The sequence below is a fragment of the Hyperolius riggenbachi genome, chromosome 6 (genome assembly GCF_040937935.1).
Source record: "Hyperolius riggenbachi isolate aHypRig1 chromosome 6, aHypRig1.pri, whole genome shotgun sequence".
In the NCBI taxonomy this organism is placed as follows: domain Eukaryota; kingdom Metazoa; phylum Chordata; class Amphibia; order Anura; family Hyperoliidae; genus Hyperolius; species Hyperolius riggenbachi.
This window is the reverse complement of record NC_090651.1, coordinates 295,396,165-295,518,060: the sequence shown is the minus strand read 5'-3', so window position 1 is coordinate 295,518,060 and position 121,896 is coordinate 295,396,165. Positions and strand designations below refer to the sequence as shown.

The following is a 121,896-nucleotide window of genomic DNA, read 5'->3' as shown; positions in this document are numbered from 1 at the left end:
GCGGGGCCGGAGCATCGGTGAGTGGCTGCGTGGGCACAGGATGTCTGTGGGGGACCATTAGAAGCCCCAGGTAAGTTCAACCCAATTTCCTCCGACCCCCTACAGTATTTCTTTAAGGTTAGTTGAACAAAAAAAACCAGCTTTTGTAAAGCGCTTTTCTCCCATAAAACTCAAAGCGCATGAGCATGGCTCAGACCAGTAATTGGTTGAATGTTAAATTGTGGTACAGTGGAAGAATTCCGCAAATGCCAGGCTACACAGGTGGTTTTCCAGTCTGGATTTGAATAAGTCTAGGGAAGGGGCTATTTTTTCTGGGTATGGTAAAGCGTTCCAAAGTTTATAGGCAGCATGACAAAAAGCTCTGCCTCCAAAGGTTTTGAGGTGCACTCTGGGAGTGACCAAGTTTATGAATCTTGCTGATTTGAGGTTGTGAGAGGTATAGTGCAGTTTCGAAAACTCCTTCATGTATCCAGGGTGCAAATTGTGTAGGGATTTGAACAGTCCAATCCTGAAGCGTATTCTCCATTTTACAGGTAGCCAGTGCAGTGAGCGAAGAATCAGTAGCAAGGCTGGTTTGTTATTAATAGTGTACTGGTTAAGGGCTCTCCCTCTGACAGACGACCTGGGTTCAAATCTCAGTTCTTCCTGTTCAGTAAGCCACCACCTATTCAGTAGGAGACTTTGGGCAAGACTCCCTAACACTGCTACTGTCTATAGAGTGCTTCCTAGTAGTTGCAGTTCTGGTGCCTTCCACCAGGAGAAAATCACAATATACCGGTAAATATTATTTGTCTTGTCTGGCAGCAGCATTCTGTTAGTGATGGGCCGAATATCAAATTTTGGGTTCACAAATTTTGAAGGCGAATCTCATCAAAAATTCACAAATCTGCAAATCTCCATAGACTTCAATGGGAAGGAGAATGTTAAAACCTACAAAGACTTTCTGGCCACAAAAGTCATCGAAAAGTTGTTTCAAAGGGTCTAACACCTGGACAGGGGCATGCCGGAGAGGGATCCATTGCAAAAGTCCAATCAAAAATTACGTAGTTGACGCAGTCCTGTTTTAATCGCTAAAGGGCAGAAATAACATTACATTCCTACATTGGTGGAATAAAGCGCTTTAAACATCCGACATATGTACATATCAATCAGGTAGTGTAAGGGTTACACACGCTTCACACTGACAGATGAAACGTCCCATTTAAAGGGGTTCTGTGTGGGGGGGGTCTGAGGATAAAAAACACCACTTACCTGGGGCTTCTATCTGCCCCAAGTAGCAGTAATGTCCCACGCCGTCCTCCGCTGGCGGCCCCAGTCTAGCGCGGCACGCCGTCCAACTTCGGCTGCGTGGCCTGCTCACTCCCGCCCGCGTCATCGGAAGCTTACTGCGCAGGCGCAGTACAAGAAAGCTTCGTACGGCGGATTGGAGGAGGACGGCGTGGGACATTACTGCTACATGGGGCAGATAGAAGCCCCAGGTAAGTGGTGTTTTTTATCCTCAGACCCCCCACAGAACCCCTTTAAGGGACCGCAGTCCACAAACAACAGCAAAGGCCTTTAGTGATTATGTCAGGTGAGCATATCTTTGTTTTTACTAGTTGACACCTCCAGGACATAAATGTTAGTCCTCTCGGCGGCAGTCTGTGTAGTGGTGTGTAGTGGCCGCCGTGCTTGTGGGCACAATCGTAGGCGTTCAGTTTTCCAGCCCCTATGGACAGGCTAAGGTAGTTCATTTACAGGTAAATGACCAGAAAAAACACAGATTCTGCACGGAGGCCTTATACAGGGGGCAGTAGAGGATACCAGATGTCAATATTGGTGTGAAGGTGGGTTATGGTTGGGGCACTACTAGGACAAGCAGACCTGTATCCTACAGCACTGAGGTTTTACACAGGGGCCAGTGGATACTAGATGCCAGTAGCGGTGTGAAAGTGAGTCCTGTTTCCCCACAAAAAAGTGCACCCGGTACAATAACGATAAACCCTGGTTTACATCACATCTTAGGAAGCTGCACCTCGACAAAGGGCATATCATACAGGCGATAAAGTCCTCTACAAAGCTGCGAAATACAAACTGCAGAGAGCCGTTACCAACGCAAAAAAAGATTACTCTAAAAAACTTGAGGAAAAATTTTCCACGGCCGACTCTTCCTCAATATGGAAATCTCTACATGAAATTACGAACTACAGAAAGAAATCTCCACAATCACCACACAACCTGCAGCTTGCAAATGAACTGAATACATTTTATTGCAGGTTTGATACTAGCAACAATAGCCAAACACACCAAGTCAGTTTGCATAATTTGCATCTGTGCATCTGTGCAAAAGGCAAACTGAGCACTCTTCCAGCCAGCCATCGTCTCCACCCCCTGCAGTGCCTCAGTATCTACAAAAACAAGGATGCCAGACCAAATCTGCTAACCTGTCCCCAGATGTGCATGCTCTACCGATATGCAAATCAGATGTAAATAGACAAAACACTAGGAAAGCAATGGGGCCAGACACTGTCTCTGCAAAATGCTTGAAACTCTGTGCCGATCAATTAGCGCCTGTATTCACAGACATATTCAATGCATCTCTAGAACTCTCAATTGTTCCGGCCTGTTTTAAAAGCTCAACTATTGTACCAATTCCAAAAAAATCAAAACCTACATGCCTAAATGATTACAGGCCTGTTGCCCTGACATCATTGGTCATGAAAGCATTTGAAAAACTGATAATGGCTTATCTGTAATCTATCACAGATTCCCTGCTGGACTCTTTGCAATTTGCCTACAGGCCTAATAGATTCGCAGATGATGCCGTGAACATGTGTATGCATTATGTACTACAGCATCTAGGCACCCCAGGAACCTACATCACGATTTTATTTATAGATTTCTGCTCTGCATTTAATACCATAATTTCATCACTGCTGCACAGCAAGCTCTCCCAGCTACACATACCTGAATCCATCAGCAAATGGATAACCGATTTCTTAACGACAGGAGACAGCATGTTAGACTTGGTAAACACACATCAAGCTCTCTGACAGTCAGTACTGGTGCACCCCAGGGCTGTGTGCTTTCCCCACTGTTCTTCTCACTTTACACCAATGACTGCATCTCCACAGATCCATTTGTTTGGCTGGTTTCACAGTGGGACGTTAAAGTCCCACGTTACAGCAACCAGTAACGCAGCCTAACTCACAGCACTGTAAAATCAATGTGCTGTTCACAGTGTACACGTTGCGTTAGGGTATAACGCTGCACGTTAAATTAAAGTGCAGCATGCTGTATGTTATACCCCTATAGAGCTGCGTTAGATTGTTTGCACATGCTCAGTGACTAGCCACATGGCTAGTTAATATCCACTGCACTGTGGTGACTTGTGGTGGGACTCGTAGTGTTGTCCGGATCATGAACAAATTGTTCATTTGATCCGGATCTTTTTTGTGAGTCGAATCATCCGGATCATGAAAATGAAAGATTCGGTTCACAGTGGATTTCTGTCTGGAAGAAACAGGAACATACAGAATGTACAGTGCAGGGAAAGTCCTGTCCTGCTAGTCATTTCACCCAGTCTGCTTCCCTAGTAAAATGATTCAAATGATTTGGTTCAAAGATCCGGATCTTTTCAATGATTCGATTGGAATGATCCGAATCCTTAAAAAGATCCGGACTTCCCATCACTATCCTGGCGCGGCTGCTTTGAGAGCCGCATAACTGCTTTGAGAGCCGCATAACGCGGCTCAATCTGACGTCCAACTTCAACACCACCACGCGTTGCGTTAGGGGCATGTTATGCGACCTTAACGTCCCCTAAAACGCAACGTCTTGGTGTAAAAGTAGCCTTAAGGTTCTGAAGTTTGCAGACGACACAACAGTAGTTGGTCTCATACATAACGGGGACAAGTCTGCATACAGGCATGTGGTGGGACAGCTTTCCTCCTGGTGGAGGAAAGCTGCAGCAACAACTTGGAACTAAATGCTCTCAAATCCATGGAGATGATAATAGACTTTAGATCTCCCCCCCAGCACCTCCCCTTAACCCTAAATGGATCCATAATAACCCAAGTAGAGTCATTCAAGTTTCTTGGGTCCACAATCTCAAACAGCAGCAATGCCACTATTGTCAAGAAAGCGCAACAGAGGATGTACCATCTACGGCAGCTGAAAAAGTTTGGCCTACCTCAAAATCTAATGGTGCAGTTCTACACTGCAATCATCGAATCCACCATAACATCATCTATGACTGTATGGTTCGGCTCCTGCTTAGCATTAGAAAAGGGGAGGCTGCAGTGCATCATCCGAACAGCGGAAAGGATAATTGGCTGTAGCTTACCTTCCCTGCAGGATCTTTACGCTAGCAGGTGCAGAAAGAGCAACCAAAATTGCCTTACACCCCTCGCACCCAGCTCACTCCTTCGTCCAGTGCATGCCTTCAGGAGTAAAATTCCGGTCAATCGCTTCCAAAACCTCCAGACACAGGAAAAGCTTTTTTCCTCAAGCGGTAGCCATAATTAATGCTGAACCACGTTAGAGCTGCTAGGACTTTAAAGTAATCAGCACAGAACTGAAAATGAACAATTCTCACATTGCTTACTGCCACTATACTTGCATAATGTCCTTGACTTGTAATATACACACTGTCTGTCCTTGTATTGGTTTTGTTTGTGTTTGTTAAGCAACTGCCAATACAAATTCCTTGTAGGTGCAAACTTACTTGGCGAAATAAAATTGATTCTGATTACTAGAACCAGCAGACCTGTCTCCTACAGCAAAGAGGTGTTACACAGGGGCCAGTGGATACTAGATGCCAGTAGTGGTGTGAAGGTGGGTTATGGTCGGTGCATTACTAGGATCAGCAGACCTGTCTCTAGCAGCACTGAGGTTTTACACAGGGGCCAGTGGATACTAGATGCCAGTAGTGGTGTGAAAGTGGGTTATGGTTGGGGCACTACTAGGACCAGCAGACCTGTCTCCTACAGCTAACTTGTGCACTGGCCAGAGAAGAGCATTACAATAGCAAGAAAAACAATGTGTCAGCCTTAAGAAGGGCTTAGCTGTTCTGGACAATGTGGTAGCAGCAAGAATCTGCACTGAGAGGACACAGAACACAGGCCTACCTAACTCTCTCCCTGTTACAACACACTGTCCCTGCTCTCACTAAGACAGCAGTCACAGAATGAGTCTAAGATGGCTGCCATCCTGGCTTTTTTTTTTCTTTTTTTACAGGGGGATGAAGGGTCCAGGAGGGGGTGCTAGCTGATTGGCTGCCATGTGTCTGCTGACTGTGAGATAAGGGGTGAAAGTTTAGCTCAATGATGATGTATAGGGGGCAAATCGAATCAACCAAGTATTCGCCTGAGGCGGTGAATACGCAAACTTAGCAGCAAATGATTTGCCTGGCGGATACTTTAGCCCATTTCTACATTCTGTACTAATTGCAGGCAGTACAGGTACAGGTGGTAGTTGAAGGTTAACCTTCTGGGGACCGCACAGCGTAAATCCTACGCCACACTATGGAGGAGCTCAACTGCTAGCGATGAGCCAGCACGATCGCGCAGATGCTGCTGCGGAGGGGACCCCAGGAGACTGGCTAACAGCGGAGCAGTAGTGAGGAACACACGGGCTTCTGATTTGGAACAGTGCATATCAAGTTTATTTTTTTTTAAAAACATACCGTTATTAGATTAGTTCAATAATATTTGAATTATACTTTAATGGTTGATGACTCAAAAATGATACTGACTGCCACTTGCATCAACTAGGAAAAACAGAGAAAAATATAATGTGCATAATAATTTGGAACGTGGTGTATATTTACTTACCTTAAGTTTATTTATACAGTATATGATTCATATTTGTTTTGATCCTAAAACTTATGCTACATACACACTTGAAAGATAAATGAAAGATATCAGACCAATTCTACCCCCTTCCATGTAGTATGAGAGCCACACCTACAGAGTCTATTCTATTGAGCTGAACTCCCCATCAAATAAAAATCTTTGCAGGATGCTCTACACAAAGATGCCCGTACACATTCAAAAGATCATTATCTGCAAAAGATGTGTTCCTGCAAAAGATCCATTCCTGCAAAATGCATTCATAGTCTATATCTGCAGATCCTCATACACACCTTGTTTAACCTCCTTGCCGGTTCAATTCCTCCGGCAAGGAGGCAGCGCAGGAGGTTTTTTTTTTTTTTACTTTTTTTTTTAATCATGTAGCGAGCCTAGGGCTCGCTACATGATAGCCGCTGAGCGGCGGCATCCCCCTACCTACTCCGATCGCCTTCGGCGATCAGAGTAAGCAGGAAATCCCGTTCAGAACGGGATTTCCTGCAGGGCTTCTCCGGTCACCATGGCAACGGGGCGGGATGACGTCACCAACGTCATGGACGTCGGGACGTCATAGGGAATCCCGATCCGCCCCTCAACGCTGCCTGGCACTGATTGGCCAGGCAGCGCAGGGGTCTGGGGCGGGGGGGAGCGACTCGGCGCGGCGGATCGGCGGCGATCGGAAGTTACAAGCAACTAGCAAAGTGCTAGCTGCTTGTAACAAAAAAAAAAAATATGCAAATCGGCCCAGCGGGGCCTGAGAAATCCTCCTGCGCAGGTTACCCCGAACTGAGTTCGGGATAACCGGCAAGGAGGTTAACAGACATTCATCTGCAGATCAGATCCACCAGGATGGATTTTCAGTTCTGCAGATGATTGTCAGATATGCAGATGAAGTCTGTTAAACAAGGTGTGTATGAGGATCTGCAGATCTCATAGGCTATGAATGCATATTGCAGGAATGGATCTTTTGCAGGAACAGATCTTTTGCAGATAATGATCTTTTGAATGTGTACAGCATCTTTGTGTGCAGCATCTTGCAGAGATTTTTATCTGATGGGGAGTTCAGCACAATAGAATAGACTATGTAGGTATGGCTCTCATACTACATGGAAGGGGGTAAAATTGATGTGATATCTTTCATTTATCTTTCAAGTGTGTACACACCATTACTCTAATAGATGGACTACCCCTGGGGTACACCTACCACACATTGAGAACCTAGGATCTATAGAATACATTCACACGTCCATTTTGAATATGTCCATTGTGTCTATTGCATTAAAGTCTTGCCTTGCATAAAGTTTTCCGGATGCCACAAGCCAGGGCATGTCGTAGATAGCACAGTATCTATGACACGTCCATTACAATGGACCCCAGATTAAACGATGGAGACAGCAGACTGTACATCAAATCAGCGGTGACTGTCTATGTCAGGAACCCAGCCAAGTAAGAACCTAACCTAAGGCAGAATTTCATCCTGGAATAAAATACAATAAAATCCAACTCCTTATTGTTCATAGTTAGCCTACTTTTATTCCTAAGTAATGTCATCTGTGTAAAAATCACAAATCCTGCACAGGTCACAGTCCAACTAGTGTGGGAGCCGCGTTTACATGTATCCAAAAAAGCATATACAGTACTTACCAGAGTAGAAGCAAGCCTCTGGATCCTGCGGTAGCACAGAGCCGATCATGGACGAGTTGCTCCTGTGCAGGCGTGGCCATATTTGTGCAGTCTCAATACGGCCGCACTGATGGATGAAGAGGAGCACAGAACTTGTCAGAAATCTGACAAGCTCTTGTCTGGTTTCTTTTTTGGGGTCCGCTAAAATCAAATGTGTAATCTCAGAAATTAATATATATTAGATTGGATAGGAGAAGTTTAAGTACCCTTAAAGGGAACCTGAAGCGAGTAAAATTATTTAAAATAAACACATGACGTAGCTGCAAATTAATATTACATACGTACCTCACCGCCAGTTCCTCTCAGAAGATCACCATTTTCTTCTTACAGCGATCCCTTCCAGTTCTGACAAGATTTTGTCAGAACTGAAATGTACCAGTTGCTGTCAGTTACATATCAGCTGCTGTCAGTTACAACTGAATGTGCAGTCCATGTTTCCCTATGGCTCAAGTGGGTGATATTACAGTGTAACAGTGTGCTGACCAGGAAGCTGTTATGGGGTAGTGGCCATTTTTAAAATGGAGGATGTAGAATTCCATTGATCACAGCGGACAAACAGGACACGGGAGATGAGAAAGAGATTGAGGAGTAGACTACAGGGGAGGTAAGTATGACCTGTGTATGGTTATTTTGTCTTTTTATTTTCAGTTCAGGTTCTCTTTAAAGGATACCTTAGTGCAAAAATAAATTAAAAACGGGGAGAGCAGGCATGTGTATTGTACTTTCCTCATGAACACCACCCCGTCCCCCTCCAGTACCACCTACCAACCCCCCAAACTTACTTCCTGGTCAGGTTGGTCACGGCTGACTGCGCAGGTGTTGCCTGGTGACGCTTGTCCTTGTTTGTGCGCCCGCGGCCAGGAACTATCTGCGCAGGCGCACTACATAGCTGCAACATCACCACTACATAGTCCGTCTGCGCAGAGTGCTCACAGTTGCAGAAACAAGGGCGCATGTCGCCGGGCAGCGCCTGTGCAGTCAGCCGTGACCACCCGACCAGGAAGGAAGTTCGGGGGATCGGTAGGCAGTACCGGAAGGGAACGGGGGGAGCGGTGGGCATGAGGAAAGCCCACAACACATGCCTGCTCTCCCCGTTTTTAATTTATTTTGGCGCTAAGGAATCCTTTAAGCTAAGCTTAAGCACCCCTTGTAAAAAACATACTAAAAGAAGCTCAGGAGATGCAGTCCACCTGGCAGTGTCATGTGAGCCATTTCCAATACACTGGTTTCATGGTCTCCATGTAACCCTCTGACAGAAACGTGACCAATGCCCTACTGGGAAATTCATCTTCTGCCGTAATCCAATTACAGATACTCCCCTACTTACAAACACTAGTTACAAATGTGTCAATATACAGGTCCTTCTCAAAAAAATTAGCATATTGTGATAAAGTTCATTATTTTCTGTAATGTACTGATAAACATTAGACTTTCATATATTTTAGATTCATTACACACAACTGAAGAAGTTCAAGCCTTTTATTGTTTTAATGTTGATGATTTTGGCATACAGCTCATGAAAACCCCAAATTCCTATCTCAAAAAATTAGCGTATTTCATCCGACCAATAAAAGAAAAGTATTTTTAAAACAAAAAAGTCAACCTTCAAATAATTATGTCCAGTTATGCACTCAATACTTGGTCGGGAATCCTTTTGCAGAAATGACTGCTTCAATGCGGCGTGGCATGGAGGCAATCAGCCTGTGGCGCTGCTCAGGTGTTATAGAGGCCCAGGATGCTTCGATAGCGGCCTTAAAGTGAATGTTTACCGGTAAAAAAAAAAAGAAAAAGTCAGATACTCACCTAAGGAGAGGGAAGGCTCGGTCCTAATGAGCCTTCCCTCTCCTCTCCCGGTGCCCGGTCCCGCGCAGGATCCCCCGTGGCAGTATTCGACCAGTTCGGTCAAATACTGCCACTTCCGCATGCCGGAGGGAGCTTTCGGAAGCCTTCGGGAGCACTCGGGCTCCCGATGACGCGGCCGCTCCATACTACGCATGCGCGAGCGCCCTCTATGACGCGCTTCAACGTACGTAGTATGGAGCGGCCCGTCTTCGGAAGCCCGAGTGCTCCCGAAGACCTCCGAAGTCCCTGCGGCGGCGGACGCGAACGGGGGAGCCAGCCAAGCACCGAGGGCACCGGGAGAGGAGAGGGAAGGCTCATTAGGACCGAGCCTTCCCTCTCCTTAGGTGAGTATCTGACTTTTTCTTTTTTTTACCGGTACCCATTGGCTTTAAGCTCATTCAGAGTGTTGGGTCTTGTGTCTCAACTTTCTCTTCACATTACACAGATTCTCTATGGGGTTCAGGTCAGGAGAGTTGGCAGGCCAATTGAGCACAGTAATACCATGGTCAGTAAACCATTTACCAGTGGTTTTGGCACTGTGAGCAGGTGCCAGTTCGTGCTGAAAAATGAAATCTTCATCTCCATAAAGCTTTTCAGCAGATGGAAGCATGAAGTGCTCCAAAATCTCCTGATAGCTAGCTGCATTGACCCTGCCCTTGATAAAACACAGTGGACCAACACCAGCAGCTGACATGGCACCCCAGACCATCACTGACTGTGGGTACTTGACACTGGACTTCATGCATTTTGGCATTTCCCTCACCCCAGTCTTCCTTCAGACTCTGGCACCTTGATTTCCGAATGACATGCAAAAGTTGATTTCATCCAAAAAAAAGTACTTTGGACCACTGAGCAACAGTCCAGTGCTGCTTCTCTATAGCCCAGGTCAGGCGCTTCTGCTGCTGTTTCTGGTTCAAAAGTGGCTTGACCCGGGAAATGCGGCACCAGTAGCCCATTTCCTGCACACGCCTGTACACGGTGGCTGTGGATGTTTCTACTCCAGACTCAGTCCACTGCTTGCGCAGGTCCCCCAAAGTCTGGAATCAGTCCTTCTCCACAATCTCCCTCAGGGTCCGGTCACCTCTTCTCGTTGTGCAGCGTTTTCTGCCACACTTTTTCCTTCCCACAGACTTCCCACTGTGGTGCCTTGATACAGCACTCTGGGAACAGCCTATTCGTTCAGAAATTTCTTTGTGTCTTACCCTCTTTCTTGAGGGTGTCAATGATGGCCTTCTGGACAGCAGTCAGGTCGGCAGTCTTACCCAGGATTGCGGTTTTGAGTAATGAACCAGGCTGGGAGTTTTTAAAAGCCTCAGGAATCTTTTGCAGGTGTTTAGAGTTAATTAGTTAATTCAGATGATTAGGTTAATAGCTCGTTTAGAGAACCTTTTCATGATAATTTTTTGAGATTGGAATTTTGGGTTTTCATGAGCTGTATGCCAAAATCATCAATATTAAAACAATAAAAGGCTTGAACTACTTCAGTTGTGTGTAATGAATCTAAAATATATGAAAGTCTAATGTTTATCAGTACATTACAGAAAATAATGAACTTTATCACAATATGCACATTTTTTGAGAAGGACCTGTATAACAACAAAAAGTTGTTTTCGTGTACAAAATGTGCTGTACTAGGCATCACAGTGGTGTAGTGGGCAGCACTTTCGCATTGCAGCGCTAAGGTCTCTGGTTCATATCTGAGCCAGGATGCCATCTGCATGATGTTTGCACGCACAAAATAGTTACATAAAATAATGACTGACCACAGTAGGGATTAGATTAAGAGCTCCTCTAATGTTTATTTACAAGCAATGCAATTTTCGATCAGACTGATGGAATCGATTATTTCCGACAGGTCTGATCTGAATCCTTTTGATTATGATGTGGTATGAGCGCTCCTCTCAAGCCAATATTCAGCGTTTGTACCCCTTACAATATTCTTTGGGTTCGATCGCTCAACAATATAGGGGATATCACCACCCTGAAACAATGATTTAAAAGTCTTGTATAGCGCTCACACTCCTTATGCATAAACAATGTCCAGCAATATGTGTGATAAATATATAGTCCAAAAACAGCTCTTCCTGCTTTAAATCTAATCACAGATAGTACAAAACACGCTCACCAACGTTAGTGGCTGACTCAATCACAAATCAGCATATGCGCTTTGTTTGGACAGGACAGGTCCCCTTCTGCCGATCAACTTCCTCCTATATGAGACTCAGAAACAAAATTGGACAGACCATAGCATAATCCAGTTTCAGATACCCGATGTTTAGCTTTCACCAACACCTCCACGTGCAAAAGTCAGTGCACCCCTCTGCACCGCGTGCCTGCACCAGTGTCAGAGAAAATGCAGGCTTACCAGATACAAATGCTGACCATGCAGGACCAGCACACAGCGCTTTAGATCAATATTGGTTTCCAAACTTGCTCGGATCCATGAGATATTCCTTTAAAAACTAAACCAACGTTCCCATAGCGTAACTATGTATTTATTAGCTATTATGGGACATAAAAGTGCACTAACATTTGCTAAAATCATATGCGTATTACATCAAAATCACAGGACATCTGATCTGATTCCTGATGATAGTTTTTCTGATCGGGAAAAATTTTTGGGAATGAGATCAGACGTGCCTAAAGTAATCGATTCAGCTGTCAATCTGACAGAAAATTGCATGTTGTGTACTAAGCATAAAGCCCTATCTACACGGAGCGATCCGGCGGCTCGATTAGCCGCCGGATCGACTCTTCCGCATCCCCGCGCGTACCCGCTGCGTCCGTCGGATTCGATACCCGCTCGTCCCCGCCAGCGCAGCTTATCAGCGGCTCGATTGATAAGATACATCAGCTCGTCATCGGCACGTGTAGACTGGGCTTAAGGGACAGTTGGCGAGATGACTATATAACCTATGTATGCGGGAGAGGTCAGTGCCATATAAATATACAATAATACTGCTTTGTTATGACATGTTACAGTATTGTATATAGAAGTTGTTGAAGGCAAGTAAAAGTACATTAAAAACAACCAGAAAACATGATTTATACTCCATGTACAAATCTAGAGTTGTCTAAAAGTAAAACATTTGTCCATATGTATTAACTTTCAAATAACCTCCTAGAAAGGAACATCTTGGTAAGTATGGAGCCACCTGTATGTTATTTGCTCATTTACCGATGTTTGAACTGCTTGCTGACACATATACTTTTTGCTTTTATCATCTGACTCATATATAAGCCTCTGCTAGATAATATGACATGTATCACCGTCTATCTCAGAATAAATCCTACAACCTCCAAAATGTCACCACTTCACCATGCAAATGGAGGTGTAATTTGCAGCAATTTTGCCAAGCTAAACCCTATGTTAGTTACCTGGTAACTTCATTTTTAGTAACCTCCAGGACAGGTCCACCATGAGACGACATAGGCTCCTCCCAGGAACAGGAAACGTCCAATTGAGTACTCTATAAATTTTATCAGACACCCTCACTCGCCAGTATAACACAAGAACTGTTCTTTAGGTAACACCAAGGGTGTCATTCATATTATTATCATTAATATAAACATATATATACATATATACACATACCCATACATACATATATATATATACATACATATATACATACATATCCCTTAAGTAGGGTGGGTTACGGACCTGTCCTGGAGGTTACTAAAAATGAAGTTACCAGGTAACTAACATAGGGTTTTTCCAGTAACCTCCAGGACAGGTCCACCATGAGAAGATGGGCAAGAATCTTACCATTTAGGGTGGGTTAGCTGCCTGCAGAACTTTTCTTCCAAAGGATTGCTGTCTTGCAGACATCAGATTCACCCTGTAATGTCTTGAGAAGGTGCCAAGGCTTGACCACGTAGCTGCTCTACAGATTTCCTCCGGCGTAGCGCCCGCTCTGTAGGCCCATGACGTAGCTGTTGCCCTAGTAGAATGGGCTCTTACAACCCCTGATAAGTTTGACCCTGTCAACTTATAAGCCTCCTCTATACATAATCTTATCCACTTTGCTATTGTTCTTTTAGACATCTTCATGCCCTTAGAAGCCCCTATAGTATTTATAAATAAAGCTCTAGACCTTCTAATATCTGCTACTGCTTCTAAATAATTTATCAAACATCTTCTGACATCCAATGATGGTTCTGTATTATAAGAAGGTAACGTAATCTCCTGAGATCTGTGAAACCTCGTAGATACTTTCGGTAGAAATTCTTCACATGTCTTCAGAATCACCTTATCATTGTAGATAGTGCAGAATGGTTCATCGCAACATAAAGCCTCCATCTCACTTACTCTTCTGGCTGACGTAATTGCTATTAAGAATATCGTTTTCATTGTTAATAACTTCAATGATATATCTGACAATGGTTCAAAGGGCTCTTTCTTCAACACCCCCAAGACTAAGGATAAATCCCAGGTAGGGATCTTCCTAACAACCAATGGTCTCTTCCTCTCTATAGATCTAAAAAATTGAATGATAAGAGGATCCTCTGCTAACTTAACATCTAAAAATGTTGACAATGCCGCCACTTGGACCTTCATAGTACTAAGGGCTAAGTTCTTCTCCATTCCATCCTGCAGAAATTCCAAAACCATAGGAATAGTATCACCTGAAAACCCTGACTGTTTCTGCCACATATTGAACGTCTTCCAATATTTTAGATATATCTTACGAGTTATATTCTTTCTACAGTCTAATATTGTCGTAATTACTCTCTCTGAAAGACCCCTTTTTCTCAGAGGAGACCTCTCAGAAGCCAAGCGGACAGGTTTAGATTTGGAATGCAACCTGGGCCTCTTCTTGACTTCAAGATCACTGATTCCTTTTGTGGAATCCTCCATGGACCGTCCAATCTCATCTTTAGAAGTATTGGATACCAACTTCTTCTTGGCCAGTCTGGTGTTATCATGATCACCGTAGTCCTTGACTGTATCAACTTCTGTAACACCCGAGGTATTAACTGAATCGGAGGAAATGCATACGCCTTGTTGAATACCCATTTCTGGCTCAGTGCATCCACTGCCTCTGCCCCCTCTCTGGGATTCAGTGAATAAAATCTTTTGCATTTTGTGTTTTGTCTGTTCGCGAATAGGTCTATTTGAGGACGACCCCACTTCCTGACTAATACTCTGAATATCCTGTTTGATATCTCCAACTCTGTATTCGATAGTCTGTGTCTGCTTAGAAAATCCGCCATGTTGTTCAAAGATCCCTTTAGATGAATTGCTGATAACGATAGGAGATTCTCTTCTGCTAACATCAATATTTCCATCGAGAGCTCTAGAAGCTTTTTTGATCTCGTTCCTCCCTGACGATTTATGTATGCCACAGCTGTGGTATTGTCTGTCCTGATCTGAACATGCTGTCCCCTTAATAGATGTAATGACTGCATCAGAGATTCTTTTATTGCTCTTAGTTCCCTGTAATTTGAGGACTGGTTTCTTACTGTTCTTGTCCAAAGACCCTGAAGAATTCTTCCCTCTAAATGTGCACCCCATCCTAGTAGGCTTGCATCTGTAGTCACCACCTTCTGTGTGGGATAACTCCATAATCTTCCCTCTGTGAGGACCTTCTCTGTCAACCACCATTCTAGTGACTTTAGAACTAGTTCCGGTAACGTTAATGTCTTCTCTAGATCCTCCTGTTTCTTGCTCCAGTTCTCCATCATCCAGAACTGTAGGTTTCTCGTGTGCATTAGAGCCCACTGAACAGCTGGAGAAGTTGATGTTAGAAATCCTAATACCTTCATGATTTCTCTTATTGACATGGTTGGATCTGCCTTGCAATCTACTATAATTCTTTTTGTCTTTAATACTTTTTCTTCCGTCAGATAAAGTCTCTGTGTCTGTGAGTCTATCAAGACTCCTAGAAATTGTATTCTTGATGTTGGTTGAAGAACCGACTTGTCCCAGTTTATGATCCATCCCAGATTCTGTAACTGCTCTAGAACCGTCTCTGTGTGATCCTCTGCCTGTTTGTTCGACTCTGCCACAATCAGAAGGTCGTCCAGATAAGGGATAACTAGAATCCCCTTTGTGTGAAAGTCTTTTATTACCTCTCCCATTACTTTTGAAAATATTCGGGGAGCTGACGATATTCCAAACGGTAGGACCTTGAATTGAAAGTGCTGAACTAGTTTCTTTTTCTTTACCGCAAATCTTAGGAATTTCTGGGACGAGTCTCTTACTGGGATGTGCCAGTATGCATCCCTTAGGTCGATATTTGTCATTACACATCCTGGGGTCAGTAAGTTTCTTACAGAAAAAAATCGATTCCATCCTGAATCTTAGATAAGATACAAAGGGATTTAAAGGCTTTAGATTGAGTATTAACCTGAACTTCCCCGTCGGTTTTCGTACCAGGAAAATCGTCGAGTAAAATCCTTTGTGTTCCTGACTCTTTGGAACAGGGACCACTACCTCTTCCTTCACCATATTCTCTATGCTGTTTACCAACGCGAATCTCCTTTCCTTGTCTCTTGGAAGAGGAGTCGCCACAAATCTTTTTCTTGGAAATGATTGAAACTGAATTTTGTATCCCTGTCTTACCAGATTGAGAATGAAATCGTTTTTTGTTATTTTTGACCATTGGGAATAATACTGCATTAGCCGACCCCCAACTCTTCCTTTGGCGTCACTTTTTTTCTTTATTGTCTGTGTTACGAAAAAGAAAATTCCTTTTCGCTCCTTCCTTATTAATGGCCCAGGGTTTCTTTCTCTGTTGAAACTTATCCCTATTATCCTGCCTGTTTCTCCTGAAAAATCTTTTGTTCTGAATAAACTTCTTTTTCTTTGCAAACCCTTTCTTCCTATCGGAAGTTCTCTCCAATATTTCATCTAGCTGGGCTCCGAACAGCAGTTCTCCATCAAAAGGTATATTACACACCCTAGCTTTGGAGGCCTGACTTCCATCCCAGTTTTTTATCCAGAGATTACGTCTGGCCGTATTAATTAATGCACTTGTCCTAGCATTTACTCTAATATTTTCTGCTGCAGCATCCGTAATATAATCTGTAGCCTTGGCTACAACCTCTAATGATTCTAAAATTTCTTTTTTAGATGCCCCCCTCTCAACATTTTCCTGAACCTTCTTTACCCAAAGGGCTAATACTCTTGAAACACAAGTCGTAGCTGCCGCAGGTCTAAAGTTAGCTCCAGCTGAAGACCAGGCCTTCTTTAAAGCAAATTCGACTCTCTTATCTTGTGGGTCCTTGAGGTATCCCAGATCCTCAAATGCTAACTCGTTGTCCTTATTCACTTGTGAGAAAGCTGCATCTAATCTGGGGCATCGATCCCATGTCTTTATATCCCCCTCTGAAAATGGAAATCTTTTAACAAACCCTTTGGACATGAATAATTTCCTATCCGGAAATTTCCATTGACTCATTATAGTATTCTTAGTGGATTTGTGAACAGGGAATGTCAGTGGTTCTGATGGCTCCATTCCCTGATATAATTTATCATGAATTGATATTTCTTCCGTCTTTTTGGGTTCTATTTTAAGAGTGTTATTAATAGCTAAAATGAGTTCATCCGTCTCATCCGCTGGAAATCTGAATCTAGAAACCTTCTTAAGATCCGACTGACTTTCCACACTCCTTACTGAGGATGCATCAGACTCATCATCATCTCCTTCATTATCCTCATCCTCTTCCATAGCTTCCTCTTCTGATGAAGAGATCACTCTTCTTTTATTTGATTTACTTTTATGTTTACCCGGTTGTTCTGGCTGTATCGGATCAGAACTATGCTCAGGTGCTGTACCAGCCGCTGTGCCAGCTGATGCTGTAACTACTTCCACTGCCGGATTCACAGCCTCTGATAGAGCTTCTTTCAAGGATTTAATTGTATCTGTCATCTCTTGTTTCATCACTGATCTAATTTCTTCCTGTAATGTGCCTGACTGTTCCTGAACTAACTTCACTAGGCAAGGTTGACAAAACTGTCTGGCATAATTATGGGCAAGCTTTGTGTCACAGAGCGGGCACCGCCTTCTTGGCCTTGAAGGGTCAGTAGCTTCTGTGCCCTACAATAAAACATATAAAAAAACACAGTGTCACCTAAAGTCCTCTACAGAAGAAGGACACCCAGGTGCATATACCTCTAATAGTGATAATACAGCCATCACCCAGACAAGGCATCCATGATTGTGTAGTTAGAATATGTACTAACTATACATAATAGATAGACTAAAAGATCTTCATCAATCTATTTAGTATTTCAAGACAGAATATACAATATTAATCTGTATATAACAACATCTGTAAAAATACCCCACAGCAGATTATAATATGCGAAATAGCAGAATCCATGTTTATAAAATAATTGCAATCCACTATAATCACGGATTTCAGACATCTGCCAGATACATAATAACTAATAATATGTCAATGAACAGACCTCAGAAAAGACGCTAAGCAGACAACCCGCGTATACTGCTATACTGATAGTGCTATGTATACATTCTGTGTATAAACAGACCTCAGCATAGATGCGGCGTACTAGCGTATGGCTCATACCATAAAGGTCACCAAGCCTCCGCCAATCTCACCTTTCCCGGTTCCTGCTTAGCGTCCATCCCGCTCCGCTCTCCAAACGAAATGCCGAGCCATGCGGGTTTCCGGCGTCTCTTCACCCTCGCGACCGGAAGTGACGTCAAGTAAGGGCGGAAGTCCAACGTCCGGGCGCCGCCATTGTGGGCAACATCCAGCCAACCCTCCGGAGGCTCAGGACCACTCACTCCGTCACTTCCGGCGCGACCAACGGCCTCCGCCACGCGGGGAGTCACAGACGCCGCATGCTGTGCCCGGATCCACCTCATCCAGGGTAGCCGAGACAGTCTCTGGAGGAGGTAAGAAGAAATCAGCTCCTCCAACCGGATCCAAACTCCTCTCCAGGCAGGTCCACCATACGCCGCCAACCCAGTCCCTGGCACACCTGGCCTGACAGACCGGCGAGCGACATAGAGCACTCTTGTTCCCTGGAACAGGAAACGTCAACTGGCGAGTGAGGGTGTCTGATAAAATTTATAGAGTACTCAATTGGACGTTTCCTGTTCCTGGGAGGAGCCTATGTCGTCTCATGGTGGACCTGTCCTGGAGGTTACTGCAAAAAAAAAGTGTTCTGGAAATCAATTCAAATAATCCCCAACACAATTTGATACAGAGCTCCAGTAGGGCGTACAAGAGAACTCGCCGCTGGGAGACATGGGCGCAGGATACAGCCGATATACGGCTTATCCTGCTGCTGCACAAGTTCCGGCGGCGTTAATTACTATTCCCCCTTCAGGTCCACGCGATTCAATTCAAAACGGTTGTTCTGAACTCGCAACAATGAACAAAAGTAACACATTTTACCTGTCTATACACATATCTGCCTGCATGGATATTGCATACAGCAAAATAGGCAGGAGATGACGTGTACAGCCTGGTACACACTTTCAGTGATGACTGACCAATTTTACCAACTCTAGTGTAAAATGAGGGCTTAGCTACATAATCTGTTCACAGTATTTAATACAGTGGAATCTTGTTATAGTAAACTCTGATATAGTAAACCTCTGGATATAGTAGACTCAGTCCTCAGGTCCCAGCAAATGCATCTGTATAAATATACAATGTATGACCAATTCTGATATAGTACACTTCTGATATAGTAAACTATTTTTCCTAGTCCCTTGCAGTTTACTGTAAAAGGGATTTTACTGTATCAGTTGCTCCTAAAGTACATGGAGGTGGTAAGATTGGTCAGTGATTGGCCAATCATGATAGAAAGTGTGTACCAGGCCTTAGATGCACACATGAAAACATAAACCTGCTTCACACTTTAAATTATGATTGGCCAATCACTGACCAATTTTACCATCTCCATGAAGTATGAGGGGCAACAGATATTGAATACTATGAGCAGATTGTGTAGGTAAACCCGCATACTACATGGAGGTGGTAACATTGGACAGTGATTGGCCAATCATAATAGAAAGTGTGTACCGGGATTTAGAGTGCATACACACATGCAATTTTGATTGGCTAATCCCGGACCATTTTTACCACTTCCATGTGGCATGAGTGCTGACAGATTTTGAATACTATGAACAAATTGTGTAAGTTAGATCTCATACTACATGGAAGTGGTAAAATTGTCCAATGAAAATTGTATGTGTATACCAGGCTTAACTTAAAGAGAGTCTGAAGCGAAAAAGAATTGCTAAATTTACCTTAGCATTCGCTTCAGAACTCAGATGCAAACCGCCGCATTCCCAGCGAAAAACGAGGGCTGCAGACCCCCCAAATCCTCAGGGGGGTCTAAGGACAGAGCTTCCTGGAAGGGGCAGAGCTCTCTGCTGTAGCTCTGCCTTTCCTGCCATCAATCGCCGCCTCTCCCTCCCCCTCTCACTCTTCCTTCAAGGAGAGGGGCGGGGGAGAGGCGGCGATCCGCGCAGCAATGACAGCAGGAGAGGTGGAGCTACAGCGAATAACTCAGCCTCTCAGGGCAGCACAATCCACAAACAAGTTGGTTGTGGATGTTTGCCCGGGGATTTGGGGGTCTGCAGCCCTCGTTTTTTGGCAGGGATGCGGCGGTTTAGCGCTGGTGAGACTTCTGAAATTTGCTTCAGAGTCTCTTTAAGCTGAATTCCAAGTGAAATAAAAAAACCGGCAAACTTGCTTCTCTTCCCTCATCAGTATACAGTATGCCCTCCAGTTAAGCTACATCCAGACACTATAGATTTTACTTGTTAGACCGTCATTAGAGATGACCAACTGTGATTGCCTTGGGTGATAGTCTAGAGAAAGTACAGCTGTCCCGTGACACCATTTTGTATTATGATAAATTGCTAACTGCCAAACAGCCGCTACCAGTAATTTTTATTGTTGTCACCAGTTTATTTTCATTTCAGCGCATGGCATAGTACCAGACCTGTTTATGTATATGCGCCATCTTATTGCCCGAGGAAGCGGGTCACACCCGCAAAACGGGTATTTTACTGGGAGTATGTAAATAAATGTTTTGCTGAAAATTGATCAGCATTTTCTTGTGTCTGCCCGGAGGAGGCAAGTCCACCACTACGTTTTAGATCTTTTCATCCTTCCAGTGTTCTCCCCAGGATCAATCAAGTGGGCGCGCCGCCCGGGTAAAATCAATTACCGCCCGGCTGCCTGCGGTCCCATCAGCACGTGGCCGGGTATCGCACTGGGTTAAGTAGCAAAAACCAGCGCTGCTCCCGAATGTGCACAGAGCAGCGCTGCAGAGTAGCATAGTCGTCATCCGTAGCGTGTCCGTCCCCCTCCTGCACATACAGGCTCTAGCAGAGAAGTTTTCACTCACTGCTCCTCGCCGTTCGGGTTATCCTGCTTGGCTGTCACCGGCTCATATGTATGATGCCCTCTGGTGGCGAGGCGCCACAGCATAGCGACATAGATGTGAGCCGATGACAGGCAAAGCAGGGGAATGACAGGCAAAGCAGGGGAACCCGAACGGCGAGGAGCGGTGAGTGAAAACTTCTCTGCTAATAGAGCCCGTATGTGCAGGAGGGGGACGGACACGCTGCTGATAAGGACTACACTCTGTCTGCTACTCTGCTCTGCCGGAGGATGTTTGAAAACTCGGGGGGAGGGGACATTAACACATCAACTCACTGAGCTGAGATTGTGTTAGCACGATTCTGCCCGGCATTTGGCTGAGGGGGCAATCGGGGGTCAGGGTTGCACTACAAATATGTCTGGGTCACTCAGGGGGGGGGGGGGGGGGAGGGGTCCAGGCTGCTATGGATCTCATGGCTGGAGCAGCAGATGAGTCAGTGGAGCTGTGAGAAGCTACATGCACAGCTTGATGATACTCCTGACACTGACATGCTGTTGTAGCAATGTGTTCAAAATAAGAAAGATGTCATCAATGCTGTGTGCATACCTGAACCACAGATATACCAATGCAGTGTTCTCCCCAGGATCAAACAGGTGGGCGGCCCTGGTAAAATCAATTACTGCCCGGCGGGCGGGCTGCGTTCCCAGCTGCCATCACCGGCCAGCTATCGCGCACGATGCTCCTGAATCTGCACAGCTCTGTGCACGAGATCTCGCGCTTCCCGGCGAACTCGAGCACTCAGTCTCAGCGGTAGTAAGAGGCGGGACCAGCGCCCGAGGCTAAGCCGACAGTCTGTCATCGTGCACGGACACTACTGTCAAGCCTGTAAGTATCCGCATCCGCCACCTACCCCCCTAATGTGCAATGTGCCGCCGCCCCTATACTTTACCTGTCCGTGTGCACCGCTAGCTCCAGGCTGCGTCCATCATCCATACACATGCCCCACGTGGCTGCCAGCCTGCATATGGGCGCATGTGTGGGACATAATTAGAGCATATTTTATTTTCCACACCACCAAATTTCCCCGTGCCGCCCCACCCGGCTACTTTTTCATGCCACCCGGCTGGAAAAAAATCCTGGGGAGAACACTGCTTCTGTCGCCTCTGTATCCATACTACGTTGTTTTGAGTCAGAGCTCTGTAAACAGGCACACAAACAATGGAGATGGGTTTATGGAGGCCTGGAGCATGTTAAAAGGGCTACTATCGCCAAACATTTTAAAATTTGAAATTCATGAAAACACATAAATAAAAAATACTTTTCTCTCAGAGTAAAATGTGCTTTAAATTACTTTTCTCCTGTGATGCTGTCACTTAAAGTAAGTAGTATAAATCTGACAGAATGGGTAGATTTTGACCTAGCCCATCTCCTCATGGGGGATTTTCATGGTTTCCTTTATTTTTAAAAGCGCTTAGCTGCTCAGTCCAACTGCCAGAGTAGTGTGCAAACAGGTGGGGGAAACATCTTTATATATAGATTCTTTCCAATGAGTGCGTTTGTGAAGAATAAATTAAATACTGAGAATCCTCCATGAAGAGATGGGCGAGTCAAAAACCTCTCAGTTCCATCAGATTTCTACTACCTACTGTAAGTGACAGCAACATGGGAGAGAAGTAATTTTTATCTCATTTACTCTGGAAGAAACATCCGTATTATTTGTGTTTACATGTATTTTACATTTTTTTGTGATGGGGGTCCTTTAAAGGGATCTGAGCAGTATTTTTACAAAAATGGTCAAATGGACCTCCCCCTAAGGGAGACTCTTAACCTGTGTGTGCTGTGGGGGATAAAGCAGGCAGTTACTGACCTAGGTGGGCTACGTGTCTATTTGGGAGTAACCAAGCAGCTCAGGGTGACCCAAACCACTAGGAATGTATAGAGGGCTAAAAGACACCAAAAAGCCTTCCTACTAAAAGCAATACTTGGGGTGATTAGCCTTCTTAAAACAAAAGGAAACTTGCAATAATTCAGCTATAAGTGAACATTTGTGGTTACCCACAATGCACCACTACTGAATATGCAAATGATCTCTTTTTGCCCCTGTAAGCCAGGCTAGTATCCAGAACCGCTGGTGTATAGCTGAATTATTGCAAGTTTCCCTCTATTTTCAGAAGGCAAATTACACCAATCATTTATTTTTAGTAGAAGGGCTTTTCGGTCTCTTTTAGCCCCCTATACATTCCTATTGGTTTGGGTCACCCTGAGCCGCTTGGTTACTCTGTTGTACTGGTCCAAGCCCCATCTCACACAGTCATGGGTTTGATATGGCTGTGTAAAATGTAAAGCTATAGGCTTACTGTACACCAGCAGTTCTGGATGCGAGCCTGGCTTACAGGGACAAAGAGATAATTTGTATATTCAGTAGTGGTGCATTGTGGGTAACCATAAATGTTCACTTATAGCTGAATTATTGCAAGTTTCCTTCTGTTTTAAGAAGGCAAATTACACCAAGCAGTGTCTATTTGGATATGTTGATCTCTCTCTCTCATGCTATACAAGCACAGGTTTGCGCTGGTTATTTGTAAGACCCTGGCCGCGCAATACATGCTGGGAGATGTAGTTTCCATTGATGTGGTTAGCCCTAAGTAATTGCCTGCTTTATCTCTCACAGCACACAGTTTATGTTTTCAGTTTTCACAGTTTATAAAAATACTGCTCAGGTCCCTTTGAAGCGAACCTGAACTCAGAACTTCCTCTCTGCTCTAAAAGATAAGCAACAGCATAATAACCTTAAAAGAAAAAACATTTGTTACAATACAAGTCCTCCAATAAATCTGCAGTGTCTTTACTTCCTGCTTTAATGGAAGCAGACATAGGGTTAACATCCTGTGTTTACCAATTACCCCTCTGCCGCTGCAGCCAGCTGACATAGCTGAGTGATCAAACTACAATTGTGATTAGTCACTGATGAGGAGGAATTAGACAGGCTAAACTCTCTAAATACATACAGAGTGCATTTCTCCAGGTTTTCCTTCTGTCCAGGGCAAGAGTTCAGGTCCACCCTAAAGAAAATAGCCGAGCTGAAGAAGAAGAAAAAAAAAAAAAAAAAGACGACATCTACTTGCCGGAGCATCCTTCAGCGGCTAATGGCCACTATGTACCTCGACGCAGCTCCGCCCTCAGCTGCTGGTTCCCGACAGTGCAGAGGCTGACCTCGCCAGGAAGTCCTCTACTGCGTGAGCGCCGCTGTTAATCACTGGCACGTAATGTGGAGTGTACTGTGCAGAGTGACGGTGCAGAGGTTGGCAAGGTTGGCCTCTGCACTGTCGGGGACCAGGAGCCAGCGGCTGAGAGCGGAGCTGTGTCGAGGGACAGAGCGGCTGCTAGGAGCTGAAGGAAGCCCCGGGTAAGTAGATGTCCTTTTTTTTCAGCTCGGATATTACCTTTAAGGTGACAAATAATAAAAGGCTGCTGAGCAGCTGGAGGAGAAGGCAAGACTTGTGGGTGTGGACAGGGAAGCTGTTCAAAACTCTATTGAAGTCCACAGCACACTTTCAAAGTGGCTAATGATATTCTACGTGTGATCTCCTCTTTATAGTTACTGGCTATAAAATGCAATTTCCATATTTCCACTGCAGTGTGGAGCATAAAGAAACAGCCCCGGCTGCCTGCCACTAACAGCTCCCTGCTGTGTGTGCACCTCTCTGGGTTTATTGAAGCCTTTGTCACCTGTAGTTGCTGCTGTGCTAGAGTGTTAACCATACAGCAGCGAATACAGGAGACACAGGCTTCAACAATGTCGGAGAGTAAGAGGTGCGTAACTAGCGCTAATGGCAGGCAGCCATTGCCGGTTTTATATGCCCCACCCTATAACACTGGCAAACTGGAAACTAAGAAACACTAATAAAAATAATAATCATATAAAGAGGAACTTTAACCTAGGGTTGAACTTCATTCCATTCAGTAGCCGATATCCCCTTTCCTTTCAGAAATTGTTTACTTTTCTCAAATATAGCATTCTGTACAGATCACCTGGCAGAACTAAAGATGTCACCACCAGTGATACATTTTTAGAATGTAAATCAGGGTGAGGAAAGATTTTACAATGGGCAAACACTGACTCATTTATCTATAAATTAATATTGTAAACATTAAGCAATTTTATACTTTGTCATTTTACTGCAGTTCCTATTTAAGCTGCCTGTCACAATCATAACTATGGCGATCAGCTGAAACAAATATACTAAATTATACCCATCCATGCCGTCACATGGTTGTGTAGTACATCATACCAAATCGGACGACAACTGGTTCTCTTTGAAATACCTTTATTTACTAAAAATTTGATCAAAGAAGTGAAAGCCAATGAAGTGACAGCACAATTCACTGGCTTGTGCAATAGAAGTCTCATCACATCATAGAGTATGAGAATCAGCAGATTTTCTAGCTGAGTGCTACCCCACGGTGGATGATAAAGGCAGTAAACATAGGTAAATCTTTCTCCCGGCAAGCCCAGGGCATGGTGTAGATAAAAAAAAATTCTCTAGAGTAGTTTCAAGCAGACTGTAGGTGGGTGTATCTGTACAGATGTTGGATTCATCTAGCAGCATTAAACATTATCCAGGAAAGAGTTTGGCTGAAAATCACCAGAGAACAGTTATGGACTCACAAACCACTGCCAGAAGTTATCATATATCCATGGCAACTGGTCTAACCTCAATCACATAGCCACATAGGGGCTCACAAGGTTCCATAGGAAAGCCAAAGGGCTAAATGAAGATGTGAGTAGCTGAACAAGCTCCAACTTAGACGTCAGTTTTCAAGTGCTCAACTCTTTTCTGATCATCGCTAAAACTTGAGAAATGGAAACCGTAGTTCATAAACAGACTACTTCATCTTCATATAAGGTCCATTAAGATGTCATCCTCCATGACACTCTGGGCTTGCATCTGCTGCAATCCTGGCTGGGAGATCGGTCCTCGGGGCCCAGTGTTCATCATCACTGAAACGGCAACAATCACCATCAATACATACAGAATAGAACACAGCCAAAGGGTAACGAGTGGGGACTTGAGGGGAAGAGAGGATGCCTGAACACTAGACTGGAACTTAGATTCTAATATGCTAATACAGAGTTCTCCCCAGAATTTTTTTCCAGCCGGGTGACATGAAAAAGTAGCTAAGTGGAGCATGATGGGGGAATGCAGGGCTGGCACTTCTCGGGGCATTTCTGCTTACAGCATAAGAGGAGGAATAGGAGGCAAGCCGATGACAGATGGTTGCCCACCAAAATTAGCCAGGTGCAGCACCTGGCTAAAAAAGCATGGGGAGAAGACGATTACTGTTCAAACAGAAGGGGGAAGATAGAGCCATCAAACCCCTGAACAATAGGATTGGATGACTAGAACATTGAGATTAGCAAATCTGTTTGCAGCACTATTTGGTAGGACCCGGTACACACAGTCTTGTGGGTAATAATGTTATGCAACTATAATTTTTCTGTAGACAATACATTAGGGGGAGCACACTGACATAACAAAAGGGATACCCACTGGGGACAAACTTTCCTTGCAGAGCTTCATTAAGTAAACTCCAAAAAGTCAAACCAAACACAAACTCAATCAGTTCATTTATCAATACAAAACTTTATTTGCTAAAAAAAATGTTTCATGTGAGAAAAGTTATAAAAGCAGGGTGCATTAAAATACAATTGTAACCATTAAAAGAACCATCATCATGATAGATGCATCACTGTCCATATAGCCGTCTGTGTCACACCACTTGCTGCCGCCATTCAGACTTCAATCACTCCAGCCCCTAAAATTGAACTATTCCTAAACTTAATGATCCTTTGATACGTCTACAAAATGTTCTAACAATTTCCCCAAACAAAACTTTAGTATGGAGAGTACATCAGGTTCGGTAAGTAGATATGTTCCCCCACATGCAACCACAGATAACCAGCAAGGAGTCAAACTGTGTTGTGTTGCCTCAAGGCTTCTCACAAATCTTCACCATACAAAATGGTATCCCTACTGCCAGCTCACTTGATGTTCCAGCAACAATTCATCCACGGATCCCTCAATCATATAATGCTTTGCTCCCATGCAGGCTTATGTGTCAACTGCTCCTTACATGCGTTTCTGTCAGCTGAGCCCATAAGCACAACGGCTTGTATCCGCTTGGGATCTTATCAACTACACAAGTCAGGGTGCTGTCTAAATGTCACACCAACAGGACCAGTCACTCTCCTATCAGAGCTTCATCAGGTGGACTGACGACGTCCACCTGATGAAGCTCTGACAGGAGAGCAATACGTGTTGTGGGTGACTGCTGAACCATAACATCTCTTCACGATAACCCCTTAGTGGGAGAATTTCCATAACTGACTAGAAAGAATTAGATGGTGTGCACACATCTTGTTTCGGTCTAACACTGAGCTGCTATGCTTATTTGCCAAACTAATGCATTCAATGTTTGGCTAATTCTAGGCACTGCACTTACCCGGCAGAGGTGCCCGCTGTGCCATCTGATTGCTCCACTGCGTCGTTGCCTGGTGCAGGAGAGATTGTCCTGGCATCTGCAGCTGTCCAGGGGCTTGGTGCTGCATCTGCTGTCCTAGTGCCTGGTGTGGGACCAAGCTCTGGGCGGCCTGTTGCAGGTGAAGCAAGGGCTGCTGGGTCTGGGTAACACTTGGCTGTGGCTGAAAGACAGAGCACAGGAGATTAGAGTACTAAAACAAACCTTCTCATTTACCTGTACATAATTATATATGGTTCTGCTTATTATGAAGGTTAAAAGTCCAAGGACTTGGTTCACTAAGACTTATCAAAGTTAACACGTCTTATCAGAGTAGCATAGCGAGTGCTACGAACCTGCAGGGGCTCAGGGCAGGACGAGTGGAGCTCTCGTCATTGACAATTAGCATGCATAAGTTCGCTATGCTACTCTGATACAGCGTGCTAATTTTGATAAGGGGTGCCATTTGTCTTAGTGAATAAAGCCCCAAGTGAGTTATGAAAAATCAGTGGACTGATTATATGTCTGTATGCAGTGTTTTGGATTAACTATATAACCCTTTCGTTAGTTACTATACACATTATATGCCAACTACTCCTTGTCTTTCCATTATTCGGACCTCAGAGGTCTATCCCAGATCCTGTTAAGGAGAAGTGGTCTTGACAGACTGCTCAAAGGACTACAATATTACGTGCTGTTAGTCTATTGTGATATTCATCCTCTTCTTCTCAGCAACATCCACTACGAGGGTAAATAAATATTGTATCTGATTTCTTCTAGTTGCTCTCCTCTCAATGAGCTCTCCACTATTGATTTGGCTGGCTAGTCTGTGATTGGCTGGAAGGGGAATGTATGTGTTCTTTTGTGGCTTTTTTGAAGAAGCTCTAAGGTAGAAGGCACACAGGTTGATCATAAGCTGTACGGAGGGATTAGACAGCAGGCGTTTAGTGGGACAATACAGTAGCCCAAGCCTGATGACCACACATAGTTCGTACAATGATGATAATTGACCCTCACTTGTGAGTGCAATTCCAAGTTTTATTGTTGATAAAACCTTTTTGGTACGCTAGGACTTCTTTTGAGGTGATGTGGCAGCAAGATACAAAGAATAGACCCAGATTTACCTCCATGTGGTTGTGACGCAAATTAAGCTTGATTTGCTGTTTATCTCATGGGGGGTGCATGGAGTGATCACCCTCACGAAACACAGGTGCCGTGTTGTTACTCCCAGTGGTGGTACCGTATTACCCGGCTAATGCACCATCTTTAATCTGTTTTATAGCAAGTCTGAGACAGGATTAAAATTACAGCCAAGTGTGCACAGGATAAAGACAACCTCCCACCACGATCTACAGTGACCTTTTGGAACTGAACTGTGTATGTGTCTTCATGGCGGTTACAGGAGACTTCTATGAGGCAATTCTCAGGTGAAATCTTGTCCATGGAAAGAACAGCAAAAACAACCGATAACCAATGCCAGCCTTCTGTGCTGGAGAGCTACCCTTTATACTTTATGTCACTAGTCCAGAATGAGCATGCAGAACAGATGCTGTGACTCTGGTCTGACTCCACTAGTTGCATGCTTGTTGCAGGTGTATGGCTCAAAAACAACAAAAGCCTAAAGCTTGGCATGGCAGCCAGGCAAATGGCATGGTTTATAAGGGAATGAAGAGAATATGGACTCCATATATTCCTCTCACTTCTGATTCCCGTTAACCCAGTAGAAGCTTCAAAATAGTTATCTTGTGTGAGATCAGTACACTGCTTTTGACCTCACCCTGTAGAACTTGTTGTGCTGTAAATTCTTGGAATGCTTTGATGTCTCTCTGCTAGAACAGGATATAGAAACTGAAAGCAGAAGTCCTCTGTTATTGTTTCACACTGCCCCCTAGTGACAAGTGGCCATAAATACAAGTTACAGCAGTAATAATTAGTAGCAAGGAAATGTAACAAAGAAGAAATTAAAAAATGTGCCAAAATAAATTGGCCTGGAGCACTTGCAAGCCTCTAAATTGGCTGCTAAAGGGTTAAAGTACTCCTGACCTGGTACCTGGTCCTCGATACTTTTAATATGTTTTGGTACTGGTGCTGTGTGACTAGCACACAGCACCATCCTCCCCCCTCCAGTGCCCCTTTCGGCCCCATTCTGACATAAAATATGTGCGGGGAGGAAGTGGCAGCTCTTCCTCCCCTCAGCCCATCCTTAGTCCTGCCCCCTCCACTCGCCGCTATAGTTCCCCTTATGATTTACTGCACACAGTGCCCAGGGGAGCTGCGCAGTGTGCAGTCTTGTGTTAACTGAGGTCAGAAGGATATCAGACCTTAAATACCACAAGATCGCACACAGCGCAGCTCCCCTGCGCGCAGTAAATCATAAGGGGAACTATAGCAGCGAGTGGAGGGGGCAGGGAGGTATGGGGGCAGGAGGGAACCAGGTCAGGGGTACTTTAAGGAAGCCAGTAGGACAGCCTCAACCGTTTCTTTCATAAGACTACTCTGAATAGCTCCCTAGGGGGCAGGGCTGGAAATACTCACCGGCTGCTGGTTGAGCAGGAGGTTTCGGAGCTGAGGGTTGGTGCCAGGATTCTGAGGCCTCAGCATGGCTCCCACCTGTGGATTCTGAGGCTGGCCTGGTGCTTGAACTGTGACTTGTGTGGCCTGCTGAGGCTGCTGGGAAGCACCTTGAGGGGGTTGCTGCACCCGGATATGTAACTGGAAAGAGTCATCACAGCATTGCAGTCAGTAAGACACAAAATTAGTGACAACATTTCTTACCTGCTCCATAAGATTAGTTACATCATAATTTTTAAGAGCAAACACGTTTTCTTTTTGTGCCTTAAAGGGTTATACGGTTAATTATATTTTTCCTGGGAACCTCATCAGTCACTGAGCTGTATGGTTCTTTGATGTGAGACTGAAGAAAAAAGGCTTGGAGTTTTTGCGTGTAAGCTACACTGCTCAAAAGCTGCATGGCCTGAAAGTAGAAGTGTGGTGCTTGGCAACTGAACTGCATATTACATTATTATATAACTCTGTGTGAACAGTCATGCAATGTGTTCCACATGCTTGGTGAGAGGAAGATCAGAATTTGTGGGAAGGGCTGTCGATGCCAAGAAGGATACCAGATGTTCCAGGCAAACCTGTCAACGACTTAAAATCATTAACTCCACCGCTCATCATGATAGTTTCTCCCACTTTCTCAACAACAAGTTGAGAGGTGGCAGGTAAATAAGTTTCAAACAATGCTGTAAAAAATTATTCAGTAACTAGTCCCGAAAGCCCGTATTATAATGGGTGCTAGTCAATGCGCCATCCACAGCGCCCATCATGACCACTGCCCAAAGCCTGCCCACGGCCTTGTCCCGTGTATATGCGGCAGGTACCCATGACACAGACAGTACCCAGCAGACGCAGTGACACAAGGAAATTATTAGTCCTGTTTCCAGTGGACAGCTTAACAGATGTACTGTTTCACATGAAATACGTATAGAAACTCACCAGGTTCTGCGATCGCTGCTGCTCATCTATCAGAGAGACTTGGCTGACAGACGGCATGCCTGGTGCCACCTGCTGACCTGGCATCTGCAAGAACAGGACAATAATAGAAGATAAGCTGGACTCACAGACGGCAATAAAAACACAGCACAAGCATTCATCAACCCCATGGCATGACTCACCTGCTGGGGTACGGTCTGTGGCACTGGCAGGGCACCGGGTTGCTTGGATAAGAAGGCTTGGGGGTTGTTTTGTATAGATCCAGCGCCCATAGACTGAGCCGCTCCCATTTGCTACAACACAGGCAAAAGAGAGTTACAAAGTCATATCAACATAAACAGATAAAGGTATGGCCAAAGGGCTCCAAATATTATCCAAGTGTTTAAGAGAACCTGATGTCAAGTGCTATGCTGTTGCCTAGAATGCATCTGTACAGCACTGGAGACCCCAAACTGTGTGCCGTAGCAATCGCATGCAATCGCACACAGACACACAGGCTAGCAATAATAAAAATAATAAACACAGGCTGGCAGATAAAAATAAAGAATTGATTTTTGATTTTATGCCCGACAGTTACTCTTTAAAGGGTAAAAACCATGGATGCAAAGTGGTTAATCTGAACGAGAGTTTCTGCTTACATTCCGCTGCTGGTCGATCTTCTGCATCTGCACTTGTTTATGATTGGTGATTACTTGTCGGATGCCATTGACGAAACCGCTTTGATCATACGGGATCAGGCCCACAAAGATCCTTTTTTTGGAGGAATAGAGTAACATGAGGACCCGCACTTCACATGGAGTGGTGTGAGGAAAGTGGACACAGCCTGCCTAATATGGAAAACGGAAGAAAAACAAAAACCCATTAAACTATAAATAGATCTAAAGCTACAAACTGCTAATGAACAACAGCAACTACACAGAAATGTTATCACACAGACTAACTTCTGAGCAATGCTAGTACATTCCTGAGTGGGCTATCTTATGTCTGGTACACACCATGCAATTTCCTGACTGAGGGCTTGTCTCCTCATCCGTTTTTCTGTGTGGGAAAACTGCAACCAATGTTAATCAATGCGCTAGTTCACACTTGAATGCTTTCTTCACATGCAGAAAAACAATTGACTGCAATGTAAAGCTGTCAGACAACTTATGCAGAAAAACGGACAACATGATTATTTCTGACAGGTCCGATCTGATTCCCAATTGATTTTTTTATAGAAGTGATCAGAAAAATTATCAGAAATAAGATCGGACCTGTCAGAAATTATCGATTCCAATGTTGGGAGGTATGTACATTATCCTGCCTGAACTCCAAAATTATTTGATTTCTATTCATCATTCCTACTGACTACATTTCTACATAGTGGAGATGGAACTGTGTAGTTCACAGAAAGTAGGTGTAATAGACCTAATCTCTGCTAATGGGAACAAACACACTTTAGAGATCTTAAAGAGACTCTGTAACAATTTTTTCAGCCTTAGTTCTTCTATCCTATAAGTTCCTATGCCTGTTCTAATCTGCTCTGGCTTACTGCAGTCTTTCCTAACTGCACTGTCTCTGTAATAAATCAATGTATCTTTCCTCTGTCCTGTTTGTCGGGCTAAAGCTTGATTGTGTGGAATGTGCAGGGCTGCTTGTGATTGGTAGAAGCGATACACACCCTCTGCAGGCCCTCTGCATACTCTGAATGACTCATACACTATGCTTAGCTGAGCCTATTAGAAGCTGGTTAGTTTGTTTGTAAACACTGCCTAAAACTGTTAATTACAAGCCAGGATTGCAGCAGAGAGTGGCAGAAACAGCACAGAGGGTCACAGGAGAAAATAATGAATAGAATGGTATGCTTTTTATTGTAAGAATATTAGAGTACAGATTCTCTTTAAGCCTGCATGGCTAAAGGTACCCATACACTCGTCAGATTAGCAGCAGATAGATCATCAGATGGAATGCTTATCTATCTGATGTGTAAAAGGAACATTTTTTTTACTAGAATAGAATTCCAATAGATTTCAGTTTGAAATCTATTGAAAAACGATCCGATGGCATTTTTTTGCCATCAGATTTCCATTAGGGCCAATGCAAAATGATAAGCAATCTCAACAGATTGACCTAGATTTTCCACTCTGCCAGTTCGATGGAAATCCATCAAAATCGGCCATCGATCGGTCGATTGGGCAACCGATTTGCAATCGATCGATTTTGATCGATCGGCCTGAAAATCGGCTGAGTGTATGGGCCCCTTAAGAGCGCAGCTGGAGCAAGCACAGCTAAAGAAAGCTAGAAAAAGTTCACTTCCAAAAGGTAATACAAGGTAATACTTATAATTTACACCAACGTGATAGCTTTCAGAATTTACCTTGGCCAATATTCGATTTATAGTATTTACTGTTCCAGCACTTCCGGTTCAGCAAGAACTCAGGTGTCTCCAGACTGCAAAAGATGTGCCCCTCACCAAAATACAACAGTAGAGACTTACCAGCCTTTAAAGGGAACCAGAGACGAAGCATCCTCATGTATTTTACCATATAGATCAGTGGGAACATTAGAGAAAACAGCTACCATGCTTTCTGTTTCATTCTGCACTGCACAGCTTGTTTCTTATCAGGCCTGACAAAATCCCTGACTGAGCTTTCAGTCTGGCTTTGCTATAATGATTCCTGAGCAGAGCCAGCAGGGGGCAGGCTTGGACTTGAAAAGACATGAGAGAACACAGACTGAGCTATAAATATTGGGTATCAGTTGGGAATTTTATCAGGGCTGATATATACATAGATATACATACATCTCTCTCTCTCTCTAATATCTATCTATATCTATCTCTCTCTCTCTCTAATATCTATCTATATCTATCTCGCTCTCTCTCTCTCTAATATCCATCTATATCTATCTCTCTCTCTCTAATATCTATCTATATCTATCTCTCTCTAGTATCTATATCTATCTCTCTCTCTCTCTCTCTAATATCTATCTCTCTCTCTCTCTCTCTCTCCAAATCCAAATCCAAAAAAGCTTTATTGGCAGGACCAAATACATTTAGCATTGCCAAAGCAAAATAGAACATTAATGTGGGGGGGGGGGGGGGATTGTGGGAATAAGGGAAGGACATGGGTATACAGTCCATAGGAGGATGTACGGGATGGTATGGGGGGATGGGGTATATAGTCCATAGGGGAGGGGGGTATAGGCATACAGTCCATAGGGGAGGGGAGTATGGGGTTATACAGTCCATGTGTTATCATGTTCCTCTCAGTTGGTGGCAGGCCGTGACATATCGGGCAGCTATTTGCACAGTTTCTTCCTCTTCCCCCAGTATGATGTAGAGTTTCCTCTCCTCATCTGTGGAGGTGAAATCTGCAATGTGGGCGGAGAGTCTTTGGAAATGGGCGGTCCTCAACGGTGTATATTTGCTGCAGTGTAGCAGGAAGTGGGCCTCATCCTCCAGGACCCCCTGGTCACATTGCCTGCACAGTCTCTCCTCCCGGGGCTTCCATGTCTGTCTGTGTCGTCCTGTCTCTATCTCCAGGTTGTGGGCACTCAGACGGTACAGGCTCAAGGCCTGTCTATCTTTGTGGTGGTGTAGCCTCTCCAGATATGGGGCCATTGTGTACTCCCTCTGTAGTGATTGGTAGATAGTGAGTTTCTGGGAGTTCTTTATGTCACTTCTCCATTCCTCTATGTATCGGTCCTTGCAGCTTTCTATCATTCCTTTTATTTGGGCTTTTGTCAGCCTGTGTTGGTGGTCTTGGCTGGGCTGGCTCTTGACGTTTTGTTTCAGAGAGCGTGGTATGGCCTCCCCACCCTGGCTCAGTGAGGCTTTATGGTGGTAAGTGCTGGGGTTGCTGCTCTGTATATGCGCCCAATATGAGAGCGCCCTCTGCTGGATAGTCAGCCATAGTGGGAATCTGCCTAGCTCTGCCCGGCAAGCTGAGTTCGAAGTGCTGCGATGGACTTGGAGAAGATACTTGCAGAACTCTAGATGGAAGATTTCTGTTGGGCTGGAGTCCCATTTTGATTGGTCAGGGTAGGTGACCGGGCCCCATACCTCACTGCTATAGAGCAGGATTGGGGTGATGATGCTGTTGAATATCTTTACCCAGACTCTCACCGGTGGTTTTAGGTGGTAAAGTTGCCTTCTGATGGCATAAAACGTTCTGCAGGCTTTTTCCTTCAGGGCCTCTACTGCTGGTTTAAAGCTCCCAGTTTGGTTAATTTCCAGCCCCAGGTAGGTGTAACTGTTTGTGGTCTCCAGTGGGCAGCCATTTAATATAAATGAGGAGGTGGGCATTTTTAGATTTTTTCTCTGGAACACCATCACTTTTGTCTTCTTTGGGTTGATGGGCAGTGCCCATGTGGTGCAGAAACTCTCCAGTACTGCCAGGCTGTCCTGTAGGCCCCTTTCTGTTGGGGAGAGCAGCAGGAGATCATCTGCATACAGCAGGAACTTCACCTCGTGGTCATGCAAGAGGAGGCCTGGTGCTGGGGAGGATTCCAGGGCTACAGCCAGTTGGTTAATAAATATGTTAAAGAGCGTTGGGCTCAAACTGCAGCCCTGCCTGACTCCTCGACCCTGCTTGAAGAACGCGCTTCTCTTCCCGTCCACTTTCACACTGCATTGGTTCCCAGTATATGAACTCTTGATGACATCATAGATTCTACCTCCTATTCCGCTCTCTAGGAGTTTTAGGAAAAGGCCTGGGTGCCACACCGAGTCAAACGCCTTCTTAAAATCCACAAAGCAAGCGTGTATTTTGCCACGTGAGCTGTGGACATGAGTCTTGATAAGGCTGTGCAGTGTGTAGATGTGGTCGGTTGTGCGGTGGTTTGGCATGAACCCAGCTTGGCTTTTGCTGAGTACGTCCTGCTGTGTGAGGAAGGAGAGGATCCTTTTATTGATGATGCTGTTAAACAGTTTCCCCAGTGTACTGCTGACACAGATTCCTCTGTAGTTTGCTGGATCATATCTGTCCCCATTCTTGTAGATGGGTGTTATGAGGCCTTCACTCCAGGCCTGAGGAAAGGAGCCCGCACTCAGGATAAGGTTGAAAAGTCTTGCGAGTGCCTCATGTATGTCCGGGGGGCTGTATTTGATCATCTCTGGCAGGATGCCATCGGTACCGCTAGCCTTCTTACATTTTATCAGCTTTGTTCTTTCTCTTATTTTCTCCATCGTGATTGGTGTATCCAGGGGGTTTTGAAAGTCCTTGATTGTCTCCTCCATGTCCTTCAGCTTTGCGGCTATTTGTTTCTGTTCCGGGGTTTGGGCATTTTCTGGGATGTCTTTGTAGAGGTCCCTGAAGTAGTGGAGCCAGATGTGGCCATTTTGGATGTGGAGAGGGCTTTTCTTGGGCTTTGTCCCAATGTGGTTCCAGGTCTCCCAGAATGAGTTGTCTTGGAGGGAGTCCTCCAGCTGTTGGAGTTTGTGGGAGATGTGGCTCTGTTTTTTCCGCCTGAGGGTGTCTTTGTATTGTCTCTGTAGGTGGTCATGGGCTTCCCTTAGGTCCTGGTTGTTGGGGTCTCTGTGCTTTTGGTTAGAGGCTGCCCTTAGAGAATTACGTAGAGCCTTGCACTCACTGTCAAACCATTTTTGGGACTGTTTATTTGTGGATCTCTTAAAGTTGGTCTGCTTGAGGCCGGCGAGTACTGCCATGTTATATAAGATGTTGCTGAAGTCCTTCACTGCATGGTTGACACCTTGTTTGTTCAGTTCATATAGGTTGGTATGAAAGTTTGTCAGCAGTTCTTGGATTTTGGCAGTGTTGGTCATGTTGGTGAATTTGATGGCAGACTCTTTGGGCCATTTGAAGGATGGTGGCAGCTTGTAGAGACCGTTCTGGTGAGGTTGCTGTGTGGTTGGTTTATCGGTGGATTTCAGGTACAGCAGGATTTGGTTGTGGTCTGACAGGTGTGTTTCAGGGGTGACTATGAGGGCATTGATGTTTATGGGGTCTGTGTCTGTGACAGCATAATCTACCACACTGCTGCCTACATGTGAGTTCATAGTAAATCTCCCAAGAGAGTCACCCCTGGTTCGCCCATTCATTATGTATAGGCCGAGGCTCCGGCACAGGTTCAACAGGGATTTCCCACTTTTGTTTACTGTCTTGTCATAGCTGTTTCTTGCTGTCTGCATTGGTTCCTGGTAGTAGCTCTCTCCTCCAAGTATGTATGTGTTTCCCTCAGAGGTCAGATAGTCCTTCTCTGTGCCTGTTCTAGCGTTGAGGTCTCCATAGATGAGCACTCTGCCCTGAGACTGGAAGTGGCTGGCTTCTCTTTGTAGGACCTCATAGATGTCGGGTTTGTAGTAAGGGGACTCTGTTGGGGGGATGTATGCTGCACACAGGTACATGTCAGACTGAGAGGTGAGGATGGAGCTGTTTATTTTGATCCAGATGTGGCTGTCTCCTCGTTTGATTGCTTTGATGTGCTCTGTGAGCTCCTCCTTATACCAGATTAGTATGCCTCCTGAACGGCGGCCCTGTTTAATGTTCCTGTTTTTCTGGGCAGATATGGAGAATTCCCGGTACCCCATGGGTACGAAAGATTCATCCTCTGCCCGGGTCCATGTCTCCAGGAGGATTTGGATATCAATGTTTTCAAGTCTCTTTTTAAAGTCTGGATCATTTGTTTTGGATCCAAAAGCTGAGGCGTTCAGCCCTTGGATGTTCCAGCTACTGATGATAAGGGATGTCATTTTGAGTCGGTTTACCTTGTAATGAGCAGAAATTTTCATAGGACTCAGTATTTTCAGGGGGAGGGTGGACACTGTTGTGGGTGTCACCTCAATCTGCTTTGTATATTGATAAGCAAAGTTCTGATTTCCGCCATGATGCTACCCTCTGTCGCTTTGTGTTGCCATTGTGGGGCAGGCGGTTTCCTACATGTTTTCCATGCTTGTGGGCTCTCTCTCTGGTGTTGGGACATTGTGGTTTGCTGTCTGGTTGTTGAGTTGGGGCTTTCTTGGAGTCTCTGGGGTCTACTTAGCACCATGTCCTTTAGTTCCTTTGCTAGGCGGCTGACTCCTTGTTTGTCAAGGTGCTTGTTGTTGTACAGATGGTCGGTTGTGATTGTGGTGTGCTGTGCCAGTTGTATGTCTGGTGAGGATCTGAGACTGGAGGCCAGCTCTGCATTGATTTGTGTAATTGTCTGGTGAGGAATGTCTCTTCTTGGGAGCAGGGAAGAGAGGATAATCTTTGTGCTGGGGAATTTCTGCTGTGCCCTTTTAACCAGTTGTGACAGTTTGTATGTGATGGTTTCTTGGTCTGTGATGTTTTCTTGTATAATGTCATTGGTGCCGGTGTGCAGGATGAGATGTTTTGGGTCGGTGAAATAAGGCTCATTAATGACCTGTGTTACTTGTTCAATAGTTGAAGTGATGATTTTGATGGCATGCATCCCTGGAAAGAGTCTTCTTATGTCCAGGTATTTTCCATTAGAGTCTATAACCAGCACAATGTCAGGACTGCGATGTTTATAGGAGCGATTTGCTTGGTGTTTAGGCTTGGGCTGTGGGTTGTTGGATGAGGCTGTGTTGGCAGTATTTGGAGAGGGGGCTGGATGGCTGTGATTGTCACTAGTCTCTTGGGTGATTATTGTATCCTGTGTGATGTGCGGAGCACTGTCTTTGGTCGGCATAGGTTTTGTGGGGGCCTTTGTGCTTTTTGTTGTCTCCTCTAACTTTTGTGGCTGTTTTAATATTTTTAATTTCCTGATCTCCTCTTTAAGTTGTGAGTTTTCCTCCTGTAGTTTTTGTAGGGAAATGTTGATATCATGCAAGGCTGCAGTGTGCTCAGCTTTCATCCTGGCTATTTCTTCTCTCAGTTGATCATTTGCATTTTTCACACCTTGGCTGCTTTTCCTTTCTTCCCTGAAAAGGGTGAAGTCCCTTTCTAATTGGGACAGACTTTCTCTGAGAGTCTCCAGGGAGGGGTGTGAGAAGCCTGGTGTCTGGTCTCTGGAGGGGGGCTGTTGTTTTGGAGATTGGTCTTCAGCCTTCTCTCTAGGAGCAGTCCTTGCAGATGATTTACGACCATTGTTTGTGTTGACAGAGTTTGTCTGGTTTTCTTTAAAGTTAATTGCAAGTCTTTCAATATCAGGATAACTCTTTTCGAAAATATTTAAGTAACGTTCTGCCCCCTGGATCAAGACACTGCCATTGTGGTATACAGTTACTGTAAGTGTAGTAACCTCTGGGTCCTCCTTGTCTTTTATTCTGATTTGTCTCCCATTCGTGATGCCATTTTTTTTAATGCTTTTTTCAAATTTTTCACAGATGGCAGTATGCCAAGCTTGGGTGTCATGTGTAAAAAATATCAGGTTTGTTCTTACTCTAGGGTTAGAGGAATAGTCAGCAAACAGGGTCTCTGGCATGCTTTTAGTTAGCTTCAGTCTCTCTCTCTCTCTCATATCTATATCTATCTCTCTCTCTCTCATATCTATATATCTCTCTCTCTCTCTCTCTCTAATATCTATATCTCTCTCTAATATCTATATATATATCTCCCTCTCTAATATCTATATCTATCTCTCTTTCTAATATCTATATCTATCTCTCTCTCTCCCTCTAATATCTATTTCTATCTCTCTCTCTCTCTAATATCTCTCTCTCTCTCTCTCTCTCTCTCTAATATCTATATCTCTCTCTCTCTCTCTCTCTCTAATATCTATATCTATCTATCTCTCTCTCTCTAATATCTATCTCTATCTCTCTCTCTCTCATATCTATCTATATCTCTATCTCTCTCTCTCATATCTATCTATATCTCTCTCTCTCTCTCTCTCTAATATCTATCTCTCTCTCTAATATCTATCTATCTCTAATATCTATAACTCTCTCTCTCTCTCTCTCTCTCTCTAATATCTATATCTCTCTCTCTCTAATATCTATATCTATCTCTCTCTAATATCTATCTCTCTCTCTCATATCTATATCTATCTCTCTCTCTCTCTCTCTCTCTCTAATATCTATCTATCTCTCTCTCTCTAATATCTATCTATCTCTCTCTCTAATATCTATCTATATCTATATCTATCTCTCTCTAATATCTATATCTATCTCTCTCTAATATCTATATCTATCTCTAACTCTCTCTCTAATATCTATATCTATCTCTCTCTCTAATATCTATATCTATCTCTCTCTAATATCTATCTCTCTCTCTCTCTCTCTCTCGAATATCTATCTATATCTATATCTCTCTCTCTCTCTCTAATATCTATATCTCTCTCTCTCTCTCATATCTATCTCTCTCTCTAATATCTATATCTATCTCTCTCTCTCTCTAATATCTATATCTATCTCTCTCTCTCTCTCTAATATCTATATCTATCTCTCTCTCATATCTATATCTATCTCTCTCTCTAATATCTCTCTCTCTCTCTAATATCTATCTATATCTATCTCTCTCTAATATCTATCTCTCTCTCTCTCTCTCTCTCTAATATCTATATCTATCTCTCTCTCTCTCTCTAATATCTATATCTAACTCTCTCTCTAATATCTATATCTATATCTCTCTCTCTCTAATATCTATCTATCTCTCTCTCTCTCTCGAATATCTATCTATATCTCTCTCTCTCTAATATCTATATCTCTCTCTCTAATATCTATATCTCTCTCTCTCTAATATCTATATCTATATATATCTCTCTCTCTCTAATATCTATATCTATCTCTCTCTCTCATATCTATCTATCTCTCTCTCTCTAATATCTATCTATATCTATCTCTCTAATATCTATATCTATATCTATCTATCTCTAATATCTATATCTATCTCTAACTCTCTCTCTAATATCTATATCTATCTCTAACTCTCTCTCTAATATCTATATCTATCTCTCTCTCTAATATCTATATCTATCTCTCTCTCTCTCTCTCGAATATCTATCTATATCTATATCTTGCTCTCTCTCTCTCTAATATCTATATCTCTCTCTCTCTCTAATATCTATATCTATATCTCTCTCTCTCTAATATCTATATCTATCTCTCTCTCATATCTATATCTATATCTATCTCTCTAAAATCTATCTCTCTCTCTCTCTCTCTAATCTCTCTCTCTCTCTCTAATATCTATCTCTATCTCTCTCTCTCTAATATCTATATCTATATCTCTCTCTCTCTCTCTAATATCTATATCTATCTCTAACTCTCTCTCTAATATCTATATCTATCTCTCTCTCTAATATCTATATCTATATCTCTCTCTCTCTAATATCTATCTCTCTCTCTCTAATATCTATATCTCTCTCTCTCTCTCTAATATCTATCTATCTCTCTCTCTCTCTCTCTCTCTCTCTCTCTCTAATATCTATATCTATCTCTCTAATATCTATATCTATCTCTCTCTCTCTCTAATATCTATCTATCTCTCTCTCTAATATCTATACCTATCTCTATATATCTCTCTCTCTCTCTAATATCTATCTCTCTCTCTCTCTAATATCTCTCTCTCTAATATATCTCTCTCTCTCTCTCTAATATCTATCTCTCTCTCTCTAATATCTATCTCTCTCTCTCTCTCTAATATCTATCTCTCTCTCTCTAATATCTATCTCTCTCTCTCTAATCTCTCTCTCTCACTCTCTCTCTCTCTCGAATATCTATATCTATCTATCTCTAATATCTATCTCTATCTCTCTCTAATATCTCTCTCTAATATCTCTCTCTAATATCTCTATCTCTCTCTCTAATATCTATCTCTATCTCTCTCTAATATCTATCTCTATCTCTCTCTAATATCTATCTCTATCTCTCTCTAATATCTATCTCTATCTCTCTCTAATATCTATCTCTATCTCTCTCTAATATCTATCTCTCTCTGTCTCTAATATCTATCTCTCTCTGTCTCTCTCTCTATAATATCTCTCTCTCTCTCTAATATCTATATCTATCTATCTATCTCTCTAATCTCTCTCGCTCTCTCTCTAATCTCGCTCTCTCTCTCATATCTATCTCTATCTCTCTCTAATATCTATCTCTATCTCTCTCTAATATCTATCTCTATCTCTCTCTAATATCTATATCTATCTCTCTCTAATATCTATCTCTAATCTCTCTCTCTAATATCTATATCTCTCTAATATCTATATCTCTCTCTCTCTAATATCTATATCTCTCTCTCTCTCTCATAGCTATATCTCTCTCTCTCTCTAATATCTCTCTCTCTCTCTCTCTAATATCTCTCTCTCTCTCTCTCTAATATCTCTCTCTCTCTCTCTCTCTAATATCTATATCTCTCTCTCTCTCTAATATCTATAGCTCTCTCTCTCTCTAATATCTATAGCTCTCTCTCTCTCTCATATCTATATCTCTCTCTCTCTCTCTCTCTAATATCTCTCTCTCTCTCTCTCTCTCTCTAATATCTCTCTCTCTCTCTCTAATATCCAATCCAAATCCAAATCCAAAAAAGCTTTATTGGCAGGACCAAATACATTTAGCATTGCCAAAGCAAAATAGAACATTAATGTGGGGGGGGGGGGGGGATTGTGGGAATAAGGGAAGGACATGGGTATACAGTCCATAGGAGGATGTACGGGATGGTATGGGGGGGATGGGGTATATAGTCCATAGGGGAGGGGGGTATAGGCATACAGTCCATAGGGGAGGGGAGTATGGGGTTATACAGTCCATGTGTTATCATGTTCCTCTCAGTTGGTGGCAGGCCGTGACATATCGGGCAGCTATTTGCACAGTTTCTTCCTCTTCCCCCAGTATGATGTAGAGTTTCCTCTCCTCATCTGTGGAGGTGAAATCTGCAATGTGGGCGGAGAGTCTTTGGAAATGGGCGGTCCTCAACGGTGTATATTTGCTGCAGTGTAGCAGGAAGTGGGCCTCATCCTCCAGGACCCCCTGGTCACATTGCCTGCACAGTCTCTCCTCCCGGGGCTTCCATGTCTGTCTGTGTCGTCCTGTCTCTATCTCCAGGTTGTGGGCACTCAGACGGTACAGGCTCAAGGCCTGTCTATCTTTGTGGTGGTGTAGCCTCTCCAGATATGGGGCCATTGTGTACTCCCTCTGTAGTGATTGGTAGATAGTGAGTTTCTGGGAGTTCTTTATGTCACTTCTCCATTCCTCTATGTATCGGTCCTTGCAGCTTTCTATCATTCCTTTTATTTGGGCTTTTGTCAGCCTGTGTTGGTGGTCTTGGCTGGGCTGGCTCTTGACGTTTTGTTTCAGAGAGCGTGGTATGGCCTCCCCACCCTGGCTCAGTGAGGCTTTATGGTGATAAGTGCTGGGGTTGCTGCTCTGTATATGCGCCCAATATGAGAGCGCCCTCTGCTGGATAGTCAGCCATAGTGGGAATCTGCCTAGCTCTGCCCGGCAAGCTGAGTTCGAAGTGCTGCGATGGACTTGGAGAAGATACTTGCAGAACTCTAGATGGAAGATTTCTGTTGGGCTGGAGTCCCATTTTGATTGGTCAGGGTAGGTGACCGGGCCCCATACCTCACTGCTATAGAGCAGGATTGGGGTGATGATGCTGTTGAATATCTTTACCCAGACTCTCACCGGTGGTTTTAGGTGGTAAAGTTGCCTTCTGATGGCATAAAACGTTCTGCAGGCTTTTTCCTTCAGGGCCTCTACTGCTGGTTTAAAGCTCCCAGTTTGGTTAATTTCCAGCCCCAGGTAGGTGTAACTGTTTGTGGTCTCCAGTGGGCAGCCATTTAATATAAATGAGGAGGTGGGCATTTTTAGATTTTTTCTCTGGAACACCATCACTTTTGTCTTCTTTGGGTTGATGGGCAGTGCCCATGTGGTGCAGAAACTCTCCAGTACTGCCAGGCTGTCCTGTAGGCCCCTTTCTGTTGGGGAGAGCAGCAGGAGATCATCTGCATACAGCAGGAACTTCACCTCGTGGTCATGCAAGAGGAGGCCTGGTGCTGGGGAGGATTCCAGGGCTACAGCCAGTTGGTTAATAAATATGTTAAAGAGCGTTGGGCTCAAACTGCAGCCCTGCCTGACTCCTCGACCCTGCTTGAAGAACGCGCTTCTCTTCCCGTCCACTTTCACACTGCATTGGTTCCCAGTATATGAACTCTTGATGACATCATAGATTCTACCTCCTATTCCGCTCTCTAGGAGTTTTAGGAAAAGGCCTGGGTGCCACACCGAGTCAAACGCCTTCTTAAAATCCACAAAGCAAGCGTGTATTTTGCCACGTGAGCTGTGGACATGAGTCTTGATAAGGCTGTGCAGTGTGTAGATGTGGTCGGTTGTGCGGTGGTTTGGCATGAACCCAGCTTGGCTTTTGCTGAGTACGTCCTGCTGTGTGAGGAAGGAGAGGATCCTTTTATTGATGATGCTGTTAAACAGTTTCCCCAGTGTACTGCTGACACAGATTCCTCTGTAGTTTGCTGGATCATATCTGTCCCCATTCTTGTAGATGGGTGTTATGAGGCCTTCACTCCAGGCCTGAGGAAAGGAGCCCGCACTCAGGATAAGGTTGAAAAGTCTTGCGAGTGCCTCATGTATGTCCGGGGGGCTGTATTTGATCATCTCTGGCAGGATGCCATCGGTACCGCTAGCCTTCTTACATTTTATCAGCTTTGTTCTTTCTCTTATTTTCTCCATCGTGATTGGTGTATCCAGGGGGTTTTGAAAGTCCTTGATTGTCTCCTCCATGTCCTTCAGCTTTGCGGCTATTTGTTTCTGTTCCGGGGTTTGGGCATTTTCTGGGATGTCTTTGTAGAGGTCCCTGAAGTAGTGGAGCCAGATGTGGCCATTTTGGATGTGGAGAGGGCTTTTCTTGGGCTTTGTCCCAATGTGGTTCCAGGTCTCCCAGAATGAGTTTTCTTGGAGGGAGTCCTCCAGCTGTTGGAGTTTGTGGGAGATGTGGCTCTGTTTTTTCCGCCTGAGGGTGTCTTTGTATTGTCTCTGTAGGTGGTCATGGGCTTCCCTTAGGTCCTGGTTGTTGGGGTCTCTGTGCTTTTGGTTAGAGGCTGCCCTTAGAGAATTACGTAGAGCCTTGCACTCACTGTCAAACCATTTTTGGGACTGTTTATTTGTGGATCTCTTAAAGTTGGTCTGCTTGAGGCCGGCGAGTACTGCCATGTTATATAAGATGTTGCTGAAGTCCTTCACTGCATGGTTGACACCTTGTTTGTTCAGTTCATATAGGTTGGTATGAAAGTTTGTCAGCAGTTCTTGGATTTTGGCAGTGTTGGTCATGTTGGTGAATTTGATGGCAGACTCTTTGGGCCATTTGAAGGATGGTGGCAGCTTGTAGAGACCGTTCTGGTGAGGTTGCTGTGTGGTTGGTTTATCGGTGGATTTCAGGTACAGCAGGATTTGGTTGTGGTCTGACAGGTGTGTTTCAGGGGTGACTATGAGGGCATTGATGTTTATGGGGTCTGTGTCTGTGACAGCATAATCTACCACACTGCTGCCTACATGTGAGTTCATAGTAAATCTCCCAAGAGAGTCACCCCTGGTTCGCCCATTCATTATGTATAGGCCGAGGCTCCGGCACAGGTTCAACAGGGATTTCCCACTTTTGTTTACTGTCTTGTCATAGCTGTTTCTTGCTGTCTGCATTGGTTCCTGGTAGTAGCTCTCTCCTCCAAGTATGTATGTGTTTCCCTCAGAGGTCAGATAGTCCTTCTCTGTGCCTGTTCTAGCGTTGAGGTCTCCATAGATGAGCACTCTGCCCTGAGACTGGAAGTGGCTGGCTTCTCTTTGTAGGACCTCATAGATGTCGGGTTTGTAGTAAGGGGACTCTGTTGGGGGGATGTATGCTGCACACAGGTACATGTCAGACTGAGAGGTGAGGATGGAGCTGTTTATTTTGATCCAGATGTGGCTGTCTCCTCGTTTGATTGCTTTGATGTGCTCTGTGAGCTCCTCCTTATACCAGATTAGTATGCCTCCTGAACGGCGGCCCTGTTTAATGTTCCTGTTTTTCTGGGCAGATATGGAGAATTCCCGGTACCCCATGGGTACGAAAGATTCATCCTCTGCCCGGGTCCATGTCTCCAGGAGGATTTGGATATCAATGTTTTCAAGTCTCTTTTTAAAGTCTGGATCATTTGTTTTGGATCCAAAAGCTGAGGCGTTCAGCCCTTGGATGTTCCAGCTACTGATGATAAGGGATGTCATTTTGAGTCGGTTTACCTTGTAATGAGCAGAAATTTTCATAGGACTCAGTATTTTCAGGGGGAGGGTGGACACTGTTGTGGGTGTCACCTCAATCTGCTTTGTATATTGATAAGCAAAGTTCTGATTTCCGCCATGATGCTACCCTCTGTCGCTTTGTGTTGCCATTGTGGGGCAGGCGGTTTCCTACATGTTTTCCATGCTTGTGGGCTCTCTCTCTGGTGTTGGGACATTGTGGTTTGCTGTCTGGTTGTTGAGTTGGGGCTTTCTTGGAGTCTCTGGGGTCTACTTAGCACCATGTCCTTTAGTTCCTTTGCTAGGCGGCTGACTCCTTGTTTGTCAAGGTGCTTGTTGTTGTACAGATGGTCGGTTGTGATTGTGGTGTGCTGTGCCAGTTGTATGTCTGGTGAGGATCTGAGACTGGAGGCCAGCTCTGCATTGATCTGTGTAATTGTCTGGTGAGGAATGTCTCTTCTTGGGAGCAGGGAAGAGAGGATAATCTTTGTGCTGGGGAATTTCTGCTGTGCCCTTTTAACCAGTTGTGACAGTTTGTATGTGATGGTTTCTTGGTCTGTGGTGTTTTCTTGTATAATGTCATTGGTGCCGGTGTGCAGGATGAGATGTTTTGGGTCGGTGAAATAAGGCTCATTAATGACCTGTGTTACTTGTTCAATAGTTGAAGTGATGATTTTGATGGCATGCATCCCTGGAAAGAGTCTTCTTATGTCCAGGTATTTTCCATTAGAGTCTATAACCAGCACAATGTCAGGACTGCGATGTTTATAGGAGCGATTTGCTTGGTGTTTAGGCTTGGGCTGTGGGTTGTTGGATGAGGCTGTGTTGGCAGTATTTGGAGAGGGGGCTGGATGGCTGTGATTGTCACTAGTCTCTTGGGTGATTATTGTATCCTGTGTGATGTGCGGAGCACTGTCTTTGGTCGGCATAGGTTTTGTGGGGGCCTTTGTGCTTTTTGTTGTCTCCTCTAACTTTTGTGACTGTTTTAATATTTTTAATTTCCTGATCTCCTCTTTAAGTTGTGAGTTTTCCTCCTGTAGTTTTTGTAGGGAAATGTTGATATCATGCAAGGCTGCAGTGTGCTCAGCTTTCATCCTGGCTATTTCTTCTCTCAGTTGATCATTTGCATTTTTCACACCTTGGCTGCTTTTCCTTTCTTCCCTGAAAAGGGTGAAGTCCCTTTCTAATTGGGACAGACTTTCTCTGAGAGTCTCCAGGGAGGGGTGTGAGAAGCCTGGTGTCTGGTCTCTGGAGAGGGGCTGTTGTTTTGGAGATTGGTCTTCAGCCTTCTCTCTAGGAGCAGTCCTTGCAGATGATTTACGACCATTGTTTGTGTTGACAGAGTTTGTCTGGTTTTCTTTAAAGTTAATTGCAAGTCTTTCAATATCAGGATAACTCTTTTCGAAAATATTTAAGTAACGTTCTGCCCCCTGGATCAAGACACTGCCATTGTGGTATACAGTTACTGTAAGTGTAGTAACCTCTGGGTCCTCCTTGTCTTTTATTCTGATTTGTCTCCCATTCGTGATGCCATTTTTTTTAATGCTTTTTTCAAATTTTTCACAGATGGCAGTATGCCAAGCTTGGGTGTCATGTGTAAAAAATATCAGGTTTGTTCTTACTCTAGGGTTAGAGGAATAGTCAGCAAACAGGGTCTCTGGCATGCTTTTAGTTAGCTTCAGTCTTTCTTCTTTCTTTGCATCATTGCTTTTATTGCCAGGAGAGTAAACAATCTCCCGAGTGCCAGACCTCCTGCTGCTAGATGTGCTGGGCTTATCTGCATCCTGGCTTGCCTTTTGATCTGCTGGCTCTAATATGGTTTCCATTGTGAATCCCTTGATAAACTTTTTCCTATTTCTATAAGTAATATTCAGCAGAAATGCCCTTACCTTGTTTTCTGCAGGTTTGGTCAGTTCTGGGGTTACTCTCTGCTGGTGTTAGGATCTGTTGGTTGGCTGGAGCTGGCTGCTGCTGCTTGTTGCTTTTCCTCTGAGTGACACAGCTTGTTTATCCTTTTATAGGTGGTTATCTTCTCCATTCAGAGCATTTGCTTTTTAATCTTTAGTCTTTTTATTCTTTAGACTTCCATAGGCTCCTCTGGTTTCCATGTTATGTCTTGGTCTTGGCTGTGTCTTGGTTGTGTCCTTTGTGTCCATTCAGTTGCCCATTACAAGGTAAAATTGGTAAAGTTTCAGGAGCTCATGTTCAGTGCTGCCATTGTCTCTGGCTGCTCTCCTTCTACTCTCTCTCTCTCTAATATCTATATCTCTCTCTCTCTCTAATATCTATATATCTCTCTCTCTCTCTAATATCTATATCTCTCTCTCTCTCTCTCTCTCTCTAATATCTATATCTATCTCTATCTCTCTCTAATATCTATATCTATATCTATCTCTCTCTAATATCTCTATCTATCTATCTCTCTCTAATATCTCTATCTATCTATCTCTAATATCTCTCTCTATCTCTCTTTAATATCTCTCTCTAATATCTCTCTCTATCTCTCTCTCTCTAATATCTATATCTCTCTAATATCTATATCTCTCTAATATCTATATCTCTCTAATCTCTCTCTCTCTATCTATATGCATGCATACACACACACACACAGTGATGTGACTTTTAACTTGTTTCCAGTCTTCTCACAGAACGCTGATCTATAACCTTGACATTTGAAAGATGCTTGTAACAAACAAAAAGGTTTTAGTTTTTGTAACTAAAATAATCTTATAAGTCTCACAGCCTGGAATATGCCGTGATGTTTTAGAGCAATATTTTAAAGAAGTACCCCAACTTTACAGTTTACAATAAAAGTTTGCATAGAACATCAAAACTTAAAACATACACATGACAGCTTTTCCTGCATAAATAAACCGCTAGAATTCGGACACCCTCCTTCTCTTCTGTATCCCCCTAGGTGCTGCCAGAATCTTCTCCTATCCCTCCTTCTACTCGGTATCCCCCTAGGTGCTACCAGCATCTTCTCCTATCCCTCCTTCTACTCTGTATCCCCCTAGGTGCTACCAGCATCTTCTCCTATCCCTCCTTCTACTCTGTATCCCCCTAGGTGCTACCAGCATCTTCTCCTATCCCTCCTTCTACTCTGTATCCCCCTAGGTGCTACCAGCATCTTCTCCTATCCCTCCTTCTACTCTGTATCCCCCTAGGTGCTACCAGCATCTTCTCCTATCCCTCCTTCTACTCTGTATCCCCCTAGGTGCTACCAGCATCTTCTCCTATCCCTCCTTCTACTCTGCACCCCCCTAGGTGCTACCAGCATCTTCTCCTATCCCTCCTTCTACTCTGTATCCCCCTAGGTCAGGTATGTCAAACCAGTCCTACGAGGGCCGACCACATTTTTGATACAGCTCAAATGAATTGATGGTCTGAATCAGGAAAGGTGTGGTCCATAAGGTAGAACACATTCCTCTCTTTCTCAGTCCATCTTAAACACTGGCATGGATCTGACCCTCCAGGCCTGGAGTTCGACACATGTGCCCTAGGTGCTACCAGCATCTTCTCCTATCCCCCATTCTACTCTGTATCCCCCTAGGTGCTACCAGCATCTTCTCCTATCCCATCCTTTTCTGCATCCCCCTAGGTGCTTACAGCATCTTCTCCTATCCCACCTTCTCCTCTGCATCCCCCTAGGTGCTTACAGCATCTTCTCCTATCCCTCCTTCTCCTCTGCAGCCTAAGGAATTCCAGCATGCTTAATTCAAAGGACTCCATTTTGTGTCAAATCTGATGTGGTGAGCTGTATATCACTTACAAAATGGTGGCTGGATAGTGTAATGGTTAAGGGTTCTGCCTCTGACACAGGAGACCTGGGTTCGAATATCGGCTCTGCCAGTTCAGTAAGCCAGCACCTATTCAGTAGGAGACCTTGGGCAAGTCTCCCCAACACTGCTACTGCCTATAGAGCGTGTACCAGTGGCTGCAGCTCTGACGCTTTGAGTCTGCCAGGAGAAAAACACGATTCTGTGTTTTGTTTGTTTGTTTGTTTGTTTGTTTTGTGTTTATATAGGTGAAAATAGTCCAGTAATTTTTGCATGGACACTCCCACTTTTTTGTTAACGAATTCCATTTTTTTTTTACATTTTACGGACCAAACACTGCAATTTTTATCAATGTTTTACTGAATTCCGTAAAAAGCTTTGGTCATTTTTTATGAATCGCCAACTTTCAAACATTTTACGAATGCCAATTATCGAAGTAACCCTTTATGAATTGAAGCCCGTGTGATCCATGGTGCCACTGAAACCCATTCCCCTGTAGCACATTGCTGTGTGGGGTGTGCCAGGCTGTCACTCCCCCTTCATCCACTATTGGCTTAAGGAAAGGAAGGTGTGTCCAGGAGAAGGGAGTGGCAGTCAGACAGCCAGGCCATCAAATCTTGCATTATTATCAACCCCTTATCAAACAGGTAGCATCAGAGTGCAAGGTGCAGGTGAACCTGATTAGAGCATATACTGCCTGCTGTGACATATGCACATGACTTGTCAGTGCCAAGAAACGATATAAACACTTACAAAGCCGCTGCCCATGATGCGATAGAGGCCCTTCAGTGACTCCAGATCCTTGTTGGTGAAGTGAAACTGCACCATTCGACAATTTCTGAATAACGGTCCTAAGGTAGTCTGCCAGTCATAAACAAAATCAAAAACCTTCCATTACTTTGCTGCACATACAAATTTTGTAACAGTGCTAAAATCTTATGTTTCTAGGAAGCCAAATAGATTATGCAGGACAAGAACTACCAGGATTGTAGGGGGACCTAAAACATGAAAAAGCCTTCTAGTGAAAAAAATTATACAAAGTACAATTGTGCCATCTTCAGGGCTGGATTTCTGGGAAGGCCAGGGCCTTGGGCGGAAGAAGCAAAGGGGTGGCAGGACTTGGGAGAGATAAGAGGCCACATATCAAAGTAAATCATCTCTCCCGATGAACAGCCGCCCGGCTTTGCTCTGCACACACTGTCTGCAGCATGAATTCCAGAGTTTCCTGCATCTCCCTCACTCCCTGGGAGGGCAGTGTAATACCAGTCCTTGACAGCCTATTGGGCCATTCAGAGTGCAAGGATGAGGTCTTTTAATGTGACTGGACCCGCTGGTGCTCAGGGCAGGAGGAGTGGAGCCACGTTATATGGGTAGCGTTCGCTATGCTGCAATTCAGCAGCATAGCGTGTGCTGAGTGCCCGCTCCCCAATTACGCACGCTATGCTGCCAATAGCTCCTGTAGCATGCAGGGACACTAAATTAAGGGCCTCTGATTCACTAGCGCGCCTTACAGCAGATAACTCGTGCTGTTACGATGCGCTAAGTTTAGTGAATCAAGCCCACGGTGTGCAGAAATTGCATGCAAAAAAACTACAGATGAGTGTGCTCTCAGCCTCAGCTTATCACACTCACTCTTCGCCTCTCTCATGGATCAGAACTGGCTCTGCAGACTTCTCCAGCATCACTACAGTACACAGCACTTGGGGAAGGGTAGAGAAGTTGGGGGCCGGGCACTTTATACAAGAGCCTGCTGCACACTGAAGAGGGACTGTCTACAAATCTTTGTATGATTCCTTATCAGTGACTGAGCAGATGCAGTCATTAGAAAAATTGTGCAGAGAGCAGAAAGTTTTTTTTTCTCTCTGCACCCTTAGTTGTCTGTCTGTCAAGACAGGGAAAAGAAACTTCTCCCCCCACAGGGCTCCCTGTGGATTCTGGGCCCCCTGCAGCTGCATCCCTTGCAGGGTCTAGTGTTACGCCCCTGTGTCCATTGCTTTATGACCACAGTGTACCAGTCTTCTGATGGCCATTTCCAGAAGGATAATGCACTGCGTCACAAAAGCTCACATTATCTCATCATGAAAAGGACAAGTTCACTGAACTCCAATGGTCAGACCAGCTACCAGATCTCAATCCAATAGAGCACTTATGGTATGTGGTGGAATGGCAGATTTGCAATATAGATGTGGAGCCGACAAATCATCAACCGCGTGAGTGCAACCATGTCATTATGGACCAAATCATGAAATGTTTCCAACACCACCAATTCTATGCTATGAAGAATTAATGCAGTTCTGACCTGGTATTAGCAAAGTGCACCTAACGATGTGGCCAGTGAATGTACATCAGGTACTCACCAGACTACATAAACTACGTAACTTACCAGCAACTGTTGTGGGATCAGCTGCATTATTAGCTTCTGAGGCCACTGGTCTGTTTTCCTGCAAACAAAACAAAGCTGAGAAAACCTCTATATTCTACAGCTGGAGGATCCCAGCTTGTTAAAGTGCAACTCCACATTCATTACAGTGCTATAGTTCATTCCTCTGATTTTAAAGTGAATCCAAGGTGAGTGATATGGAAGGCTACCATATTTACATCCTGTTAAACAATACCAGTTGCCTGGCAGCCCTGCTGATCTATTTGGCTGCAGTAGTGTTTGAATAACACCAGAAATAAGCATGCAGCTAATCTTGTCAGATCTGACAATAATGCCAGAAACACTGATCTGCTGCATGCTGGTTGTGGGTCTATGGATGAAAGTATTAGAGGCAGAGGATCACAGGTTAGTTAGGCAACTGGTATTGCTTAAAAGGAGATAAATATGGAAACCTCCATATAAACTCTCACCCGGGTTCACTTCATGACTATTAAAGAAAAATCCCCAAAAACCTTTTCAACACAAAACTGGTTGGACTTTAATTGAGAAATTAAACGCTAAAACAAGCTGAAACACTGTCCCTTTGACTATTTTTGTTAAATTAGTACAATACAACAGTAAGGTCACACTATTTGCATTGCATAACGCCTGCCCTGCAACGCAGATGTAATGCAGCGCACACGCTGCATGGTAAAAATGTGCACATTAGGTTTTTTTTCCATATACTTTTTGGGGGGAGATGTTATACAACAGTACAAAATAATGTACAGCATATATTCAACAGTCCACACTTTATATCATTAACAGCATAAAAGTTTACATCTATGTGATTGCACGGGAGGATAGGAGACGCCCTAGAGGGTACTCATGATGTAGCCTTTAGATCAGTAAATTAATTTTAAATTTCGAGAGTGTTTCCATAGAAAACAATAACCCAATTGGTAAGTAAGGGTTGCTGTCGAAATATACCCCAGTGGTAAAAATGACAGTTTAAACCAATTATTAGTGTAAATATATGGAATGATCCTACCTAAATAAGTAGTCACTCCCACTGGGTAAGAAAAAATGTTTTAATAGGGCACTTTAGAAAGACAACGCGTTTCGCGGTTAACACCGCTTCATCAGGTCGTGTATCGTGCCAGATAGGAGAGTTCTCCAGAGTCAGGCGCCTGTACGCGCCGCTGTTGCAGCTTCCTGATTAAATCTAGATTAGCGGCGCTAATCACAATAGCTCTGGGGTCAAATATCAGCAGTTCTTGGGCAAGTCTCCCTAACACTGCTACTGCCTTCTGAGCATGCCCCTAGTGGCTGCAGCTCTCAAGCACTTTGAGTTCGATAGAAGAAGCGCTACACAAATACTGGAATTATTATTAACATGAGCGTCAGCTCCTACGAGCCCACAGTGGCAAATGCCGTTACGGATCTCTTCCAGCTGACCAAAGGACATCACGGCTGAAGCACCTTGCCTGGTCCCAAACCAACATGCATTGTGCGAACTCACTCAAAACAGAGCATCTAACAGGCTGCACAATGCACACCTTCTCTCGTTCATACTTGTTGTGTGTGCGCTATAATACCCCTTCCCCCCACCATGCTGATGTGTCACCCCACTTGTGTGAGTGTTGGTAGATGAATAAGGAAAGGTGAAGGCAAGGAGGTTGTGTATACCCGGTCAGGCCCCAGCACATAAGGCTATAATGCTTTACGCTGACCTGCTTTTTCAGGAGAAAAAAAATCAGAGACCACATAACTCATGAAAAGCACTTTTCAGAGAACTGCAGATCTAATCAAAATGACTACAGTTCATGACAGGCAACTTTTCTTTCAGTTTGGCCATACTGAACATTCTGAGGAGCTCTTTTCCATGATGGAAAGGAAAAGGTTATTCTTTTAGGAAAAAACAGCAATACAGATGACATGCTTACAGGTTTTCTCCAGGGTTGATGTACACTTGGCACGGGAGGGAGCGTGTCAGTTTGGCATTGGTGTCCACAGAGGCTGGCTTAGGCTTCTGGGTGAAAGATTAAGCACAGAATGCAACACATTATTTTGCTGCAGATCAGGTCACCTAGTTATAAGTAATATTTATACCATATAAGACAATAGATGGAACTGCTCACCTCCTGCCACTCCAGCAAGCCGCTCCATGCCAGCATCTTGTTGGCGACAGACTGCTGTTGCTGTATAGCTGGCAGCTGTGGGGCCCCGATCTGCTGGGGGGCCGGCTGCTGGGCCGGGACTACACCCTGCACTGCTGCAATAGGCTGCTGGAAAGATAAACACTACAGATGACCGTTCCAATTCATGCACCTGAATAAGGAATCCTCTCAAAGTGTACCTGAAGTCTTGAGCAGGACAGAAGGAAAACATAGAGAAATGCACCCTGCATGAGAGAGCCTGTCTAATTCCCCCTCATCTGCGCATAATGACAAGTTGTAATTTAAGCTCTCCCTTGTGTCACATGACTGCCATGACAGAGCTGCAGATAAGCTAATTTGAAAGCACAGAAGGCTAACAATAGGTCTGCTTCCATGAATCAGGAAGTAGAAACAGTGCAGATTTATCTTTAGGATTTGTATCAGCTGTAACAAAGAAATGTTTTCTGTAAAGGTTATTATGATGTTGTGTATCTTTTAGAGCAGGGAGGACGTTCTGAGTTCAGGTCCACTTTAACCCCTTCATGCCACTAAGCATTTCATACCCCAGTGACAAGCCTTTGTCCACAAAATCATCCATACAGAGCCCCCTGATTATCAGTTTGAGAAAAGGAAAAAATTCTCATGGGAAGGGGGGGGGGGGGGTATCAGCTACCGATTGGAATGAAGTTCAATTCTTGGTTACGGTTTCTCTTTAAAGCCTCGTTCACACTATACACACTGCCCTGCGCATTTCGGCAGCACGTATTGGGGTGCGATCAGCAAGAACATCAGAAGTGCATAGAGAGCACTACAGAAGTTCTGACTATGCGCGCCGCGCAGCTGTGCTATGCGCTATCGCACTGCTGCATACATTTTTGCCAAAGTGCACTGCTGATTCCATTCACTGTGATGAATGGGATCAGCAGCGCAATGCACGGCAACGCGGATGGCATGCACTTGGGTGCGCGGCCATAAGTGTTGCCTAATGTGAACGAGACCTTAAGGACAACTGAAGTGGCAGGAATATGGAGGCGGCCATATGTATTTCCTTTAAACAATGCACATTGCCTGGCTGACCTGCTGCTCCTCTGCCTTTAATACTTTCAGCCATAGACCCTCAACAAGCATGCAGCAGATCAGATATTTGACTGGATTAGCTACTTGTGGGTGTGTGATTCAAATACTATACATGAAAGATTCAGCAGGGCAGCTAGGTAACTGGTATTGTTTAAAAGAAAACCAATATGGCAGCCTCCATACCCCTTTCACTTCAGGTGTACTTTAAACCGAGTATTATTGTGATTTATGCTAATCATTTAGGATAAATTGCCTAGAAAAGGCAAAAGAGAGATTTTTTTATTTACAATTTACTGTATACACTCAACTATAAGCCTAGAAATGTATGTCTGACTCACAGAATAAAAGTACAGGGGTCGACTTATACACAAGTCATGAGCAACACTGAGTAATGTGTGTACTATTAGTGACATTCCCATTTGCAGCAATTTACCCTGTGGTAAGTGACACTTTCATGATATAGGAAATGCCAAGGAAATACAGGTTTGAAAGTCCTGCTCACAACAATTAACAAGGAAAGGGGCAGCGGGAAGATACTTGGATGCAGGAAGGCTAGTGCATTATTGCTGCACTTGGGGGCCTGGAGGAGTTATTGGCTGCACGTACAGGACAGGAGGGGTTAATGGCTGCAGCACTGTATGCAGTGCTGTCATTAACCCCTCCTGGTCCCCAAATGCAGCAGTTAACTTTTCTGGGTAGACTTATAGTTGAGTCAATAAAAAAATTTTTCCAGCTGAAGAGGCTCAAATATTGGAATTGACTTATACACAAGGCCGACTTATATTTGACGATATACAGTAGTTTTTATTTATAATCTGCATGTTGGAGTTGCTCCGGTACTCATGCTGCATGGCAACCCAATCCCAGAAAGGGCTTTTAGCATCATGAGATAAATGTGCATCTAGAGCCATAATCCTACTTAGAATATGCGTTTCTTTTCCCCTACTATAAAGGTTAATAACCCAGGGCTACAAATCACAGTCTCTATGCAGTCAGATGAGACTACAGGGTAATTGTACCTAATAACTAGAGGTAATGAAACTTGTGTGTGGCTGCAATAAATGGATTATGAAAGTAGGAAATAAATAAGTTCAATGGGTCATCATTACTCTGTATGGGAGCTAAATAAACAGAATACAGCAGCAGATGACAGAATAAATCCTCAAAACAAATAAAAGACTATGGGATTCCAGAAAAGGTATATGTATAACAGCATCACGGAAGATGCTGGCGCTATATAAATCCAAAATAATAATAGGAAATTAAAGCTCACAAAATCTGGACGAGTCAACAGAACACAAACACAGTGGGTAAATGAAAGCAATGTTGGCTTTACCATGGGTTGTGGGGCCGGCTGCTGTGGCGCTGGCTGTTGTGGTAACTGGCCTTGGGCTGGAACAGATCCTGTGGTTACCGTGGAGACCAAACTGGGCTGAGAGGGAGGTGTTATTAGAGAGGCGGCAGAGGCAACCATCTTGGATTGAGCTGGTGGCTGGTTAAATGGTGACACCACAGCCGGGTTAGGCTGCAAGCCACCAATGGCAGAAACTGTAAAATGAATCATCAGAAGACATTTCAGTGGCAGCAAAACTGAAATAAATGATTAGTGTGATATCTATAAAATATGACCAGTAAAGTGAACCAGAACCATCTACATAAAAACTGAAAGATGAATGAAAAAAAAAGAAATACACGATAAAATGGCCTGATGGCATTTCTTAACTGAGGAATACAAAGCAATGCACCATATTACACGATACATCTTGACCAGTTTTACGATTGGAATCTGCTAGAACAAAAACAAAAAAAAACAGTAATCTGTCCACACATGCACCAAAACTTCCTTACAGTGGAAGTAAAGATAAAAACAAAAAGGAGTTTCACTTACCTGGGTCTTCTGCCAGACCAAAAGTTTGGACACACCTTCTCATTCAAAGAGTTTTCTTTATTTTCATGACTATGAACATTGTAGATTCACACTGAAGGCATCCAAACTATGAATTACCACATGTGGAAGTATAGTACATAACCAAAAAGTGGGAAACAACCGAAAATGTCATATTCTAGGTTCTTCAAAGTAGCCACCTTTTGCTTTGATTACTGCTTTGCACACTCTTGGCATTCTCTTGAGCTTCAAGAGGTAGTCACTTGAAATGGTTTTCACTTCACAGGTGTGCCCTGTCAGGTTTAATAAGTGGTATTTCTTGCCTTATAAATGGGGTTGGGACCATCATTTGCGTTGTGGAGAAGTCAGGTGGATACACAGCTGATCGTCCTACTGAATAGACTGTTGAATTTGTATTATGGCAAGAAAAAAGCAGCTAAGAAAAGAAAAACAAGTGGCCATCAATACTTTAAGAAATTAAGGTCAGTCAGTCTGAAAAATTGGGAAAACTTTGAAAGTGTCCCTAAGTGAAGTCTCAAAAACCATCAAACGCTTCAAAGAAACTGGCTCACATGAGGACCGCCCCAGGAAAGGAAGACCAAGAGTCACCTCTGCTGCGGAGGATAAGTTCATCCGAGTCACCAGCCTCAGAAATCGCAGGTTAACAGCAGCTCAGATTAGAGACCAGGTCAATGCCACACAGAGTTCTAGCAGCAGACACATCTCTAGAACAACTGTTAAGAGGAGACTGTGTGAATCAGGCCTTCATGGTAGAATATCTGCTGGGAAACCACTGCTAAGGACAGGCAACAAACAGAAGAGACTTGTTTGGGCTAAATAACACAAGGAATGGACATTAGACCTATGGAAATCTGTGCTTTGGTCTGATGAGTCCAAATTTGAGATTTTTGGTTCCAACCACCGTGTCTTTGTGCGATGGAGAAAAGGTGAACGGATGGTCTCTACATGCCTGGTTCCCACCGTGAAGCATGGAGGAGGTGTGATGGTGTGGGGGTGCTTTGCTGGTGACATTGTTGGGGATTTATTCAAAATTGAAGGCATACTGAACCAGTATGGCTACCACAGCATCTTGCAGCGGCATGCTATTCCATCCGGTTTGCGTTTAGTTGGACCATCATTTATTTTTCAACAAGACAAGGACCCCAAACACACCTCCAGGCTGTGTAAGGGCTATTTGACCAGGAAGGAGAGTGATTGGGTGCTGCGCCAGATGACCTGGCCTCCACAGTCACCAGACCTGAACCCAATCGAGATGGTTTGGGGTGAGCTGGACCGCAGATTGAAGGCAAAAGGGCCAACAAGTGCTAAGCATCTCTGGGAAATCCTTCAAGGCTGTTGGAAGACCATTTCAGGTGACTACCTCTTGAAGCTCATCAAGAGAATGCCAAGAGTGTGCAAAGCAGTAATCAAAGCAAAAGGTGGCTACTTGAAGAACCTAGAATATGACATATTTTCGGTTGTTTCACACTTTTTGGTTATGTACTATACTTCCACATGTGTTAATTCATAGTTTGGATGCCTTCAGTGTGAATCGACAATGTTCATAGTCATGAAAATTAAAAAAAAACTCTTTGAATGAGAAGGTGTGTCCAAACTTTTGGTCTGTAAAGTATGAGTGATTAGCTGGATGCTGATGGATGTATGGCTTGGTGCCCACAGTGCGTTAGGTTGGCCCTAGACTAATATGGATATAGTACTGTGGTAGAGACTATAGTGTGAGCCCCTCTGAGTTACTATATATACTCTACACCAGTAAATACTAAATAATAATGTTATATGTGCTAAAATTAACAGGACAAAGGCAACTGCTTTGCATTGCCATATTAGCTCTCACTCGTTTTTTAGTCAGTGGCTATCCCACGCATGGTTTCTGATACAAATCCTGATGCAGGCCATGACAGCCCATTGTACCTCTTAAATATCTATGGGATGCAGAAGCATGGGTTAAGCTACTTAGGATAGGACTACTACAATATCTTGAAGTCATTTTTTAATCTAAAATGAAAGATCTGCAGTACTTACAGGGGTTCTGCATGTTGGTCTTCCGTTGCTGGATCTTGGCAGCTTCCACAGCAGACTGGGCAGCTATCTGTGCTTGCGTCAGGGTATTTGCCTGGGGGTTGTGCTGCTGATTGAAGTCAACACAAATGAGTTTATTTCCAACAACAACATATACTGAATGACAAGCATGTACCATCTATCCACTGTATCGCTGCCTAAACTAATGTACCAGAGCAGCAAATGATACAGCATGAGTCAGTGTAGGCACAGGTTATGATGGAGTTGTGGATAGCCTTGATACATACTATGTATGGGGGCTGAACTGAAGGAAGCTGGTGACCAGGTGCAGAAGGAAGTGGTTGCTGTACAACAGGAAGTTGAGGCTGAGGGATGGAAGGCTTTGGTGGAACGGTAGCAGCTCCGCCAACTGTAAAGGAAAGCACAGCAATGATAAACAATGCATACTTAAAATGAACATAAACAGGTCAACATTCAATAAAGATAAAAACCCATAAAGAGAATCAGTAATACACAAACATACAGAAAGCATAACAAACCAAAGAAGGTGTGAGCAGTTCAAAAATCCCCTCCCCCAGTAAAAATAAAATCCCTCCCTGCCTAACCCACACTTCGTAATTGTGGCCAGTAAAATTATCTTTCCCCAGTAAATGTGGCCGCTATAAAAAAAATCTCTCTACCCCATTTCCCCCCTTAGTGTCTATGGCCAGTATGGGAATCTATCCCTGAGCCCCAATGTGTGGCCAGTAAAAGATCTGTGTGTCCCCCAGCCCTCCGTGTATAAAAGTTTGTCACTGAGCCACGCTCCCTTTGTAAGCGCGGGCAGTATTACAACAAAAAAATATCCTCTACCTCTTAGTAAATGTGCCCCATTATAAAGAGTTACATGCCTACTTCACAAGTAGGAAGCCTCTGGATGGTCCAGAGGCTTCTTGAATCCTAATATAGCCCACAGTTCCAGCTCCAGGTTTCTCCATCTACTGCATGCTCCTGGCTGCATGACGAGTGGGCATATGCGGATAAGTACTGGAATCAGCATGCATGAACCAACCTCACCCATGCATGCAAAGTCAGGATGCGTTCGTCCACAGTCCAGAGCATAGTCAAGAAACCTATTTGAAAAGCTATTGTTGCGGAGAGTTATAGGGACTCTGCACTGGAATGGTGGACTTCAGCAGCACCCAGAAGGCATTAGGGCCAACCAGAATTTCTAACCTTCTGAGGTAAGTATGGTATCAAACGTTCCCCCTGACTTCAGATGTACTTTAATGTATAAGACAGCCTAAAAAACGAAAGCCAGTTTCACCAACCTGGGAGGACCATCCCTCTGATCAGTATCATGTGTCGGGGGTCCTGGCTGAAGTCCTTTGGTTGAGGCTCCATCAGGCCACCCACTGTCATGGCTTTATCAAACAGCGTCCGTAAAGCTGGCAGCTTCCGAGGAGAAATGATAGAGAAGTGGATCCCTCGCTGCAGAAAACACAAGCAATTGTTACATGGAGAATAAGACTTATGAAACCAGCCCCTGCAGTGTAATTCAAGACTTACAGGAACAATATAGTGAAGGAAACTGCATCACTGTAAGGTGTTTGGGTGTGTGCAATGTAATGAAGGATGTACAGTAACAGGGAGACGATGGTTTAAACGCAAGATGGGATCTTATTCTTTTGTGCTAATGTGACATTACATTGGTGTTAAATGATTACTGATGACTCCAGTACATTGTGGTTCTACAGACTCTTTAGTTGTGGATCTATTTTGTAAAACCGGTCAGGTGTGTGGCCCAGTCCTAAATGGGTTGAGGTTTTTTTTTTTATACATTTCCTGTCTGTACAAGATGAGCTATGACTACGTACCTGTGTGTCTGAAATGCGTCAGCTGCCTTTCTGTCAGTTGGATGCGCTTAATAAAAGTTCCTGGATTTTACTTCAACATGCGTGCGCTCTAAAAACAGCGCAGGAGATTTGGGTGCAGCCGACACCACCATAGGTCGTAATAAGAATTACGGCCATATGGCACTCGGTGAGTAATTTGGGCGCCGCCAGACAGTGCATACATTACTATAAAAACACTGTAATTCAGCCGGCAGAAATAGCTGGAAGCCGAATTATATCTTTCCCTTATCCACGGCGATTTGGAGGGGGCATAGTAATTAGCGCCACCGGGATTTGTGCAAGAGCAGGGTGAGCGGTTTATCGGCTTTATCCTGCGCCCAAATCTCCCGATGGCTGATTCATATGTATGCTTCAACATGGTAGGCTGCGGGCTTCCTTGCTAAATCTATAAGTATCACCCTGTGTGGCTTGCCAGGCACCACCAGTGAGGCTAGGGGGTTTACAGCGGTCTGCCTGCTTGGGAGTGAAGGAAACCATGTCAAATGAGGGGTGTGTGCAGATAAAATGTGGGGGATGCAAGTTCCACATCGTATGGAGTGTATAAGGATTTTTCTCCCCCCTTAGTTTCTACAAAAGCCAGCAATACACTATATATGACGTTAAAAAGGGAACCATGCATAATTTTTACCTCCCAGGGCAGCTCAATAGCACATTACAATTGCATGTTTAAAATGTGTCATTACTAAAAAAAAAAAACAACAAAAAAAAACCACTTTCATTTTACCCAATCTTTATCTAATCTAGGAGAAAAGTGCTATACAAATATTGGAATTATTATTATACTCTGTACAGCAAAGCTAAGTATGTCAGTGCTATGTAAACACTAAATAATAATAAATTAAAGGAAACCCAAGGTGAGAGGGTTATGGAGGCTGACATATTCCTTTCCTTTTAAACAATACCAGTTGCCTGGCAGTCGTTCTAACCCTGTGTCTCTAAAGCTGGCCATACACTAGGCCGATTACCCTCCGATCGACAGCACTGGGATCGAATCTGCTGTCACATCATTCACGCTAAACGTCAATCTATTTCGCCCCGAAATAGATTGATCTCATCGATCGCACCGTGTGGGAAATTACCGTCAATCGCCCACGGGTAGGGAGCGCATCGACGTAGGTATACATTACCTGAAGCTGGCTCCCGGCGTTCTTCTCCGCATCGCCTCCCGGCTGGCATCTTCTCCGCATCATCTTCCGCATCACGGCATCCGTGTATAACTTCCTGTGTCACTGCAGTGACAGCGGAAGTACAAATAGAGGGCGCTCTATTTGAACTTCCGCTGTCACTAGAGTGACAGAAAGTTATACGCGGATGACGGATGTCGTGATGCGGAGAAGATGCCAGCCGGGAGGTGATGCGTAGAAGATGCCCGGGACCAGGCTTTAGATCATGTATGCGGGGCGGGGGGCGGCTTTGGGACAGGCGACAGCGGCAGCTCAGCAGATGGTGAATCGGTTTCAGGCTGAAAATCGATTCACAATCTGTTTGCAGTAAAGGCAGCCATACGATCCCTCTCTGATCAAATTCGATCAGAGAGGGATCTATCTGTTGGTCAAATCTGATGGCAAATCGACCAGTGTATGGCTACCTTAATACTTTTAGCCATAGACTCTGAACAAGCATGCAGCAGATCAGGTACTCTGACTACTTATGCTAGTCATCAACCTTCAAAAGTAATCCGGCACAGCTCTTTTACAAATTGCTTTATTTAGTCTTCAGAGGTAAAAACATACAAGCTGCATAGTGGCCACTATGCAGTTTGTATGTTTTTACTTTTGAAGACTAAATAAAGCAATTTGTAAACGAGCTGTGCCGGATTACCTTGGCGAAGCTGGATTATTGACCCAGGTGGTACACGGGTTTATACGCTGCACGCTTTTCTTCCCCACTTCACTTGAGTGCTGTCCCACACACTCTTTGGTGACAGAAGATCAACAGGACTGCCAGGCAACTGGCATTGTGAACAAGGAAATAAATATGGCAGCCTCCATATCCCTCAAACCTCGATGAAGGGAAATGTGGGCGAGCGCTGCGATTATAGAGCAGGAGATTTGGGCGCAGCTGGCGCCACCATAGGCCGTAATAGGAATAATGGCTATAGCATCGCACAGTCAGTAACTTCAGCGAAGTTGCTTCTAAAACACTGTAATTCGCCCGCCAGCGATAGCTGGAAGCCAAAATTACATTATTCCCCACTATCCACGTGGACCTAGAGGGGGAATAGTATTTAACGCCACAAGGAACTTGTGCAGCAGCAGGATAAGCCATACCAGCTGTATCCTGTGCCCAACTCTCCCGGTGGCCAATTCATATGTATGCACCGTGGGTTATGCAATTGCCTCAGATATCTCTACAGCATTGCCTCTTCTCACCTACATCATTTTAAATCCATTATAAACCTACAGCTCTTCTTATTCATACAACCGTGCCTATTGATGTAGTACTTGGTAAAAGCTGCAGACACATGAGACAGTACATAGCCATGTTTCCTGGACAAGCTAATTGGAAGTTACATGTACCTCCCCGATCTTCTGGACGAGGTTCTCCGTGGTGTAGCCAGAATAGGTGGTGCTCTCTACAGCAGGAAGGAGGTACGGCGGGGAGTTACAGATCAGTATGCACACCTTGTGTGTCTGGCCGCTGCAAGATACAAATACATGAGACAGGATGATCACCATGGAATCCTCTTCCTCCAGAACCAACATATCTGCCTGGACTAAACGATACGGCATAAGAAGTCTGAAATTTTCCTGCATGTAACTGGGATAGATAAAAATGCTTATGTATGCTAATGCATACTACAGATGTGAGTTTTAATAGCAACAGCCAATGCAATGCCCAAATATTTCTTGATAGGCAAGTTGCATATCATGTAATGTCTGAGGACGGTTTCACACTGCAAACTGGCGGTGCGGCAGCTGCGATGCAACTCCAAAAATAGGCCTTCGGGGAATACTGCGTTACTACTATTCTCCATCTGGCATTGGGCCAAGCAGGAAGTAGTGCGCTCTTGCCTTCACTTCCTGCTTTGGGGTATGCAGAAGTACGCGGAAGTGTATTGCAAAAATCAAGTCACCGCAGAAGCCGCACGGTAACGTAGTTCTGAACCAGCGTCGGGGATGCAGCTAAAATGTCACTTCCGCCACGTCGCGCTGTATCATGGTAGTATGAAAGTTTCCATAGACATTCATTGCCCAGTGGTGAGGTGCGGTAAAAATACTGCACCAGTATGAAAGGGCCCTAAAGATACCTAACTAGCCCAAATATGTTTCCTGAAGAAAAATGCCCCACCCCTTACCATTGACATTCCTATTAGGGATGGTCAATGAGATGCAAATAATTCCGAGTAGATGCATGATTATGCAAATTATGTATGCAAATGTACGCTCCTTGAAAATGGCCCAATCCAATTAAACTTTGGTGAGATTTGATTGGTTCATTTTCAAGATGTATAATTTTGCATACAAGATTAACATACTACTGGATGATCTCAGAATTATTTACACCTCATTATATGAGAGACGCTCAGAGCTGCTAATAAACAATGCCTATTCATTGGGGCTCTCCTCATGCTCTATAATGGAAAAGAACCTGAAGTCTTCCACAACTTACATCTGTTCCCTCATTTTCTTGAAATCATCAAAGAGCTGTAGAGCAGTGCTGAGTCCCTCAGCGATGAGGCTGCAGCTCTCACCTCCACCGCCCATAAACCTGCAAAGAAAGATGAACAGACGAGTGTCAGCTCTTACCACTAAAGAACCAGCACCTATGACACTAAAGGTGCAGCGCCATGATACAATCTTGATCGTACACTCTTACCACTTCTGTGTAATATGTGGGGAAAGTATCCATTCAAACTATATTCACTCAGGTTACCCCTCTACTACATAGATTTGAAGTTGTTGCTATACTGGTACCTGGCTCTCCTTACAAGTTGGCTGGCTCTCTACTCCTTACCGGTGGATAGCACACCGGTAAGGGTGTTGCCTTTGATGGAGGATTTGAGCCCTTGACCAGGATTGGAATCCTAGCTCAAGCCAGTACATAAAACAGTAGGGAGTCTTTGGGCAAGGCTCCCTAATGATCCTAGTCACCCATGGAGCACATCCTAGGTGGCTGAAGCTCTGGCACTTTGAGTCAGTCAGGAAAAAAAGGGATGTCGCTCGTCTCTGCACCGGCTTTAAAAATGCAATATCTCTCCTACAATGCTGTGCCCAGAACTGAATTCCATATTCCAGATGCAGCCTTAGTAGGGAGCTAAACAGGTGCACTACGTTAGCATCCCGAGTTTTTATTTCCCATTTAATGCATCCCAAAATTGTATTTGCTTTAGTTGCAGCTGCTTGGCATTGAATATTGATTTTAGACTTCTTTCAACCAGTACTCCTAAGTCATTCTCCAAGTCTGATGTCCCCATCCGCATAGCGTTTATTTTGTATGGTGCTAGACTGTTGGGATGTCCAAAATGCTGAATTTTTAACCACTTGAGGACCCACCCTTTACCCCCCTTAAGGACCAGCGCTGTTTGTTGTGATCTGTGCTGGGTGGGCTCTGCAGCCCCCAGCACAGATCAGCGGGCACGCAGAGCGATCAGATCGCCCCCTTTTTTCCCCCCTATGGGGATGATGTGCAGGGGGGGTCTGATCGCTCCTGCGTGCAGGCTAGTTGCGGGGGGGGGGGGGGCACCTCAAAGCCCCCCTCCGCGGCGACATTCACCCCCCTCCCTCTCCTACCTCTCCCCCCGGTGATCCGGGCTGTACAGGACGCTATCCGTCCTGTGCAGCCAGTGACAGGACGTCCCCTGTCACATGGCGGCGATCCCCGGCCGCTGATTGGCCGGGGATCGCCGATCTGCCTTACGGCGCTGCTGCGCAGCAGCGCCGTACAATGTAAACAAAGCGGATTATTTCCGCTTGTGTTTACATTTAGCCTGCGAGCCGCCATCGGCGGCCCACAGGCTATTCACGGAGCCCCCCGCCGTGAATTGACAGGAAGCAGCCGCTCGCGCGAGCGGCTGCTTCCTGATTAAGCAGCCTGCAGCTGGCGACGCAGTACTGCGTCGCTGGTCCTGCAGCTGCCACTTTGCCGACGCACGGTATAAGCGTGCGGTCGGCAAGTGGTTAACATTGATTTTCACCTGCTATTTACTTGTCATTTTATCCAGATGATTCTGTAATATGTTACTATCTTCTTGAGTGTTGAGAGAGTTATCTAATATTGCTGTCATTTTGTATAGGTTGTGACAGGAGGATTCATTTTGTCCTATGAAATTTGTGCGCAGTCACTTTATATGCTGATTTATCATGTAATTGGTCATGCAATTATGAATTTACCCATATTAAGTATTAGGCACGTCGCACTTTTTGAACCTACCATGACTCCTCTTATAAAGTTCCAAGCCTACTCCATTGTTCACATTCGTGACTATGTTACTGAAATTTGCTGGGCTTAGCTTCAGAACTGTACGAGCGGTGAAAGTCTTTGGATAAAAGCAGGGCCTTCTGTGGGCCGCTCCAGGGGCAAGGAGGGTGGGATCACTTAAAAAAAGCACAAGCAACCTATACCGCTATTGGCCAAAGAGGTGTGTAAAGTCATAGTTGTACTCCAAAAACTGTAGCAAGAGAAGCGCATAGAAAATACATTAATATTGTAGAACAGCTGTAGAATTGGAAGGATAATTTAGTGGGAAAGAAACCAAGGGTCACCAAAATAATAAAAAAAATATTTTCAGTAACCCTCTAACTTCATACGTTGCTTTGAAAAGTGGCAACACACTCCTGGGTTTCATTTTTCCCCCCAAAGGCAAACCACTGACCCTTATGCATTTTTCAAGAGTTTGCCTTCAAATCAAATTGCTGAGGAAAAAAAATGCTGATCAAAAAATTGTACCGTGCCTTTTTTTCAAGCAAACATCTGCAAAAACACCCATAAACTCTAGTTTCCTCTCTAGCGCACCCTGTTTCTCTGGAGAAGAACATGAGGGCAGCATTCCCAAAAGCCAGAACTTGGTTTAGGACAGAGGACCTTATCACCAGGATTCATAACACGAGACAGGCAAAAAGGCCTCTGGATATCTGGGTGCTCCATGCACTGCCATAGGCTGTAATGTGAATTATGGCTAAAGTGGCGGTCAGACAGGAATTTAGGCATTTTAGTGTTGCGTTATTCAGCTGCAGCAATAGCTGGAAGTCAAATGACATTTGTCCAGAGTCCCTGGTGGCCTGGGAGGGGAACAGTAATTAATGGTGCCAGGACTTTTACAGGAGCAGGGTAAGCCATTTTTTGGCTTTACCCTGCGCCTTAATTACATGAATGCTTCATAACAACCCAGAATGATATGCAAGGGGCATGCAGGCTACAGAAACAGGAGAGCAAATCTGTTGTCGTCAGAAGTCAGACTGTTTTTGGAGCAGTATTCAATGATATCATTTTTGCAAAGCGTAACACCAGGCCGCCTCCGAATGGCCTCCAATCAGAGATGCGCTGAGCCCCCCCAGGAACTACAAACGCACCTTGAACAAATGTTCCAGACTGCCTGAGACTAGGCGGTATAAACAATCTCCTACTTTCACAGAGATTAAAGAGGAACTGTAAGCTCAAAATAATTTATTGCCAGCAGGTAGCCTATACCCAATTTATAGATGAAAACTCAGTATTTTCTGCTAGAAATCCAGCATTTTGCTGGAATTACACCTTTAAGTAGGAAGCCACGCCCCCTCATGAGGCTGCTCCGCGGCTGTATATTCATTAAGCTTGTGCGCACTGCCTTCTGGGTAGTGACATCATGGGTTGCTAAGGGGGAAAAAAAACAGCAGTCCTCACTGTTATCAAGGTGGGACATGTGCACGAGGCAGAAGAAGTTTATCTTGCAGCCTCCGATGGGATGATTGATCATCCCTCTCTGCCCTGTGAAGCTGCCGCTGCCACTATCAGGTCAGCGACATGTGTTTAACTCTCCTCATCCCAGCTGGAATCCCTCTTGTCAGCTCTTCCTACAGCCTCCGATGATCTTATAGCTCTGCCTGCATGTCATGTGCATTCACCCGACATGCAGGCAGAGTTAGAAGATCATCGGAGGCTGTAGGAAGAGCTGACAAGAGGGATTCCAGCTGGGATGAGGAGAGTTAAACACATGTCGCTGACCTGATAGTGGCAGCGGCAGCTTCACAGGGCAGAGAGGGATGATCAATCATCCCATCGGAGGCTGCAAGATAAACTTCTTCTGCCTCGTGCACATGTCCCACCTTGATGACAGGGAGGACTGCTGTTTTTTTTCCCCCTTAGCAACCCATGATGTCACTACCCAGAAGGCAGTGCGCACAAGCTTAATGAATATACAGCCGTGGAGCAGCCTTATGAGGGGGCGTGGCTTCCTACTTAAAGGTGTAATTCCAGCAAAATGCTGGATTTCTAGCAGAAAATACTGGGTTTTCATCTATAAATTAGGTATAGGCTACCTGCTGGCAATAAATTATTTTGAGCTTACAGTTCCTCTTTAAGAAACACGTATTCCAGGAAATCAAAGTACAGGTCAAAGAAAGCTCTCAGTTTGGTCTGGATGTTCCGCACCTGCGCAGTACGTGTGCGGTTCATCACAGAATCATGGAGGCCAGTGCAAAGCTCCTAATGTAATTGGCATCCATAACACACCCATGGCCCAACTTCATTGGGAAGTAAACCTTGGTAGGTGGGAGTTTTCTCTGTATATAAGAGCGATCCCTATTTTATGGGTACCTTATTTTCACTTTTTACTTGCACTTTGCTTTCCTTTCTTGCACTGTAGCCTAGTTAAACTTACTTCGGATGTAACTTAACCTAGTCTAGTAGTGCTGACTTCTGATTGCAACGCTGCCTAAATCAAGATTTGCAATGATATTTCTATTCTTGCTTTGCTGCTGTAATGACATGAACACCTTGTATTTTAGATTAAAGCCAAAAAAAACCTTCAACTGCTTGCGAGCGTCTATGGTCTACATCGACCAAGGTCAAATACACAAAATATTACATCCACCTCATATATTTCGTGCTTAGTTCAGGTACCCTTCAAAGCATACCTGAAGGGAGAAAAAGTGCTCCAAATGGGTTCCCCCTTGTCTCCACTGTTCCAGCGCTAGAACTCCCTCAAACAAGGGCTTGTCAAAGAGTGTATGCGGCCGAATTACTCAGCGTAGGACGCCTCGCGTCTGTGCAGTAGCATGGAGCTGATCAGGATTGGCTTTTTCCGCTGAGCTCATGCGACCCTGTGCTACTGCGCAGGCACAAGGCGTCCTGCGTGGTGCGGCCTCACTTGTCCACAAATGGAAGCACAACTGTACATTTCCAGATGGTTCCTGCTCTGGACCAGTGGTTTCGAGGAGGACATTGGAAACCTCCTGAGGATCAAGAGGGTTCCCTCTACCAAGGTAAGAATCTAACTTTTGCTTTTTAAAAAAAAAAAAACTGGGACTGGGGCTTTAATTTGAAGGCAATAATGCAATTTCAGCTGCACAGAGAATATGATACACATACAAACTCATGTACATGAACACAGATGAGCCTTACTGGATGCTGTCCAGCCACTGCACAAACTCATAGGCGCTGCTGGTCGGGGCGTGGCACTGAACGTAGGACTCCGGAGCGCAATCCACAGTATTGAAGACCACAAGGCTATATTGTGTCCCGCCATACTGAAAGAAGCCAAGGCAGTAGCAGATCAGTATACATGTGTGGAGCCTCTGCCTGCACAGCTACAATGGTTATAAATGACAATGAGTAACTTACATCTCCTCCAAAGTCAGTTTCTGCCGGAGGACCCCCATTGAAATACCTACAGAAAAACATGTTAGAAGATTAGATAGACAATCACACCAAAGATCATGCCAAAGAACAACTTCCCCTAACAGGGATAGTCAACGAGGTGCAAATATTAATAGCTGATATTTTCCCTGAGTTTTGCATTTTTATACAGTATAATAATAAACTCGAGTATAGTAAACTACCTTCCCAGGTCACGGCCAATCTCCATTATAAGTCTATGAGAGCAATGCCTAGTATAGTAAACCTGGATATAAAAGAACTTCTGTTATAGTAAACATGTTTTTTGCCCCTACGTGACGCTGACTCTGGATACAGTAAAAAGTGAGCTGTGCATGCGTCATATGTCCGTGTGAAACCCATGGTCGGCTGCTCTCTTCAGGCAGGTGCTGCAAGTCCCACCTGCAGTGATATCAGAGCCACTCACCGGAAGCAAGTGGCTTCCTCTATTCAGTGACGGCTGCAATTTCTAAGGAGCCCAAGATAGTGTACCACCAATATGTCCAGCCTGGCTATGCAGCCCTAAGGTATACTTAACCTTGTAGTCCACCAAACATGCAAGAGCTTGTACTGTACCTCCAATGAAAGGACAGAGTTGCTCCTTTGCAGCAGACAATGTACCAGGGCATGCTGGGCCATTCCTAGGACAATTTCTGATGTAGTAAACCACTTTGCCCAGCCCCTTGGAGTTTACTATAACAAGATTATACTGTATACACAAACCAAATTAGAGGGTAAAAAAGTGATATTTACAATCTGAAAACGTAAGCTCAAGCCTAAATCCCCATCTCCTACCGAGGAAGGCATAAAAGGCCTAGCCCATCATTTTCTTTTTCTAAGAGGAACTGTAGTGAAAATGACATAATGAATAACATTCCTTATTTTTTACATTAATTTATAGATTATTTAATCAATGTTTACCCAATGTAAAATTGTTCCTCTCTCTGATTTACATTCTGAAATGCATCACTGATGGTGACATCTTTAGTTGTGCCAAGTGATCTGTACGGAATGTTTGTTACTGAGAGTTCTATGCACAGAGGGAGATAGGGACTGCTCCCACTACACGCAGATTGGATGCAGAAAAACTGACCCCAATGAATGCCTATGGGAAAATCTGCATCAAAATGACCTGTGAAATCCTAAAGGTACTCATAGGACTTTGGGCCCCTTAGCGCAGTTAGGGTGCAAAAAAGTGCCACACATGTGGTATCACCGTACTCAGGAGAAGTAGTATAATGTGTTTTGGGGTGTATTTTTACACATACCCATGCTGGGTGGGAGAAATATCTCTGTAAATGGACAATTGTGTGTAAAAAAATCAAAAGAAATCTCATTTACAGAGATATTTCTCCCACCCAGCATGGGTATGTGTAAAAATACACCCCAAAACACATTATACTATTTCTCCTGAGTAAGGCGATACCACATGTGTGACATTTCTTTTGCAGCCTAGGTGCGCTAAGGGGCCCAAAGTCCTATGAGCACCTTTAGGCTTTACAGGGGTGCTTACAATTTAGCACCCCCCAAAATGCCAGGACAGTAAACACACCCCACAAATGACCCCATTTTGGAAACTAGACACTTCAAGGTATTCAGAGAGGGGCATGGTGAGTCCGTGGCAGATTTTTTTGTCACCAGTTAGCAGAAATGGAAACTTTTTTTTATTTATTTTTTTTGTCACAAAGTGTCATTTTCCGCTAACTTATGACAAAAGATAAAATCTTCTATGAACTCACCATGCCTCTTAGTGAATACTTTGGGGTGTCTTCTTTCCAAAATGGGGTCATTTGGGGGGTATTTATACTATCCTGGAATTCTAGCACCTCATGAAACCTGACAGGTGCTCAGAAATGAGAGAGACGCTTCAAAATGGGAAAATTCAATTTTTGCACCATAGTTTGTAAACGCTATAACTTTTACCCAAACCAATAAATATACACTGAATGGGTTTTTTTTAATCAAAAACATGTTTGTCCACATTTTTCGCGCTGCATGTATACAGAAATTTTACTTTATTTGAAAAATGTCAGCACAGAAAGTTAAAAAAAATCATTTTTTTGCCAAAATTCATGTCTTTTTTGATGAATAGAATAAAAAGTAAAAATCGCAGCAGCAATCAAATAGCACCAAAAGAAAGCTGTATTAGTGACAAGAAAAGGAGGTAAAATTCATTTAGGTGGTAGGTTGTATGACTGAGCAATAAACCATTTAAGCTGCAGTGGTCTGAATGGAAAAAAAGGCCCTGGTTCTTAAGGGGTGAAAAGACTGCGGTCCTTAAGTGGTTAAAGTTCCTCTTTAACCACTTAAACCTTTCTGGACAAGTATTTTTGTCCAGATAGGCGCAGCTAAAGGCAAACTGGATGAGAATTCTCATCCAGTTTACAAACAGCGGTACCTGCGGGGTGCGCAGGCTGCGGGCCGCGCACCCCGACGGTTTTCCGTGTTGGCGATTGGGGAAGAGAAAGAAAGCTTCTCTGAACCAATCGCAATGCCTGTGATGAAAGGACAAGCCCCCGATTAGAGGCCATGTCCATTTATAAGAATGTAATGTGTTGTTTTTTTTTTAAACTTCATTAAACTGAACCTAAACTGAGAAGGACATGTATTTTTCCTTTTAAAATAATACCAGTTGCCAGGCTCTCCTGCTGATCCTGTGTCTCTAATACTTTCAAGAGAACCCGAGGTGTGTTTAAAGAATGTTATCTGCATACAGAGGCTGGATCTGCCTATACAGCCTAGCCTCTGTTGCTATCCCAAACCCCACTAAGGTCCCCCTGCACTTTGCAATCCCTCATAAATCACAGCCCTGCTGTGAGGCTGTATTTACATCTGTAGTGTCAGTCTCAGCTGCTCCTCCGCCTCCTGCATAGCTCTGGTCCCTGCCCCCCTCCCTTCCCTCCAATCAGCAGGGAGGGAAGGGATGCAGGCGGGGACTGGAGTTCTGCAGGAGGCGGGGAGAGCAGCAGACTGACACTATAGAGATAAACACAGCCAGCTCTGACAAGCTGTTTGTCAGCAGCATGGCTGTGATTTATGAGGGATTGCAGAGTGCAGGGGGACCTTAGGGGGGTTTGGGATAGCAACAGAGGCTGGGCTGTATAGGCAGATCCAGCCTCTGTATAGAGATAATATTTTTCAAACCCACCTCGGGTTCTCTTTAAGCTACAGCCCCTGATTAAGCATGCGGATCAGGTGCTCTGACTGAAGTCAGACTGGATTAGCTGCATGCTTGTTTCAGGTGTGTGATTCAGCCACTATTGCAGCAAAGAGATCAGCAGGACTACCAGGCAACTGGTATTGTTTAAAAGAAAACATCCATATCTCTCTCAGTTTAGGTTTCCTTAACGTTAAAACACTGTCTTGTAAACCAAGGAGTGTTCATCGCCCTCTAGTGGTGAAAAGTAAAATTACCCTGCACAGATTAAAAAAAAAGCAATAAATAAGCCTCACAACATACATATTAAAAAAAAACATAAGTCCCTAAAGCCCAATCTACACAATACGATTCTTTGTACGATTCTATTTACGATCCGATTAAATCCAACACGTCCGATCGGGATTCGTTTTAATTCGATTTGCCATTGCAAAACAATGCCAAATCGAATTGAATCGAATCCCGATCGGACATGCCAGATTTAATCGGATCGTAAATAGAATCGTAATCGAATCGTACAAAGAATCGTATCGTGTAGATTGGGCTTAAGGCAACTATAAATGGATTTTTTGCTGGTTTTTTTTTTATATTTTAAATTGTTTGCTTGGTAACTGGGGGAGGGGGCTTTGGAAGTGATTTAATTATATTAATTTTAGTAGAAAAGGGCTTACAATTGATGGGACACAAAAAGAAAAAACACAGAAAAAAATACACTGGCCCTTTTCCATTAGCTGGGCGCATCCACTAGGTGGCGATAATTACTATTCCCCCTCCAGGCCGCCATGGATAGTAGGGAAAGCTGTAATTCTGGAGGAGTTTTATCGCCACCTAGTGGATGCGCCCGGCTAACGGAAAATTACCAATATACCTTTATTTCAAAATAATATATTGTAGCCATAAATTGTACTAGGAACATAATTTAAATGTTGTGATAGCCGGGACTAATGGGCAAATACAACAGGTGAGTTTTATTTATAGTTGGTTATTTTAAAAACTATAGGGGGTGGAATTGGAGAAATCGAGTATTATTTCTTTTTTTTGTGTGTGTATTTGCCTTCAAAATGCATAGAAAAAAGTAATTACTGAAAACAAGTATCACTCACAAAACTTAATTTGTGGCGAGAAAAAACAAGATATAGATCATTTACGTGAGAGGAGTAGTGATAAAGTTATTGGTGAATGAATGGGAGGAGCGCCGACAGGGAATATTTCTTCCATCCTGAAGGTGAAAACATCTGCGGGCTGAAGTGGTTAAACCCCTCTCAGCTCCCCTACCTAATATAGGACTTGATGCACAAACTGCTGGTAATTTTTCTGTGCATAGGAAGCCCCTTCTGCACATGACAATTGTGGCGGTACTAACGCCAGGAGAGTAGCACGCATTACACAATTAACGCATCTTGTATTACTGGGGTAACGTGCGCTCTGCTATGGTAATGCCGATATGCTACTGATAGTTACTCCGGTAACACAAATTGCACTACTTGCTTTACCTGGGCTACTTTCCTAGCATTAGCACCAAGAACACTGTTAACAGTTCTGGCATCATGCCCATAGTTTAAAAAACAGATATTAGTCCATCAAATTCAACCAGAAACAAAATGACCTCCACCTCTGACACTGTGCTGCGCTGTTGAGATAACACATCAACTCCATGCAATCAGAACACACCTGCTTGGAAACCACACATAATAGAACTTACTCTATTGCAGGAAGCAGATAATGTTTCCTCAAGGACTCAAAGTATGGTCCTAAGTTAGCTGTTCCTTCAATGACGAAGACCACATCTGATACAATTCCTCCATTGCCCTGTGTGGCTGCATCCATCGCTGTCACTGCTCAAGAAAACCGCAACCTGTGGAACAAATACCGGTACATAAAGTAAAGAAAATCCCAACTGCGCTCAAGATGACAGCAATCCACAGATTAAGCCAGAGCTCACAGATCGTGACTACTTCAGGGTTATCTTCAGTAGCAGGGCTGTGGAGTCGAGTCGGGGCAATTTTGGGTGCCTGGAGTCGGAGACGGGAAAAAATGCACCAACTCCGACTCCTAATGAATTTAAACTGTAATTAAAATAGAAAATATGATAAAGTGTTCTATTTCTCAGATAATAGTCATCATAAATAATGTATACATACAGTAATAGCTGTGTTTAGTCCACAAAAATGAAATAAACAAATCAAAATTAGTTACTTGCGCTGCTTCAATAAAGCAGTCCTCATATTTTTAAAGTCAGATATACACATCTGATTGTGACTGTATATATGATGTGTACCAGGAATCTCTTATATACTAAATAACATCTATGCTGTAAGTATAAAGCCTGATGTGTAGCCGTGTCACTAATAGAGATGGTCAATGAGATGGAAATAATCCTGCGTTGATTCTGATTTATGCAAATTTGCTCATGAAATCAAATAATTTGATATGTTGTTAAAATTTGGTTTGGTGAGTACGAATTAAATGGTACATGTGAAGAATGAAAAGAAAAGTTTTATACATACCTGGGGCTTCTTCCAGCCCCCTTCAGGCTAATCAGTCCCTCACTGTCCACCTCCACCACCTGGATCTTCTGCTATGAGTCCTGGTAATTCAGCCAGTCAGCGCAGTTCGGCTGCATGCCGCTTCCACAGCCAGGAGCGTTCTGCACCTGCACAATAGTGCTGCGCAGGTGTAGTACGCTCCCAGCGGCGGAGTGTGTGCATGCACACTACGCCAGACACGCTCAAGTACCTGGACTCATAGCAGAAGACCCAGGTGGCGTAGGAGGACAGCGAGGGACTGATTAGCCTGAAGGGGGCTGGAGGAAGCCCCAGGTATGTATAAACCTTTAATTTCATCTGTCTCAGGTTTACTTTGTTACACAGTAGTACTATACTCTACATATGCTCTCCCCACAGATCTGCAGGGAATCCACTGAGAATGTTGTGCACATTGAACACAGAGGTGTTGTCTATCACCCATAAACCTGGTTCAGATTGTGTATGAAGAATGTGTAATAGAGGAAGAATAGCCTCTTTCTCCTGCAGAGTACCTGCACATCACTCTTACATGTACCCACAGTCACATTGCCTCGGGCCTGATAGATGTTCTTTGTTCCGGTCTGTACCTTTTACAAGTACTCTTACCAAGGACTAGTTTTAGTCTATGACTAAAGGGAATAAATATGGCAGTCTCCATATCCTTCTCGCTTCAGTTGTCTTTTAAAATTCCTAAGCGTTGGCAGTTAAGAGAAGAATTTCATGTGATACTTTCAATCAACAAGATTGTAATATGCAAATTAGAGGAGTCGGAGTAATCCTAAACTGAGGAGTTGGAGTCGGTGGATTTTTGTACCGACACCACAGCCCTGTTCAGTAGTGCACAAGGGCATAATTATTAATATGTTTTGTCCTCTACATACACCTGTTTATCTCATCATGTCACATGTCTCCTCCAGTATACTTTAAAAGCATGTAATGCTCACACATACAGCAGCCGTGGACAGCGGCAGGATCCAAACATCAGGCCCCAGGGAGGGAGATGGAACACTTCACTTTTGCCGGCTCCATGTGCGTCTGGCTTCTCCCTTTTCTCTTTAGAAACAAATACACAATACACAATTCAGTTTTATACAATAGTTTAAGTAAATGGAGTCCTCGTGTTACATTGCTATATTACACTGTGTTTTACAGCTCTGGGAAACTTAAAGGACACCTGAAGTTTGAGAGATGCTATTTATACTGAATAATGAGGTTTTAGTTAAAAAAAAATAAAAATATAATGAATAACCCATACATCAAAGGACACCTGAAGTGAGAAACGTATGGAGGTTGCCATATTTATTTCCTTTTAAACAATGCACATTGACTGGCTATGCTGCTGATTACCAGTTCTAATACTTTTAGCCACAGACCCTGAACAAGCATGCAGATCAGATGTTTCTGACTGAAATCTTACTGGATTACCTGCATGCTTGTTTCAGGTGTGTGATTCAGACACTACTGCAGCTAAAGAGATCAGCAGGATGCAGCCTCCATATCCCTCTCCCTTCAGGCATACATTTGAAAAGGGCAGCCTGGTCGTGTACTACTTCCGGGTCGCAATGTCCCGCAGTAGTACGCATGCCCGTGTCCACCTGCGTCCATTAGTATGCATGCCCAGGCCCGGCAGTGCACGTCCTTGATTGCATGCCTGTAGCCAGGCACGCTTTGCACATGTGCATGACGTCACAAAGCGTGCCCGGCCACAGGTGCGCAATCAAGGACGCGCACTGCCAGGCCTGCGTACTAATGGAAACGTGCGGACACAGGCATGCGTACTACTGCGGGACATTGCGACCTGTAAGTAGTACACGGCCAGGCTGCCCATAAATGTTCGCCACCATCTCTACCACCCAGTTCCTTTGCATTTATACTTTAGCTGTTACGCTGTCCCCAAGTCTTCACCGTACTTCCATATTGGCAGCCAACGTGGCTGCCAGCTCAATCGCGCGTGTGCGCGTGTGCGTGTCCCCACATCCTGTTTGCGGGTAGTCACATGGGACACCAATGCAGAAGTACAGCTGAAGGGGTTACAAGTAAAGTATAAATGCACGGGCACCAGGGGGTATTTGGGAGGGGCAGCAGCCAGGGGTTTTCAGCACATTTTATTGTCCCTGATTATCCTACGCCATTATTGCAACGCACCCTATTGACCATGTCAGCCTGACGTTTCCCAACATGTCCCATCAATACATTCTACCAATATCAGCCCAAAATTAGTCTAATAAGTCGGTGCTCTCAGCAGCACAGATTTTTATGTTTCAATAATAATTACTGGATGGTTTTATCATCCACAAAATTGTATGGCCACCTTTACAGTAGAATTTCTCGACAGCTATGTATATGTGAACACAGCCACCAACAGAATGGAAGTGATTTGGATATAATGGTCAGGTAGGTGCTCAAGGCAGACTGATATGTTAAGATTGTACAGTGTATAGACTGCCTCAGACATCTGTATCACCCAGGACCAACTCACAGGCTGGCACAAATCATCACGTGTGATAGGAAGATATAGAACCAGCTGTAACATCCCATCTAATGCAGAGCTACCGACACCAGCCACCCCGGTGTAAGTAACAGGGCATGTTGGGAGTTGTAGTCCATTAGCACTGCCCCACGAGTTTACCTACCTCATTCCCCCCGTGCAGTACTAGTGCGCTACCCGTAGGCGTCTCCCTACCGGAGGTACGAGCAACCCTCTGCCCGGGTTCCACACCGTCCCTTCAGCATAGGCGCAGGCTGACTATCCGAGAACCGCGTTGTCAACACAAGATAGAAGCTTCCGGGATTGACTAGTGCTGTCTGCGGGAATCCTACATACACTGTACTCCTCAGTGGCAGCAGCGCTGATGCTGGTGGGAGGAGGGAATGACAGCTCTGCTCTGTCTGGTGGTGAAGTCTAATTTTGAATAGGCTCGTACTCGTAGTCCTTTATATGTTCCTAATAGTTTGGGGTATTCTGTAGTATATTCTCTTAATACTGTAATAAACTCCAAGGGACTAGGAAAAGTGCTTTACTATATCAGAAGTTTAACTCCCAACTGTCCCTCACAGTCACAGTCCCACTTTGGGAATCTAGTCCCTCTGTCCCTCTTTCTTCCTCAATTGTCCCTCTTTTAGGACTCTTGTACAGAAAAATATATGTATTTTTCTACTGAAAAACTGTATTGAATATACTCTAAATGTTTATATAATTTGAATTGATATATTTCTTGTTTTTAAATGTCAATATGAAATAAAATACCAGGGTAGAAAATACCAAAGTAGTTTGAATTGTAAAACAACATATTTTTCCTATGAAAACTTAATGGTATGCGTAACTAGGGGTGTGTGTGATTATGGGTGTGGCCTGAAAATGTAATGGTATGCGTGACTAGGGGTGTGTGATTAGGGTGTGATTATGGGTGTGACCATTTTTCTTATCTTTAAATGTTGGGAGGTATGGTTTGCTATATTAGAAATTGCCCAAGAAATGGTCCAGCATGCCCTGGTACAATCTCTGCTGCAAAGGACCAACTCTGTCCTCCCATTGTATAGTACAAGAACTTGCACATTTGGTGTACTACAAGGTTAAAGTGTACCTGAGACGAAAGAAGGGAAACATTTTATATATACCTGGGGCTTCCTGCAGCCCCCTCCTCCACACAGATCGCTCCCTCGCAGCCGTCCAAAGCCTCCTGTATCCTCCGGTAGCAGCCCCACTATCTTCGGCTAGTTGGCACAGTCTACCCCCACGCACTCCCGTGGCTGGGAGCATTCTGCACCTGCACGGTAGTACTGCGTAAGCGCAGAACGCTCCTGAGGATGGGAGTGCACGGCCGGGCCACGCATGCGCAGAGATTTTCCAGCATTCAGTCGACTATGGTCAGAAATGAATTAAAAGATCAGTTGGACGGCCATGTTACAGCACCAATTTTCTTCCAATTAAATAAAATGATTGAATCAGAAGGGTCGAGCGGCCTGCAATATTGAGTAATGTATGGGCGCCCGCTTCCTGACTTGATCGGGCAGGATGGACAACTTTAGTTGATCGTGAAGGAATCACATGATTTGGAGAGACACAGAACTGATTTTTGTTTTCAGAGCATGGAGGTACAACATTGGTCATATTACTTAGTGAAGGAGAATTGCCAGGCTCTCACATGTGGTATGTGGGTCACTAGTTGATTGACTTTCAATTGATCACATGGTTGTTACACACACACACACACACACACACACACACACACACACACACACACACACACACACACACACACACACACACACACACACACAGTACACACACACACACACAGTACACACACACACACACTCCACACACACACACACACACACTCCACACACACACACACACACACACACACACACACACACACACTCCACACACACATACACACACACACTCCACACACACACACACACACACACACACACACACACACACACACACACACACACACACACACACACACACACAGACACACTCAACACACACACACACACACACACACACACAGACACACTCCACACACACACACTCCACACACACACACACACACACACACACACACACACAGACACACTCCACACACACACACACACACAGACACACTCCACACACACACACACACACACACACACACACACACACACACACACACACACACACACACACTCCACACACATTACACAGAGAACAAGCCTGGCAGAGTAAACACTAAACAGTATATTACTACCCCCTCCCTGGTCTAGAGTCTGCAACGCATGGAGTTAACTAGCTGCCGCGGCTGCATCTTGCCTGTGTCTGACCTCCAGGCTGGCTGTGACAGTTCTCCCCCTCACTTGGCTCTGTAGCAGAGGCTTCTCACTCCCTCTTGGTGGCATGCGGATTGCGGAGGATCAGCAAGGGTCGGCGGGCACCGGGCGGGCAATTCAAAACTGGCTCCTCTAAGATGTCTCCACTACACGTGCAGGGGGCTGAGCCACTCGTGCTCTCTCCAGCCCCCTGCCTATTCATTCAATCTCGTGCCCCCTGCCTGGTGTTCCTGATTGGGCAGGGGGCGGATGGACAAGGGGACCAGCAGTGCTTCTGAGCAGCGAGCACCGCCCACAACATGGCGGCCGCTGTATGTGTAAACGGCGGCCGCGCAAAGTAAAAACATTCGTGGCACTCCCGTTGGGCACCCCAGATCAGTAATTAGGGGCACCCCAAAGCTATATCCGTGGCACGTGCCACCAATTTGTGACGCTAGCGACGCGCCTGGTCCCCACTATATGTAGCCAGGGGTATATGTGCCCAGTATATGTAGCCAGGGGTATATGTGCTCAGTATATGTAGCCAGGGGTATATGTGTCCCCAGTATATGTAGCCAGGGATATATGTCCCCAGTATATGTAGCCAGGGGTATATGTGCCCAGTATACGTAGCCAGGGGTATATGTGCCCAGTATATGTAGCCAGGAGTATATATGCTCATTATATGTAGCCAGGGGTATAGGTGTCCCCAGTATATGTACCCAGGGTTATAGGTGTCCCCAGTATATGTAGCCAGGGGTATAGGTGTAGCCAGGGGTATATGTCTCCAGTATATGTAGTCAGGGGTATATGTCCCAGTAAATGTAGCCAGGGGTATAGGTGTCCCAAGTATATATAGCCAGGGGTATATGTGCCCAGTATATGTAGCCAGGGGTATAGGTGTCTCCAGTATATGTAGCCAGGGGTATATGTCAGTATGTGTAGCCAGGCGTATAGGTGTCCCCAATATATGTAGCCAGGGGTATATGTCCCCAGTATATGTAGCCAGGGGTATATGTGCCCAGTATATGTAGCCAGGGGTATATGTGCCCAGTATATGTAGCCAGGGATATAGGTGTCCCCAGTATATGTAGCCAGGGGTATATGTCCTCAGTGTATGTAGCCAGGTGTATAGGTGTCCCCAGTATATGTAGCCAGGGGTATATGTCCCCAGTATATGTAGCCAGGGATATATATCCCCAGTATATGTAGCCAGGCGTATAGGTGTCCCCATTATATGTAGTCAGGGGTATAGGTGTCCGCAGTATATATAGCCAGGGGTATATGTCCCCAGTATATGTAGCCAGGGGTATATGTGCCCAGTATATGTAGCCAGGGGTATATGTGCTCAGTATATGTAGCCAGGGGTATAGGTGTCCCCAGTATATGTAGCCAGGGGTATAGGTGTCCCCAGTATATGTAGCCAGGGGTATATGTCCACAGTATATGTAGCCAGGTGTATAGATGTCCCCAGTATATGTAGTCAGGCGCATAGGTGTCACCAATATATGTAGCCAGGCGTATAGGTGTCACCAATATATGTAGCCAGTGGTATATGTTCACAGTATATGTAGCCAGGGGTATCTCTCCCCAGTATACAGTGGTGTGAAAAACTATTTGCCCCTTTCCTGATTTCTTATTCTTTTGCATGTTTGTCACACTTAAATGTTTCTGCTCATCAAAAACCATTAACTATTAGTCAAAGATAACATAATTGAACACAAAAGGCAGTTTTAAATTATGGTTTTTATTATTTAGTGAGAAAAAAAACCTCCAAACCAACATGGCCCTGTGTGAAAAAGTGATTGCCCCCCTTGTTAAAAAATAACTTAACTGTGGTTTATCACACCTGAGTTCAATTTCTGTAGTCACCCCCAGGCCTGATTACTGCCACACCTGTTTCAATCAAGAAATCACTTAAATAGGAGGTATCTGACACAGAGAAGTAGACCAAAAGCACCTCAAAAGCTAGACATCATGCCAAGATCCAAAGAAATTCAGGAACAAATTAGAACAAAAGTACTGTAATTGAGATCTATCAGTCTGGTAAAGGTTATAAAGCCATTTCTAAAGCTTTGGGACTCCAGCGAATCACAGTGAGAGCCATTATCCACAAATGGAAAAATCATGGAACAGTGATGAACCTTCCCAGGAGTGGCCGGCCGACCAAAATTACCCCAAGAGCGCAGAGAAAACTCATCCGAGAGGCCACAAAAGACCCCAGGACAACATCTAAAGAACTGCAGGCCTCACTTGCCTCAATTAAGGTCAGTGTTCACAACTCCACTATAAGAAAGAGACTGGGCAAAAACAGCCTGCATGGCAGATATCCAAGGCGCAAACCACTTTTAAGCAAAAAGAACATTAAGGCTCGTCTCAATTTTGCTAAAAAACATCTCAATGATTGCCAAGACTTTTGGGAAAATACCGTGTGGACCGACGAGACAAAAGTTGAACTTTTTGGAAGGTGCGTGTCCCGTTACATCTGGCGTAGAGGTAACACAGCATTTTAGCAAAAGAACATCATATCAACAGTAAAATATGGTGGTGGTAGTGTGATGGTCTGGGGTTGTTTTGCTGCTTCAGGACCTGGAAGGCTTGCTGTGATAGATGAAACCATGAATTCTACTGTCTACCACAAAATCCTGAAGGAGAATGTCCGGCCATCTGTTCGTTAACTCAAGCTGAAGTGATCTTGGGTGCTGCAGCAGGACAATGACCCAAAACACACCAGCAAATCCACCTCTGAATGTCTGAAGAAAAAAAAAAGAAGACTTTGGAGTGGCCTAGTCAAAGTCCTGACCTGGATCCTATTGAGATGTTGTGGCATGACCTTAAAAAGGCGGTTCATGCTAGAAAACCCTCAAATAAAGCTGAATTACAACAATTCTGCAAAGATGAGTGGGCCAAAATTCCTCCAGAGCGCTGTAAAAGACTCGTTGCAAGTTATCGCAAACGCTTGATTGCAGTTTTTGCTGCTAAGGGTGGCCTAACCAGTTATTTGGTTCAGGGGGCAATTTCTTTTTCACACAGGGCCATGTAGGTTTTGAGGTTTTTTTCTCACTTAATAATAAAAACCATCATTTAACACTGCATTTTGTGTTCAATTATGTTATCTTTGACTAATAGTTAACAGTTTTTGATGAGCAGAAACATTTAAGTGTGACAAACATGCAAAAGAATAAGAAATCAGGAAGGGGGCAAATAGTTTTTCACACCACTGTATGTAGCAAGGGCTATATGTGCCCAGTATATGTAGCCAGGGGTATATGTACCCAGTATATGTAGCCAGGGGTATATGTCCACAGTATATGTAGCCAGGTGTATAGATGTCCCCAGTATATGTAGCCAGGGGTATAGGTGTCCCCAGTATATGTAGCCAGGCATATAAGTGTCCCCAATATATGTAGCCAGGGGTATATATCCACAGTATATGTAGCCAGGGGTATATGTCCTCAATATATGTAGCCAGGTGTATTGGTGTCCCCAGTATATGTAGCCAGGGGTATATGTCCACAGTATATGTAGCCAGGCGTATAGGTGTCCCCAGTATATGTAGTCAGGGGTATAGGTGTCCGCAGTATATGTAGCAAGGGGTATATGTCTCAGTATATGTAGCCAGGGGTATATGCGCTCAGTATATGTAGCCAGGGGGTATAGGTGTCCCCAGTATATGTAACCAGGGGTATAGGTGTCGCCTGTATATGTAGCCAGGGGTATACGTCTCCAGTATATGTAGTCAGGGGTATATGTCCCAGTATATGTAGCCAGGGGTATAGGTGTCCCCAGTATATGTAGCCAGGCGTATAGGTGTCCCCAGTACATGTAACTAGGGGTATATGTGTCCACAGTATGTGTAGCCAGGTGTATATATGTCCCCAGTATATGTAGCCAGGGGTATAGATGTCCCCAGTATATGTAGCCAGGCGTATAGGTGTCCCCAATATATGTAGCCAGGGGTATATGTCCACAGTATATATAGCCAGAGGTATATCTCCCCAGTATATGTAACAAGGCGTATATGTACCCAGTATATGTAGCCAGGGGTATATGGCCCCAGTATATGTAGCCAGGGGTATATGTCCTCAGTATATGTAGCCAGGCGTATAGGTGTCTCCAGTATATGTAGTCAGGGGTATATGTCCCAGTACATGTAGCCAGGGGTATAGTAGTCCCCAGTATAGGTAGCCAGGTGTCCTCCCAGCAGGAGGGGAGCAGCGCAGAGAAGGAGGAGCGATAGGCACAGCGGTGGGGAAGGGGTGATGTCTCCCCCCCCCCCCCTTCCATCACCTGGGGCTCCCCTTCCCTCGCTCTCCTCTCCAGATATCAGGGGGAGGGAGGGGGAGCCTATCGCTCCCCCTTTACCCCCCCCCCCCCGCCATAATAAATAAATATAAAAAAAAAAAAACCTCAGGTCACGGCTGGGTGCCCCTAGGGACATGACCCACCCCAAGTTACACCCCTGATCCCGACTTTGAACGCCTGCCGATATGAACTGCCAACATGTCGGGTATTTCCTGCACTGCCACTTGTGAGCTGCTCTGCCCTGTGTGTGTGTGCCGCTGGCTCCCCTTGTGGTCCACTCCCTGTCCGCAACCCTGTGTATGTCCACAACCCCCAATTGTGTCTCCTCTCCCTCCCCCCCTCCGGTGTAATTAGCTGGGTATCGCTCGTCTAACCTAACCCAGCGGCTCCTGCAGGTATCAGAGACCTCTCTTCACTTCCGCACTGCTCCTCTAGTACCATGGCTTCTGCTGATTGCATCATCAGAGGGAGTCTTTCACTAGGGGGAGCCGTGGTGTGTGAAGAGGTCTGCAATCCCCGCAGGAGTCGCTCCATTAAGTAAGGTGAGCGCTACACAAATAATTACAGCGGGGGAGAGGAGACATAAGGGAGGGTTGGGGTGGGGACATACATGGCAAGGCACACTGGGCAGAATGAGAACATACTGGGGACAGCAGGACACACACTAGGGACATAACTGGGGACAGTAGGGGATGAAATGGAGACATACTGGGGACAACAGGGGACGTACTGAAGACCGATAAGGACACTTGGGGACATACAGGGGACATAAGGGGGACACCTGTGCACAGCAGGACACAAACCAAGGACATATTGAAGACAGCAGGGGAAATACTGGGGACAGCAGGGGACACCTGTGGACAGAAGGGGATATACTGGGGACAGATGGACACAGGAGGACACCAATTGGGAGAGAACATCTACAAGATGGAATATGGAAGCACAAGGTTTAGTATATAGGTGCCTAGGTGCGTCTTATACAGCAGAAAATACAGTACACGCGAGTGTGCAGAGGGTTAATTGATTTTGCTGTTTTGTTTGCCACACCCCCTTTGGCACCTCTTCATTGCATATTTAACCACTTATATATATCCGTCCAGAAAGACTGTGCTGCTGCCAGTGCACCGGGCGCGCTCCTGCCACCTTTCGGCAGCCCCAGATCAATGAATGGGAACATGGTTCCCATTCATCGATCTAAGTCCCGGGAGAAAAACCGACGGTCTCTTATCAGAGGCCGCAGTCTTTCTGCAAAAAAAGTTTCCCGTCCTCCTTGTAGTTCCTGGAAGCGAGATCGTTCACTTCCAGGACTTTTTGACTGTGGCCATCTTGTGGCCAAATAGTAAAAATACACCCACATGCATTTTTTATTAAATATAGAGCTTATATTACATTTAAAATTAACTGTTTACCTCCCATACCAAAAATTACCCAAATAAAAATGTTAACTAAAAAAAAAAACATAAATAGTTACCTTAAGGGTCTGAACTTTTTGAAAATGCATGTCGAGAGAGTATATTAATATCATTTTTTAAATTATAAGCTTGTAAATAGTGATGGACGCAAATTGAAAAATTGCACCTTTATTTCCAAATAAAATATCGGCACCCTAAATTGTGATAGGGACATAATTTAAACTGTGTAATAACCGGGACAAATGGGCAAATAAAATGTGTGGGTTTTAATTACGGTATCATGTATTAATTTCAAACTATAATGGCCAAAACCTGAGAAATAATGAATTTTTTCCATTTCTTTCTTAATCTTCCTGTTAAAATTGAATTAGGAGAAAATAATTCTTAGCAAAATGTACCACCCAAAGAAAGCCTAATTAGTGGTGGAAAAAACAAGATATAGATCAATTAATTGTGATAAGTAGTGATCTAGTTATTTGCAAATAAATGGGAGATGAAAGTTGCTCAGATGCATAAGGTGGACAACACTGTAGGCTGAAGTGGTTAAAGAGGAACTTCAGCCTAAACAAGCATACTGTCATTAAGTTACATTAGTTATGCTAATTAAAATAGATAGGTAATATAATCTCTTACCCACCCTGTTTTAAAAGAACAGGCAAATGTTTGTGATTTCATGAGGGCAGCGATCTTTTTGGCTATTTTAAACAAAAGATAATAAATGATCTCCTAGGAGAAACAGTGAATTAAATAAAAGCCTGTATTTATTTTGTATTTTCAACCGGTTTCTGTTACTTTGTGCCTTGCTCAAACTTAAGTCTAGCTGGCTTTCAAAACTTAATTTGTGCTACTTCCTAGTGGTTTTGGATACACAGCTGCTAAAACAGGATTTTAAAGGTTTTTTCCATTGTCCTTAATTGGAAGAGTACTGTAATATTTTTTTCAGGATATGTGCTGGAAATGATGACCTGCTGTAAATACCTTGTAAATCCAATACAATTATGCAACTTTACAGTGTATTCACATATAATAACTTTATTAACCCAATTCAAACCCCCAAGATGCAATAAAAATGTTTAATGTATATCTCAATTTACAGTAAACATATGCATAGAAATATTGCTGCACATAATAAAATGGCATACCTGAGTCATAGAGCAAACAGAGCATAACCTTAGTTAAACTGTTGGCGAAGGGCCAAAGTCCCATTTATATCAGTTTCAAAACAATTTGGGAGCTCTCTCTCTAGTAAAAGAGACCCAAATGTACATAAACGTGTGTGTGTGTGTGTGTGTGTGTGTGTGTGTGTGTGTGTGTGTGTGTGTATAAATAAATATATATATGCACACACACACTACCATACTGAGTGACCCTCTTATACCGAATATGTCCATCTTTAGCTCTGCTCACAGCTGAGATTGTTCTTGGTATGGACTCAACAAAATGCTAATACCGTTGCTGAGGAATGTTGACCCATGCTGACATAATGGCAGATTTCTAAGTTGGGTCACATTGGATGGTGGCTTTTCCAAGCTTTGAAGTGATCTTTTGACTTCATCCAACAAATGCTCGATAGGATTGAGGTCAGGGGACTGAGCTGGTCATGGTAACAGGTTAAACTCTGTTTTATGTTTCTCACACCAATTTAAGACCGATTGAGCATGGGGGCAAGGGCCCACAACAGGCGTCTTTTCCTATTTTTCTGTGATATTAAAGGCACTCATGATGGTCTACTGCTCCTAAAGCCCATCCTTTCTAAAGTCCGTCTTTTTGTGTGTTGGGATATGCTTTGTGATGCACCTGCATTGAATTCAGCTGTAATTTGTTATGTTCTTGCTCTTCTGTTGCTGCAGACTATGCATTCTACTCGTCCTTCACCTCGCTCGTTCACCAGCCTTTGTCGACTGGAATAGTCCTTATCGCTTGAAGTTTTTTCTCTCAACTGTCACTCTCTAAACACCCAAGATACTGTTGGGCAAGACAATCCTATAAGAGTCGTCATTTCAGAGATACTAGCACCAGCTCTCTTGCAATGACGATCATCCCTCGTTCAAAGTCACTTCAATCTTTCGTCTTACGCATTTTGACATTAACGTCTGTGATAACCACATCATCCGAAGCTGAGCATTCCTTATATAAGCAACTTTACATTGTTACATTACTTTTAGTCACTGTTGGACTGTTTTACTTTCAAATAAGGGGTATCTCTAATTTTTGGGCCACTCAGTATATATAGAGATAAATCGGAGGAGTTCGATACCTTACTTGGCTATGAAAGAGCACCTGGCAGAACATACAAAAATATTTAGGATACCCATTTTTGCATTAATTATCCTGGTTTCAGCATCATAAATGCTTCTTATTACTATATATTGCTGTATATTGGTACACCATAAACCTGCCCTGTTAGTGATGTTTAGCCTAGGCAATGATGTCAGGCAGCCTTCTGCCCCAGAGCAGTTTGGGAGATCAAATTGAAAAAAAAAATTACACAAACACAACATACCACAGTTTTCACCTTGCCAGCAGTAAAATGATGGCATCACTGATAAATTTAAGAATGTAATTCAGGATAGGATGAGGTAAGTTTTTACAATGGACATATTAACTAAATTATTTAAGGAAAATTGTAAAAGAAATATGCAATTAATTCATCAAGTTATGTTCTGTAACGTTCCTCTTGAAGGAACAGGTTTGTACACAGAGTAGACTCAACTCTGCCAATGTGAATTTTCAGAGCTCTGTAGTCTCTTGGCCAAGAATTTAGCACATGTGCAGGAGTCCCTTGAGTTCACTTAAACATTTTGTAGGTCAAATCTGAAAGCTACGGCACCCACCAGGCACATTGTCCCCTTTCTTTACCCACCCCTCAGAAGCCACTCCATACTGAGTAGCATCCTCGGTCCTCCTCCCCACCCATAGCAATAGAATACAACTCTCAGCTGTAGCCAAAGGATGTGTCTGTATGCACTCATATATGGAACTGTTGTCCTATGTTTCTAGATGTAAAGATGATAGAGGTAAGGTGAAGAAAAGGAGGATCAAAAGAAAGGGTAGTGAACAAGTAAAGAATGAATTGGGCTATTATTTTGCTACTTACTTTGAAAACACCAGCTCATCTGAGGAGGGACAATAGAGATCAAACTAATGTTCAATCCATTAATTGGTTGCCGCTATAGATACTATTCCCTAGCTGCAGTGCCATCCCCTTGACTACCCCACCTCATCAGTAGAGTGAGATTTCTGGAAAGGCCACAAAGTCCCGGCCTTCGGCACTTACTACCCAAGGGGGCATGTTCATTAAAGGATACATCCAAGCAATTTAAAAATAAAAAATGCACTTACCTGGGGCTTCCTCCAGCCCCTGCCAGCCGTCCTGTGCCCTCGCCGCAGCTCCGCTCCCCTGCGGGCACAGAAAGTCCACTGCGCCTGCGCGAGCGGCTCTGAGTCGCACTGACATCATCCCCACTTTACTGCGCAGGCGGAGTAGTTCTGCAACTGCGCTGTACAGTCCGGATGACGTCAGCGCAATCAGTGAGACGCATGCTGGAGCACAGAAGAAGCTGACCAGGAAGCCGACCTGGCGAGCTCAGCATCTCCACCAGAGGGGACCAGGAGCCACTGGAGCTGCAGCGAGGGCACTGGACGGATGCAGGGAGCTGGAGGAAGCCCCAGGTAAGTGGATGTTTTATTTTTAAATTGCTTGGACCTTCCCTTTAAAGAGAGGCGCTGCAGTACATGGACATTACACATGGAAGAGAAGGTAGCACATTGAATGGGAGGGGCGATGCGGCACAAGGAAAGGTAGTCTCAACACGCCTGACCGAGGGGAAGAAAAAGTACAAAACTGGCCTCACTGCACCAAATAAAGAATAAAACAGCCTTTTAGTATATGATAAGGATGAGGTACCCCAGACATGCGCCCTTATCTGTACTCACAGGCATTCTATCACAGAAGTTAAGTGTCATCATTGTCTGCCATTGTTCATATAGAGAACATACATATGCTAATATTTATTACAGATTATAATTGTTATAAATTCTCCTCCCAGGGGAACTTCATACAAACGCCTTGCATTTTCTCTTTGTAGATCTTGTCAAAATACTCATTCAAAGGCTCAGTAAAATGGTTCTTCCAGTCTCCAGTAGTTCCTGTTAGAAGGGAAATAAAGAATTGGAACAGTGTAAGTCTTTTTATGTTAATACATACTTTCCAATCTTTATTTTTTTAATTTTTTTTTCAGTAAAGGCGTTGAGTAAGTGAGGAAGAAGAAATGCTGTCTGTGTGAATTTCAAGAATTCTAGTTAGTTAAGTGTCAGTTCTTGATTTACAGGACTTAAAGGGACTCCGAGCAGTGCAGAAACTATGAAAAGATGCATATCATTTTAAAGCTCTCTTTCTCCTCTTTCCAATGATATGTAAATCGCCACCCTACGCCTTTTAGTTTTCGCTATTTTTGCGATTGAAATTGCCGCGGCCGCAATTTCAATCGCGAAAAAAAAGAAAACTAAAAGGCGTAGGGCAACGATTTAGGTGTCGCCAGAAAGAGGAGAAAGAGAGCTTTAAAATGATATCCATCTTTCCATAGTTACATTGTATTACACAGGCCGACTTTTTCTGCTGAATGGAGCTGCTGACATTGGGGAAAGTGTCGTCCTGTGTAATACAATGTAACTATGGAAAGATGGATATCATTTTAAAGCTCTCTTTCTCCTCTTTCTGGCGACACCTAAATCGTCGCTCTACGCCTTCTAATTTCAATCGCGAAAATAGCGAAAACTAAAAGGCGTAAGGCGACGGTTTATATATCATTGGAAAGAGGAGAAAGAGAGCTTTAAAATGATATGCATCTTTCCATAGCTTCTGCACTGCTCGGAGTCCCTTTAAAACTCCTACTACCACCCTGCTTTTATTTTTAACCAAAACCCACACTAGTTTTATACACTGTGTATACCTATCTTATACTGTGTACAAGATTCACATTCATTATTTGTATGCTGTATACACATTTGCCACCCAAAACAAAATATGGATCATCAAACATCAAGCACGGGATATCTACCTGAAAAAACTACAATCAAGTAGTGCTCGTCTCACCTTCAAATTTGATTAATCACAATAAAGGGATAAGGGAGCTCAGAGCAAATATGACTACAAAATGTATTAGAGCGTTATAACAATGTAAACAAACAAGACATGCATTAAAAAATCCCCCCTAAAATCAAAGCGATATAGCTATTTTTAACCAAAACCCACACTAGTTTTATACACTGTGTATACCTATCTTATACTGTGTACAAGATTCACATTCATTATTTGTATGCTGTATACACATTTGCCACCCAAAACAAAATGTGGATCATATTGGGTGATAGGGCTAGCAGCTCTGGTGTTTTGAGTCCACCAGGAGTAAAGCGCAATATAAATGTTCTGTGTTGTGCCGTGAATATTTGCGACTGAAGTTGTGAATATTTGCGACTGAAGTTGAATTTCTTGCTCTTGACAACCCTGGTGAGGACAGCCTAGAATCTTCTCAACTTGCTCATTAGATGTTGCTTATTTTTACTTATTTTTTTTTTCACTTGGACTAATCCACTGACTAGCAGTAGTGTTGAGAAAAGGTTTTACATACCTATACTGTAAACATGAACACAGATACACCTACATACAAATCTGTATATATACCATATTTTCCACTATATAAGACGCAGTTTTTCTCTCCAAAAAAAGGGGAGAAAAAGTCCCTGCATCTTATATGACAAAGGCAGGGAATCTTCGACTTATGAAAGCCTGCCGATACAAACTGCCGGCATGTCTGGGATGTGTGTGCCCCCGTGTGCCTCTCCTCCCTCCCCGTGTGTCCTGCCCCCAGGTTTAGCGTGAGTAGCGGCAGCTTACCTATTCCATGCACCCGTGAAGATTGCAGACATCCGTCTCATCTCCACTTCTCCCTCTAGTTTCCGGCTTAAACTGATTGCGACATCAGTTCAAGCCACTCACAAGAGTGAGAAGTGAGAGGAGACGGATATCTGCATTAATTGTGGGCACTACTCGTGCTACACCCAGGGGCCCGGAGACACAAGGGGGAGGCAGGCATGTGGGGGGGGGGGGGGGGTAAGGGGCAGAGACAGAAGGGGACACAGTCAGACCCATGGGGAGAGGTGGGGACACAGGAAGACACATGAGAGATATAGGAGGAAACATGGGGAGACATGGGGGATACAGAAGGACACATGGGGATACAGGAGGACACATGGGGAAAACAGGAGGATACATGGGGATACAGGACACATTAGGGGGACACAGGAAGATGCATGGGGACACAGGAGGACACATGAGGGTACAGGACACATTAGGGGGACACAGGAGGACGCATGGGGACACAGGAGGACACATTAAGATACAGGACACATAAGGGGAACACAAGAGGACGCATGGGGATACACAAAGACACCTGGGGATACAGAAGGACATATGGGGATACAGGAGGACACATGGGAATACAGGAGGACAAATGGGGATAAGGAGGACACATGGGGACACAGGAGGACACATGAGGGCACAGGGGGACACCATTTGGAAGAGAACATGTACAAGACGCTCCTGGAACATGGACACATCAAGTTTAGTATATATATAATTTTTCCCTTGTTTTTGCTCTCTAAACCTGGGTGCGTCTTATATTCTGGAGCATCTTATACAGCGGCAAGTATGGTAAGTCTATTCTCATCTCTATTTTGTAATTAAGTGTGATTCAAGATAGTTGATAGCTATTAGGGCATCCTGACTGTTTAGATTATTTGTTTTTCGTCTTAGCTTGTTGTCGATCTCACCTTTAGCTATGTCACCCTGACTCTTTTTTTTTTAACCTTGTTTGTCAGGATTAAATATATAATAGGAAGCAAATAAATGTAAAATAATGTCTGACCATAATCACCCATCTTGTAGCTTTCTCATTGTTTTGGATAAAAATATGATCAATCTGTGATCTGTCTCCTTTCTGTTATCTGTTTTTCTTTGCTCTGTAAAATTGTAATTAATATTGATCTGCAAATAAATAGAGCTGACTTGATATGAGAACCTGCTTGTCATTTTTCATAAGGGGCAGTCTTACCTGCAGTCAAAAAGTGAACATGGAAAAGAGGGGTGTGTTCATTTTGGCACCACGATTGTCGTTATGGTAACTATATTCCTAGAATGGTTTAACATTGCTTATTTGCCTGTATTTCTCTCTCTACCCTACCTACTAACACTAACCCTCCCATAACTTAAAGGGAACCTTAACTGAACGGGGGGTAAAGAGTTTCAATTACCTGGGGCTATCACCAGCCCCCTGCAGCAGTCCTGTGCCCTCGGAGCCGCTCTGCAATCCTCCGGTCCCCCGCTGTCACTTAGTTTCGTTTTTGACGACTCACCAGTCGGCTGCCCGCCATGCGTATTATTGGACGCATTCCCTACTGCAATTAGCGCTGTTGCGGACCGCAACGCGTACAAAAATATGCGTTGCTGCATATCTACGCGTGCGGAATGCGGCAACTGGTGAGTCGTCAAAAACAAAACTAAGTGACAGCGGGGGACCGGAGGATTCCAGAGCGGCTCCGAGGGCACAGGACTGCTGCAGGGGGCTGGTAATAGCCCCAGGTAAGTGAAACTCTTTACCCCCCGTTCAGTTATGTTTCCCTTTAACCTAAAACTAACCTCTGACAGCCAAGCACCTGATGCTTGCTGCAGCCAACCCCCGCACTGAAACTAAACCCTCCCACCTCCTCCGGCCCCCAGTGCCTGCTACAGCTAAACACCCAAAGTACCCCCCACCCCCAGAGCTCAGCTATATTACGGCACAAAAGCCACCATCACAGTGAGAGGTGAGCAGAGATTAATTGGGGGTTTACCTTTTTCTCAACAATCATGAAATGTTATTTTAGGCTCACACAATGGACCTGATGCATGAAAGGCAGGTACATTTTCCATTACACTGGTAGTGCCACGTGCGGTATGGGGTAACTCACCATGTAACACAGGTTACCACAGCAATGCACGCATTACTGGGGTAGCATCCCTGCCTCTAATAGTGTAATGAGCAATGCTCACATGACATTGCGTGACATGTGGAAGACCGAGAGGAAGGCAGAGGCCACTGGAGTGGATACTTAGTGGTTGCAGCAGGAGCGCTGGAGAGACCAGATGGTGGAAAAGGAAAGCTCTGGCACTGATCAGTGAGTCTGGAAGAGTGGAGAAAGCCATAGGAGCAGGGGAGGGTGGCACTGGTGGAGGAGAAAGGCTGAAGTCCAGGTCACTCCTCTCCATTGGGCACTGGGCAGAGATGGATTCAGATGTAATGAGGCCCTATGCAAGGTAGTAGATTTGGGGGAACCCCTTGTGGTCCTTTTCGTAAGCTGACGTGGAGAGAGGTCACAGGAGGTGGCAAGTGGACCTCTTGACACTCACTAGGCCCCAAGTACCTGCCTAGGTTGCCAGGTGGCTATTCCTTTGGCACCAGGAGGTCTTAATGTAGGAAGGTGGTGCCCCATAAAAGTTTTACATGAGGGCCCATGAAACATAGTTGTGTCCCTGGTACTGGTAAAATTGTTGTGCTGCCTGATATATTAAGTAATGCAGAATCCACTCTCAGTACTTCTAATAAAGATTCACATGACGTTCCTCAGTGTATTATCATACTAGGTTGCAGCATAATCCTTTTGACGTATGTCTCAATCCTACCAGTGTACACTATCTGCGCATGTAAATTTTACCAGTAATTAGTGAATAGGCCACCCTGTCCTCACTCAGGGGTACAGGAACAAATATCGGGGTCAGGAAAGGGCAGAGAGGAGAGGACACTTCTATGGAGATCCACTTTAATTTACATTCAAATCCACATGTAAACTAAACTACCTAAAATACGGTTATTTGCATTCTCAACAGAACCCATGATACCATAATGAAACAAATACCTGGTCCTAAGCCATTAGTTTCCTATCAGTAATTTTCATAATGCGCAAAGACAATACAGAATAGTGATACATTCTGCCTAGTAAAGGTGCGTACACACCTGTGATTGCTGTAGCCCATTGGGGATCCCTTGGGTGACATCGCTGGGCTGGCCAGTACAGACTTGTGTCAGCTGTAAAGCTCACAAAGTGTACTGTAGCTATGTGGATGGGGGCGGAGGGACGACAAAGCGGCGCCGTGTGACATCACAAGCGGGCAAGCGAGCAGCATCTTCAAACAAGTGCCGATTGCTTGGGGGTCGGTGGTTGAGTGCTGCTGTACATACGCTTGATCGTCGTCTGAGGCAGTTGTTGTAGGCCACCTCAGCCGACTTTGTACAAGACTTTACAATTGTAATTGTGTGTGTTTGACTTCCTCACCTTTTCTCATGAAAGGGCTTTTCTCTTGGTCCATGTAATTACTGGGCACCAAACTGAAATTAGACATTTGGTTCTCTTTCATGAACTGGAATGAAGTGTTTTCTACCACGGAATCCACGGCTTTGTCATCCAACTCCTTGCCAAGAAACTTGCAGATCTTCAGCACACTTCCCCGAGGGTCCTATGACAAATGACCAAAGAACTGTCAGCAATTAGTTGTGTATTTTTTTTTTTCAAAAAGCAACTCAACCTTAATTTGTTTTGTTTAAAGGAGGTTTTATTATTTGGCCTTTCACAGGTGTCTGTAGCCCTACTGTAGGATTAGTCCTACAGATACAGTGATTTATTTTATACATTTATTTTTACTTCAGGTTTGCAAACACCATTGACATTTATAACATTTTGATATTTCATAATTCTGTATGAACAAATGGCTTACTTTATAGAGATCCTCGTAGGTCTGTACCATGAAGTTCTCTTTTCCAAGCATTTCCAACCACCCCTTTACATGGTCAAACCACGATCCATAGGGAACTGAAAAATGTATATAAATAAAAAAAATAGAGCACTAAGTAAATAGGGCTGAAATTAAGCTGTTCAGCTTAATCTACGGTATATATATATATATATATATATATATATATATATATATATATATATATATATATAATAGAGTAAGTGCCTCAACCTTCAAGCAAGAAGAAGAAGTAGCGCTCTGCCCCCAGGGCCGGTCCAAGCAAGAAGAAGGGGCCGGTCCCAGCAAGAAGAAGAAATAGCGCCCTGCCCCCAGGGCCGGTCCAAGCAAGAAGAAGGTGCCGGTCCAAGCAAGAAGAAGTAGCGCCCTGCCCCTAGGGGCAGTCCTACACTTGCCGCCGAGCTGGAGGGGGTAGCAGGCAGGAAGGGGGTATTGGGCACAGCGGCAGGGAGGGGGGGTCGGACCCCCCCCCCTCACCTGGGTCCCCCATCTGCGCTCCCCCTCTAGCTTAAGTTCAGCAACAGCCGCCGCTATTAGTAAGAGGCAATGGGCGGGGATGACTCACCTCTTCCGCGTTCCAGCATGCGTTCCACTGTTGTCACTTCCTGCAATGCCATCCACTTACAATACAGTGGGCGGCATTGCAGGAAGTGACGACAGTGGAACGCACGATGGAACGCGGAGGGGGAGCGCAGATGGGGGACCCAGGTGAGGGAGAGCTGTGGGTGGTCCGACCCAATACCCCTTCCTGCCCGCTACCATCCTATGCGGCATATGCTACGCCGCGGGTCCACTAGTACAAATATAAAATACAAACAGTAAGCCTGTTTTACCTGCTAGATTGTTTATTATTGTATATAGCTGCTCTTGTGATTCATATATTACACGCAATACAACTAAAGAAGAGCAGGGCTGAATTTACCTCACAGGAGCCTATAGGCACAGATGTCCTGGTGCTTTACACTTTGCCCTCCATGAACCTACAAACCCCCCACCAAACTGCACTGCAAGTGTGCTGGCTGTCCCAGCTGTCCCTTCTTCCTTACTTCTCTTGCTCATCATAGATAGCCACAGGTGCCGCTTAGTATTAGGTAGTCAGAAGTACCCTCAGTATTAACCTCCCTGGCTGTAATCCCAAGCTACGCTTTAGCCAGCCGCCGGGAGCTCAATGCAGAATATAGTGCGCAGCAGGTGTTTTTACTCACCTCCCGGGGGATCCAGACATCGGTCGCCGCTCACGCTCCTGTCCCCGGAGGCTCTGAATCACTCTGGTGAGGTGGCCATCATTGATCTCACCAAAGTGTTACAGCGCCACCCAGAGGACGGGGGGAAAATTTCAGTACTGGAGCCCAGGGAGGTGAGTGAGACCAGGGGCTGCTGCAGAGACTCTGGCAGCATGATTTTTTCCTGATTTTAAGGTCTGGACCGTTTTAAAAAAGACCCTAAAATCTGGAAATAACCATACCGCCAGGGAGGTTAAAGGGAGTCTGAAGAGTTTTTATTACCTCTTTTTATTCTGAAGTCGTCTCCAGCATTAAGATAAAAGTGGATTTGCTGCATTCCCCATGGCAGAACAAGGTACTTATCCCCCTGAAATACTGGGGCAAAATTCTATGACTTTCCAGGTCGCAGATTTTGCTGCCCGGGGAGACGGAGCTGTGCACAGTAGCTCTGCCTCCTATCCAGTCAATCTCCGCCTCTCCCCACCCTTCTCAGTGAAAGAAGACTGAGAGGGATGGGGAGACTAGAGGCGGAGATCGGCGGAGATTGACTGCTTAGGAGGCAGAGCTACTGCGCACAGCTCTGCCTCTACCAGGAAGCAAAATGCTGCGATCCTGGAATCGATTTAGGACATTTCTGGGGCATAAATACCTCGTTCTGCCGCGGGATGCGGCGAATCAGTTTGGATTTTGAAGCTGAAGATGGCTGCAGAATAAAAAATAGGTAATAAAAAAACGCTTCAGACATTCTTTAACCACCTTAGCGGTATGGACGAGCTCAGCTCGTCCATTACCGCCAGAGGGTGCCGCTCAGGCCCTGCTGGGCCAATTTTGATCAAATAAAGAGCAGCACACGCAGCCGGCACTTTGCCAGCCGCGTGTGCTGCCCGATCGCCGCCGCTCTGCGGCGATCCGCCGCGAGCAGCGGCGAAAGAGGGTCCCCCCAGCCGCCTGAGCCCTGCGCAGCCGGAACAAATAGTTCCGGCCAGCGCTAAGGGCTGGATCGGAGGCGGCAGACGTCAGGACGTCGGCTGACGTCCATGACGTCACTCCGCTCGTCGCCATGGCGACGTAGTAAACAAAACACGGAAGGCCGCTCATTGCGGCCTTCCGTGTTACTTTTGGCCGCCGGAGGCGATCAGAAGAACGCCTCCGGAGCGCCATCTAGTGGGCTTTCATGCAGCCAACTTTCAGTTGGCTGCATGAAATAGTTTTTTTTAAATTTAAAAAAAACCCTCATGCAGCTGCCCTGGCGATCTTAATAGAACGCCAGGGTGGTTAAGTAGCTAGAGGTGACCCCAAGTATTAGGTAGGTAGAGGAACCTCAGTATTGAGTATCTAGAGGTGCCCCTAACTGAAGGGAGATCTCATCAGTGGAATTCAGAGAGCAGGGTGAGTAACCTCTCATTTACACTCTCATCAGGACCACACATAGGGAAGGATGGAGGGAGGCACTTAGAGAGGGGAGTGAGCCACCTTTCTATCATCAGGTGCCTGTAGGGACGTGCCTACAGTGCCTTGTGGTAAATCCAGCCCTGAAGAAGAGGTAATCTATTCTGGGTCTGCAGGCTCAGTAGCCTCTTGTCTCCTAATTTTCTGCCTTCTGTCCACTCCTCAATAAAGACTCTTGAACTGTCTATGTACAGCACAGTGCAGGAAGGAATAATCCCTGGACACACTTTATTAAAGAGACACTGAAGCGAAAAAAAAATTATGATATTATGATTTGCATGTGTAGTACAGCTAAGAAATAACACATTAAGATCAGATACATCAGTCTAATTGTTTCCAGTACAGGAAGAGTTAAGAAACTCCAGTTGTTATCTCTATGCAAAAAAGCCATTAAGCTCTACGACTTTCAAAGTCGTGGAGAGGGCTGTCTTCTGAGTTTTATTATCTCAACTGTTTTCTTTTTCTCTGCCAGAGGAGAGGTCATTAGTTCACAGACTGCCCTGAAAGAATCATTTTGAATGCTGAGTGTTGTGTAATCTGCACATATTAGAGAATGATGCAATGTTAGAAAAAACACTATATACCTGAAAATAAAAATATGAGAATATTTTCCTTGCTGCTAATCTTCTAGTAATTATTCATAGTACACAACCAATTCATTATATCATATTTTTTTGTTCGCTTCAGTGTCTCTTTAAAGCAAACCTGAACTGAGCTAACCCCCAAAATAAAAATATATCTCTGTAAGAACATCATTGTAAAATGCAGCACCTGTAATTGTTGGTGAATTTACACCTGCCATTCTAGGAATGGAATCGACTGCTTGGTTGTTAAAACATGTGGAACAGAAGCCAATGAAAGACAACAGAAAGTGGAAAAAAAGTTTGCCATATTTTAAAGGACAATACCTAATATTTAATTTAAAAAAGAAAAGTCAGTTCAGGTATGCTTTAAATGCTTAAAGGGAACCTGAAGCGAGAGGTATATAGAGGCTGCCATATTTATTTCCTTATAAGCAATATCATTATCCTGGCTATCCTGCTGATCCTCTGCCTCTAATACATTAAGCTATAGACCCTGAACAAGCATGTAGCAGATCAGATGTTTGACATTATTGTCAGATCTGACTAGATTAGCTGCATGCTTGATTCTGGTGTGATTCAGACACTACTGCAGCCATACAGACCAGCAGGGCTGCCAGGCAACTTGTTTTGTTTGAAAGGAAATACATATTGCAGCCTCCATATACTTCTAGCTTTAGGTTACCTTTGAATGTTAGGATTTTTTTCTCAGTAATGGTCAGGGCCGGATTTACCATAAGGCACTGTAGGCACGTGCCTACAAGTGCCTGATGATGGAAAGGCGGCTCACTCACTTCCCCAGTGCCTCTCTCCTGCCTTCCCTATGCATAGGTTACTCACCCAGTTCTCGGCATTCCACTGACGAGATCTCCCTTCAGTCAGGGGCACCACTAGCTACTTAATACTGAGGGTACCTCTGGCTACCTAATGAAATGGGACACCTGTAGCTATGACAGGCAAGGGAAGTAAGGGAGAAGTGACAGCTGGGCCAGCCAATGGTTCGGCAGGAGTTTGTAAGTACATGGAGGGATAAGTCTAGGATGCCAGGACATCTGTGCCTATAGGCTCCTATGATGTAAATCCTGGCCTGGTAATGGTCCTTTAAGTCCACAGGTTGTAAATGGGAAACGACAAACATGCAAATATCTTTCCCTCTTGTTCTCTCTCTTCTTTTTTCACATTATTTAACATTGTGTGTTTGATGTACCGTATATACTCGCATATAACCCGACCCGCATATAAGCCGAACCCCCAACTTTTACCTGAAAAATCAGGGAAAAATGATTGATCCCCATATAAGCCGGGGGTAGGAAATGCTGGCCGCCTTATTCCCATAGTGTGTCCCAGTATAGCTAGTAAAGTGCCCAGTATAGGTAGGTAGTGCCCCAGTATAGCTAGTATAGTGCCCAGTATAGCTATTATAGTGCTCAGTATAGCTAGTAAAGTGCCCCAGTATAGCTAGTATAGTGCCCAGTATAGCTAGTATAGTGCTCAGTCTAGCTAGTAATGTGCCCCAGTTTAGCTAGTATAGCGCTCAGTATAGCTAGTAATGTGCCCCAGTTTAGCTAGTATAGTGCTCAGTCTAGCTAGTAATGTGCCCCAGTTTAGCTAGTATAGTGCTCAGTATAGCTAGTAATGTGCCCCAATTTAGCTAGTATAGTGCTCAGTATAGCTAGTAATGTGCCCCAGTTTAGCTAGTATAGTGCTCAGTATAGCTAGTATAGTGCTCAGTATAGCTAGTAATGTGCCCCAGTTTAGCTAGTATAGTGCTCAGTATAGCTAGTAATGTGCCCCAGTTTAGCTAGTATAGTGCTCAGTATAGCTAGTAATGTGCCCCAGTTTAGCTAGCATAGTGCTCAGAATAGCTAGTATAGTGCTCAGTATAGCTAGTAATGTGCCCCAGTTTAGCTAGTATAGTGCTCAGTATAGCTAGTAATGTGCCCCAGTTTAGCTAGTATAGTGCTCATTATAGCGCTCAGTATAGCTGGTCCGCCGGTCCCCCGCTCCACCCACGGCAAGCCAGGAAAGAGCGGTTCCCATAGTAACAGGAAGCCGCGCTCTTTCCTGCCTCCTGCCTCGTCACAGTAGCAGCGCCGGGCGCGCTGCTGTGAATGTTTACAAGCAGCACGGAGAGGGGAATAGAAGATGCGGAAAGGTAATAGCAGCGGCGGCGGCCTTGGGGGGAGCGGGGGACCCGCAGACCAGTGGAGGGGGGGACCCGCGGACCAACATGACTCGCATACAAGCCGACCCCCCAACTTTTGGCCCCCTTTTTGGGGGTCAAAAATTCGGCTTGTATGCGAGTATATACGGTATTAGGCCTCGTTCACATCAGTAAGCGCAGATGGCCATGTGACCGAATGCCATGTGTATGCATGCGCTGCGCTGCTGACTCCAGTCACTACAGTGAATGGGACAGCTCTGTGAGTCCCGAAAAATAAATGCAGCAGTGCAATAGCGCATCACACTGCTGGGCAGTGCATATGATGGGAACGTCAGAAGTGCTGTCTATGTACTTCTACCATTCTTGCTTGTCGCACACTATAAACGCTGCCCAAATGCACACAGCAGCGTGTAGTGGGAACGAGGCCTAAATCCTCATACACACACCAGAGAATTGTCAGGTGGTCAGGGCCATATCTGCCGAGAATCTACCATGCATTTAGCCTCCCCGATGTACCGCCAAGCGATGAATTTAATAGATTTGAATACTGAACTAAAATTGAGGGCGTATTAATATGTTTAGCTGAAGTTTCTCTTTAATAAGTGAAAAAAAAAAACATTTTATTTTAATTTTGAAGCTTACTCACTGTCTCCCGTTAAAAAATCTTTAACAAACTCATCAAAACTTTCAGGATCTTTATAGAAGGAGGTCATCTTTGCAAAGTAGTAAAGAGAGACGGCAACATCTTTGGGATTTCGGACTGTGTATATAACCTGAAAAGATTTTTAAATACACAATAATATAATAAGCATATAATACAATGCCACAATATGTTGGCGCTTTATAAATCAATAAAAAATATTATTCATATTTATATATAAATATAGAATAAAAACACTATAATTATAACTTGTATAGGTAGTGATGTCACAAGAAACCCAAAGAGGAAGCCAGTCTGTGCTGCTTCTCTTCCACAACATTGAACAGAACACAAAGTTAAAGTAAAGCACAGAAGATACAATTTAAACATAAAGGCCTGAGCCCACTAACGCTGTTGTGTCCGCTTCTGTCCACTTCAGCATCTGTAAGGTCTTGTTCATATTAGTGCGTTCAGAAAAGTATTTAAGTGCATGATAAAAACCGCATGTGTTGATGCACATTTCATAACACGTTACAGTGCGTTGCAGCGCACTTTTTTTAAGCGTACCCATGCATTTACATGAGGCGCCAAAAAGAGTAAAAACAATACTAAGGTTAAAAACTTGGGGGGAGACGTACTCACCACCCATCCAACAGACCAAAAACCAATAGAAATCACACTGTTTGGTCAAAAATCAGCAATTTATTAGTACTCCCGGGTGCTACGCGTTTCACGGGATTATCCCGCTTCCTCAGGCAATCAAACAGGAGCACAAGCTACAGAAAAATACAAAACAATAACATACATAAATTAAGGACCCCAAATGCTTGTAATAATTTAAATCATTCAAAACAGGAGTCAGCGCTCCACAGGATAAAAGTGCAAATCACAGTGCAGGCATGTAGCTTGAATACATAACAACTTCAAACCTTAATCACTAAGATTCATTTGAATATCTATATGAGCAGGTGTTCCAGGGATATACCTTATAAACAGATGTACATTCTGTGTATCCTATGTGCCGCTGGCTTCAGTGTCATAATAAATCATAATGGCTCGTGGTTTAAGATGGCCTCAAATGGTGGTGATAGTATATTATATATTACCTAATAAAAGTGACCAGGTCTATAGTGGCTTAGCTTGAAATGAAGTGATCACCGAGTGGATTGCATAATACAGTGCTCGATATATCCATAATAGGAATTCAGGCCTAGTGTAGACAAAGTAATAAAGAAGACTTACCAGTTGGGGGTCTGGAACGAGCTAAAGCGCCTCAGTGGAGAGCGAGGCGCACTGGACACTATAAATAGCCTCAATGAGCGGAGAACACCGTCTCCGCATTGTCATGTCTAACTTCCGCTGTGCTAGGCGGAAGTGACGTTTGGCGCGCATGCGCCGGAGGATGTCGGCCCCATTTTGGAAAAGGTATACTGTTGGCATCATGTGATCCGCTTGTATGCGGCTATCCATAGCTCATGTGCGTCCAACGTGACGCGTAGGTATACAAAATATTGGCGCTGCAGGCGCCTAACTGCCAAAAAAACGCCCAGACATTTTTATGCGTCAAGATAGACGCCAATAGTATTAGTGTGCAAACTGCTAACGGTGGTGGGAGCTCTAACCAGGGGGATCCAAGGGGGTACCTGGATAATGTTTAGATATAAGAGACTAGGGGAATTCTATTAGAAGGAATTCAACATTCATATCCCATTTCTTACATTTTTCACGGAAGGTAAACAAGAATACATATTATATAAAACAACAAACTGGAGTACACATATAAATTGATATAAAATAAACAGATAATTAAAATAAATAAAAATTGTTTTTATAAAAAACAATAGCCAAAAACATTATTATCTCAATGAATCTAAATAGATAAAAGAGAGGACAAGTATAATAAAACTTTATCAATCATGGTGCAACTAATGGCACACATAAATCCAGTATCGTATGGGTATAAACACCTCAGGGTTGCCAACCCAATTTCTCATTTTTCCTGGACAAAATGGTCAAAAAATCTGGACAGCCCAAATTTTGGGCGGACAGGGGGCGGAGTCAGGGGCGGGGTCAGTAGCGGGCTTTTTAGGGAACTTCTTGTGAATTTCGGGAGGAAAGAAACATACTGTAGCTGGAGCAGGTGATTACTGCATATGGCTCATGTGAAACAGCCCACCTGAACTGAGAAGGCTTGTTTCCCGATAAAAGAAACATGATGTCCGTACTATATAAATACATAATAATAATAATATGGTAGGACATTAGACTATGACTATGGTAGGATTAGATTGTGAGCTCCTCTGAGGACAGTCAGTGACATGACTATGTACACTGTAAAGTGCTGCAGAAGATGTCAGTGCTATATAAATACCTAATAATATGGTGGGACATTACACTATGACTATGGTAGGATTAGACTGAGCTCCTCTGAGGACAGTCAGTGACATGACTATGTACTCTGTAAAGTGCTGCAGAAGATGTCAGTGCTATATAAATACATAATAATAATATGGTGGGACATTACACTATGACTATGGTGGGATTAGACTGTGCTCCTCTGAGGACAGTCAGTGACATGACTATGTACTCTGTAATGTGCTGCAGAAGATGCCAGATCCTCTGGTCCCCTGCAGCGCCTAACTTTTGGTTCCGGCACTCAGCACGTTAATAGTCACTGACTGCACCTGTGCGACCCTGTCTGGCTGCACAGGCCCAGTGGCCCATTTACCCGCTGAGTCGCTGGGACCAAAAGTGGGGCGCTGCAGGGGACCAGAGGATCTGTTTGTGACCGCGCGGACTGAGTCGGGCAGAGAGCGGCTGGAGGGAGGGGGCCAGTAAAAGCCCCAGATAAGTTACTCTTGCTTTTTTTAGGTTCCCTTTCAAGCAGACCTTAACTCAGAACTTCCTCTATGCTCTGAAAGATAAGCAACAGCATAATAACCTTTAAAGAAAAAACATTTCTTTGTTACAGCTAATACAAATCCTACAATAATTCTGGAGCGTATCTACTTCCTGCTTTCTTGGAAGCAAACATATTGTTAACATACTGTGGTTTAAAATGAGCTTATCTGCCATGGCAGTCAGGTGACACAGGGAGAGATCAAATTACAAATTGTGGACAGCATAGTGGCGTAGTGGTTGCAGCGCTGGGTCCCTGGTTCCATTCCCAGCCATGGCAAAGAGTTTGTATTATCTCAGTGTGACTGCGTGGGTTTCCTCCAGACACTCTGGTTTTCTCCTACACCCCAAAAACATACAGATAACTAAAAATTGGCTTCCCCTAAAATTGGCCTATTGTATTGACATACACGATGGAGGACACATAACTACAGTTGGGATTAGAGTGCGAGCTCCTCTGAGGACAGTTAAATGGCATGACTATCTACAGTATGTACAGTGCTGCAGAAGATGTCACGCTACAGCAATACTAAATAATAATAAATAGACACAAATGAAGAGGAATTAAACAGGCTAAATTCTCTAAATACATATGGGTGTATTTCTCCATACTTCCCTTCTGTCCTCAGGTCACACAAACACTTTTAGGAATGAAAGAACTACTTTGCCCCCCTCACCTCACAGTGCAGTAGAAAGCTGAAGCTGTCCCTTCCCTCTGCATCGCCTGCTGTAAGAATACAGGCATGATGCATGAATGAACTGTGTGACCTGGTGGCCAGTGGTCACAATCAGCCAGCTGTCAGACCGGAGCGAGGCGAGCCCTAATAAAACATGAGATGAGGGAAAGCTATTACAGATATAGGAAAAGGAAGGGAGACCGCTACACTCACATGTATGACCAAAGGGGAGCACGGAAATCAGTAGCCAAAATCCACATGAAACGAAGGAAGGAATCCCGCTGCACCAATTGGTCGGGTGAAAGTAGAAAATCCTTTATTGATATTTCAATCCATCATCAGTGTTGCAATAAAAGGCTCACGCGTATCGGAGCATAAAATAGCTCCTTAATCATAGCATACTAACATGAGTGTGTTAACAGGTTATATAGTGCAATCGGCCACACCCCTAGAGGTGTGAGCCCTGTGCTTAAAGGTATACATAACATAGTATAAAAAGGTGATTAATGACACCATAATGCATATATAAAATCTTCATTTAAAAACAGTAGATACAGTATGACATTACTACTTAAAAACCTACCAAAATATCCACCCAATATCTGAAATAAGCTGCAATATCGCACATACACTGGATGGTATTTATTGATGTTAATCGTAGAAAGTATTTAGATCCAATCTGGAATAAGACGGGAGGCTTTCTGGATCTGGAAATTGGGGACCCGATCCCCTACAGGATTAAATTCCAGATTGGATCTAAATACTTTCTACGATTAACATCAATAAATACCATCCAGTGTATGTGCGATATTGCAGCTTATTTCAGATATTGGGTGGATATTTTGGTAGGTTTTTAAGTAGTAATGTCATACTGTATCTACTGTTTTTAAATGAAGATTTTATATATGCATTATGGTGTCATTAATCACCTTTTTATACTATGTTATGTATACCTTTAAGCACAGGGCTCACACCTCTAGGGGTGTGGCCGATTGCACTATATAACCTGTTAACACACTCATGTTAGTATGCTATGATTAAGGAGCTATTTTATGCTCCGATACGCGTGAGCCTTTTATTGCAACACTGATGATGGATTGAAATATCAATAAAGGATTTTCTACTTTCACCCGACCAATTGGTGCAGCGGGATTCCTTCCTTCGTTTCATGTGGATTTTGGCTACTGATTTCCGTGCTCCCCTTTGGTCATACATGTGAGTGTAGTGGTCTCCCTTCCTTTTCCTATACCTACATGGCCAGCTGAGACCAGCTCCCACAGTATGGGTGTAATCCTCAGACATTTTTGCATATTTATATTCCACATCAGCTGTTGCCAGCATTGACATTCACTCTATCCTACCATCCCTCCTTGTATCCGTGGCTGTCATATATATCCTATGGTCTGTTGCCTGGTGATAACGGAGGAAGTTCCCATACTCTACCTACCTGGGACTGCGTGTGTTTCCTCCTTCTTGGAACTGTGGATTTGTTTTGGGGTCTGGAATGGAGGCCCGTGCCCTGCGGAGTCGTGTTGCGCCTCCCCCTGTGGAGAGTGAAGATGTGGGGCGCACGGGCTCACAGTCGGCTACAACGGGGAAACGGGCTACAACAAAATGGCCGCCGCTACAGGATACCACGCCAGCAGTGGATCCGTCCAGGCCTAATGGAAGTGACGTCATCACTCATAGCCAGGAACCCATACAGTCGGCACCCGCCCTTTCCACTACTCCGCAGGCTCCACGAGCAGAATCCGAACAGTGGGAGTGGACGGATGTCCCCCACCAACCGTTGCTACCATCAGAGGATGCTAACACTCAGCGGGGGAATTGGACAGAAGGTGCCCATGTACGGGCGGACACTTTTGGGGCCACACTATCGTCTGTAGCAGATAACCTGAGGTTGTGCCTGACAAAAGGATCCAGACAGGCCTCGACTGATGTGAGTAGCCATCCCTATCCTACTTTGTATACTAAAGGAAATTTGCAGGACTGGATAAAAAAGGGGGCTATCCCTAAATCTTCCCATGTCCAGGAACTCATTAGGGGCTTTACTGCAGCCAATGAGGAACATTGTAAAAGTAATAATAGTACCATGAACTCCTTTATACAGGACAATTCGCAAGCTCCTGACATACGCAATATAGATACGCTTAAAGACAGTGCTGTTTCCTCTGGGAAAGATCTTGTTGCTAATAGATCAACTTTAGATCCTGTTTCAGGTGCACAGGCAGCCAATCTGGCTGGCTCAGAGCCAGCGGAACCAGAGCCTGATTTTGCATTGGACATTTTAGGTGAACTTCTGATGTACCCTGATAAGATTGACAAATACATGTCTGTGTTTTCTAAGCAGCCAGGAGTGTATAACATTGATCCTGCTATGAATCTGCAATCTTCTTTTTCAGGTTTAGAGGGTCTATTGGACAAGGAAACTCGGTTATGGTGGGATATTACCACTTTAAAACACTATGTATCGGAAGGGATGATTCCCAGGGGGCTACGCATTAAAAAAATCCCCACTACCATCTATTCGAATCAGTTTGTGACCGAATGGAACCAGGTGCTGACCGACTGTTCCATTCGTCTCATGAAGCTGATTATAGTGTATGAGGAACAGAAACTGACAGACATCAAGGTTCAAATTTCAGATACTAGAAGAGAACTGAATAAGTTCTCTTCTTTTGAACATTTTGATGAGCTCATGAATAAAATGAAAGAGAATGTCTCTAAATTAGAAAATCTAATCATGAACACCAAGCGTACCAAATTCCTCAGGGATTCTGGGGATTATAAAAACAATGTTGTGTATGAATGGGGTAGGTGGGAAACTTTGTATAGATCACCTAGATCCATTCTCCGCAGACCCAGACACAAAAAGGTTAGTTTCAGCTCCGCAGATAGTATGGGTTCAGCCTCTGACTCACCAGACAACAGAGAGGAGAGGGTCCAGTCCGTCTTTTCTGGCACCCCCAAACGGGGGGGGGACCAGCGCGGACTGACCATCCAGGAAACCCCTCCAGGCCAACCGTCCTATTACCAACGCCCCAAGAAGAGCAGGGGGAGATACAAGAAAAGAGGTGGAAGCGGACTAGGAGGGCAGGCCGAAAGAAACGGAAAGTGATTCATTCCCCAGCCACTTTAAATGTAATTAATCTATCCAGTATCGAACTTTCCCCAGACCAGATCTCTCTCCTTTCTAGGGGTTTATCTTATGCACCTACACATCATTTTGACATCTTCAATACCATGCTGGATGTGAACAAGTTTGTTCGCAACCTGATGGTCAAGAAGCACTTCTTGGAGGGTGACGGCCTGGGTGGGGTGGAGGACGGGTTGGGGGTGTCCCCGGGGCCCCATCGCCTTCCCGCCCCGGAGGCTGGGCAGATCCCTCCATTCCAGGAGGCTTCTCTCATCCTCATGTTGGACCAGTTGTCCAGCATGAGTGATGGCCCAGCCTCCGGGGCGGCTCCGGGCCCCGTGGCCACCTCCAATTCCCGCTTCTACCCCATCCAGGCCAGAACTCCTATCGTGGATGTCTTCCAGGATTTGGTTGAAAAGGATCTCATGCGAATTAAAAGGGCCAATAAGGCGGCTTCCGATCTGTCACGGCAAGAACAGGCAGCACTACAGTCCCTCCAGAATAACAAAGCGATAGTTATTCGCAATGCTGACAAAGGGGGGGCTGTGGTGGTCCTGGATTCATCTGCCTATCGGAGTGAGGCGCTACGACAATTGGAAGATACAGCCACCTATGAGGTATTACCCAGTGACCCCACGCAATGTTTTAAAGCTGAACTTCAGCAGTTACTTGATTTGGGGGTTTCGCTGGGTATTTTCGGCCAGAAAGAGCGGGAGTATCTTTTGGTGGAGGCACCCATTGTACCTATTTTCCATCATTTACCCAAAGTCCACAAGCCGGATGTTCCTCCCAGGGGCCGTCCCATTGTGGCGGGGATTGGCTCTCTCGGGGAACGCCTGGGACAGTGGGTGGATGGGTGTCTCCAACCTCTAGTGCGCCGCTTACCTGGATTTCTACGTGACACAACCCATTTGCTATCCAGTCTAGAATCCCTCCATTGGGACCAATCCTTTGTTTGGGTCACAATGGATGTGGCCTCGTTGTACTCTTCGATTCCTCACAAATTAGCTCTTAGAGCACTGGATTTTCATATTAGGAAATATGGATCTTTTACGCCTTCTGTCTGTGACTTCCTCCTCCTGGCGGTGGATCATCTGCTTAGTAGGAATTATTTTATGTTTGACGGGGTGTACTATCTCCAAAGATGCGGAGCTTCTATGGGAGCCAAATTCTCCCCATCCCTGGCTAATTTGTACATGGGATGGTGGGAGGAGCTCCGCATCTTTGGAGAGTGCAACCCCTTTTCTGAATCTGTTTTTTGGTATTCTAGATATATAGATGATCTGCTGCTAGTTTGGAGGGGGCCAGAGAGGGACATTCAGACTTTTTTGACATACTGTAATAACAATGAACTAAATTTGTCCTTTACTATGTCCCATAATGCCACTGAAATTGATTTTTTGGATTTGCATTTGACTGGTTGTGTCACGACAGGGAGGATACTGACCAGAACCTTTAGGAAGGAATGTGCGGGCAACTCTCTGCTTTTAGCTACAAGTTGCCATCCCAAACATACTTTAAGATCCATTCCATATGGAGAAATGATTAGAGCAGCGAGGAACTGCTCAGACCCAGATAGACTCGAACAGGAATTAGATCTGGTCCAATCCAGGCTTAAAGTTCGGGGATATCGGGATAATCTTATCCTACAGGCCAGAAATCGGGTTCTGTGTAAGACTAGGGCCGACCTTTTGTCTTCCCGATTCGGTAGGGAGAAAAGGCGATTTGACAGGGGTATTAATTTTGTAACCTCATACAGTCTAGAATATTCTCAGATTGTTAAAACTATTAAAAAATATTTGCCTGTCCTCCACTCAGACCCCAAATTACAAGCTATACTGGCGGAGGGCTGTGGTTTCTCCTCACGACGTGCTCCCACCTTGGGTTCAAGGCTTTCCCCTAGTTTGTTCCAGAGCGCTGACAGACCTAGACCCACTTGGTTGAGATACCTGGGTTCTTATAGATGCGGTTACAATACATGCAGATTCTGTCATGTTCATGAACAGACTCGGGAGGCTGTTTCCCTTTCTAGGCACACTAGTTATGAAATTAAACAGTATATTAATTGTCATACTAGTAACGTTGTGTACCTGGTTACTTGTGTGGAGTGCACGGTTCAATATGTGGGGTGTACCACCCGCCCTCTCCGCCAGAGAATTTCTGAGCACTATCATGGTGCAGGGAGATGTCAGAGGAATGCAGCTTATATTTCCCATGCTTCGAGTGTTTCTAAGCACTTCTTCCATGTCCATTCAGGCAACATGGCAGGCTTTAGATTTCATGGTATAGAAAGGATATCACACCCACAGAGGGGAGGGGATATTTATGGGAGGCTCCTAAGACGGGAGGCTTTCTGGATCTGGAAATTGGGGACCCGATCCCCTACAGGATTAAATTCCAGATTGGATCTAAATACTTTCTACGATTAACATCAATAAATACCATCCAGTGTATGTGCGATATTGCAGCTTATTTCAGATATTGGGTGGATATTTTGGTAGGTTTTTAAGTAGTAATGTCATACTGTATCTACTGTTTTTAAATGAAGATTTTATATATGCATTATGGTGTCATTAATCACCTTTTTATACTATGTTATGTATACCTTTAAGCACAGGGCTCACACCTCTAGGGGTGTGGCCGATTGCACTATATAACCTGTTAACACACTCATGTTAGTATGCTATGATTAAGGAGCTATTTTATGCTCCGATACGCGTGAGCCTTTTATTGCAACACTGATGATGGATTGAAATATCAATAAAGGATTTTCTACTTTCACCCGACCAATTGGTGCAGCGGGATTCCTTCCTTCGTTTCACAAAGCTATTACAGAGCCTGCTGCTGCCATGGAGTTCAGCGAGCCAGGCTGGGACTGTCTTTTCCTTACTTGTTAGCTGGGATGGCATGTGCTCGGTCGGCTGCTGCTGATCTGCTCCTGCTCGGCTCTGCTGCATGGCTCGGCGGCTGTGTCTGTGTGCCTGAGTGCAGTGCTGTCTAGTATGCTGCGACCTCAGCTCCGACCTGGCTGCTGCCCGTGTGACACTCTCCTCGCTGTCCTCCTCCACGTGACATTCCTCAGTGGGCTGGGCCGGCTCCCTGCATCTCTTATTGGGCAGCGAGTCACCGGCTCCAAATGAGGTTAGCTGATTGGAGAGGACACCCGGGGAGGAGAGGGCAGCTGAGGGGAGACTGAGGGAGGGGGGAAAAAGAGCGCGCATAGCGAAAGGCGCATGCGCAGAATAGATTTTAATAATTTATGCACTTTTGGATGGACGACTGCCCAGGAAATACGGGCAGTACGGACAGCTCTATTTTAAGAGCTTCTGTACGGACAGTCCGTCTTTTGACGGATGCTTGGCAACCCAGAAACACCTCCTTTATCTTTTTGTCTAAAATGCTTTCTCTAAGACCTCATTAAGACCGTTAGGAACCAGACTTTTTAGGATATTGATCCAGTAGATCTCCTTCTGGCGCAAGGCTTCAAAAGTGTTTGGGATGTGTGGGGAAATAGCCTCTATAAAGGTGATACGGAATAGTAGGGGATTCTGATCATGATGTGTGCCAAAATGTCTGGAGACGCTGTGAAGTGCTAGATTGTTGATAATGTTCCTCTTGTGTTGGCCGACCCTGCTGCGGGCCTCCTGAGTAGTACGGCCCACATATTGGAGGCCGCACGGACAGGAGATAAGATAAATAATAAATCGGGAATCACAATTGATGTGTTGTTTTACGGGGTAAATACTTGATGTAACGGCTGAATGGAAAGTGTTAGTATCATTCACAAACTGACAAGCTGTGCAGCGGGGCTTATTACATGGATAAGATCCGGGTATGATATTACCTTTGGACTGTGTATTCCTGAGCCTGCTTGGTGCAAGTAAATTTTGTAGATTAGGGGCCCTCCTGTACGTTAGTGGTGGTCTATCTGGGATCGCTAACTTTAAATAGGGGTCTTGGAGCAGGAGATCCCACCTATTTTGTAGTATTGATCTAATAGTTTTATGTTGGGCACTATATCTAGTGATGAATCGTGGAAAAGGCGATTCTTGAGATGTGGTTAATGTAGGTTTGGTAGGAACTACTTGAGTAGCTTTGTGTCTGGCATCTCTCAGTAACTTGTTAGGGTATTTGCGTTCCATGAACTTGTTTGTCAAAATTGCAGACTGTGAATGGAAATCCTCCTGATTAGTACAGTTGCGGAAGATGCGTTTATACTGGCAATAAGCGGTATTGGTGGTCCAGGGTTTATGATGGTGACTATTGAAATGGATGTAATTATTAGCATCAACCTTTTTAAAAAACGTTTAGTTTTGATTCTATCTCCATCAGCGTATAAGGATAGGTCTAAGAATTCTATGGTAGTATGATGGTGTAGAGCTGTGAACTGGAGGCCAGCTGCATTGTTATTTAGGTAGCGGACGAAGTGTGTGATGCTGTCAGGGTCACCATGCCAAATAAAAATTAAATCGTCGATATATCTTTTATAGAATATAATATTATTTTGAAAGGGATGTTGAGGGTGAAACTTTAGACGTTCTAGGAGGCCCATGGACAAGTTCGCAAACGAAGGCGCGAACGAACTGCCCATGGCTGTCCCGGTCAACTGGTGGTAATACTTGTTCTGAAAACTAAAGGTATTATGTGTTAAGATGAATTCAGCACATTGTGTAATAAAACTTCTCTGGGCCATGGGCATGTGTGGGTTGGTACTTAAAAAGTGGTCAATGGCCGTCAGTCCAAAGTCATGGGGAATATTAGTGTATAATGACGTTACATCACAAGTGAGCCAGTGGTAATTGTCTTGCCAAACAATATCTTTTATTAACTGTATAAGGTGCTGAGAATCCCTGAGGTAAGATGGAAGAGACCGTACATGGGGTTGAAGGTGATGATCAACAAAAACAGATAGATTACTTGTAGTGGAATCGATGCCGGATATGATTGGTCGGCCCGGTGGTTTGCTGAGTGTTTTGTGTATCTTGGGGAGGTAATAAAAAAATGGGGTTCTGGGATGCTGGTTAATGAGGAAGGTTCTTTCCTTTTTGGTAAGAATGCCCTTAAAGAAGTGTTCATTTATGAACCCTTTTAGTGTATTATTGTATTCCTCTGGCGGGTCATGATCAAGGATCGCATAATGTTGGGGGTTGTCTAACAAGCGAGAGGCCTCCTCCAAATAATCCACCCGATTAAGGAGAACAATGCCCCCACCCTTGTCCGCAGGTTTAATTACTATGTCATGCATCGATTTAAGTCTATGAAGAGCAGATTGTTCCGCATGTGTGAGGTTGGAGGAGGGAGAATCCTGTAAGTTGATCTTTAGGAGATCTTCTAAGACTAGATCGTGAAAGGATTGTAATAGATGGCCCTTAGATGCTGTGGGGTAGAATCTAGAGCGTCCCTTTAACTGAGTGGTAATGTACCTCTCAGTAGAGACCTCCCCTGGGTTTATTGTTACCGGTGGTATTAAAGGATTGTCAGTAATGATCAAGCCATTGTCAGAGCTGGCAGATGACTCCTTATATTTTTTTATTGCAAAATGACGTCTTAACGTAAGCTTCCGTATATAGGCATTAAGATCGGTGTATAATTCATTCAGGTTGGATGTGTTAGTGGGGCAGAATGATAAACCTTTCTCCAACAATTTTGTTTCATGAACAGATAGTGAGTGATCAGATAAGTTAAAGATGCTTCTTAGTTGGGGTTGGGCATGGCCCTGGTGCATCTTTTTTTATGTGTTTTGCCTTTGCCCCGGCTGCCTCTTTTCCGGGGTCTGGGTGCGACCGCTTCATGTTGTGTCTGAGGTTCAGGACAACCCGATTGTTGGTGGGGCTCGGTAGGGGGAGAACCAGGGTGTTTTGGGACAGGGTGGCTGGCAGGTCTAAAAAACATGCTGTGGTCAAGGTACTGTCCAGATTCTCCGTAATGTCAGGTGTGTCATTTAGAACTGTAGGGTCTGTAGAGTGGTCTGAGATCTGTGTTGATGTTTCATAAACGCTTAATTGGGAGACATTAATATTGTCTGTGGTGGTATTGCAGGCCTGATTGGCTTGTACGGCCATCTTTAGATCAGGTATAAGTGGAGCACACAGTGTAGCCGGTGGCGGCCCTTTAAGAAACTTGTAAAGTGGTTTCAAGTTGCCGGATTTGGGTATATTTTTATTATTTTTACTTTTGATGTTCGGTAATTTACCCTTCTTGGATTTGATTTTACCAAATGGATCCTTCTTGGTTTTAAATGTAGGAGTAATTTTGCTCACTGGTGTTATTGCAGGGGCCGCAGGAGGGTCGGCCAACCCCGTCTCCATTATGGAGGAAGAGTTTACAGTAGGCCCATCAAACAGTGTTTTTTCAAGTGTAGTGGTGTGGGCAAAACTGAACTTCGGTGGAACATATGCTGGGGGAGGTGGTAATGGTGTGACAGGTGCTGTGATCGGTGGTGGAAAAGTAGGCGGTGGCAGGGGGCAAGGGGGTGGATAGGAAGGAAAAATGCGAGGTGTTGGTGGGGGAACAGTGATACTCATAAGTGGCAACAGTGGGGGACGTGAGGGTATAGGATCGGTTATAGGGAACCGAGTTTTGCGCTCGCGTTCCCTATGTTCTGCATATGCTAACCGATCTCTATTCAATTTCCTCAATTTTGTGTCAATGGTGTCGACTTCAAACTTTTTCACCCGTGAGATGAGGTTGGACATGTGAAATTAATATGTTTTGTTTTTGGAGTGTTGGGCCAGTGTCTGTCTGAGTTCTAAGATAACGGGTTGGAGGTCATTAACTATGGAAGTTCTCTTCCCTATAATTCGCTCCATCATCCCGCTTGTGCAGATTTCAAGATAATTATACCAATCCTCCGTATAGAGAAGGTCCTCAGGGAAGGAGCTCAACACCATCATACTACCATAGAATTCTTAGACCTATCCTTATACGCTGATGGAGATAGAATCAAAACTAAAACGTTTTTTTAAAAAGGTTGATGCTAATAATTACATCCATTTCAATAGTCACCATCATAAACCCTGGACCACCAATACCCCTTATTGCCAGTATAAACGCATCTTCCGCAACTGTACTGATCAGGAGGATTTCCATTCACAGTCTGCAATTTTGACAAACAAGTTCATGGAACGCAAATACCCTAACAAGTTACTGAGAGATGCCAGACACAAAGCTACTCAAGTAGTTCCTACCAAACCTACATTAACCACATCTCAAGAATCGCCTTTTCCACGATTCATCACTAGATATAGTGCCCAACATAAAACTATTAGATCAATACTACAAAATAGGTGGGATCTCCTGCTCCAAGACCCCTATTTAAAGTTAGCGATCCCAGATAGACCACCACTAACGTACAGGAGGGCCCCTAATCTACGAAATTTACTTGCACCAAGCAGGCTCAGGAATACACAGTCCAAAGGTAATATCATACCCGGATCTTATCCATGTAATAAGCCCCGCTGCACAGCTTGTCAGTTTGTGAATGATACTAACACTTTCCATTCAGCCGTTACATCAAGTATTTACCCCGTAAAACAACACATCAATTGTGATTCCCGATTTATTATTTATCTTATCTCCTGTCCGTGCGGCCTCCAATATGTGGGCCGTACTACTCAGGAGGCCCGCAGCAGGGTCGGCCAACACAAGAGGAACATTATCAACAATCTAGCACTTCACAGCGTCTCCAGACATTTTGGCACACACCATGATCAGAATCCCCTACTATTCCGTATCGCCTTTATAGAGGCTATTTCCCCACACATCCCAAACACTTTTGAAGCCTTGCGCCAGAAGGAGATCTACTGGATCAATATCCTAAAAAGTCTGGTTCCTAACGGTCTTAATGAGGTCTTAGAGAAAGCATTTTAGACAAAAAGATATAGGAGGTGTTTATACCCATACGATACTGGATTTATGTGTGCCATTAGTTGCACCATGATTGATAAAGTTTTATTATACTTGTCCTCTCTTTTATCTATTTTGATTCATTGAGATAATAATGTTTTTGGCTATTGTTTTTTATAAAAACAATTTTTATTTATTTTAATTATCTGTTTATTTTATATCAATTTATATGTGTACTCCAGTTTGTTGTTTTATATAATATGTATTCTTGTTTACCTTCCGTGAAAAATGTAAGAAATGGGATATGAATGTTGAATTCCTTCTAATAGAATTCCCCTAGTCTCTTATATCTAAACATTATCCAGGTACCCCCTTGGATCCCCCTGGTTAGAGCTCCCACCACCGTTAGCAGTTTGCACACTAATACTATTGGCGTCTATCTTGACGCATAAAAATGTCTGGGCGTTTTTTTGGCAGTTAGGCGCCTGCAGCGCCAATATTTTGTATACCTACGCGTCACGTTGGACGCACATGAGCTATGGATAGCCGCATACAAGCGGATCACATGATGCCAACAGTATACCTTTTCCAAAATGGGGCCGACATCCTCCGGCGCATGCGCGCCAAACGTCACTTCCGCCTAGCACAGCGGAAGTTAGACATGACAATGCGGAGACGGCGTTCTCCGCTCATTGAGGCTATTTATAGTGTCCAGTGCGCCTCGCTCTCCACTGAGGCGCTTTAGCTCGTTCCAGACCCCCAACTGGTAAGTCTTCTTTATTACTTTGTCTACACTAGGCCTGAATTCCTATTATGGATATATCGAGCACTGTATTATGCAATCCACTCGGTGATCACTTCATTTCAAGCTAAGCCACTATAGACCTGGTCACTTTTATTAGGTAATATATAATATACTATCACCACCATTTGAGGCCATCTTAAACCACGAGCCATTATGATTTATTATGACACTGAAGCCAGCGGCACATAGGATACACAGAATGTACATCTGTTTATAAGGTATATCCCTGGAACACCTGCTCATATAGATATTCAAATGAATCTTAGTGATTAAGGTTTGAAGTTGTTATGTATTCAAGCTACATGCCTGCACTGTGATTTGCACTTTTATCCTGTGGAGCGCTGACTCCTGTTTTGAATGATTTAAATTATTACAAGCATTTGGGGTCCTTAATTTATGTATGTTATTGTTTTGTATTTTTTTGTAGCTTGTGCTCCTGTTTGATTGCCTGAGGAAGCGGGATAATCCCGTGAAATGCGTAGCACCCGGGAGTACTAATAAATTGCTGATTTTTGACCAAACAGTGTGATTTCTATTGGTTTTTGGTCTGTTGGATGGGTGGTGAGTACGTCTCCCCCAAGTTTTTAACCTTAGTATTGTTTTTACTCTTTTTGGCGCCTCTGGTCTTTATCCTAATCACAATGCAATCCACCTATGGTGGCAAGGATTCTTCCTAATTTCCTTCTACAGAGAGCGACATCTTATACCTGAGTGGGGTCAGGTCCTAATTCTCCCCACCAGCATATGGAGTGGTTGCCTAGGGGCAACCCATGTTTGTGAGTATAATCCTTTTGATTAAATTTTGTCTCGTTTGCTTTGAAATACCGCACCATTTGGGCTCTCGGTCTTTTGTTTTTGTCTCTGAAGTCCATGCATTTACATGCTCTTAAATGCACTTGAACATGTTTTTGTTCCGCATGTTTTGCTTATTTGATGTAGAAGTTGTCACTAAAGATTTGTTTTAATTTGAAAATGTTTTTTCTCTAATTAGGGGTAAAAAATGCATCTCACTTCTATGCACTAAAAAAGCACACCCATTCACTTGCATTGCACAGAATCAGTGGAAAAAGCTGTACCTAGCAAAGTGCACAGCACAATGCGATGTGAAAAGCGTACAGCAACACACCTACTGTGAACGAGGCCTAACATTGATGTGTTGTTCAAAAGCAGACATAACTGCGTTATTGGACTCAGGCACAAAATAATAATGAAGAAGAAGAAAGGACAATGATCAAGTTGTATCTCAAATAAAGGCTTTTCAATCTGTCATTGTAATTGTGCATTTTTAACACTTGCAACATTGGTGACTGATTTATCTTATATTTAACATGGGCATGTTTGCCCCTGCTAAAACGCCGCTATCCCGTGGCAGAACGTGGGATCTTTACCCCCCAAATCCCCCCTGCAAATCTACGACCAACTTGGTCGTAGATTTTGCTGCTCCTGGAGGCAGAGCATTCGGCTGTAGCTCTGCCTCCATGCACGTCTATCAGCGCGGATCTCTGCCTCTCCCCCGCCCCTCTCAGTGAAGGAAGACTGAGAGGGGCGGGGAGAGGCGGCGATCAGCGCTGATAGACGCGCTGAGAGGCAGGGCTGCGGCCATTAGCCCTTCCTCAACAGGAAGCGATCCCCAGGCACTATGGGGGGGATTTGCATTCTGCCGCGGGATATCGGCGTTTTAGCAGGGGCAAACGTGCCCATGTAGAATATAAGGTGAAAAGCGAGTTTTAATCTCGCTTCAGATTCTCTTTGACATTTCCCTGGGTGGTAAAAGCCACTTGCTTACCACCTAAACAAAGTTGACCAGATAGAGCATAAACTCACTTCCCTGCTTCCTACACTGCCGTAACTGGTGAGAGGGAATCAGAATATCTCACCCACTCCTCTCAAAAGTCCATAATGTCAAAAAGGTATGTGAGCTGGTTAAAGCAGGAGGATTAGCCATACTATGCCAGGGAAAAAAAAACCACATATATAAGTAGATAAATACTTGATCTACCGTATATACTCGCATACAAGCTGAATTTTTGACCCCCAAAAAGGGGGTCAAAAGTTGGGGGGTCGGCTTGTATGCGAGTCTTCCCTGGTGGTCTAGTGGTGGGTGGTGGGTGGTCCGCGCCCCGCTCCCCCCCCCTCCCCGCTCCCCCCGCGGCCGCCGCTGCTATTACCTGCTTAGGCAGCGGCCGCTTCCTAATCCGCGTTCCCCTTCTGAAACTTTCTCAGAGTGTATCACAGCAGCGCGCCCGGCGCTGCTGCTGTGACGATGCAGGGAGCAGGAAAGAGCGGTTCCCTTGGTAACGGCGATACAGATCGCCGCTATAGGGAGCCGCGCTCTTTCCTGCCCCCTGCATCATCTTTATCACTTAATACACTCAGACCAGTTGCTGTTGAAATTAGATTTTTATGGTGACAATTCCGCCTTACGATACAGGGCCTGGTCCAATTCAATTCAAGTTTTTTCCTACGTGATATTTTCACATTATGAATAAAATGCTTTTTAAACTACCACCAAGCAAGAAAATACTCAGAATTGTTTTCAATTGCTGAGTGCAAAAGTTATTTTTAACAAAATATGAAAAAATATCTCCTAGGAGAAAACTTAGGAGAAAAAGTGAATTGAATAAGGGCCAGGGTGGTGGCCCACAGTAGTGTAGTGGCATCACGTGTATATTGGTGTTGTTAGTGACAGAATTATGGGCCCTGTGAAGTCCTGGGAAAGATGTCAGCACTATATAAATAAATAAATGATAATCCCTTTTCTTGTGTTGATGTCTGTTTTCTATGGGATCTATGACTGCACACGTCATCTGCCTTTTGTTCTTTTCGTAAATTTTGAATAACATTTAAATCTTTTGCAACGTCTATAAAACCATAGTTGGCTGTAAACTGAGATATAAAGGTGTCAAAGATATATTTTACATAAACTGTTTGAAAGCAGTGTTCCACTATGAGTAATAAAACATTTACACCTTGTCATCTGACTGATAATTACCGGTTCCATATAATTACCGCCGGTTACGTATAATTACCTCTGGGTCAGGTTACGCAAAATTCCCCAACTGATAAATCCTCAGAGTCTGGCTGCATAGGATTAAACGTTGATTGGTATTGATAAACAGAATAAATAGGGAGAGGAATGGAAGCTATGTGGAGAACACAGCACACTCCCAAACAGTCAGGCCTCGTTCACATCATTTAGCGCAGATGGCTGTGCGATCGGAACGCAACGCATCCAATCGCACGCCATCTGCGCTCCTATGCACTGCGCTGCAGATCCCATTCATTACAATGAATGGGATCTGCGCTGCGATTCACAAAAATGCGTGCAGTACGCGATAGCGCAATCGCGCTGACACGCAGCGCATATGATGGGAACGGTAGAAGGGCTGTCTATACCCTTCTACCGTTCTTGCGTGTCGCACACTATACGCGCTGCCAAAATGCGCACGGCAGCGCGTATAGTCTGAACGAGGCCTCAAAATGCGTTAAAGTAGTGTGAAACTCAGTACTTTTTCCTTTGCTCTAAAAGACTCTTTAGGGCCCTTTTCCACTAGCAATCGCAATCACAAATCACAAATGCCAGCGATTGCAATTTTTCATTAATTCTGTTATGCGATTGCGATTTTCATTTGCATTGCATTATCCCTCTTAAAATCGTTCCAAAATGCAATTGCGATTTTCAAATCGAATCACTATAGTGGAAAATACTTCTCATGATTTCTTTGAAAAAGTAGCAACCCTAGCGATTTAAAAATCACTAGCGATTTGCCATTTTGCGATTGAGCTGTGTAGTGGAAAAAGGCAGCAAAATAAAACAAAAACACTGGCAGCAGAACAGCATTCAAACAGTTAAATACAGCACTTTCTTCTTCAATGGAAAGCTTAGAGCCCTTTTACACTTAAAGAGAGCCCGAGGTCGGCTCAAAAAATAAAAAAGTAGGCTGCCTGATCCACAGGGCTGAGTGGATCAGGTAGCCGCAAAAACCGCCGCTCCCCTCCACTCCCGTGGGCCGCAATAGCCCACTTTCACTTGCGTGACCTCTGGGTCACGACGCTGCACTGAGAGACTGTGTTGTCTCTCATAGCGTGCAGGGAGGTGAGGGAGTGGCAGGAGGCGTGGCCAGGGGGAGAGAGCTGCCCATTGGCAGCTCAGGAAACCCTGTAGGAACGCCCCTGGCAGGCGTTTTAAACAGAGAATTCCTCTCCCCTCTGTTTGCCTCTGAGTTAGTGACAAATCTTGTCGCTAAACTCGTGGGGCTATAGCGCGGCGGTGTGTGTGTGTGTGTGTGTGTGTGTGTGTGGGGGGGGGGGGGGGGGCAGAGAGCAGCGGTTAGGGGACACAGAGCCATGTCATTAGGCACAGAACATGGCTCTGTCCCATCTGCCCCCCGAAGATCCCCCATGGGTTCTCTTTAATCAGTTGCTCTCAGCTATAACTCAAAGAAAACTTATTTTTAAAGTAATGTTCATGTTTTCATATGGCACAGTTCCCACCATACGCTTTTCAACTGAAAGCTTTTTTTACAATGGACTGCTGTGGATAAAACACATATCACTGTATGCTGTATGCTGTATCATTTTTTGTATTTTGTCACTAATTATGTATCTTGTATATTAGTGTACACCATTGTCTGTATTATGTACCCCATGTTTGT

At 44.3% G+C, this 121,896-nt stretch overlaps 2 protein-coding genes across 9 annotated transcripts in view; both read right to left on the bottom strand.

Annotated features, from left to right (window-relative positions):
- Window positions 1–24,984: 24,984 nt before the first annotated feature.
- Window positions 24,985–78,264, bottom strand: LOC137521619 (mediator of RNA polymerase II transcription subunit 25-like). 8 transcript variants are annotated; one of them, XM_068241112.1, is made up of 21 exons: window positions 78,096–78,264; window positions 76,413–76,515; window positions 74,640–74,792; window positions 69,748–69,793; window positions 69,529–69,653; window positions 64,600–64,698; window positions 63,507–63,627; window positions 60,403–60,562; window positions 59,380–59,501; window positions 59,096–59,198; window positions 56,504–56,715; window positions 54,073–54,216; window positions 53,878–53,963; window positions 51,956–52,013; window positions 50,326–50,433; window positions 31,326–31,514; window positions 30,870–30,980; window positions 30,691–30,774; window positions 29,728–29,904; window positions 27,178–27,376; window positions 24,985–25,675 (listed from the first exon to the last, which is right to left on the bottom strand). In XM_068241112.1, exons 3-21 carry the CDS (start codon window positions 74,762–74,764, stop codon window positions 25,572–25,574), a joined length of 2,373 nt encoding a protein of 790 aa, XP_068097213.1. In that variant the 5' UTR covers window positions 74,765–74,792; window positions 76,413–76,515; window positions 78,096–78,264; the 3' UTR covers window positions 24,985–25,571. The 8 variants fall into 8 exon arrangements, with proteins under 8 accessions (XP_068097213.1, XP_068097207.1, XP_068097212.1 ...); XM_068241106.1 differs by having other exon boundaries at window positions 54,073–54,219; window positions 59,096–59,201; window positions 76,407–76,515; window positions 78,096–78,263; XM_068241111.1 differs by having other exon boundaries at window positions 53,878–53,960; window positions 54,073–54,219; window positions 59,096–59,201; window positions 78,096–78,263.
- An 11,399-nt stretch (window positions 78,265–89,663) lies between these two features.
- LOC137522801 (sulfotransferase 2B1-like) overlaps window positions 89,664–121,896 on the bottom strand; it is a 61,075-nt gene continuing 28,842 nt past the window's right edge. The window contains exons 4-7 of the mRNA XM_068242893.1: window positions 101,887–102,013; window positions 95,788–95,882; window positions 95,349–95,529; window positions 89,664–90,128 (exon numbers count right to left, since the gene is read on the bottom strand). Of these exons, the coding sequence (XP_068098994.1) occupies window positions 90,010–90,128; window positions 95,349–95,529; window positions 95,788–95,882; window positions 101,887–102,013 (522 nt within the window). The 3' untranslated portion in view covers window positions 89,664–90,009. The remainder of the gene's footprint in view (window positions 90,129–95,348; window positions 95,530–95,787; window positions 95,883–101,886; window positions 102,014–121,896) is intronic.

Coding starts and splice junctions, on each gene's coding strand:
- LOC137521619 (XM_068241106.1), bottom strand. CDS start 74,764: ATGGATGCAGCCACACAGGGCAATGGAGGAATTGTATCAGATGTGGTC. Junction 64,699..69,528: donor CAGTGGCTGGACAGCATCCA/GTAAGGCTCATC, acceptor CTTTCTTTGCAG/GTTTATGGGCGGTGGAGGTG. Junction 50,434..51,955: donor TGATCCCACAACAGTTGCTG/GTAAGTTACGTA, acceptor TATGACTGGCAG/ACTACCTTAGGACCGTTATT.